The sequence below is a fragment of the Coregonus clupeaformis genome, chromosome 17 (assembly GCF_020615455.1).
Source record: "Coregonus clupeaformis isolate EN_2021a chromosome 17, ASM2061545v1, whole genome shotgun sequence".
NCBI classification, from domain to species: domain Eukaryota; kingdom Metazoa; phylum Chordata; class Actinopteri; order Salmoniformes; family Salmonidae; genus Coregonus; species Coregonus clupeaformis.
In genome coordinates this window covers 68,200,242-68,344,420 of record NC_059208.1, presented here as the reverse complement: position 1 = coordinate 68,344,420, position 144,179 = coordinate 68,200,242, and the positions used below count along the sequence as shown (strand labels likewise).

The window sequence follows — 144,179 nt, the reverse complement described above, 5'->3', positions numbered from 1 at the left end:
TGATGGGATGCAGGTGCGGAAAACAAGAACGCTCCCCGGAGCGTTCCCGAACCCTCGGGAAACTGGAGATTACGAACCGGAACACTAGTCACCAGACAGGACCCGACTCAGACAGCCGGGATCGTTACAAGAATCTTGTCTATTTTTACTAATTTTCTATGAAAATTCATTGTGGAGAGCTCATTTATATGTTTTGTGATATGAATACCAAGTATGTCTACTTCACCGTCAGCCCATGTTATAGGTAAACTGCAGGGTAATGTAAAAGTTGTGTTTTTTAAAGATCCAATACGTAATATGGTACACTTATCATAATTAGGTTTTTGTCCAGAGAGGCCAGCAAAGTTATCTTGATCTTCAAAGAGACATTGCAGGGATCTAGCTTGTGGACTTAATATAAAACTTGAGTCATCGGCATACAAGGCTTAAAAACATCTTTGTTTTTAAGCCTTGGATTTCTAATCCTCTAATGTTGTTATTTGATCTGATTTTAATAGCTAGCATTTCGATGGCCATAACAAATAGATGTGGTGACAGCGGACACACTTCTTTAACTCCTCTTGACAGTTCAAAACTCTCTGAGAAGTCACCGCTATTTATTATTTTACACCTGGGGTTGCTATACATTACTTTTACCTATTTAATAAGAGATTGACCTAAATTAAAAAACAGGCATTTTTTATATAAAATCCAGTCTTACTTTATCAAAGGCCTGGCTGAATACCAGGCCTGGCTTCTTAGATGTTTCATGTTGTTTTATTATTTCTAGTAGTTGTCGTATATTATCTCCAACATATTGTCCATGTAAAAAACCTGTCTAATCAGGATTAACAATATCTGGTAAAACCTTTTTAATTCTGAGTGCTATGCATTTCACTAGTATTTTTGCATCACAACATTGAAGTGTAAGAGGCCACCAGTTTTTAGATGGATTGGATCTTTATATTTGCCATCTTGTTTTAATAATAGTGAAATCAAAGCTTCCTGCTGAGTACCTGACAGACTACCATTTCTATAAGAGTAGTTAAAACAAGCTAATAATGGAGCTTTTGCCTCTACCGGTATGCCATCAAGCCCTGGGGTTTTTCCAGACTGAAAGGATTTAATAGCCTCAAAAAGTTATTCCTCTGTGATTTGGCCTTCACACTGATCTTTTTTGCATTTGTTAATTTTTCTTTTTTATTATTATTTGGAAAGAATTCCTTACAGTAATCGTCATTCAGAGGGTGAGGATGAGACGGAAAAGAAAACATCTGCTTAAAATATTTAGCTTCCTCTTTTAAAATATAATTAGGAGAATCATGGATGACTCCGTCTTTAGTAACGAGTTTCTGCAAAACATTTTTGGTAGCGTTCCTGTGTTGGAGATTCAGGAAGAATTAGTTGCATATTCCATCTAGTTTGTTTATTTTTGTAATAGATTACATTCGATCGTTCACCTGGATTCACCTGGCAGTCTACGTCATGGAAAGAGCAGGTGTTCGTAACGTTTTATACACTCAGTGTATACTGTTTAAGTAAGGGATCTCACTGCCTTGCTCAGTCTTAAATTGGTAGTTGATTAGTTCATCTAAGTTGTCAATTTAGTTTTTTTAAATGTGTTTGAAGAAGACAGAGAAAACTGTGGTTAAAAACAGAAAGAAATCTTGTAGAAACTAAACTACTGTAGAAACGAACTACTGTAGAAACTAAACTACTGTAGAAACGAACTACTCCAACATCATTAAAATGAAGAAATTGTAGAGCAGGTTAATTAAATATAAACCCAAGCACAAAGGTGTGTGTGTGTGTCTGTGTCTGTGTACTCATGTGTGCTCATGAATGTTAGTGTTTCAGTATCTATTCACTATAGCTGGTTGCTACATATTAGTGGTGGATGCCCAGAGTTCCCCCTATACAATCTAGTGTGCTCTAGACTAAATGAAAAGCTCTACAGTATATAAATGCAATGTCTACTACATTACATTGTTCCCAAAGCTTATTCGGTTAAGGTAGCCTTGAAGTGCAAAGAACAGGGAAAAAGAAAACAGGAGACCATCCTTCCTCCACCCTCATGGTTCAGCTCTGCGTCTGTGTGTGTGTGAACTGTCAATGTGTGTGAATAGGTCACCAAATGCTCGGCTCTTTTAATAAACCCACATTTGACTTTTACATCCAATACAAATTCCATTTAAACCAACACATACAGAACTTCCAATGAATATAAAAAACAAACAGTTCACCAACCAGGAACTTAAAAGGTTAATGTAGCTTTGTACGTAAACAGTCTCGTTTTCCGGCTTGTGGGGAGAAACACAACAAAACGGCTCATCTACCAGAAGTTTGGCCGACGAGTGCTGTTTTATCTTTAAAAAATGCGTACAAATGTGCTTTTCAGCCCCTTCTCAGTAACTTAATCGCCCTTGATAAATCACTCAGATCCGTAGCCTGCGTCATTAAACACATTAACACATAACTCTGTGTTGCTGTTCTTATTGCACTGCTTTGCTTTATCTTGGCGGCCAGGTCGCAGTTGTAAATGAGAACTTGTTCTCAACTGGCTTACCTGGTTAAATATAGGTGAAATAAAATAAAAAATAAAAAAAACATTAGCTGCGTGAGGTACTTATTTGGGGGTGGTAGTAGGCATTAAAAGGTCTTTGGAGAGAGGCAGGGTGCAGTCCAAATAATAGGATGGGGTAGTATAGCTGACTGGCATAGAACTATGAAAGAAAAGAGGCTGAAGGAGGGTTCATTTTTACAACATAATGCTCATTGCTGTCCCTTTATGAGTAGTGTTACAAACAGGATCAGGGGCAATCTAAATAAGTCAGGAAATGAACTGAAATTCAATTCCTGAATTGAATATTACCCAAAACTTTCTATGAGGATTTTTCAATTGATGAACTTAGCTTGAGTTTATTTCAGGACATGACTGGAAGTAAAACGGAAAATGATCCTAGCCCTTCTCTGTGTAAGTAACAGTAACTGTGTGTTTCTTACAGCTGCCACACAGGCTGCCAACACTACAGTGGCTTTAGAGAAGATAGATTCTATAGATATCGCTAATGGCAACACGCTGACAGAGAAGTAGCAGAGGTCTGAGGATAGGCTAAACAAAGGACCTTCAACATGGACACATAAAGGGTTGTGACAAATACTCATTTGGCAAGTCAATGCTACGAGTGTGGCGTTCTGTATAGGGACTTACAATTACATTTTAGTCATTTTTTTCATACTGGCCCCCCGTGGGAATCAAACCCACAACCCTGGTGTTGCAAGCGCCATGCTCTACCAACTGAGCTACACGGGGCCCTTACATCTTCAAGAGAAAAAGCCTGTAAGAAATGTGTCATTCAACTATACAAACTGCACCCCACATTTCAGAAGAGCCTGTTTCTGTATTGATTTGAAGAAAGGTTAATACTTACGATTCTTAGGTCATATTCTAGGCTAGTTGAAGGATGCTGTGTAGGATGTGACGTTCATATCATTGCTGTTAGAGATGTACTGTATAGTATGGTAATAACTCAATTTAAAACATGAAATGACAAAAACTTTTACGCCCCACCACACTCCCCCTTGCTGAGCAACAATGCTGGGGGCCTTACCCCCACAGTTCACCAGTCCCCAACAGTTTTGGACACGTCTGGTATAATGCCCTCCAAATCCTCCCGTTGTGACGATGGCTGTGAAGTTTCTTCAATCCACTAATCCCTCAAACATGTATGAAAGAAACTAAACATGATGGGGCCGCGTCAACTTTTCCTCTTCTTTGTCCTGAACTGTGTGCGCATGTATGTGGGTGTGTGTTGAAGTTGTTGGTGGCTTGGCATTTGGGTTGGGTTGCATCAGGGCCTCGTCGTATTGGAAAATGGAGTCATGCTGTAACGTCAGCCTCATTTCGCTTTCTGTCTCAGGCTGTCCAGGCCTATGCAGCGCTCTTTGACACTCAAATGGCTTCAAATGAGCGCTGATGCAGTACAATAGATATGTTTGGCCATTTTCTGTTTGCCTCATCCATAACTCATGATGTTTAAGCATGGAAATGGTGCATGCCTTTGCCAACTGTAATGAAATGTGATCACACAAAAAAAATTACAGTCGGCTGTCGTTTCATTGTCAATGTGTAAATATGAGTACGCTGCAGAGAAATTAAAATTAAAAAGATCTGCACCATTTAAAGTCCTTGATCTCCACTAAAAATGAGAAACTTTTTTGAAGCGTATTTCAAAAGCTAAGCGGATGTTTGTTTTTAAGATGAATCAATACAAATCACTTAGCATCAACAGTCTTTCACAAGTCATATGCTTTTTTCTATTAGAAAGCATTTTGAATGCTGATATCATTTGATCTATAAAGAAAACTTTCAAAAAAAGTGCCCACTGCATACATCCATCCATAGTGAAAAAGGGGGGAATGAAAACATCTTACGTGCTAGTGTTAGCAACGTTTGAGGTGGTCCTATAGGGGTCTGGACAACATCCATCTTAAAGTGCTCTTTATGTTTCCTTTTCTTTCTCCATAACACACACAAAGGATTACATGTCAGATCCCCTGCTCGTCAGCCATGTACACTAGCGGATATCTCGTAGTCAAAGGCAGTTAAATAGCCTGTGAAAGTTACTGGCAGCAATAAAATAGGTTTTCAATTGTTTATTTGGTTCTAAAATACAGGACATAAATCCCTGTGCCCTTGAGGCTGAGATTTATGAATGACAGTCAGTCACTATACACAAAAACGACTGCACTACTACTACTACCCTACTACCCTGCTTTTGTTTTCATGATTGAAAACAAACACATTTTGCGATACAAGTAACCAATAAGTTCTCAAACTTGGGGCTTTCACATTTTATCAATTCACTTACTGTGGTTTCAGTGACAGCACGTGACATGGTGGTTGGAGTTATTCTGTGTTTAAGAGAGAGGGGTAGATACTATACTCTGGAGGAATAGTGTCTACACCAAACTCCTTATAGCCTAATTAAAAATCCAAGAAAGGCACTCTGAAGGAGATTACAAAGAAAGGGAGAAAATTAGCTCTTAGAGGGGTGTGGTTTATTCACACTTCAACAGAGTGCATGAAATAGCGAAATGGCTCTTGACACCTGTTTTTGAGCACAGGTGTGTGTGTATGTCCGTCTGTCTGTCTGTGTGTGTGTGTGTGTGTGTGTGTGTGTGTGTGTGTGTGTGTGTGTCTGTGTCTGTGTCTGTGTCTGTGTCTGTGTCTGTGTCTGTCTGTGCTGGTTGCTACATATTGGTGGTGGATGCCCTGAGTTTCCCCTATACAATCTAGTGTGCTCTAGACTAAATGAATAGCTCTTATTGATGATTTTCAAGTACATATGTTGTAGAATTAAACACCTATATGCCTTAAATGTTTATGGATTGAGAACCAGTTGAAGGGTTAATACAGAGCAGAGACATTTATGTGTTTTTCATAACTCCCTGCAGCTGGTCTGGGTATGTCAATGACATGTGATGGAGATAAAACTCCTCGTGATGGCTGTGTAGAGATTGGAGTAACAATGGAACTAGTGTTATCATTTGTTTGTGCTAATGACCTGACACATAGCCACATGCACATTATCTCAAGGGCCAGGGAGGATGGTAAATTATAAATGCTTAAATGTATGTTGTTGAGAATGGGTTATGGATGATATGTTTAAACCATGTTTAAGTATTAATTGATATGTTTTATAATGTGTTATGAAATGATAAAGGTAAAATAGAATGAACATGATTAATATTTTGTACTTCAGATATATGTCTGGATAGTGAATATAGTCATACAGAGTGTGATTGTTCTTTAACGTACGTATGTACATACTTTTTTGAGTCATGCCACTAATAAGATACAGAGGCCCCACTTAGAGAAGCGCAAGTAGCCCTCGTGAGTAGCCAACATGTGATACTGAAATATGTTATTCATTCACATAGAGAGGAGTGACTATGTATGTTGTATCAGTGTGACTATGCATTTGTGTTTGTATAAAAGGACAGCTCCGGTTCAGGGCAAGCAGTTGCTCCATGGAGCAAGCTCGGCTTTGTTATGCAGATAATACAAGTCACATTTTTTGATTCACAAGCTCCAGTCTCTTGAGAAATATTTTTGAGTTGACTACTTTTGAGTCAAATATTTCTACGACACTCTACAGTATATAAATGCAATGTCTACTACATTACATTGTTACCGAAGCTTATACAGTTAATGTAGCCTTGAAGTGCAAAGAAGAACAGGGAAAAATAAAACAGGAGACCATCCTTCCTCCACCCTCATGGTTCAGCTCTGCGTCTCCATCAACAAAGTGATTCTGCTGGCCAGCATTCCTTGTATGAAAAATGTGTTGATGGAGAAATGGTCAGAGTGGATGAAGAATATCTGTCAAATAGATGTGGGTGCAGTGAAGTTAATTTACACCTCTTCTTCACTAGGTTTGAGAGTACATTCAGTGTGTGCAATGTTTCGGAAATGTTTTCAACATCCATGGGAGGTGGAGTCTGACCGATTCCAATATTCAATGGGTAACATTTTGACAGCCATTGATTCAACAGACTTTTATTTATATATTTTTTTGTGTGTGGAAATTGATGGCTCTTGGAAATGTATGGCTAACAGTAGTACCAACTGTTAGGTGTGTGTTTTGAACAATCCCAGTGCTGGGAACAGACATGCATGGCGTAAGTGGATGGGAAACCCTATTTTAGAACCCTCCAGAAACAAGATACTGTAGCTCTCAAATCAGCCATCACCCTGTTTAACATAATGCTTCTATAGCCACTGACAGAGTCCTGCCAGCTGTCAGTGAAGGAACTCAGCTAGCTGTTTCACTCTGCAGACCAGTTCACTCCCAGACTCCACTCCTCCTCTCCTCTTGGCGCATCTCCCGTGCCCCTCTGATGATTGGTGAGCTGTAGCAGTGCATAATAAAGGTAGGGGCCGCCTCCTAGGGAGGCCAAATGAAGTCAAAGGTGTCAGCAGTTCCGAGTAGGATTTCAAACGGAGCGGCAGAGACCACGTAGATCCGACCCTAATTCATTCACACCACGCAGGCAATGCCGAATCCTTATGAAAAAAATTGGATTGTGCTGTTCTGCTTGGTGTGGCATCTAATCCCCCTGCGTGTCGGTGAATATGCAATGGGGTGCGGCGTGCAGGCCTAAAGGTAACGTATGGAAGCGAAACGAGCCACAAGCGAGCTGTGGGAATGACTTGGAAGAAAGCAGGAGGTCTATGCACAGTGGTGTTAGCGGTGGTGGGATTCACAATTTGATGTTAAAGCAGTCTATAAGAATTCCTGTCCTTTCCAGTCAACTAATGAAATATAACCCTTGACTGCACGAAAATAGCAGTGACTAACATAGGCCAACTGTAGATATTTCTCTATCTATGATTTCGAAACGGCCTAAGATTTTTAGTGATAATATCAGGCCAACAAATAATTTTCCTCTCTTTTGTGACTAAATTACACGTAATTAAAGGTGTGAATTGATATGCCTCAAGTTTATAATAGGCCCAGACTACTACAGGTAATCATTTAATGTTGCTGCTAAAAAAGTCCTCTATACCTCCATCTTTTCTGCTGCCCTCCAGAATATAAAGCTCAGCTGCTCAGAATTGTCCCTACATTTCTGTGATTCACAGACAGGTAACCCCCCTCCTGTCCCGACTTTAGAGGGGTTGAGAGGAGATGCTTCTTCTTTGCAGCAGAGCAGCAGTAGCGGTGAATATACAGTGATGTATCATTTACCACAAGCATGGCATCACCGCGGTAACAAGCCAATGGGTCACCTGTACACAGCTGTTTCCCAGCATGCCTTGAGAAAAGTGAGGATGTTGAAAACAGTGGGGTGGGAAGTAGGAAGGGAGGAGTGAACCCAATCGTCAAATGCAATTTAATTATGATGGGAAATGTATTATTCTCTTTCTTTTATATCCTCTTTGTTCTTGTCACTGTCTTTCACGTTATCCAAGCCTTATTACCATTTCAGAATCATTACCTTAGTTCTGAAACTATAAGGTTGAGGGCAATATGGTGAAAACAAGCATTTGGGATTGTGAACTAACTCAAATGTTCTCCTTCCTTTAATCAGTGATCGGAAAGTTGACAAACATCTCTTTCCTCCCACCTCTCTTTCTTTCCCTCCATCGCTCTCTCCTTCCATCACCTACTCGCTCTGCTATGAGTCAACTGGTGAGCTTGTCTATCATATTGATTGAAAGCTCTCAAGTTGGATCAGTTCATTTTTGTATGTGTTTGACTGGTTTGTCGGCCTTATAGTTCTTTCACTGAAAAGACCTGCCCATCATGTTGAGTGACAGGCCTCAGGTTCTGTCAGGGAAAGTAATGTCACCTGCCTCCCCCCTCCATATGTGTTCTCCTTGGAATGGTTTGAACCAAACTGTCATTACCATTTAATTGTGTAGTGGATTCTTTGGTAGCCAAGTGGCTATTGTGAATTGGTCCCAAATTTCAGATGACAGAAATCTATGTATTTTCAATGCGTGCTCTCTCGCTCCCTGACTGCAATGTTGTTTTGCTTGTATACACGGCCAGAATACCTATTTCATAAACATCAGTATGGATTTTCTTTTTACATGAGGCTATTCATCTTTTATATTTACTTTTATTCATTTAATGCAGTTACACAGTTAAAACTGAGATGGGCATTTTTAATATACATATATATATATGTATAGAATAGAACCTTAATTTGATCACTCTTTTGTTGCTGAGAATTTTCCTGCACTGCTTCGTGATTTACATACAGTGGGGAGAACAAGTATTTGATACACTGCCGATTTTGCAGGTTTTCCTACTTACAAAGCATGTAGAGGTCTGTAATTTTTATCATAGGTACACTTCAACTGTGAGAGACGGAATCTAAAACAAAAATCCAGAAAATCACATTGTTTGATTTTTGAGTAATTAATTTGCATTTTATTGCATGACATAAGTATTTGATCACCTACCAACCAGTAAGAATTCCGTCTCTCACAGACCTGTTAGTTTTTCTTTAAGAAGCCCTCCTGTTCTCCACTCATTACCTGTATTAACTGCACCTGTTTGAACTCGTTACCTGTATAAAAGACACCTGTCCACACACTCAATCAAACAGACTCCAACCTCTCCACAATGGCCAAGACCAGAGAGCTGTGTAAGGACATCAGGGATACAATTGTAGACCTGCACAAGGCTGGGATGGGCTACAGGACAATAGGCAAGCAGCTTGGTGAGAAGGCAACAACTGTTGGCACAATTATTACAAAATGGAAGAAGTTCAAGATGACGGTCAATCACCCTCAGTCTGGGGCTCCATGCAAGATCTCACCTCGTGGGCCATCAATGATCATGAGGAAGGTGAGGGATCAGCCCAGAACTACACGGCAGGACCTGGTCAATGACCTGAAGAGAGCTGGGACCACAGTCTCAAAGAAAACCATTAGTAACACACTACGCTGTCATGGATTAAAATCCTGCAGCGCACGCAAGGTCCCCCTGCTCAAGCCAGCGCATCTCCAGGCCCGTCTGAAGTTTGCCAATGACCATCTGGATGTTCCAGAGGAGGAATGGGAGAAGGTCAGGTGGTCTGATGAGACAAAAATAGAGCTTTTTGGTCTAACCTCCACTCGCCGTGTTTGGAGGAAGAAGAAGGATGAGTACAACCCCAAGAACACCATCCCAACCGTGAAGCATGGAGGTGGAAACATCATTCTTTGGATATGCTTTTCTGCAAAGGGGACAGGACGACTGCACCGTATTGAGGGGAGGATGGATGGGGCCATGTATTGCGAGATCTTGGCCAACAACCTCCTTCCCTCAGTAAGAGCATTGAAGATGGGTCGTGGCTGGGTCTTCCAGCATGACAACGACCCGAAACACACAGCCAGGGCAACTAAGGAGTGGCTCCGTAAAAAGCATCTCAAGGTCCTGGAGTGGCCTAGCCAGTCTCCAGACCTGAACCCAATAGAAAATCTTCGGAGGGGAGCTGAAAGTCTGTATTGCCCAGCGACAGCCCCCGAAACCTGAAGGATCTGGAGAAGGTCTGTATGGAGGAGTGGGCCAAAATCCCTGCTGCAGTGTGTGCAAACCTGGACAAGACCTACAGGAAAAGTATGATCTCTGTAATTGCAAACAAAGGTTTCTGTACCAAATATTAAGTTCTGCTTTTCTGATGTATCAAATACTTATGTCATGCAATAAAATGCAAATTAATTACTTAAAAATCATACAATGTGATTTTCTGGATTTTTGTTTTAGATTCCGTCTCTCACAGTTGAAGTGTACCTATGATAAAAATTACAGACCTCTACATGCTTTGTAAGTAGGAAAACCTGCAAAATCGGCAGTGTATCAAATACTTGTTCTCCCCACTGTAAATTCACTGAAAACCCACACTAACACACGGTTGGTTATATTAACAGTAATCTACTTTTCATGTCAGCAACATTATGGACTAAACATTCAAATCCTGTTGCTGCAGGATTATTTTGCTGTGACAATATAGGTCAAATTAAGATCCTACATTTAAACTTGGTAAATGGCTTTTATATACGACTGTATACCATTTTTGTTATAATGTTGTGCACCACATACGTGAGGCGGCAGACAGCCTAGTGGTTAAGAGCTTTAGGTCAGTAACCAAAAGGTTGCTGGTTTGAATCCCTGAGCCGACTAGGTGAAAAATCTGTAGATGTGCCCTTGAGAAATGCACTTAACTCTAAATGCTCCTGTAAGTTGCTCTGCTAAATGTAAAAAAAAAAAATCATGTCTACAATTAATCTGAAGTGATGAAGCATTATAATGCTTCAGAGCAAACTCAACTTCTGTGCCAGATGGGTGTGGTTTGCACTTTTGAGACTATTCAATTTGTTCTAAGCTAAATGAAGCAGTTACGGTAAAACCAAGCCTGCTGTATAGTGAAGTAGAATGATGATTAACACAATCGATGTAATGGACCAGTCAGTTAGCGCAACCCCGGACTCTAGGGTGAAAAAGTGTCTCGCATTCGATTTCAATTAACATGTTCCTCAACTTGAAATTGAGAATTGAATTGGAGCGGGCACTGGAGATTGAATTTATGTTGACACCTTGAGAAAGATGGGCTCGTTAATGCTATTGAATTCCACTGTGCTCCTGAAAACCTAGTTGTTGCTTCTCGCCACTAAAGTTGGCACTAATCTCCTTTTGAACCTAGCCATATATTAATGTCCACGTTACATACAAATATTAAATGTTTTGACAGATATTCACATAGAGCTCCTGTGAAGATCACTCAACATCCAGAGGAACTTGCTCAGACACTTTAGTAATTTATTGACTCCATGTACTTAGCATGAATATCAGTTACTGTGAAACTGTCAATTTTAGGTCAAGAAGTTGTCCTGAAGAAAAGGAATGGTGGGGCCTTTGAGTGAAGAGAACACACGTGTACTATTTGTGTATGTTTGTATGTGTCTTTGTGAAAGCATGCCTGTATTCCACTCTGTGAGTATGTCATACCTATGTTTGTGTATATTTGCAAAGATACGTGTGTGAGAGAGAGATATTGTGTAGCTATGAGGTTGTGTGTGTGTGTGTGTGTGCGTGTGTGTTTTCCTAGCAGCCGGAGAGGACTGCCCACCCGCTGACCTGAAGACTTCAGAGGGCTTTATCTCTGCAGTGTTCCACACATTATTGATAGCCACGCTGCTATTGACAGCCGGCGCAAGGAGGAATTTTTTTTGTTTTGTTTGATATGACATATTGTGCTTCGCAGCACGTTTTTGCATGCATGGCAAGGCCTCTGATTCAGCCTCCCATAAAAATAAACTTCTATTATGGAATGTATTTGTCATGTGGGCCCATGATGGATGGAGTAGCGTTTAGCCCTTGGCAGGTGGATGGGCTTTCGGCAGCAATGCCTTGTGGGGAGGATTTGCTATCTCGGGGGGAGTGGGGATTGGTGAGGAGGGAGAGGGCTAGGCCGGGCTGGTGCAATTATTCAGCATGAAATGTGAAACATTTCAGCACCTGCATTCTCATGTGCCTCGTGCTTTATGGCGATGGTTCTCCTTTTTCCCTTCATGGGGACAGACAGACAGTTAGCCAGAGGTTGAAAGTTAGCTCCCAGTAAATTGGTTTGTTTCCAGAGAAGTAGATTATTGAGCGAGATTGAGGCAATTGCAAATAGGTATGCTGTTATTGTTGGATGCTGTTATAAGGTTTTCTGTGAAGATGCATATCTTAAGTTGGCATAAAGCCAGCTATGACTAAAAGCCATCAACTCTTTGTTCTTGTTTCTGTATGTCTGTGCCTGCGTGCATGCGTGTGAGTGCGAGAGAGAACGAGAGAGATACAGGGAACATTGCCAAAAGGTTTCTGTATTTTGTTGTTAAGTGCTCATGGCACAGTTTTAGGTGCAGTTGGCAGTGGGCAGTCTAGTGGGCGAGACACATGTTACCTTATGAGGAAGAGGTGGCTGTACCCTTGCTGCTTAGCTACAGATGCCCAAATGTGCATCACTAAAATGAGAGGACTCCAGAGTTCTCAAGTATAGCTACCTCCCAGCATCCATCTGCTTACACTGAAAGTGTGTTTGTGTGTGTGTGTGGACTAAAACTCCTGGACATTCTACCTACCACATTGTAGGTCTTTGACAAAGAGTTGATATGAGTCAACTTGACAGTGCCGTGGTCATGTTCATTAGGCACCAAAAGGAAGAAAACAGATTGAAACAGGGAGAGATTACCTGGATTTGTCCAATAGGAAACGCTAATTTTCATTTTCTATTGCAAATCATTTTAAAACATGTTTCTTTGCATGCCCAAAAGAATACGACCCAAGCTGGCAGGGAGGACTCACTGACCAAACACTACTATAGCTCCCGAAGGCCCTACTTAAATATGCATGGTGATCTGTCTACATTTGCACAGGCTGAGATCCCTAATCCCCTCTCAGGGTGTCTATTGCAGTCGCGGGTCAGAGGTGAAACGCACAATTTGGTCAATAGGCTTACAATACTATCAGGGACTATTGATTTTGGTGGATCTTAGCCACAGTGCTACACTAATTGTTTATTTTACTAGCCTGTAGCAAGGAAAACATTACATTCGCTACTCATGAATTTTACATGTTTTTTTTCTGGCACACACAAAGCTCAGGGTGTCAATTGTGTCTGATTTGGGGGTTTAGGTTTAGGTGAGAGTGGGTTTCTGCAGGCCTGTGTGTGTGTGTGTGTTTGTGTGTGTGTGTGTGTGTGTGTGTGTGTGTGTGTGTGTGTGTGTGTGTGTGTCACTACATGTCAAAGTGCACCAATCAGCCAGTCCCTGCACCATTTCCATTGATCGTTATAACATACAAATAAAATAAAATTTTATTTGCCAAATGCGCCAAATACAACAGGTGTAGACCTTACAGTGAAATGCTTACTTACAAGACCTTAACCAACAATGCAGTTTTAAGAAAATAAAAAAAGTGTTAAGTAAAAAATAGATGAGTAAAATTTTTTAATAGCAAATAATTAAAGAGCAGCAGTAAAATAAAATAACAGTAGGGAGGCTATATACAGGGGGTACCGTTATAGAGACAATGTGCGGGGGCACCGGTTAGTCGAGGTAATTGAGGTAATATGTACATGTGGGTAGAGTTAAAGTGACTATGCATAGATCATTCACAGAGTAGCAGCAGCATAAAAGAGGGGGTGGGGGTGGGGTGGGGTGGGGTAGGGGGGCAATGCAAATAGTCCGGGTAGCCATGATTAGCTGTTCAGGAGTCTAGGCTGTACGCACTACCCTCTGTAGTGCCTTGCGGTCGGAGGCCGAGCAGTTGCCATTCCAGGCGGTGATGCAACCAGTCAGGATGCTTTTGATGGTGCAGCTGTAGAACTTTTTGAGGATCTGAGGACCCATGCCAAATCTTTTGAGTCTCCTGAGGGGGAATAGGCTTTGTTGTGCCCTCTTCACGACTGTCTTGGTGTGTTTGGACCATGATAGTATGTTGGTGATGTGGACACCAAGGAACTTGAAGCTCTCAACCTGTTCCACTACAGCCCCGTCGATGAAAATGGGGGCGTGCTCAGTCCTCTTTTTTTTCCTGCAGTCCACAATCATCTCCTTTGTCTTGATCATGTTGAGGAAGAGGTTGTCATCCTGGCACCACACGGCCAGGTCTCTGACCTCCTCCCTATTGGCTGTCTCATCGTTGTCGGTGAACAGGCCTACCACTGTTGTGTCATCGGCAAACTTAATGATGGTGTTGGAGTCGTGCCTGGCCATGCAGTCATGGGTGAACAGGGAGTATAATAATAATATATGATATGCCATTTAGCAGACGCTTTGTTCCAAAGCGACTTACAGTCATGTGTGCATACATTTTTAAGTATGGGTGGTCCCGGGGATCGAACCCACTACCCTGGCGTTACAAGCACCATGCTCTACCAATTGAGCTACAGAGGACAGGAGGGGACTGAGCACACACCCCTGAGGGGCCCCCGTGTTGAGGATCAGTGTGGCAGATGTGTTATTACCTACCCTTACCACCTGGGGGCGGCCCGTCAGGAAGTCCAGGATCCAGTTGCAGAGGAAGGTGTTTAGTCCCAGGGTCCTTAGCTTAGTGATGAGCTTTGAGGGCACTATGATGTTGAATGCTGAGCTGTAGTCAATAAATAGAATTCTCACGTAAGGGTTCCTCTTGTCCAGGTAGGAAAGGGCAGTGTGGAGTGCAATAGAGATTGCATCATTTGTGGATGTGTTGGGGTAGTATGCAAATTGGAGTGGGTCTAGGGTTTCTGGGATAATGGTGTTGATGTGAGCCATGACCAGCCTTTCAAAGCACTTCATGGCTACAGACGTGAGTGGTACGGGTCAGTAGTCCTTTAGGCAGGTTATCTTAGTGTTCTTGGGCACCGGGACTATGGTGGTCTGCTTGAAACATGTTGGTATTACAGACTCAGTCAGGAACATGTTGAAAATGTCAGTGAAGACACTTGTCAGCGCATGCTCGGAGTACACATCCTGGTAATCCGTCTGGCCCTGCGGCCTTGTGAATGTTGACCTGCTTAGAAGTCTAACTCACATCGGATACGGAGAGCGTGATTGCATAGTCATCCGGAACAGCTGATGCTCTCATGCATGCTTCAGTGTTGCTTGCCTCAAAGCGAACATTGAAGTGATTTAGCTCGTCTGGTAGGCTTGTGTCACTGGGAAGATCGCAGCTGTGCTTCCCTTTGTAGTCTGTAATAGTTTCAAGCCCTGCCACATCCGACGAGCGTCGGAGCCGGTGTAGTACGATTCAATCTTAGTTCTGTATTGACTCTTTGCCTGTTTGATGGTTCGTCGGTGGGCATAGAGGGATTTCTTAGAAGCGTCCGGGTTAGAGTCCCGCTCCTTGAAAGCGGCAGCTCTACCCTTTAGCTCAGTGCGGATGTTGCCTGTAATCCATAGCTTCTGGTTGGGGTATGTACGTACGGTCACTGTGGGGACGACATCATCGATGCACTTCTTGATGAAGCCAGTGACTGATGTTGTGTACTCCTCAATGCCATCGGAAGAATCCCGGAACATATTCCAGTCTGTGCTAGCAAAACAGTCCTGTAGCTTAGCATCTGCTTCATCTGACCACTTCCTTATTAGTCACTGGTACTTCCTGCTTTAGTTTTTGCTTATAATCCGGAATCAGGAGGATAGAGTTATGGTCAGATTTGCCAAATGGAGGGCGAGGGAGAGCTTGGTACGCGTCTCTGTGTGTGGAGTAAAGGTGGTCTAGAGTTTTTTTTCCTCGGGTTGCACATTTAACATGCTGGTAGAAATGAAGTAGAACGGATTTAAGTTTCCCTGCATTAAAGTCCCCGGCCACTAGGAGTGCTGACTCTGGATGAGCGTTTTCCTGTTTACTCATGGCCTTATACATTTTAGTCATTTAGCAGACGCTCTTATCCAGAGCGACTTACAGTTAGTGAATACATATATTTTTTTTTATACTGGCCCCCCGTGGGAATCAAACCCACAACCCTGGCGTTGCAAACGCCATGCTCTATCAACTGAGCTACATCCCTGCCGGCCATTCCCTCCCCTGGACGACGCTGGGCCAATTGTGCACCGCCCATGAGTCTCCCGGTCGCGGCCGGCTGCGACAGAGCATGGATTCGAACCAGGATCTCTAGTGGCACAGTGCAACCTCAGTGCCAGCATCAGTTTGTGGTGGCAAATAGACAGCTATGAAAAATATGGATGAAAACTCTCTTGGTAAATAGTGTGTCTACAGCTTATCATGTGATACTCTACCTCAGGCAAGCAAAACCTCGAGACTTCCTTAGTATTCGATTTTATGCACCAGCTGTTGTTTACAAATATACACAGACAACCACCCCTTGTCTTACCGGAGTCAGCCGTACCGGAGTCTATCCTGCCAATGTAGCATATATCCTGCCAGCTGTATGTTATCCATGTCGTCGTTCAGCCACGACTCGGTGAAACGGATGGGTCAGTTCAATTATGCCTGTAACCGCCAAGAAAATCAGATGATATAAAGATCAGTGAATCAGTGCAGGAGTCCCCTCTGGCTCTGAACCGATGATGCCCATAAACTCTCAGCCGACCCAGAGAGCGTGTGATGGAGGACACTTAGACCCTCTAATCCATTTCACATTTGTTCCAATCAATTATTCAAGCCGGCAGCCAATTACAAACGAGAGGATTTGAGTTACCTGAGAGGATTTGAGTTCAGCTCTCCAAACACCTGTGTTAGACAATTCTCTGCTGTGAATAATTGGCGTAATTAATTTAGCTTTGCGGCGCACGAGAGGTGTTTTTATTCTCTTCTGCCACGAAAGGATTGCATTCCCCTCGATCGCAGACCAAACTTTTAATTTAAAGTATTAAGATCAGGAAGTGATGGGGGGTTTGACCTATATGATTTCATGTGTTTCTCTTCTTTAATCTGCAATTATTTCTCCTTTTGTCCATCTAATTGGGACAGTGGAGTGTCGTTAGACTGGTTACACACAAATGAGGAAGGCAGGGAAGGAGTTAATGACTAAATCCATTTGCGTTTGATGTATTCATGCCACTGCAGTGGAAGGAGGGAATTATAGTGGGATTTTTTTGTATTTCTGCCTTTATTCCATTGATCAATTCCACAATCCCGTTCATTTGATGGCCAGATTGACGGCTGAGTAATTTATCTTTCTCCCTTGACTGACGGGCCATAATGGGACGACATTCCGTCTGGACGTTCAGACTCTGGATAATATCCAATTTACCACTCATCAACGGTAACCATGGCAAGGATGGGAGTAAGAGGGAAGGAGAGGAGAGAGAAACACACTAGATTTATCTTCAATTACGCATGTTTCACATGTAGCTTCAAACCTCTTTTTCTCTTCAGTTCCTTTCTATCAAAATAAAGAGAGTGAAAGGGTGGGGTCGGGGGAATTTGAACCTGAAATGTGTTACAAGATTGAAGCCTTGTAAGGTGTGAAGAAGTCACGGCTCTATTTAACAATGAGCTGTGACTTTAAGGAGCTAAGATTTGCTGAGTGCTCACAATACACAATGTATAATTGCTGGTTCATATTTTATCTCTCTCTCTCGCCATCACAGGATATATTAGACAGGGTAGATTAAGTATTGTCTTCTTGACCCTTTTTAATCGGCTGCTGTTTAAGACCTGAGGCCTGTTCAGAAGGCTGCAACATTACAGAAAGTTCAGATAGAGATGCGTTGTGTAGAACAGATATGATTGTCTGTAATGTAGAATAGGGATCCTTGTAAACTCTATTTATAAAATGTCTATCTGCAATGATCTGAACGTTTCACCTCCCCGAATACAACCCCTAGGAAACCATGTGAGTTGATCTACTAGCCAATCAAGAAGAATAAAAAAAACAACAGGCACAATGGCTCCTGAGAACAGGCGTGGTGCACCCCCTTGATTTAGCAGGTGTGTTGTCTCCTTCCCTTTACTACCAGAAAAACACAGGTGCAGAGGGTCAGGACCCCCGTGCGTCCGGGGACTCCCTTAGAGCCTTGTGTGGCTATGATGGAGTATATAGAGGAGATAGAGCAGACGGCATGATGAGAACAGCCCTGTGGCGCTCAATCACTCTCCTTCCCAGTCTGTGTATAGACATTCCATCTTACCATCTCCCACCAGACTGCCATGTGTGGGGAGGAGAGGGGTGTTCTGGTGCAAAAAGGCCGCTATCCCTCAGCCTTTTGGTTTGCTACACCTTTAAGGTGGATGGATTGATTTTGTGTGTTGAAGAGTCCTTTGGTATCATCAGGATTATAAGCAAATGAGCTTTGAATGAATAAAAAGGCACAAATTAAAGATTTGTATGTCTTTTACATCTTGAAGAATCACTTTCCCTTTGGGTTTGTCGTTTCCTTGCTTAGAATGAATGTGCTTTCCACTAAATAGACACTGAGGTTTCACTGTTGATGGACCAATTGATCTGTCAAAGAGAAATTACCACCTATTGGAGTCCATAAGTCGATGGATACTTTGTTTAGAGACAACGAATGTCCAAGGCCATTTCAAGACCTTTTAAGGTGTCCTCATCATTGAGCTCGCCTTCCAAGAGAAAATACATCCATATCTGTCCATCCGTTTGTCTGTCATTCCACCCCAACTCTGCCCTCCAATGTCCCACAATCCTCCAGTGTAAATGCAAGGCAGACAAAGTGTTATTAAACAAGCCCCTGATTTAACATCGTGTCACTCAGGTTCACAGGTTGAAAAAACGTGATACGCCCAACATCTGTTGGGCTAAACATGTAGACACGCCACCATATGTCTCCATTTGACTGAGGTTTGACTCGATATCGGATCTGAATAGCGCTCGTTTGAAATTGGCCGCCCACATGTGTGTAACTGTCTACAGGGTGCAGAGAAATGCAATCCGATTGTGTGTTTTTGTATGCAAGTGCACGGTTATGACTCTAAGCACCCCCTTCCTCACAATCGACCCCAACCCACTTGTTTTAGTCACATCCCTGAATCCAACCTGCTGGTATTCAATCATTTTGATTAAAATAACTATTTCTCCTGGAACTGCAGCAGGAGTTGGGAGTGGAGTGGCCAATGACAGTTGAGGATTCATTTATTTTCATAAACTTTTAACAATGTCAATGGAACATGTCTTCAATCTTAGCTTTTGCCACAGAAAGGCACTCCATCTTTCTTTAGCTTTTGACAGAATATTTGAATATGAGCATAGGATTATTAATATGCCAGTTCCTATGGCAGACTTCATGGGGAGATTCACAAGGATTTTATCACAGAAAAGTAGATGTTGCTTTTTTAATGGTAGACGTTTTAGTGGTAATAAGGAAGAATATTAATTTCTCCATGGTTCCTGTGAATGGCTTCGGAGACATATATTTAAATTAGCTTCAGATTCCTTTCTATAACTGAGCCTGGGGTATTCATTTTAACTGGAGATGTTCTGTTGTCCAACTGGTTATACAAGAATATAGGGGAAACTGTAGTTCATTTACATTTTCCTGAAGGAGTGTAATTGATTGTTTATATTTATTGTGTTTCCAGACGTAACAACTCAACATTGTTATGTCTGGGTTCTGCTTCAGTGCAGGTTAGTTTCTGACAAACAAATCAACAAAGGGAATAGAAAACCTTATTCCATGGTAGGTGTAGGTTCAGGAGTAGTAACTTACATTAAGAAAGGGGTACAGCTGCAGCCTAAAGAAAACAACTCCCACTAGTAAAATGAGCACTGGACCAGGGTGCCTCCCTTATTCGTATAAATTCACATTCATCAAATGTTTTGTATCTTTACCCTTTCTTCTCTCATCTGTTTGTTTCCTCTTGAGCAGTCACATCCTACATTCCTCCTCCTCTTCCTCCTCTTCCTCCTCTACCTCCTCCTGCTCCTCTACCTCCTCCTGCTCCTCCTTCCCAGAGCTTTCTTAAGAATGAATTTAATTTGTCCCCTTTAGTGCAAACAATAATAGACAGAGTGGGGACCTGCAGGAAAACAAATCGCCACCCACGTCCCTGCTGGGGATAGGAAAGTTGTGTGTGTGTGTGTGTGTGTGTGTGTGCGTGCGTGTGCGTGTCAGGAGGCTGACGAGGAAGATGAGGTGGCAGATGAGGAACAGGCCCAGGCCAGAGAAACACCCTCAGTCGTTTATTACCATGCCATCTTCATAGCTCCTGCTGAACCGGCGAGCATCTCAGACAAATTATGTTAATAATAATAGCCGGACCTGTGGCGAAAAAAAGTGGAAGGGCTAGCAACCTAACTGCTGCAGCAGCATAGCTCAAGCCTGCACCTGATACATACAACCTCCCTCCATTAACAGAAGGGGGGAAAGTTTTGGGGGTTTGTCTTTGCGGATAGGATTCCATAGTTATAAAGTTTGTACGCCTGTCTGAATATGAAATAGGATATGAAATGATTATCATTTTTGTTGTTGTTATTGTACTTCATATGAAATGTAACATTGTCATTTAATCAGGATTTGCACTAGAACAAGTACATTGAACGAGTGTACATTTTCTCTTGTTAAGATGCTCAAGGATGAGTATCTTGAATTTATCAGTTTATTTTGTGTCTGTTGGTACAACAAACATGTCAATGTCAAACCATGCAATACATGCATTTTGTATTGCATCATATGGTCAATATGAGCAGCACACATTGTAAATAGCTACCTTCAAAGCAACATTTATTTTCAAGCTTTTGATTTGAGAAATCAACTTTTCTGCACTGGACATTGATGGTGATTGCTATGTGTCACATCTTTGATTCTTTTGGAGAGAAAAAAAACACAATTGAAACAAACAAGAAAAGCTACAATATGGATCGTCCATGTCAGTTCCTCTATATGCGGCAGCACTGAGTCTGATAGAGGTTAGCTAGGGTCATGGAATGGACACTTCGAGTGTTGTCATTAAATCAATTTGTTTGCGGTAAAGCCCTCTCTCCTGTTTCTCCTCCAGTCAAGTCTCTGCTCTGGCAGTTGTAACATGGTAGGGAGGAGGGGAATGGATCATCTGCCCAACTGGTTATGGTCAGTGTTAAAAGCTTTTTCAACCCTATCGCGGAGTGGCTGTTGTAATAACACTGTCAGAAAAATGACATAACACCTGTCATTTGTGGCATCCCACAACATGTATCAATGTTGGTGAAGGTGAGATTGTTGAAACATGATTGTGCATGTTACCACTTCCAATGTGGTTCGACAGATTTTTTATCTAGTCGGCTCGGTGATACGAACCAGCAACCTTTCGGTTACTGGTCCAACGCTCTTAAACGCTAGGCTATCTGCCGCCAATTAGTTTTGATAGATAATATTCTGTCGAACAGCTCAAACATATATATTGATACGATACATTTTAAATTATATAATAGTAAGTATTCTCAGTGGCCTATTGTACTAATATGGATTACATACTAGTGAGCTTTTCTAAACCATTCTTACTAAATCCATTTCTGAGACAAGAGTTATTTTACTGTCAGCCCATTCCTGCAATGGATGCAGCAGTGTTTTCCCCTTTTGACCTCAGTAGTTGTTTTTGTGTATTATGGCTGTGCCATGTCTAGAGTTGCTGACCCCAATAGGGTCAAGGACATTGGTGCTTTGCAGCCTCTCCCTCCCGCCTTTTCTTCCTCCCTCCTTCTCTCTCGTCCCCTCCCTCTATCATCCCTCCATTGATTTGAGATGATATTTCATCACTTGATCTTCCCGGGAGTTTGGTGAGAGAGAGGGGTGTGAGGTGTATGTTGCCCCTAGGTACTGACCCAATGACAGTTTAGTTTTTTACTCCTAATGCTACAAGGTTTGTGTTTGAGGTTGGGAAGCCTGGTCCTAGAATGGGTGGGTCGGTCAGTGGGTGCTTGTGTGTGTGTGGGTGGGTGGGTGTGTGTCGGTGTGTGTGAATATGTATGTCTTAGACTTTGCTTTGTAATCGTTTTCATTTAGGTTCACAAAGTTATCAATAGATTTTCACAGTTACTGTAAGGTCAATAAAACATGTGTAAACAAAAAACACAAGCAACCATTTCCCCTAAATACACAGCACATTGTTTTTTACCTACCTTATTTATTTATCCATATCTCTGGGTAAATGGTACTTTTCTTCCCATTTGCCATTTAATGCACAGGTTAAGTGTGGTTGCTGGCTATTATACATCATTAGGATGAGTAGGAGTAGAGTGACAGGAAGATAGTGTTTTAATTGTAGCTGCCCAGGCATTTCTTCTGTCATCACCTTTCAGCTACCTCAGAAATTAGCTGAATAATGTACAGTTTAGCCTGATACTCCGATACTATGTAATAAAACACACTATTATGGTTGATTTAGCCTACCTAAGAAATATTATGTCAAACAATGTACAATGTTCTTTATTTATTTCAAGACGTTTTAGGGAAATGTAGAGTGTGTGTGTGTGTGGATGCGTGTGTGCGTTTCTGCGTGCATATGTGTGTGTGTGTGGGGGGAGGGGGGGGGGGGTCAAGGGTAAGGTATGTGTGTATGTAGAAGGTTGAAGTCATGTTGGTTGTGAAACCTTTAGTCAGAATGGCAATGTTTTATTGATAAGGATTACTACTAGGGAGGCTGGCCACAAAATGTTTTCATGGCTTGGGAAACTATTCTGTTTTGAGAACTTACTGCAGCGGTTCCCAAACTAGGGGTCGCGACCCAATGTGGGGCCACCTGATATGAAAATGGGTCCAAAATCTTGAAAAAAAGTACAATTTCCAAATCATTGTAATGTGGTTAACCTTAAAAATCGAAATGAAAATTATTCAAATCTAAAAGATACAATTGAACCAGATATGGGAAAAGGCCACACTTGATTTTTGCTCTTGAATCATTCCCACGGTGAATGGCTAGGCCCGCTACGCTATGAAACCACACACTATTGCAGAGCCTTTGATATTGTGAAAACAATGTCTGGGGAGGCTGAGGGACAGAAACTCACATCAATACCTTTGTCAGATAACACTGTTAAACTAAGAATTTATGCTATTGCTAGCAATCAAGAGGAACTCTGACTGAATGACTCAAAAACTCCCCAGCTTATGCTCTGTCAAGGCCGAGATGCCCATGCATTGACTTTTGTTTGCTATACATGTCTGGGGATGCTATTCACAAGGACATATTGTTCTGTCTCACGATTCCTGAGCATTAAATGGCACAGGGGATGTACAGTGTGCTGCGTGGCTATTTGATGAAAAACAGATTACATGGGATCGAATGGTGGGCTTTTACACAGATGGGGCTCCATCTATGGCGGGACGGCGGGAAGGCCTCTGCACTCTAGTTATGAATGTGTCTCCCTCTGCCATATGGACGCAATGTATGATACACCGAGAGCAACTGGCGGCCAAAGAGCTGAGCACAGAACTCGGAGATATACTGCAGCAGGTAACTTCGATTGTAAACTACATCAAACTACATCCACTGCGCGGACGCCTATACGCACAACTATTCGGAGATATGGGATCAGAGAATGACAATGTTCTATTTCACACCGAGGCTTGGTGGTTATCCAGGGGGAGTGTAGGAAAGAGGAACTGTTGTCATTCACAGTGGATGTAAAAAAAAAAAACTGACTTGGTTGACTTTCTGTGTAATGAAAAGAAAATGTGTCTCCTTGCCTATGTAACAGACATATTTGGAAACGGAACGAACTGAACGCAAGCATGCAGGGGAAATACAAAAACATTCTACAGATGAGTGACCGAATCAGTGGATTCAGAGGAAAGAATTCTTATTGGAGAGAGTCTTTCAAAAGCGAACCATACTCCCTTCCCTCGGCTATACATGTTTCTAACAGAAAACAGCATCAGTAAGTGTCCCACACGAGTGATGACTGCTCACCTCCAATGCTTGGAAGAGCACTTTGGGACCTACTTCCCAATCTGTTTGATCCTGGCTCAGTTGACATGCCAGTAAGTGAAATCGAACAGCTGATCAAGCTGTTATGTGACCGAATGCATTCACAGGTCACTATGGAGGAGTTTTGGTTCCTGAGTCAAAGGGAATACCCTGCAGTCTCTCTCTGAGCATTAATGCTGCGTTCAAAACAACTGAGAACTCGGAACTGGGAACTGGGAAATCTCAGACTTCCGGCTTCAGTGCATTCAAGACAACTGGGAACTCTGAAAAAAACAAGCTCCGACTGGGAAAAATAGTTTTGAACGGTCATCCAACTTGGAAATCCAACTCGGGAATTCGGCCCTCTTTCTATAGCTCTGACTTTCCAACCTGAAGATCACTGACGTCATGATTTGACTTTGTATCCAGTTGTCATGAAAGCACCATAAAACTCATGGTACCTTTCGCCAGCTCATATCTGTGTGAAGCTGGATTCAGTGCGCTCGTCTGCTTTAAAACCAAATATCAATCCAGGTTGGATGTGACAGCAGAGATGAGGTGTGCACTGTCGATCACACCCCCTGACTTTGAGAGGGTCCGACGCGACATGCATCAAGCCCTCCCATCTCATAAGACACATTATATCAGACTAATTTGCAATTGACTGTCATTGCATCACATTAAAAGTATGTGATATGTGAGTTGAAGACAATCAGAAATACTGTTTAAATGTTTTTCAATTGACTGCCATAGCCCCCTCAAAAAAAGTTAACATTGGCTTTTTTTCCCTGTTTTTTTACGAGAATTTGGAGTCGTGGGCCAAAAAAGTTTGCGAATCCCTGACCTACTGTAACGCTGCCAGGTTGTTAGCCTTCAGCTCATTTTAGACTGAATTGCTACCTAGGAGAACAGGGGACGGAAATAAGATCTAGTTATAGCCTATTCTAGATCCAGATTTTTTTCCTGGCAGGTCAAAATGCCATATTATGGCTAATAACCTGCCCACCCAGAGTATGGGTGCCCCGTGATGAAAATTCCGTCCAAATTCCAAGTATTTCGCTTTTCCCTCTGCCCTTGTCAAGTCCCTCTAATGGATCTGAAAGGACTGGACAGGTAAAAGCAATCTACCACAGATTTTCTGATTCCTCACTTTCTCTGTGCAGGAGAGGGGGTATAAAATGGCAAATCTTCGATAGTCAGGCATTAAGTCATGCAGGCAGATACTGTATGTCCAACCACTCAAGATAATCAAGACTTCTGTCAAACCAAAAGGGAGTTTTTCCCTACGCCAAATCAGTTTTTTAAATGGGTAATATACATTCCATTCCAGTGTTGGCCTACAATAAGAGAGAAATAATTGAATGTAGGCTAAACTGATTAATGAATGAGAGAGGAATAGGCTTATTCAAGGCTCTGTGACGGCAATGCTGTTTGAATGGAGAGTAAAAACAATAGGAACAAAACGGTCAGTCTCTAAAGACTCTGTAGTAATGGCATTCAGAGATGGAAACAATCCTTCCGTGATTCAGTCATTTGTGTGTTTTGACAATCATTTTTATCGCCCACAATAGCATTTTGCGAGGAGTCAAGTTAATTTGAATATAATAAGCTAATATGACGACATATACAGTGACTCTTGGTCCAGTTCATTGGAGCTTGGTTATGTCCATTCAGACGGTGTATAGTGTTTTTTATTCCTTTCTTAGTCCTTTTATTTGAGGGCTCAGTGCAATTAGAGAACCGGAAAGGGAATGAGACAAAATGGTTCTTTGTTAATCTGTTTAACTGAGCATGTTCATTATGACAAGGGTGTATTTTACTGAGACAATCGCAGGCTTAATACATCTAGAGCTGGTGCGCAGTGAAGGGTTCATTATGTTTCCTTGAGGCTGTGGGTGAATGGTTTGTTGCTTTCTCTCTGGCTCAAGACCTTTTCTGGTTGTAATGTATGAAAATAGATGGAGCTTCAATATATCACTGTACAGTATATCACATCACACAGTTCATAAGGTATGATTTTTAAAAAACAATTACATTGTAGATCTTACATGGACCCCTTTGGTTAAAAATTAAAAATGTTGAGTATGAAAGTATTTGATTTATCTATGAGAATACTGTGTTCTTTTTTAAGGAGGTAAACGACTTTGGAAGCTATCAGTCTTGTGATCTTCTGTTTCCTGGGGCATAAGAAGTGAATTTACCACCCCCTTCAATTGATTCTCATACAGTCGGCAATCAGATTGACCTGTGGTCATGATTGAATGTGTCACACTTCCATTGTGAGTGTAATCCTAAAGCTATGTGTGTTCAATTCAAATTCAAAGCCTTAGATATTTTTATGGAAATTATGATAAGTCTGATTATCTACTTCATCTTGTCACAGTCTCTTTGGAGATTGAAATGTGAGAAATGTGCAGTGAAATGCATTTAAAATATAGGGACATTATGAAACTGTAACAAAATACCCTAAACTCTCCTATCAGGCAAGAAATAGCAAAAATTTGATATCTCCAAGGAAGGCGAAACTCTTCTTCCTTATGATACCAGAGCCTTGGTTTACAGTGCCAATATTACGACAACTCTATCCTATTATTGACACTGTTTAGGCAACTGCTACTCCTACTCCTACTTGGTTTACCTTTAAAACACATTCTCCAGTGGGCAGCCTTTAGGAAGTTTCCAAATTGTCTTTGGCAAAGCCTGTTCCCAGGCTCGCATCAATCTATCCAGCTACAGGTTGGGATCCTTGGCCATCTTCGATAGAGCTAAATATTTACGCTGTCAAATCCACCCTGTCTCCATGCAGGATGAAAAGGGGCATTCACTAGACGCTCTCCTGGTTCTCTTGCACCTCGCCTACAAGATGGAGAGCCAAAGCCCAAAACCTCCCACTGTGACACAAATGGCTATATTTAGTCACATCCCAGCCATAAATAACAATATCTGTGTATATATTGGACAAATACTGTCTTAGTAATGAGGAGGTAGTGTAAACGTATCCATGATGGTGGCATAAGAATGAGTAACCAGTTTGCTTATGACAGGGATATAGAACTGGTAATCTCATGTTGTCAGACACACGGCCTCATGTTCAAGAGATGTGAATCTTGTGCTAATAGTATTTTCGAATGACTATACCACCCTCAGGAGGGAGTGGTCTAACCAGTGAGCTACACCAAAAATGTTGGAACCCTCAGTACAGTCAATGTGCAATTATGTAGTGATTATTACGTTACTTGTTTTGTATTTTGTCTGATAGAACTGTATCATAGCATACCCAGACAACCAAATTTGTATGGCTTATATCCGGCCCACATCTACAAGGTCATCATTTACAACTTGGCCTCAGTTCGCATATCAGTGTGACAGGGTTGGCTTATCCCACAAATCAAATCAAATCAAAGTTTATTGGTCACGTACACAGTTTAGCAGATGTTATAACGGGCGCAGTAAAATGCTTATGTTACTAGGTCCTAACAATGCAGTAAAACGTCGAACAAGTACACAAAACGTAAAAACTAATAGTTTTTAAAATCACACTGTAATAGTAATCCAAATGCAATCTATACATACGTATGTAATCCGGATGAATTTACACAAAATATACTAAGGATGATATGTACAGCAATAGATATATTAGAGTGAGCTATGTCAAGAATCCATGAATAGACAAAACATTAGGGACATCTTCCTAATATTGAGTTGCACTCCCTTTTGCCCTCAGAACAGCCTCAATTCATCGAGGCATCGACTCTACAAGGTGTCGAAAGCATTCTACCGGGATGCTGGCCCATGTTGACTCCAAAGCTTCCCACAGTTGTGTCAATTTGGCTGGATGTCCTTTGGGTGGTGGACCATTCTTGATACACAGGGGAAATTGTTGAGCGTGAAAAACCCAGCAGCGTTGCAGTTCTTGACACACTTAAACTGGTGCGTCTGACACCTACTACCATACCCCGTTCAAAGGCACTTAAATATTTTGTCTTGCCCATTCACCTTCTGAATGGCACACAAACACAATCCATGCCTCAATTGTCTCAAGGCTTAAAAATCTTCTCCCCTTCATCTACACTGATTGAAGTGGATTTAACAGGTGACATCAATAAGGGATCATAGCGTTCCCCTGGATTTACCTACTCAGTCTATGTCATGGAAAGAGCAGGAGTTCCTAATGTTTTGTACACTCAGTGTATACAGTGCCTTCAGAAAGTATTCATGACCCTTTTTCCACATTTTGCTGTGTTACAAAGTGGGGTTAAAATGGATTTAATTGTTATTTTTTTGTCAACAATCTACACAAAATACTTGGTAATGTCAAAGTGGAAGTAAAAATGTAACATTTTTTAAAAAGAATAAAAAATAAAACACTACTATATCTTGATTAAATAAGTATTCAGTATTCAGGCATTGGAAAACGTACCTGGTCTTTGTGGTTGAATCTGTGCTTGAAATTCACTACTCGACACAGGGACCTTATAGATAATTGTATGTGTGGGGTACAGAGATGTGGTAGTCATTCAAAAATCATGTTAACCACTTTTATTGCACACAGAATGAGTCCATGCAACTTATGTGATTTGCTAAGCAAATGTTTTTCAGCTTTTCATTTTTTATTAATTTATAAACAGTTGTATTTGACATTGTGGGGTATTATGTGTAGATCAGTGACACAAAATCTAAATTTAATAAATGTTATATTCAGGCTGTCACTCAACAAAATGTGGAAAAAGTTAAGGTGTGTGAATACTTTCTGAAGGCACTGTAAATAAATATGTGGTGTGTATAAACAGTGTAACTAAAATTTAAATGTACAGTAGTAGAAAATTAGGATGAGCTATGTCAAGAATACAGTATTCACAGTTTTTTTCAATTGTTTAAGCACAATTTTGAAAACAGGGCCCGGTTTGTCAAAACACTACACACAATTAGCACAACCCTACACCAAAGTAGCACAACACTTCAGAACATTTGCAAAATGGAACACTTTTGTCAAAACTATACACAACTTCATAAAAACAATATTTTATTACCATACGAAACATACACATTTCATATGACTTCAATCTTTTTGAACCAGTTACACACTGCTGTTGCTAACCTAAAACACTTTTAGCAAGTCTAATTCTCAGTGATTAGAGTACTGTAAATGAAGTACACAGAGAAAGTGCAACTATACAAACACTACACGAGACCAATGCTGCAGACTGAGGAAAATATCATTTATTTCTCTCCATATTCCCAAATCAGTCAACATGTCAACATGGAGAATCACAACAAAACATGTCCCAGTTTTCATGCTACTACAGTAGTGTGCATAACACTGTTAGCTCAGCAAACAACAGACAAACGTAAAATACTGTATCCAGTACAGGTTACAATTACAGTAAATAACAACAACAACAAACATAAAAAATAATCTGAAAAAAACTGACAATATTGTACAGAAAATACTACAGTAAACATACTATACATTATCTCTTCGCCTAGCTGGATCTGGCCAGAGAATTTCATCAACATCACAAGCAATATCCTCATTAGCAAGACAACGCGGGAAGAACCGTGTTGAATGTCGAATCCATCCTTACACAGCTGCGGTGTCGACTTGGTCACAGGCGTCCTCCATGGCCTGAATGAGGGGTACCTGAGCCTGGGGCTGGAGATCGTAAACCTTCCACCGCCATGCAGAGAAAAACTATTCGATAGGGTTTAGAAACGGAGAGTATGGTGGAAGGTATAGTACTGTCAACTGTGGATGGTGTTGAAACCAGTTCTGGACCAAAGCAGAGCGGTGGAATGACACATTGTCCCAGATGACAGTGTATTGCATCTGGTGCATTTCATTACCTGCTGTGACGATGTGGTGCAATCGGTCCAAAAATGCGAGAATGTGAGGTGTGTTGTAAGGGCCCATTTTGGCATGACGGAGGAGAACCCCATGCTGTGAAATGGCAGCGCAAAGGGTGATGTTACCCCCACGTTGCCCTGGGACATTGATTATAGCCCTGTGGCCAATGATATTTCTGCCTCTCCTTCTTGCTTTTGTGAGGTTGAACCCTGCCTCATCAATATATATGAATTCATGCAGGATTTCCTCAGCATCCATCTGCAAAACTCTCTGAAATACACTGAAAGACAAGATTGTGTAGTTCAGGATAGGTCTAGTATACAGTCAATGTAAAAAAGTCATGTGTGCAGTATGCAACATCACAGTGCTAAAGAGAACAATTACAAACCTCCACATACTCATGCCGCAGCCGTTTGACCCTCTCTGAATTCCGCTCAAAAGGCACTCGATAAAGTTGTTTCATTTGAACCTGATGTCTTTTCAGGATGCGTGCCAGTGTTGACAGAGAGACCTGATGGACATTATTGAAAATGGCATGGTCACCGATAATGTTGGCTTGTAGTTCTCTGAGCCTGATAGCATTATTGGCCAAAACCATGTTTATTATCTCTCTCTCTTGTTCTTGCGAGAATATGGGCCCCCTTCCTCCTTGTCGTTCCCGACCCTCAATCCTATGTAGAGAATAATACATGTAACTTACTGTACAATGTCACAGGAAGGGGTATCACAAGTGCTGATATGGTGCATACAATAAGCGGCTGATTACTGTAACTGTAGACAGATCTTCTTTTACCTGTTTTCCTGTCGAAAAGTCCTTATGACAGATGCCACTGTATATCTGCTAAGATTTGGCTGAACTCTCAGTCCAGCCTCCCTCAGCGTCAATCTGTGGTTCACAACATGGTCCACTAGTGTTGCACGAATGTCATTTGATAAGTTTGGTCCTCTTCTTCTTTGTGCACGTTCTCCTCCTGCTTCAGGTCTTCCTCGACCTCTGGCTCGGCCTCTGCCTCTTCCTCTACCTCCTTCTCCTCCTCTGTGTACTCCTCCTCTCACCCTCACTCTTCTTCTGACTCCTTCCATTAATGTCTCTTTAACATGGGACAGCAGCGTTGGCTGTGTGTGTGAGTGTGTGTGTATCTATGTGTGTGTTTGTGAGTATGAGGTGTGTGTGTATGTAATAGCGTGTGTGTGTGTGTTTTGTGAGAGTGAGTGTGCATCACCTGGTAGATGGCTAGTGATGGCTGTTCAACAGTCTGATGGCCTGGTAATAGAAGCTGTTCAACAGTCTGATGGCCTGGTAATAGAAGCTGTTCAACAGTCTGATTGCCTGGTAATAGAAGCTGTTCAACAGTCTGATGGCCTGGTAATAGAAGCTGTTCAACAGTCTGATTGCCTGGTAATAGAAGCTGTTCAACAGTCTGATGGCCTGGTAATAGAATATGTTCAACAGTCTGATGGCCTGGTAATATAATCTGTTCAACAGTCTGATGGCCTGGTAATAGAAGCTGTTTTTTAGTCTCTTGCCTCTGATGCACCTGTACTGTCCCTGTCTGTCAGACGTTAGCCGAATGAACAGTCCGTGGCTTGGGTGACTGAGGTGCTCAATGATCTTCTTGGCCTTCCTTTGACACAGAGTGCTGTACATGCCCAGAAGGGGCAGGCAGTGTGCCACTGGTGATGAGTTAGGCTGACCGCACCACCCTCTGGAGACCCATGCGGTTGAGGAGGGTGCAGTTGCCATACCAGGAGGTGATGCATCCAGAATGTTCTCAGTGGTGACAGAATGCTCTCAATGGTGCATCTGTAGAAGTTTATGAGGGTCTTAGGGCCCAAACCAAATTTCTTCAGCCGCCTGAGGTTGTAGAGCCAATCAGACATGTTCTGGGGAATATGACGCTTTGTGATGCCAGATCTGGGCCATAGTCACCTGCTGTCTAGGTATGGACTGTAAAAGTTCAAGAAGCTGAAAGTTCAAGATACTCTCGCAGCACTAGCTTGACCTTGCCATGCTCCTCCGCTCATACGTGGGAAAGTCAGATATCTGCTTCATCATCTGAGCCAAGGGCGTTTGCTTGAACCACAGTGGCAGACGCCGTAAATAACATTTAAGGAGCCAATGTGTCAACAATAAATGCCAATAGCCACCATTACTTCACTACCAAAAAGCCATAAAATGTTGATGAGGATGAAGGCCTTAAAATGATGCATCAATATAACAAGCTTCTAAGAGCCCATTGATTCTGGATTTGAGCACTGGATAACAACACTGAGCACTTATGGCAACTTGCTGACAATGGAGTAAACATTGCTCCAAATGCTATTAACACCTAGTTAATGCTTTCAATGCCTTTTCACATAAACCAAGGTCGTATATGCATAGTCTGATCTATTTTGTTTTCAATTGTGTCACAGCGTCAGAATCAGCTTGACTATGAACATATCACGTGAGAGGGAGGGAAAAAATATATAACTTTGTGGCTGATTACACCACATAATTCAATTTTGATTCAGAATTAGCATCTCGTTTCCCAACTAAATATCCATAATTAATCAACAAATCAGCAAGAGACAATAGGCTAATTGTAACCACTTAATTCAGGGATGACACAGCTAATTGTGGGAGTAATCGAAGTTCCACCCTTTGGGAGTTGATGGAGGGATTCGTAAATGGGGGGGAAGAGTGTGCGTCCGTCGTGTTGTCGTGATGACTCCATCCGTTACACGGGGAGTATCTCGGTGGTGACAACCAGAGAGTTCGTTCATAATAGTAAAATACATTACAGTATCATTATGAATGAACAGGCCAGACGATTCTGGGCTCATTGTATGATATGCCGAAGTTGCAATCATTGTAACAATTGTTATTACATTGTTATTACGTGAAGTAACAAAGTAACATACAGTACCAGTCAAAAGTTTGGACACACCTACTCTTTCAAGGGTTTTTCTATATTTTGACTATTTTCTACATTGTAGAATAATAGTGAAGACATCAAAACTATGAAATAACACATATGGAATCATGTGGTAACCCAAAAAGTTTTAAACAAAATATATTTTAGATTTTAGATTCTTCGAAGTAGCCACCCTTTGCCTTGATGACAGCTTTGCACACTCTTGGCATTCCCTCAACCAGCTTAATGAGGAATGCTTTTCCAACAGTCTTGAAGGAGTTCCCACATATGCTAAGCACTTGTTGGCTGCTTTTCCTTCACTCTGCGGTCCAACTCATCCCAAACCATCTCAATGTGTTTGAGGTCGGGTGATTGTGGGGCCAGGTCATCTGATGCAGCACTCCATCACTCTCCTTGGTCAAATAGTCCTGTTGAAAAGCATATGACAGTCCCACTAAGCTCAAACCAGACGGGATGGCGTATCACTGCAGAATGCTGTGGTAGCCATGCTGGTTAAGTGTGCCTTGAATTCTAAATAAATCACAGACAGTTTCACCTGCAAAGCACCCCCACACCATCACATCTCCTCCTCCATGCTTCACGGTGGGAACCACACATGCAGAGATCATCCGTTCGCCTACTCTGCGTCTCACAAAGACACCGCGGTTGGAATCAAAAATCTCAAATTTGGACTCATCAGACCAAAGGACAGATTTCCACTGGTCTAATGTCCATTGCTCATGTTTCTTGGCCCAAGCAAGTCTCTTTTTCTTATTGGTGTCCTTTAGTAGTGGTTTCTTTGCAGCAATTCGACCATGAAGGCCTGATTCACACAGTCTCCTCTGAACAGTTGATGTTGAGATGTGTCTGTTACTTGAACTCTGTGAAGCATTTATTTGGGCTGCAATCTGAGGTGCAGTTAACTCTAATGAACTTATCCTCTGCAGCAGAAGTAACTCTGGGTCTTCCTTTCCTTTGGCGAACCTCATGAGAGCTAGTTTCATCATAGCGCTTGATGGTTTTTGCGACTGCACACATTTTCCATATTGACTGATCTTCATGTCTTAAAGTAATGATGGACTGTTGTTTCTCTTTGCTTATTTGAGCTGTTCTTGGCATAATATGGATTTGGTCTTTTACCAAATAGGGCTATCTTCAGTATACCACCCCTCCCTTGTCACAACACAACTGATTGGCTCAAACGCATTAAGAAGGAAAGAAATTCCACAAATTAAATTTTAACAAGGCACACCTGTTAATTGAAATGCATTCCAGGTGACTACCTCATGAAGCTGGTTGAGAGAATGCCAAGAATGTGCAAAGCTGTCATCAAGGCAAAGGGTGGCTACTTTGAATAATATAAAATGTACAATATACTTTGATTTGTTTAACACTTTTTTGGTTACTACATGATTCGATATGTGTAATTTCATAGTTTTGATGTCTTCACTATTATTCTACAATGTAGAAAATAGTAAAAAATTAAGTTAAACCCTGTAATGAGTAGGTGTGCCCAAACTTATGACTGGTACCGTAGTTATTCAGTGATAGAAGTTAGCTGGAGGAACACACATTAGTCTTAAAAGTGAACTACCAACAGTTTATATCTGCCCCTATGGAAACAACTTTTTTGCGATTGCTCTAGAAAGATTATTATATCCCACACTCATTTATTCTGTTCATTACTGGCCACTTTGTCCTTGAGGTGGCATTCCAGATTTTTTTTTCACAACCTTATTTTTGTGTCAATTCCTATTTTAATTGGACATTTTTGTCACCAAACAAGATTTATTACCAGCGTACAGGTAAGAGGGAACCTGGCTGAAATTATAATCTTTTTTTTCTGTGACACAGGCATATCTGGGGAGGGGTGCGACCTTGTAGGCAGTTCTCTAGGGGTGGACCAGTGCTGTGTGTGTGCATGTGTGTGTCAGAGAGAGACTGTGGGCGAAAGGGGATACCTAGTCAGTTGCACAACTCAATGCATTCAACTGAAATGTGTCTTCCGCATTTCCTAGTCACGTTATCTACTTAGCAGTGTCACCTTCAAACCCAGAAGCACTGGCACCTTTTTGCTTCCCTTACTCAAATTGCTATTATGCTAACTTACTAACATGCTAACGTGACATGGTAGTGCATTTTGCTATTGCCATTTGGGGTTCTAGCTGTGCCATGCTGTTAGTAGAAGTTGCCCATATGCACAGATCTAGGACCAGCTTACCCTTCCCAAATGCTAACCTTAAGGACACTGCACTGACCTTAGAACAGTGTATATTGGCAACCTTCATCCTACTGCCTGTTGCTTTGGAAACAATAATTAATAGTCGTGGGCTGTAGGAAGATAGGAAGAGCTAGAAGAGTAAGAGTCTTGCTTCCTGTTGGTTATGTTGTACGATCTGCTTATTTTTCATTATTAGGAAGCAAGATTAGCTTATAACTCACTTATGAGCATGCCAAATTTGCAAACACTTGGTATGTTTGGTGTTTGGAAATTGTAGCTACAGATGTCGGATCTTAATTTAATCACCTTGTTGCAGAAGAACTTTCCTGCAATTCAGAACATTTTAAACGTGTTGTGTATTTGAGGTTTTCCACTTTGAAATTTCAGACTTGATTTTCCCTTATGAAAATGTAGCAATCCAACACAAAAATGTCTAATAATTATAATCCACATAATAATTTGTATTTCCTGTTGCTGCAGGATAATTGTCCTGCTGTACTGTAGCAAACTAAGATCCTACATCAGTAATGGATATTGTTTTGTTTCATTACATTGTCACGGAATCAGCCGAGGCTGCTCCTCCTCCTTGCTCGGGCAGGCTTCGGCGTTCGTCGTCCCCGGAGTACTAGCTGCTACCGATCTATGTTTCTGTGTTTGACTTGTTTTGTCTTGATTGTGTACACCTGTTTCCTGTTATGTTGTATTGCATTCCCTATATAACCCTCTGTCGTTCATTGTGTGTTGTGTGTGATTGTTCTCGTCATTTTCGGCAGTTGCTATTGTGCGGGTATTCTCCTCCCTGTTTGGAGGTTGTTTTGTACTCTGGTTACTTTGTTAGTAAAGTACGTTTCCAGTAGCTCGGTGTCCTGCGTTTGACTTCGCCTACCGCATTCACGTCGCACTTTGACAGAATCACACACCACTCATGGAGTCAGCAGGAGCGGCGGTGACAGCTGGATCTATGGAGGCACGCATCGAACACCAAGCGGCCATGATCCAGGCTCTCGGCACCGCCATGGAACGGGTGGTGAACACCATTGAGCGATGGGAAAGAGGGGGTCTACCTATACCCCCTCCAATGATACCACCACCATCGGCGATGCCCATCGCTTCACCTCCGGGGTCCAGTGGGATTCGGCTCTCGCTCCCGAGGGCTTATGATGGCACAGCGGCCGGGTGCCAGGGTTTCCTACTCCAGGTTGAACTCTACCTAGCAACCATTCACCCGGCGCCCTCGGGATATGTGAGCGTGTCCGCCCTCATCTCCTGTCTGTCCGGCAAGGCGCTGGAGTGGGCCAACGCCGAGTGAGGTGGGGTAGACGCAGCTACGGTCAACTATGCGGAGTTCACCCGCCGCTTCCGGGCAGTATTCGATCATCCACCAGAGGGTAAAGCGGCGGGTTAGCGTCTATTCCACCTTAGACAGGGGAGGAGGAGCACGCAGGAGTTCGCGCTGGACTTCCGGACGCTAGCTGCCAACGCGGGATGTAATGAGAGGGCCCTCATCGACCACTATAGATGTAGCCTGAGGAAGGACGTGCGTCGGGAATTGGCCTGCAGGGACACCAACCTCAGCTTTGATCAACTGGTGGACATGTCTATTCACCTGGATACCCTGTTGGCTACCCGCGGATGTCCGGATTCGGGGCCGTCCATTCCATCCCCCAGCACTTCCAAGCCGACCCCTATGGAGCTCGGGGGTGCTGGTGCTAGGGAGACCAGGAGGGAGACCAGGAGGGAGGCTGTCCCCTGCCCCAACTGAGGCCGCAGAGGACACACTGCTGGTCGGTGCTGGGGAGGGTCTCCTAGGAATCGAGGCAGTGGGCGACGCACTGATGAGTCATTCCAGGTGAGTAGGCACCCAACTCACCCAGAGCTCTCTGTTGCTCATATATGTATTAAAGTGGTGTTTCCCGAGGTTTCTCCTCACTCCCAGCATAAGGCGCTAGTAGATTCAGGCGCAGCTGGGAATTTTATCCATCGCCAGTTCACCTATAAGTTAGGGATTCCTATCGTACCTGTTGATGTGCCCTTCCCTATCCATGCCCTAGATAGCGGCCCTTTGGGGTCAGGATTGAATAGGGAGGTCACGGCGCCTCTCCGGATGAAAACGCAGGAGGGCCATGAGGAGATATTAAGTTTGTATTTGATTGATTCTCCTGCGTTTCCCGTGGTGTTGGGGCTTCCCTGGTTAACATCTCATGACCCCAACATTTCATGGCAACAGAGAGCTCTCAAGGGATGGTCTGATCAGTGTACTGGGCGGTGTGTAGGCATTTCCGTAGGGGCAACGACGGTGGAAAGCCCGAACCAAGTTCCCACCTTGCACATTCCACCTGAGTATGCCGATTGGGCACTCGCCTTCAGTAAAAAGAAGGCGACTCAATTACCACCTCATCGACAGGGGGATTGTGCGATAGACCTCCAAGTAGGCGCTGCGCTTTCACGTAGTCACGTGTATCCTCTGTCTCAGGAGGAGACGGCAGCTATGGAGACCTACGTCACAGAATCTCTGAGACAGGGTTACATACGGCCGTCCACATCCCCTGCGTCCTCAAGTTTCTTTTTTGTGAAGAAGAAGGATGGGGGTTTACGCCCGTGTATTGATTACTGTGGTATCAATCAGATCACAGTCAAATACAGCTATCCTCTCCCTCTGATTGCTAGTATGACGGAGTCATTACACGGGGCGCGATTCTTCACAAAATTGGATCTCAGGAGCGCGTACAACCTGGTGCACATTAGGGAGGGAGATGAGTGGAAGACAGCATTCAGTACCACCTCGGGTCACTATGAGTACCTCGTCATGCCATACGGTTTAATGAATGCTCCTTCAGTCTTCCAATCATTTGTGGTCGAGATTTTCCGGGACTTGCATGGACAGGGTGTAGTGGTATATATTGATGACATTCTAATATACTCCGCTACACGAGCCGAGCATGTGTCCCTGGGGCGTCAAGTGCTTGGTAGACTGTTGGAGCATGACCTGTATGCGAAGGCGGAGAAATGTCTGTTCTTCCAGGAATCCATCTCCTTCATGGGACATCGGTTGTCCGCGTCAGGGGTAGAGATGGAGATTGACCGCGTTTCTGCCGTGCGTCATTGGCCGACTCCCACCACGGTAAAGGAGGTGCAGCGCTTCTTGGGTTTTGCCAATTACTACCGGAGGTTTATTCGGGGCTTTGGACAGGTAGCAGCTCCCATTACATCTCTGCAAAAGGGGGGTCCGGTGCACCTACAGTGGTCGGCTGAGGCGGACAGTGCGTTTAAACGTCTGAAGGACCTGTTTACCTCGGCTCCGGTGCTGGCGCATCCGGATCCCTCTTTGGCATTCCAGGTGGAGGTGGACACTTCCGAGGCTGGGATCGGTGCTGTGCTGTCTCAGCGCTCGGGTACGCCACCTAAACTCCGCCCCTGTGCTTTCTATTCTAAGAAGCTCAGTCCGGCGGAGCGCAATTATGACGTGGGGGACAGGGAGCTGCTAGCTGTGGTTCAAGCCCTGAAGGTGTGGAGACATTGGCTTGAGGGGGCTAAACACCTTTTTCTCATTCTGACTGACCATCGTAACCTGGAGTACATTCGGGCAGCGAGGAAGCTGAACCCTCTCCAGGCAAGGTGGGCTATGTTTTTCTCCCGCTTTGTTTTTAAGCTCACCTATAGACCAGGGTCCCAGAACGCTAAGGCAGACGCCCTGTCCTGACTATATGACACAGAGGAGAGGTCCATTGAGCCCACTCCCATACTCCCGGAGTCTTGTCTGGTGGCACCGGTGGTGTGGGAGGTTGATGCGGAAATCGAGCGGGCGTTACGTTCCGATCCTACTCCTCCACAGTGTCCAGAGGGTCGGAGGTACGTGCCGCTCGAGGTTCACGAACATTTGATATACTGGGCTCACACGTCACCCTCCTCTGGTCATCCGGGTATTGGTCGGACAGTGCACTGCCTTAGTGGGAAGTACTGGTGGCCTACGTTAGCGAAGGACGTGAGGATTTATTTTTCCTCCTGCTCGGTGTGCGCCCAGTGTAAGGCGCCTAGACACCTGCCCAGGGGGAAGTTACAACCCCTACCTATGGCCGTGGTCTCACCTATCGGTGGATTTTGTCACGGACCTTCCCCCCTCCCAGGGGAACACTACGATCTTGGTCGTTGTGGATCGGTTTTCTAAAGCCTGCCGTCTCATTCCTATGCCAGGTCTCCCTACAGCCCTACAAACTGCTGACGCCCTGTTTACACACGTCTTCTGGCACTACGGGGTACCAGAGGATAAAGTGTCTGATCGGGATCCCCAGTTCACCTCTAGAGTCTGGAGAGCATTTATGGAACGTCTGGGGGTCTCGATTAGCCTTACCTCAGGTGTTCACCCCGAGAGTAATGGGCAGGTGGAGAGAGTGAACCAGGATGTGGGTAGGTTTCTGAGGTCGAATTGCCAGGACCGGCAAGAGGAGTGGTCGGGATATATTCCCTGGGCAGAGATAGCCCAAAACTCACTCCGCCATTCGTCCACTAACCTTACGCCTTTCCAGTGTGTGCTAGGTTATCAGCCGGTCTTGGCACCTTGGCATCAGAGCCAGACCGAAGCCCCTGCGGTGGACGAGTGGTTTCGGCGCACGGAAGAAACTTGGAACGCTGCGCATGTCCATCTGCAGCGGGCTATCAGGCGGCAAAAGGCGAGCGCCGATCGCCACCGCAGTGAGGCTCCGGTGTATGCACCGAGAGATCGGGTCTGGCTCTCGACCCGAAACCTGCCCCTTCGCCTGCCCTGCCAGAAGCTGGGTCGGCGGTTTGTGGGGCCATTTAAAGTCCTGAGGAGACTGAACGAGGTATGCTATAGGTTACAACTGCCCATTAATTACCGCATTAACCCCTCGTTCCATGTGTCTCACCTCAGGTGGTGGCTGGTCCACTCCAGGAGAGTGAGGTACGAGAGGCTCCTCCGCCCCCGTTGGACATCGAGGGGGCTCCGGCGTACTCAGTCCGTTCCATCTTGGATTCGAGGCGTCGGACGGGGGGCCTGCAGTATCTCGTGGAGTGGGAGGGGTACGGTCCGGAGGAACGGTGCTGGGTCCCCAGGAGGGACATCCTAGATCCCTCCATGTTGAGGGACTTCCACCGTAGTCATCCGACTCGCCCTGCTCCGCGTCCTCCTGGCCGTCCCCGAGGCCGGGGTCGGCGCACGGCTGGGGCCGCGCGTCAAGGTGGGGGGGTACTGTCACGGAATCAGTCGAGGCTGCTCCTCCTCCTTGCTCGGGCAGGCTTCGGCGTTCGTCGTCCCCGGAGTACTAGCTGCTACCGATCTATGTTTCTGTGTTTGACTTGTTTTGTCTTGATTGTGTATACGTGTCTCCTATTATGTTGTATTGTATTCCCTATATAACCCTCTGTCGTTCATTGTGTGTTGTGTGTGATTGTTCTCGTCATTTTCGGCAGTTGCTATTGTGCGGGTATTCTCCTCCCTGTTTGGAGGTTGTTTTGTACTCTGGTTACTTTGTTAGTAAAGTACGTTTCCAGTAGCTCGGTGTCCTGCGTTTGACTTCGCCTACCGCATTCACGTCGCACTTTGAAATACATAGAGTAGTTATCTGATATTATGCATTGTATAAAATAAATGTTGAGAATGACAACACTGACCGAGGTCTGGAAGGGATAGTACTATGATAACCCCCACCCCTGTGTCCTTTTCTTTAGCTGCCTGATTTACAGTTGTATGTACTATAGCAATAACAACAATTAATATTTAATGTTCAGAAACATAAGTATCTGCTTTCTGTTTGAAAAACACAGTATTACTCTTCGGGCCAGTAGGAGGTCAGAGAAGAGACGGGGTCTAGCCTCTTCATACTGGCAGCATGCAATAAATGTCTCAATGCACAGGAAAATTATAGCTTTACAGTGCCCACCACCACCTTTCAAATTAAATATTTAACACAAAACGTAATGTTTTACGGCCCTAATGCAACCGACCTAAGAGAGCCAATAAGCTCTCTTTCTTTATGTCTTTCATTAAGCTCAGTTCATTTCTGGGTTTTGGGTTGTTATTTTGCTTGTTGAGGACCTGTTCCATAGGTATGCTAGCAGGTGCATTTTATATCAGAATTGTGTCTGTTGTTCACATGCGTATCTGCCCTCTCATTGGCTAGAATGTTCCGACCTGATCTCGCATCCTCCCGCCTGCCTTTTCCGCCTTTGCGAAAATGTCTCCCATTATCAGGACAGAGACAAGACCATCTCGTCATTATATAGAGTATCTCTGTTTAAGGTTAGTTGTGTTTTCTTTTAGGACCCCTGCTGCTTAGGTTGCCTGGCAGGTGCCTGTCCAGATGTGTCACCCCACCCCCTTTCTCCTATAGTGATGTCACTCTGAATACAGCTGCTTAGGGGTCCCAAGCCTCCCCAACCACCCCTACCCTCACTCTGACCATCATACTCTGGTTGTGATGAATACTGTCTGGGAACCCGTCGAGGAGGGTTAAGGGGCTTATTTCGGTAATTGATTGTAAGTGCTGCGCGACAGATCCCCTGATGCCAGTGTACAAGTCATGACGCGGGCACTTAAAGCGCACTCACCGGTAACTTGATTGATCAAGCCCAATCGATAACTTGGCCTGTGTGTAACAGGGGGCCTCTTAGCACGGGTTCACGTTCAGTGCTAATGGTGCACGACATGGGTGTGGGGTGGGGGGTTGTTTGCGGTGTGATTATTCCACATGCTACAGTAGTACTTGGCAACACTAGTACTTGGTAGCAGTAATGCGGCTCAATGTAGCTCAGTGGAGAGAAACGCTAGCAGTCGGTCGCGATGCTTACTGTTTTCCATTAATTCAAACTAATATCTCCTGTTTGAGGCCTGTTGTTTGCTTATTGATGTGAAGTGCAGTAGTCCTTATGTCAGGTGGGGTGTGTGTGTATGGGTATTTAATGGGGCATCAACTTACCTCCACCACCATTGCGTATCATCCACTTGAAAGACGCGCAGCAATAGTCACAACTCCTACGCTCTCCCAGCTCTCCTTACAGATGTAGGATCTTAATTTGATTACTGCAGGATGATTTTCCTACTGTAGCAAACTGGCTCAAATTAAGATCCTACATCTGTAGCTGTACTATGCCTCCCCTCCTTCCCTCCCTCCCCTCACTCTCTCTCTCTCTCTGCCTGCTGTCCACTTCTGTGACCTGCCTCCGTCGCCCCATCATTGCCTCCCGCCACCGCCATCTTAATGAGCATCAGATTACAAACAGAAATCAACAGTTGTCACGATGATTGGCAGGTTTTGGCGCCGGGCAACTGCGTCCAGACATGTTGCTTTGATATTTCCTCTCTATCTCCTTCTCACTGATAATGTTAACCCTCTAATGAATCTATTGTGTGCCTGTCTGAAGCTATTGTCTTGTACAGGAACCATTATTTTCTCGCATTTCCCCCCGCGACTGACATACCTGTGACCGTGTGACGGCTACTGTCTCTTTCTTTCTCTCTTTCTCTCTTTCTTTCTTTCTTTCTTTCTTTCTTTCTTTCTTTCTTTCTTTCTTTCTTTCTTTCTTTCTTTCTTTCTTTCTTTCTTTCTTTCTTTCTTTCTTTCTTCCTTTATGTCTGTCTCTTTTCTCTCTCTCTTTCTTTCTTTGTTTCTTTCTTTCTCACTTTATTCTCTATCAATCTCCCACCATCACTCTTTTTTTCTCTCTTAATCCCTTTCTCTCTCCATTTTCGTCTCTCCATCTTTTTCCATCCCTCCGTAATTTGCATATTAGATGTATTTGCACTCTAATTCACCCCAACCATGTGCTATTTGAATTCATACGGGACTAAAACCTGATGACTCGCTGTATATCCACTCCAGATGAAATGTCATCTTGCATGGAACAGCAGTATAATTTAATAGCAATTAACTGTAACGATCCCGGCAGTCTGAGTCGGGTCCTGTCTGTGTACTAGTCTTTCTGCTCGTGATCTCCAGTTTCCCGAGGGTTCTGGAACGCTCCCTGCCTGGTTGCCGGGCAACGTTGCTAGGCGGGAGCTCTCTTGATTTCCGCACCTGCATCCCATCAGCAATCTGCACACCTGGTCCTGATCATCACCCTTCTTAGGCTCTGGCCTAACATCCATTCCCTGCCGGATCGTTAGCCATGAACAGTATGTTTATCAGCGGATCTAGTCTTAGAGCTTAGAGCATTAGTTTTGTTGTTTTGCACCTTGTTTGCTTGTTGTATGCTTACCTCCGTTTTGTTCTCCCTGCAGTCACTCGTCCGGAACCTTCACCCAACCTCTGCCTGATGGTCGGCGGCTGCCGAGCCATCATTGGACCAACTACTGCACCCTCAACAACTCATCCACGCCGCCCGCTCTGTTCCCTGGATTATTCAGCTGCACTCGTGGATCAGTTAAATAAACCTTTGACACCACTTACCTTGTCCTGGTCTGCTTCTGGGTTCTGGCTTAGTAAACCGTGACAGAACGATCCGGCCAGTAATGAACCCAGCGGACCTGGACTCTGTTCGCCATGCCATTACCCATCAGGAGAAGATGTTGGGCCATCATAGCACGGTACTACAGGAGATCGCGTTGTCAGTTCGGAACCTTTCTACCGGTCTGACGGAGGTCCAGAACCAGCGCAAGTTTCCGGTGGAGGATCCACTACCGGTTTCACCCATCTCGCCTGCCGCGTCTGGAGCTGTGCCCTTCCGTGAGCCCAAGGTTCCGACGCCGGATAAATATGAGGGGGAGCTGGGAAGATGCCGTTCCTTCCTTATGCAGTGTGGATTAGTGTTCGATCTACAGCCCTACTCTTATGCCACAGACAAAGCTAGGATAGCCTTTGTGATTGAGTTGCTGCGTGGTCGAGCGCTGGAGTGGGCTTCAGCCGTTTGGGAACGACAGGATCCCTGCATGGCTTCATACCAGGGGTTCACGGCCGAGATGAGGAAGCTCTTCGACCATTCCGTCCGAGGGAGGGACGCAGCTAGGCGCCTGTTTTCGCTTCGCCAAGGAACTTCGCAGCGTGGCCGACTTCGTGATCGAGTTCAAGACGTTGGCTGTGGAGAGTGGGTGGAATGAGGAGTCTCTGCAAGCGGCCTTTTACCAGGGTCTGTCGGAGCAGCTCAAGGATGAGTTGATCTCCTATCCGGAGCCTAGTGACCTGGACAGCTTGGTAGCCTTGTCTATTCGGGTGGATAATCGAGTCCGAGAGCGAAGGAGGGAGAAGCAATGGGTCCCGTCCAACCGATCAGCTTCTCAGGTGCCAGTCGGGTCGGGGATTGGACCAGAATACGTCGATCATCGTCCACCACACAGGATTAGTGGAGAGGTCCTGTCTCCCGATTCTGAACCCATGCAAGTGGGGCGGCACGGGTTAACCAAGGAGGAGCGCCAACACAGACGTAGGACTAACTGTTGCCTCTACTGTGGTGGTTCGGGACATTACCTCGCCACTGGTTCCCGGCGGTCGTCAAACTGCGCGGCTCGCTAAAGTTGGGAGGACTTTTAGCGAGCCAGTTTCGACCTCTCAATACCTCTGTCAGACCCCGTTTCCCGGCTACCCTTATGAACAGGAATCAGAGCTTAGCGATTAACGCTTTTATCGATTCAGGTGCCGATGGAAGCTTTCTTGATGCCGAGTTGGTGGAACAGCTGGGGCTTTCCAAGGAGCAATTGCCGGAAGCCATTGAAGCTACCACTCTGGACGGCAGTAGTCTGGCACGTATCACGATGAGGACTGAACCGGTTAAGATGCTGTTGTCGGGAATCATTCTGAGATGATTTCATTCTTCATTCTGCCGTCTTCCCATGTTCCTCTGGTCCTTGGATACCCCTGGCTGAAGGAACACAATCCCACGTTCGATTGGGTGACGGGCAAGGTAACGAGTTGGAGCCTTGATTGTCATGCTAACTGTCTCAAGACTGCCTGTCCCCATTCGGTTCCCAGTCAGGTGATTGAGGCTAAACCCCCAGATTTGTCCCTGGTTCCCGAGACATATCACGATTTGGGGGAAGTGTTCAGTAAGCAGAAGGCTCTGTCACTCCCTCCCCACCGACCATATGATTGTGCCATCAACCTGTTCCCTGGAGCTGTCTACCCTAAGGGAAGGTTATACAGTATCTCCCGACCTGAACGTGAGGCTTTGGAGACCTACATCAAGGAGTCCCTAGCTGCTGGTCTCGTTCGTCCCTCGTCATCACCCCTGGGGGCAGGATTCTTCTTTGTGGGTAAGAAGGATGGCTCTCTTCGACCGTGTATTGATTATCGGGGTTGAATGACATCACGGTCAAGAACAAGTATCCCCTGCCCTTGATGAGTTCTGCCTTCGACTCCTTACAGGGTGCTACGGTGTTCACCAAGCTAGACCTACGCAATGCGTATCACATGGTCCGGATCAGAGAGGGGGACGAGTGGTTGACGGGTTTCAATACACCGATGGGTCACTTCGAGTATCAGGTGATGCCGTTTGGACTGACCAATGCTCCAGCGGTATTCCAGAGTATGGTGAACGACGTCCTGAGAGATATGATCGGTCTCTTTGTGTTTGTTTACCTGGATGACATTCTGATCTTCTCGAAGGAACCTTCCGACCACGTCCAGCATGTCCGGCAGGTTCTGCAGCGATTGTTGGAGAATCGCCTGTTCGTGAAGGCCGAGAAGTGCGAGTTTCACGCCCACACGACATCCTTTCTCGGGTACATCATCTCCAGGGGAGAGATTAGGATGGACCAGGAGAAGGTTAGAGCGGTTCTGGAATGGGCCCAGCCCGGTACGAGATTGCAGCTCCAGAGATTTTTGGGGTTTGCGAATTTCTACCGCAGATTCATCCGGGATTACAGCCGTGTGGCCGCTCCGTTAACTGCCTTGACTTCCAGTATCAGGACCTTCAAGTGGAATCCGGAGGCGGATCGAGCGTTTCTGGATTTGAAGAGGCGATTCACCAACGCACCGATTCTCTCTCAACCGGACACGGCCCGTCAGTTCGTCGTTGAAGTGGACGCGTCTGATGTGGGAGTTGGCGCCATCCTGTCGCAGCGATGCTCCACGGACAGTAAACTCCATCCCTGCGCCTACTACTCGCGTCGCCTTTCGCCTGCGGAGAGGAATTACGATGTGGGTAACCGGGAGCTTCTCGCGGTGAAACTTGCCTTGGAGGAGTGGCGCCACTGGTTGGAGGGGGCGGAGCAACCGTTTATTGTCTGGACTGACCACAAGAATCTTGCTTACGTGCAATCGGCTAGACGTCTCAACTCCCGCCAGGCCAGGTGGGCGTTGTTTTTCGGACGATTCAAGTTTTCCCTGACGTTCCGACCTGGATCTAAGAACGGCAAAGGCGGACGCCTTGTCCCGGATGTTCTCCAAGACGGAAGAGAGTGGGTCCAAGACCGAGACAATTCTCCCCGGAACTGCGTCGTGGGAGCAGTTATGTGGAAGATTGAGGAGGAGGTGATGGCGGCCCTTCGGACGCAGCCCGGTCCCGGTAACGGTCCACCCGGTCGGTTGTTTGTGCCTGAGTCGGTTCGTCCTGCTGTCCTCAAATGGTCCCACGCCAGCAAGATGGCTTGTCACCCTGGCGTGGCTCGGACGATGGCGTTTCTTCGCAGACGTTTTTGGTGGCCTGCCATGGCCGAGATACTCGGGGTTTTGTTGCTGCCTGTCCAGTGTGTGCGCAGAATAAGAGTACCAATCGGCCCAGCTCTGGACTACTTCACCCCCTTCCTATTCCCCGGCGACCATGGTCGCATCTGGCCCTGGACTTTGTCACTGGGTTGCCCGCTTCTGAGGGGAACACGGTCGTTCTGACTATCGTGGACAGATTCAGCAAGTTCGCCCACTTTGTGCCTATTGCCAAGCTTCCCTCTGCCTCGGAGACGTCCGAGATCCTGGTTAGGGGAGGTTTTCAGGGTCCACGGTTTGCCCAGTGATATCGTTTCCGACCGTGGCCCTCAGTTTACCTCTGCTGTCTGGAAGTCCTTCTGTTTGGCCATTGGAGCTACAGTCAGTCTCACATCTGGTTTTCACCCCCAATCCAATGGTCAGGCGGAGAGAGCCAACCAGAAGATGGAATCCACGCTACGCTGCCTGGTCTCTTCCAACCCCACCTCCTGGGTCTCTCAGTTGCCTTGGGTTGAGTATGCCCACAATACTCTCCCTACATCTGCCACTGGGATGTCTCCTTCCAGTGCCTGTATGGCTACCAACCTCCCTTGTTCCCTTCTCAGGAGAAGGAGCTCTCAGTGCCTTCTGTTCAGGCCCATATTCGTCGTTGCCACCGGACCTGGCATCGGGCCAGAAAGGCACTCCTTAGAGTTTCGGACCGGTATCAGCTCCAGGCGAATCGTCGCCGGATCCCCGCTCCCACCTATACCATCGGAGATAGGGTCTGGTTGGCCACACGGGATCTTCCTTTACGGACTGAGTCTAGGAAGTTGTTACCGAAGTTCATTGGTCCGTTTGTGGTGGAGAAGGTGATCAATCCGGTGGCAGTTCGACTCAAACTACCGAGGACGCTCAGAGTCCATCCCACCTTTCATGTCTCCTGCCTCAAGCCTGTTTTCCTCAGTCCTCTGTTGCCTCCTCCGCCTCCTCCTCCTCCTCCTCGGATGATCGGAGGTGGTCCTGCCTACACGGTGCGACGCATCATGGATTCCAGACGGCGGGGCCGGGGTTTCCAGTATCTCGTGGACTGGGAGGGGTATGGTCCTGAAGAGAGGAGTTGGATTCCGCGGCGACAGATCCTAGATGCTGACCTCATTCGTGACTTCTACCGCCTCCATCCTGGCGCTCCGGGAGTCCGCCCGGTGGCGTTCGTCGGAGGGGGGTACTGTAACGATCCCGGCAGTCTGAGTCGGGTCCTGTCTGTGTACTAGTCTTTCTGCTCGTGATCTCCAGTTTCCCGAGGGTTCTGGAACGCTCCCTGCCTGGTTGCCGGGCAACGTTGCTAGGCGGGAGCTCTCTTGATTTCCGCACCTGCATCCCATCAGCAATCTGCACACCTGGTCCTGATCATCACCCTTCTTAGGCTCTGGCCTAACATCCATTCCCTGCCGGATCGTTCAGCGGATCTAGTCTTAGAGCTTAGAGCATTAGTTTTGTTGTTTTGCACCTTGTTTGCTTGTTGTATGCTTACCTCCGTTTTGTTCTCCCTGCAGTCACTCGTCCGGAACCTTCACCCAACCTCTGCCTGATGGTCGGCGGCTGCCGAGCCATCATTGGACCAACTACTGCACCCTCAACAACTCATCCACGCCGCCCGCTCTGTTCCCTGGATTATTCAGCTGCACTCGTGGATCAGTTAAATAAACCTTTGACACCACTTACCTTGTCCTGGTCTGCTTCTGGGTTCTGGCTTAGTAAACCGTGACATTAACAGTAAACAATGGTATGGGGTTGGTTAATAAATCAATGGGTGTGGAGAGGAGGGGTGGCGAGCATGTTTTTCTTCTATACCTTTCATCCAGTGAAAGGTAGATTAGCTGGGTTTTAGTTGGGTTTCAAAGACCTCGACGCACCTGAACAAATTTCAGTGGCTATGATACTGTGAGTTGATGTTCTCTTTTTTGCAGAAAGTGACACAGATTGTGTACTGTAATAATGATTCATGCAATACTACAACAATAAATTCATGCACGTCTCCACTTGAATTATCTCTCCTGTATGTGTAGCACATGGGGATGTGTGTAACTTACTCCTCAGCCTGAAGTGTCTCCACTTGCACCACCGAATAGCTAGCATTTCGTGTGGCCCGACCGGTAAGATGCTTCAGGAGGGCGGTCACCTGTGCTAGCAAGGCAGAGGTCCTGCATGTGAGCCGAATTAGGAGGAAGTGGTACTCGCTAAGCAAGCAGCGTGACGTCTTTTACATACTGTATGTACATATGTAATCCGCTAGCTGTACTGTTTAACACAAGATGTTGCACTTTGTGTATGTTTGCTGTCTTATGTCTGATACCGCTGAACATACAAGAGTTACAATGCTCAAGAGTATACATAGTATTTAGTTTATCTTAGTATCTGAACCAGGAACCCTGTTCTAAATGGTCCATTTCACTATGTGAACAAAACAATGCCGTTCTGACAAGAACAACTCCACTGTTCGTGTTGCATAACGTAAGCCACCTTCCCTTTTGTGGGAATATTTCCTGAAATGCACAGTTAAAGTGACGTGCTAGTCGTCATAGCAAACAGAGGAAGCTAAGAAAGGAAGTAGACACCTTTGATGAAACGAGCCAAAGAGCCTTTGATGTATACAGCGCCAAACCCAGCTGTTGTCTACTACTTCAAGGGCACCCTGCCGCGCATATCCCGCCCAAATGAGAAATGGCATAGAAACACCTTTTTTATTCTTAAACAATCAACGTTTACTATTTGCTGATTACCATTTATTTTTCCTGTATACCACGCACCACGTGTGTTCTATTATCTGTACTGTGCTGCAGGGGTTTGATTTAGGGGCTAAATACTGTAGGAGTAGGCAAGTATGCAGTCGTTTGTATGCTTTTGTTTACCAACCAGAAGTCCCTGCCTGTGTTTGTGGATACTGTAGCTTGCATTTTTGCATTACAAGGAGATATTAGGTAAATGGCAAGGTTGAAATTATGTCATTATGATGTTGACTTAACCAGGTTCGCCCCCTGGGTGAATTATGAAATAAGGAAGTCATTGTCATGTTAAAATCATCTAAATTCATTGCCATTCCATACCTCCTTCACCAACTTTCCACACGTTGTTTGTCTCATCAGGTAATGGAATTGGATGCATGGACCGATAAGACATGCCACATTAAGTTAATGTGGGGGAACTGCACAGCAGTAGAGCCTCTTTGATAGGCCATGATGCCCAGCATGTCTGAGGCCTAGAGGCAGAACCTCAGGCTAACGTGTCACAACCTCTCACTCAAGTGCGGTAGACTCACACTAGCAATGGAGGTTGCAACATTTCAGAGGGTTTGCGGAACCTCTAGGGGGTAAAATGCATCAGGAAGGCAAGGAGCTATTATTGGTACGATAGATGCATGTGGATGTTATGTAGGAAAGAATTAGCTGGTATTACACAGTGTCATTTTAAACATCAAGATACCTGATAAAGTACATAGTGTAAGATTCTGTTTTTGTTTTCTTAGTTCACCTTTTGTAGCCCTGTTTCTTTGTGTTCTTGAACGTAGCCCATTCTTTCATTTTTGTTCATTGATTTCACCTGTGTTAGTTACTCACCTGGTCTCATCAGCTCCTTCTTAAGTTCAGTTCTTTCTGTTTGTGCCTTGTGAGGTATTGTTTGTTTTGACTCTACTAAGCCTTTTCATAGCTCATTTGTGAGAACCAGTTATAGCCTTCAGTCCTAGTTTTTGATTCTCCTGCCTGTTTGCCTACCTGTGTATGACCATAGCCTGCCTGTGATCACGATTCCTGCCTTTTGCGAAGGTGAAATAAACACCAGCCGCACTCTGCGCGTGAATCTTCACCTTTTTCTCCCTGGTATTCATTACAGAATACCTCACCAAAAAACGGAATGGATTCAGCGGAGTTACAGTGGCACCTAACCCGGCAAGAGGAGCGTATGGAGGTAATCGGCCATCATCTCCGCCAGCCTATCCCTACTCCTCCGATGCCAGGTATCGTGACCCATAGCCCTCCTTATTCATATCCATGCCTGGAAAATATGACGGTTCACCTGGGAAATTTCTGATGCAATGCAGCAAATACATTGAGCACAACAATGCAGCAAATGCATTGAGCACAACCCCACTAACTTTGCCACTGACAAGAGCAGGGTGGATTTTGTTGTGTCTGTACTCACAGGCAAAGCCCTGAATTGGGCCACCGCCATATGGACTGCCAACAGCACAGAACTCGGATCCGAGACCCATTTCCACACCCTCTTCAAAGAGGTATTCGATCACTCTCCTTCCGGTCGTCCTATATGGGACCTCCTCATAGACCTTCAACAAGGACGCAATTCAGCTGCCGAATATTCCCTCGAGTTCCACACCATGGCTGTAGGGAGTGGATGGAGTGAGGCTGCTTTACTTATCGTCTACCGAAGAGGGCTCAACCGGGAATTTCAGGCGGAGCTGGCCTGTAGAGGTGACCTTCAGGCTTTAAATCAATACATTCGTATCTCCATCGACCACCTCATCGCCGACCACCAAAGAACTCTGCCAACCAGGAACCCGAAAACTTCTCTTTCCATGATTCCGTCATCCCGTCCGAGTCTTCCAGAGCCCATGCAGTTGGGTCATGCTCCTCTCCTGTGTATCGAACGTCAAAGACGGATCCAAAAGGGCTCTGCCTATACTGTGGAGGGAAAGATAATCTACTCAGACATTGCCCTGTTCGTCCCCCACGGAGAGATGAGAAGGGTCCCTCCACTGCCATGCAGGTAGGCGGGTCTGTATTTCTAAATATCTCCCAGAAACAATTCTCAATCCCAGTATTGATAACCGTGAAGGGGGTTACGAAGTACGTAGAAGGCTTGATAGATTCGGGAGCAGCAGGTAGTTCTATCGATCACCAGCTAGTACAAGACATTGATCTTACACCTGTATAGCAAACAGAGGAAGCTAAGAAAGGAAGTAGACACCTTTGATGAAACGAGCCAAAGAGCCTTTGATGTATACAGCGCCAAACCCCTCCCTTAAGGATTAACACCCTGGACGGGCAGCCATTGGGCACGGGCTTCATTACGCACCTGACACAGAGCGTTACCCTCCAGATTGGAGTCTTCCACACCGAAACCATTCAACTCATGGAACTCTCATCCCCCAAACATCCACTCATCCTCGGACACCCCTGGCTTTGTCGTCACGACCCTGCCATCTCGTGGCGGCTTGTGGTCAGGACATCGGGGCATTAAACGAACCACCGAACTTCTAGCCCGTAAGTTCTGGTGGTCCTCACTGGCATCCGACGTCATGGATTACGTACTCTCTTGTCCAGTCTGCGCCCAAACCAAAAGCCCTCGTCATCTCCCTTCCGGTAAGCTTCAACCTTTGCCAATCCCTCACAGACCCTGGTCCCACATAGCTGTTGACTTCATCACAGACCTTCCTGAATCCTCTGGTAACACCACCATCCTTTTCATAGTAGACCGTTTTTCAAAAATGTGTTGTCTGGTTCCTCTTCCTCATTCACCGAACACCATGGAATTGGCTGAGTGTATGTTCCAACAGGTGTTCCGTCTGTATGGGATTCCGGAGGACATCGTCTCTGAAAGAGGACCCCAGGTGTGGCGAGCCTTCTGTGAACGACTGGGGGTCGCCCTCAGCCTCTCCTCTGGGTACCATCCCCAGACCAATGGGCAGATGGATCACCTGAACCAAAAAATAGGGAAGTACCTCCACCAACAATGTTCTGCCTCGCCACGACTCGAGTCGTTATATGGTCTGGGCCGAATACGCTCAGAACTCACTCATGCATTCATCCCTCCGCCTTACTCCGTTTAAGTGTGTCCTTGGTTACCAACCTCCCATGTTTCCCTGGGAGGCAGAGCCTGGTACTGTCCCAGCTGTCGACGACTGGTTTTGGCATAGTGAGCGGGTATGAGAGACCGCTCACCGGCATCTGCAGGAAGCCTCTAATACCCAGAAACGCTTTGCCGACAGACGCCACAGACCTACGCCACCCTTTCACCCTGGACAACGTGTGTGGCTCTCTACCAGAGACATCCGGCGCCGCCTCCCCTGCAAAAAGTTCTGTCCTCGCTTCATTGGTCCCTTCAAGATAACCCATCGCATCAACCCTGTCACGTACCACCTCCAGTTACCCCGTCAGTATAAGAGCTCCTCGTCCTTCCATGTGTCTCTGTTAAAACCGGTCACCTACAGTCCTCTTCATCCTCCAGTCTCAACCCGCAGTGCGCCCCCACCGTTGGACGACGGAGGGGAACCTGCCTACGCCATTCAGGCCATCCTTGATTCCAAACGCCTGAGAGGTCGCATCCACCATCTAGTGGACTGGGAAGGTTATGGGTTCTGTATTTGTTTTCTTAGTTCACCTTTTTGTTCTTGTACATAGCCCTGTCTTTCATTTCTGTTCATTGATTTCACCTGTGTTAGATACTCACCTAGTCTCATCAGCTCCTTATTTAGTTCAGTTCTTTCTGTTTGTGCCTTGTGAGGTATTGTTTGTTTTGACTCTATTAAGACTTTTTATAGCTTGTTTGTGAGAACCAGTTATAGCCTTCAGTCCTAGTTTTTGATTCTCCTGCCTGTTTGCCTACCTGTGTATGACCATTGCCTGCCTGTGACCACAATTCCTGCCTTTTGCGAAGGCGAAATAAACACCTGCCGCGCTCTGCACATAAATCTACACCTTTTTCTCCCTGAGTATTCATTACACATAGGTGTCCATATGTATTTCCTAGGGAAGACAGTTTGATATTAACACGTGTACATATCCTATTCACAGACCAATAAGCTAAAAACGATAGTATAGTTTTCACAGATAAATATGAATCCTTTGACACACAATTTGTGAACTGTTTTCACTTGAAATATAGGTAATGTGTAACATTTGCACACCTATAGCATTACCACACTATGAACTAACAGACCATTATATTTTCTTAAAGTGAAGACATTTTAGTCCTGGTTATGATTAACCTGTTACAGAAGCCTTATGCTATCAGAGGTGCTACTGTCCAGCCCAATCTTTTTATGAGCGATTTGCTGTTTTTAATGAAAACCCTTGCAGCCCTATCCACAATCAGCTCCCCCATCTCAGCTTATATTTCATCCGGCTATTGTGATCTCATCACTAGGCACTGGCGTAATACATAATTCCCTCTTTATGACAAACAGTGGCTCAGAGAGGAGGAGGAGGGGGGGGGGCAAACATCTTAAAATAAATGCTTTCGGGCTTGTGTCAAGTCGTAGCCACTCTCGTTGGAATAATCATGTTAAGCTTGTGTTTGCCGGCTCTCAGGCTCCCATCGAATGAGCGCTGACGTCCTTCGTATCGAACAGGTTTTGTTGCCCCTGTGGCAGGCTTTCGAGCGATGAACAAGGGACGTCAAAGTGAAGATGGTTTTCCATGCATGCCACGAGAGGTGTCACCCTTCCAGTGCGTTTCCATGTCCCCCTTCCCTTAGCCCCAACATTCACACACACACACACAGCTACAACTCTCTGTGCAAGTTTGTCACTGTACGACAAACCCAGGATGTAAAACAATGTACACGACCACACACACACAGGGCGAAGGCTGAAAATGAGGTGCATGACACATGTATGGTGGGAAGAGCGACGACCCAGACGGAATTAACACACAGCGACTGCACACACACACAGCTACACACACATAGAGAAAGACTACACACACACCCCTACCAGAAACATGCCCCCCTTACTTGCTGCCCCCACCCCGCCCGCTCTCCCCTCAGCCCGAAAATCTTTATCTGCTACATGATGCATGAAAATATACTGTCTTCTCTCAGAAGTGTTCGCGCCCTCTGAACCCATCGTCTCAGAGGCAATGTGACCTCGCTGCCGTCATCCATTTTAGTTGGTAGAGCAAATTCTATGAATTTGTATTACTTTCTGTCTGGTGTGTGTGTTTCTGTTTTTTTTCTGTCTTTCTTTTGGTGTCTCTTCACTGTGGTGTTGAATGTCTTGATACTTGCAAAATGAAATTGTTTAGGTACTCTGAGAAGCCTCTTTCTCGCCACACGTGGTGTTTATACTACTGGTCCCCTCTCTTTGTCATTGATGGTCTCTCGTATGGTGGTTGAAATACAAACGTGATATTCAAGCTGTCGTTCTGTAGAGGTGAGTAGCCAACCACTCCATTCCTAAGGGTACTGTAAAAAAAAATTCAACTGGTCTACCTACAGTACTTCGTCTAGAACCTTGTAGACACCATCATGGTAAGACAGTAACATTGACGCAAGGCTCTGAAAGCATCAATTAGCACCACTGGTGGTCCGCGTACATTATTATCTCCATTTTCTTTTTACATCTCATGGGAGAAGCTGCTAAGGGATACAATTATTTTTTTTGACACAAAAATGGAACTGTTAATTCACCTGTGATAATTAGTGCTATTCTTACCTCCATGTTGATTAACGTATAAAGAGGTGTTTATTTATTAATGAATTATTCCATCAGATTTGACTTTCGTCATTGTGTGATCTCAAGTTGAGGAGTAGTCTCAAAGGAAAAAAGATTACAGTCCTGTTTGGCAGTGATGGCGTTTGTCAAAAAATTTCCTTAAATTATGATTTTCTTTACTTTCATGTTTTTATTAGTTGTTTTAGAGTTAGTTGAGCTTGGGCCCAGATATTTGGTGTAAGACTGAAACCATTATTTTCATACTATATCAAGTCTTTGATAGTGATGATTCTCTGTAACTCTCTTATCAAGACAATCTACAGATTAAGTGTCTAAGAAACATACTGTATCTTCCCTGTTGTAGAAAAATAAATCGAAGGAGAAAAGCAACACCAACCGTACAGTGAACGAAAGATAACAACCATTGACAAGAAACGGAAGTTAAGAGACTGAAACGTGAGCCGTTGTCAAACAGAGCTCAAGCTAAACTAAAATGCATCCTCTTTGTAACCAAAGTGGGAGGTCTTGGAGAAAAACGTCAACATGTTAGCGTAGCTGCGTAGAATGTCTTCACATCCTCTATGCTGGATCCTGATGTGTTCCTCCACTGATGTTGCAGAGGTAAAGTACAGAAGTAAAACACTATGATCAGTGTTTGTTGAATCAACATCACAGCATCACTGTACCTCACCTTTGGGAAATGATGTGAAGGAATGAGACGCTTGTCACAGCTGTCTTAGAAAAGTAGGACATGTTTATCTTATTGATGCTTTACACATAGATGTACATACTACAGCTCACGGGCCCAATTCAATGGAGCCCGCATTGTAGTGTTGTAGTATTCACTGTATACATATACTGTATATATATAGTGGCATTGGAACACACCTTTTTCCCCATTGTCTTTGCATTAGATAGGTGTAAGCTGTAGGGCAACATTTTTGCCTAGCATTTCAGAGGCCAAAGTGGAGCTACTACCATCGCTTTTTACATGAAGTGTCGAGGGGGTAGGGCTCCAGGGGTTGTCTCTGGATAGGGCCATGTGACATGAAACCAGGGTTACACAAGTAACCTAACATTTCTCTACCCTATAAATGCCACTGAAATCACAGGGAACAGCCCCAACACACCTAACGCAACAGGCGTTTCCGTCTCCTCACCCCACTAATATGGTTAAAACACTTTTTACCACATCAGTCAGGACATCCCATCTCATCCCGGTCCATCTCCAAAGGCAGACGTAAAGAATGGGAAACCATCTTAAATCCCGTCTCGCGCCGCTCGTCTAATGACTACTGAGCTCCTGCATATTTCAACATTAATTCATTAGAGGCGGGGATTGGGCGAGATCAGCAGTAGCGGCAGGGCGAATCGTGGCGCTCTGATTGAGGCTGTTGTGTTTTATAGGAGCCATTTTTCAACGCCGCCTCTGACAGCACTTGAGGTAATTACATCGGCTAATTCAAAAAGAAGAGAGGGACGGAGGGAGTAAAGGAGGGAGATATGTGGTGAGGAGTGGACTTTAGAGTTGCCTGCAGTGGCCAAGGGAAGCCAGGCTTCCCCCAAAAATGTACCAAGAAAAAAAACATATAAAATCATTTATCTTTCATCTCTCTGTGTTTCATAATTTTCATTCAATTTGCAAGAGGCTGAATGTATCTCACCGTAGAAAGCATCCGAGCGAGTGTATGTGTAGGCCATCTATCTGATGCTGTCTGGTCCAAAAGAGTATGACATTGTTGCCGCCCGGTGCATTGAATGCAAGGGAAGCCAGCAAGCATTTGGCCTCCCTTGATAAAAAAAGTATAAAATAATAGCCAATCAGCGTTGAGCTAAACTGAATGAGCTCAACTGTGAATGGTCCAGGCGCACCAAAAAAAAAGTGTAAAGGGAAGCCAGTTTGGATTTGGCGTCACTCCAATCAAATCGCATTGAGAGCATACGTCATCGACAGAAACTTGAATTGTTGCATCTAGCTAGCTAGCTAAAATTGGCCCTTTCCTAAATTTGCCATGGATGGAGATAGGGATTTGGACTTGTGGTTTTACTTAATTCTCGGTACTGGACAATGATTATAACGTCGATTCTGATCCAACCATTAATTCATACATTGTGACCCTGGCAAGATGGAAGTTCAATATGTAGCTAGATGTAGAAGGTTAATGTTAACTACCTAATGTTACCCATGTAAGGAAGTTAGACTAGCAAGCAAGAATTTTAGCCAGGTAGCCAAAGACAACAAAAAATAAAAGCGTGTACCGTTTCGTCAACATAAAAGAGAGGAGGATGGCATTGGCATTTCTCTACAAGTAGGGTGAGTCAACATGTTTTTTCTAATTGCACGAACGCGCACACACAAACACACACATACACATACACACCCACAAACACACACACGCACACAATAATCAGAAACATGGGCAGCCACATCATATTTAGCTTATGTTGATTGGACTAAATTGTTTTTGGTATCTTTTAGTTGTCACTATATTAGACAAGCACAAGTGATTTGTTGATGTTGAAATGTTGAAGTTGAAATGGTGCTGGAATAGTGGAGGCAGCTCCTGTTTTCTTTGCGACTTGCGGTAACTAAATCAATAGTTGTTTAGTGGTCCGAAAATGTCGGAAACATTTACTTGCTTGACCATGCTGTAGGTCATGAAACTGTTTGTTACATGCAATATGTTTTGTGGACTTCACCGGACAGAGGTTGCCCTCCGGTTTTGAATTTATTCTGCCACTGTGTCTTCTTATTGTCTAGGCCTTGGGCCTATATAACACAGTGTCAAGGCATGTGAACTAACAGGTTATAGAGCAAACAACGCAATTATCACAACACGTAGGTTATAATATGTTTTAAAAAATCTGGCTTCCCCAGTGATTTTACCCACGCACCGCTACTGGTTGCCTGGTGTTTTTTGGCTGGAGATAGTGTGTGTGCGTGTGTGTGTTAGTGTGATCAGATTGGCTTTTGTCGGCTATGCGCCATTTAAAGGTAATTTCCGATTGAGCCGACACATGCGTTTACAGTGAATGTGGTCTCCGCGATCGCAGGAACATTTCCTTTAAAATTTGCGTAGACAACAAAGCGCTTAAAAGTTGCATAGACAACAAAGCACGATCGGGTTGAATCCCAGCCTCATTTAGCATGTGTGTGTCTGTGTGTGTGTGTCAGTGTGGTGTTTGTGCGTGTATGCACGTGTTCATTGTGACACTGTAGAATGGGGTTATTTTTTCTCTGCCAATTCTGATACAGGGTTTAAGAGTGGATTTAGGGAAAAGGGGGCACAAACATAGCCACTATGGCCTTGGCGTTCACCCCCCTGCAGCCAAATAGCCACTTAAACTCATATATAACTTATTCTCAAACAACACCTCCCATCTCCTTTGTTCACTCCTATATGTAAATGATATATCTGTGGTATACACACACACACACACACACACACACACACACACATCCCTACTCTACCTCTCCCTCTTCCAATTAGAACGCAGTACCATTTTCTTGTCAGTGAGCATCTCCCTCAGTCTCCAAATGACTGCTCAGCGTCAAGCCTGTCAAGAAATTAAGCCATCACACGATGAGAGCTGCTCCTCTCTCTCTCTCTCTCTCTCTCACTCTCTCACTCTCTCACTCTCTCACTCTCTGTCAGTTTTCTAGCAATAAACGAATCACTTAGGAGTTCCAAATACATCACACACAAGCATGCACACACCTACACATTTTTGTGTATCCGTTAGGTGTTCCAGTGTGTTTTGATACTACAAATTAATGAATATATTTTTTCCCCTAGATATCTACTTTTCCTCTAGCTGTCTCTCTCTCTTCCACTCATCTATGAATGCCCTCCTTCATTTAACAATGCTTTTTGTTGCAAAAGAGTTCTTTCAAAAAGTCAAGTCTCAATCTCTCTCTTTAACTCTTTTTCTCACTCACCCTCCTTCATTTAACAATGCTATTTGTTGCCAAAGAGTGCTGTCAAAAACTAAAATGTCTCAATCTCTCTCTCTTTCACACTTTTTCTTGCTCTCCCCTCTTTCTTACCCATTACCCCCTCTTCTTTCTCTCTCTACCATCCCCCCAACTCTCTCTCTCTTGCGCTCTCTTTCCCATTCCCCCTCTCTTCTCTCTCTTTCTTGCTCTCGCCCATTCCATTCCTCCCTCATCTCCCTCCCTTCAGTTGACTGACTCTAATCCACTCCAGTAAGTGAAGCCAACACGCGGATCACTGGCGGCCCCCTCATCGTCTCTCCTCTCTGGGGAGGCCTTTGTGGAGCTAGGGGCTGAGCTCCGGGCGACTCCTGTGTTACAGCACTCTTTATCCCCCCGCCGTTATCCGTGACTATATCGCTTTGTGTCTGTTTGGGGCTGCACTATAAAGGTAGAGATGGAGAGAGGGAGAGAGAGGAAGGAGGGATGGACTGCATGTGGGTGTGAGGGGAAGAGAGGATGAGAGAGATGGAAACAGAAAGGGAGAGATGGAGGGAAATTAGATATCCTCAATAAATAGAGGAGATGAAGGTGTGAATAAAGAGGGGTAGAAACAAAGAGGGGGATAGAGGACCAGTGTTTGTATTAAGGAATGATGAGAGAGTTAGAGAGGAGGTAGAAAAAGATAGAGGACTAATTTGAGCAAGATTGAGTCTCACACACAGTAAATGGGAAGAACGAGGGGAAGAACCAGATAGAGGAGGAGAAAGGAAGGAAAGAAAGAAAGAGTTTTAGTCAGCCAAAGAGAGGAAGAGCGAGACGGCGAGAGTGGCTCTTGAGGGCTAAATGAAGCCTGATTCCCCAGACATTTGGACCTCCCTCGAGGGCGTACAGTGGTTGCCTGGCACTGATGATTGGAGATAAGCTCCTGAGGGAACAACACAACAGAATAAGCTGGGAACACACAAGCGTCTTGCTCCTGTTTGATTGACGCTTATTCAGTCAACATATCCAGCATACCATCGCTCTAACACAATCCCTTTAAGAGACACAGTTGTTGTTGTACTGAATCCCAGGTGTCTAGGGAAGTCAGGCTCTTGTTTCAGTATTTATACAAGTTTTTGGATGCGATAATAGCACTTCACTGTAACAGTAGCAATATACTCTACATTTATGTGTGTACTTGTGTGTGTACATGAACTTGTGAATATGAATGTATGCATGAATGATGGATTGAATGAGTGTGTGTCATGATCTGTTTGCTACGTGTGTGTGTGTGGTTGAGTCACTGACGTGATCTTCCTGTCCAGTTTTGCGCCCCCTCGGGCTTGTGCAGTGGGGGAGATCTTCGTAGGCTACAGTGCCTTCGGAAAGTATTCAGACCCCTTGACCTTTTCCATATTTTGTTACGTTAAAATTGATTCAAATATTATATTTTTCTCAGCAATCTACACACAATACCCCATAATGTCAAAGCCAAAATAGGTTTTTAGAATTGTTTATACATTTCTTAAAAATATTAAACAGAAATAGGTTATTTACATAAGTATTCAGACCCTTTGCTATGAGACTCAAATTGAGCTCAGGTGCATCCTGTTTCCATTGATCATCCTTGAGATGTTTCTACAACTTGATTGGAGTCTACTTGTGGTAAATTCAATTGATTGGACATAATTTGGAAAGGCACACACCTGTCTATATAAGGTCCCACAGTTCACAGTGCATGTCAATGCAAAAACAAAGCCATGAGGTCGAAGGAATTGTCAGCAGAGTGCCGAGACAGGATTGTGTCGATGCACAGATCTGGGGAAGGGTACCAAAACATTTCTGCAGCATTGAAGGTCCCCAAGAACACAGTGGCCTCCATCATTCTTAAATGGAAGAAGTTTAGAACCACCAATACTCTTCCTAGAGCTGGCCGCCCAGCCAAATTGAGCAGTCGGGGGAGAAGGGCCTTGGTCAAGGAGGTGACCAAGAACCAGATGGTCACCCTGACAAAGCTCCAGAGTTCCTCTGTGGAGATGGGAGAACATTCCAGAAGGACAACCATCTCTGCAGTACTCCACCAATCAGGCCTTTATGGTAGAGTGGCCATATGGAAGCCACTCCTCAGTAAAAGGCACATGACAGCCCACTTGGAGTTTGCCAAAAGGCACCTAAAGACTCCCAGACCATGAGAAGCAAGATTCTCTGGTCTGATGAAACCAAGATTGAACTCTTTGGCCTGAATGCCAAGTGTCACGTCTGGAGGAAACCTGGCACCATACCTACGGTGAAGCATGGTGGTGGCAGCATCACTGGGAGACTAGTCAGGATCGAGGCAAAGATGAATGGAGCAAAGTACAGAGGGATCCTTGATGAAAACCTGCTCCAGAGCGCTCAGGACCTCAGACTGGGGCGAAGGTTCACCTTCCAACAGGACAACGACCCTAAGCACACAGCCAAGACAACACAGGAGTGGCTTCAAGACAAATCTCTGAATGTCCTTGAGTGGCCTATCCAGATCCCAGACTTGAACCTGATCGAACATCTCTGGAGAGACCTGAAAATAGTTGTGCAGCAACGCTCCCCATCCAACCTGACAAAGCTTGGAGGATCTGCATAGGGGAATGGGAGAAACTCCCCAAATATAGGTGTGCCAAGCTTGTAGCGTTATACCCAAGAAGACTTGAGGCTGTAATCGCTGTCAAAGGTGCTTCAACAAAGTACTGAGTAAAGAGTCAAAAAAGAATACTTATGTAAATGTGATATTTCCGTCTATTATTTTTAATACATTTGCAAAAATGTCTAAAAACCTGTTTTTGCTTTGTCATTATGGGGTATTGTGTGTAGATTGCTGAGGGGGAAAAACCTATTTAATCAATTTTAGAATAAGGCTGTACACACAGGAAACTGTTGAGCGTGAAAAACCCAGCAGCGCTGCAGTTCTTGACACAAACAGGTACCCTGGCGGGTAGGAGCATTGGGCCAGTAACCGAAAGGTTGCTGGATCGAATCCCTGAGCTGACAAGGTAAAAATATGTCGTTCTGCACCCGAGCAAGGCAGTTAACCCACTGTTCCCTGGGTGCCGATGATGTCGATTAAGGTAGACCCCCGCACCTCTATGATTCAGAGGGGTTGGGTTAAATGCGGAAGACACATTTCAGTTGAATGCATTCAGTTGTACAACTGGCTAGGTATCCCCCTTTCCCTGGCACTTACTACTATACTCAGTTAGAAGGCACTTAAATAGTTTGTCTTGCCCATTCACTTGATGAATGCACACATACACAATCCATGTCTCAATTGTCTCGAGGCTTAAAAATCCTTCTTTAACCTGCCTCCTCCCCTTCATCTACACAGATTGAAGTGGATTTAACAAGTGACATCAATAAGGGATCATAGCTTTCACCTGGATTCACCTGGTCAGTCTATGTCATGGAAAGAGCAGGTGTCCTTAACCCTTAACCTAAAATGTCTGCGTCCCCGCGGAAATCTAATTTAAAAAATCTCAATCCACTGCATTTGCTGATATCGCCCTTCCGTATCGGCGTTGAAAGGTGGTAGAACTAGAGCGGTATTTGTCAGACCAAGGGACATCTTGAAAATCTGTCTTCTCACAAAAACTTCTGTGGCGTTCAAACGGCCTACAAAGTATTATGACCACTTGAAATATGAGACTCTCACGAACACGATGGCGTTCTCTGTTTTTCTCTAGGACGCCCACAAGCCTCACAAGACTCGTCTGAAGGTCCCCGGTACCAGTTAAAACAATTTTTGGAAGTGTATATGGAGATACTTTAGTGCCTAATATAAGGGGTTAAATACATGTAAATTTTTTTAAATACAAATAGTTTCCTGATATTTATTTTATCTCTCAGATACAGGACAGACACTTCAGAACAAACTTCCTTTAGAATTGTTTTGGGGACAAGCTTTTGTTCCATATAGTGCATCTGTTATTTAATGTGTTTCTATTGGCTAATAGCAGTAATGTCAAATTCAATGTTTCATCCAATAAGTTTTTTTATATTAAAAATTGTTTTCAAAATCAAATAGCTAAATGATCCTTGGTATGACCATCTTAAAACAATTCCATATGTTATGTGTGTTGTTTTGTGTGTGTGTGTGTGTGTGTGTGTTTGTGTGTGTGTTTGTGTGGTTGCACACGTGTATGTGCGTGTGTATGTGTGCCCCTCTGTCCTATCCACCAGTGAATACCCCCTGCATTACCTAGACCATTAGCATGTTTGGAGCTTGCTGTAATGTGGGAGTGTTTGTGACACATGTGTGTGCCCCCCTCCACTTAGTCAGTGTGGATGATGGACAGGAGTGACATGCCAGGTGACAGTAATGTGTCACAATGTGGCATTAAGAAGTACCATGGTGTCTCTGACTACAGGGAATGTCCTCATAAAACCGTTTCAGGAAGCTTCTGTCACTTTGAAAAGAAGAGAAGAGTTTCATTAACTAGGTCATTTAGGTCATAGTTTACTGACTAATACTAGTACTTCACAATTAAACGTATGATAAGCTGGCCTTATTGTTGAAAGTAAATAAAGAAAATGCAGAGGCGCTACTGAAAAAATGTATTGTATACGCTTGGAGTGGAGATGTCATAGAACGTCAAAAATTAATCATTGCTGGAGACACCTTGCCGTTTTGGAGACACACTTGCTATCAAAGAGATTTGCGGTGGCTAGTTGACGGTAAATAAGTGAATTGTTTTGACACACAGTTAGCCAAGATGCTTAGCTAGACAGCTAATTGTTTACAGTTAGTTTGCAGTCACTTCTACACTATTTTGCTAGGTACAGTAGCGTTGCTGTGTCAATAATAACCTGTCTCCAAAAATGACGGTGTCTCAAGTTGTGTTGACATTTCACCATTGTGACACGTTTCCATGCATATCCACTTTATATGTGTATTGGCATATGTTATTACATGTTTATTACATATGTCAATGATATTTTTTAATTGTTCCTGGACAGCCTACGGTATTAGCTTACAGTATATACACTGGGCCTCATTTATCAACATATAAGGAAAATAATATTAAGGCTTTGGGAACCTGGCCCTCCATGGATCCCCTTGGAGCCCTTGCCAAATTGGCACTTCAACTCAACACCCTTCCAATGCCCTATGTAATCCTACTGTAGGTAAGAGCAGGTAACATCTCTTCACTGAATAATGAAGCAGGTGATTAAAATGACTGATGTCAACCTATCCATTCTCTCAGATCTCCCTTTAATGCCACCCCCTTGGCGACCATGTAGCGACCATGTCCAAACTTAGACTATTGAATGACCTCATTTGTGAAGGATCCAGCTTGCTCTACACCTGACTTCATGTCATTCACATTACACCAAGGCATTATTCTATAGTAAGTGAATGATCATGTGTGGACAGAGAACAGGTGAATATTAGGAGGGAAGAAACCCTAACTGCCATTTGATTGTCCCATTTCTCCTATCACCCCTTCTCTCCACACCTCAATCCAGCGCAGAGCAGGAGTGATACAAACCTCGGTTCAAATAGTATTTGTTTCCTTGCAAATATTTGAGCTCCACTTGACTGAGCTTGCCTGGCGCAATGGAACCAATAGAGTAGTCCCAAAAGTGCAAATACACTTCAGACAGACTCAATGAAACACCTAAAGCATTTGAAAGATAATGTATATTATTTGAACCCAGGAGTGCGCAGGAGTGATAAGAGTGATATAAGCTGTCGGCATTCAGCTCGCGGGGTCTTTTATATTGTCCATATCAGGATAGGCGAACAATGTGTCCGTTGTGGCAGGCGCCCAGAGTTCATAATGTGCTGATGCTGACCAAGTGTCACTTTGATCCATGGACGGCAGAGCAAAATGGACTGTGGCTCTTGAATCCTTAAGCAACCTACACACACACACCTTCTGCCTACCCCCATAGGAACGTCACAAAAATAAGTACAAATGGAACCAGCATCTATCTGCTGGATGGGAGACAGACATATATAGCAAAGAGGGAGGAGTGGGAGAGGGAGAGGGAGGTGGAGAAGGAAAGACAGATAGAGGGCTGGAATAAGACAAAGGAGAGAGGGTGTAAAGTGGTGAGAAAGAACAGGGAGAGTTCAGGACAAATGAAAGAGCGGTTAGGAGACATGAGAGAATGAAAGAGCAGTTGGGAGACATGAGAGAATGAAAGAGCGGTTGGGAGACATTAGAGAATGAAAGAGCGGTTGGGAGACATGATAGAATGAAAGAGCGGTTGGGAGACATGAGAGAATGAAAGAGCGGTTGGGGGAACACCATAACACCTCCTCCTCCATGCTTTACAGTGGGAACTACACATGCGGAGATCATCCGTTCACCCACACCGTGTCTCACGGCGGTTAGAACCAAAAATCTCAAATTTGGACTCCAGACCAAAGGACATATTTCCACCAGTCTAATGTTCATTGCTCATGTTTCTTGGCCCAAGCAGGTCTCTTCTTCTTATTGGTGTCCTTTAGTAGTGGTTTCTTTGCAGCAATTCGACCATGAAGGCTTGATTCACACAGTCCCCTCTGAACAGTTGATGTTGAGATGTGTCTGGTACTTTTTTAGTTGTAATACATGTGTAAACATTTCTAAAAACCTGTTTTCGCCTTGTCATTATAGGGTATCGTGTGTAGATTGTTGAGGATTTGTATTTTATTTAATCCATTTTAGAATTAGGCTGTAATGTAACAAAATGCGGAAAAAGTCAAGGGGTCTGAATACTTTCCGAAGGCACTGTATTTTAGAGCGAGACACTCCTGATAATAAGACAAAGCCAACTTGTTGTTGTTGTTGTTCAGTAGAGTGGACGTTTGATGGTGCTCAGTGCAAGAGTTGCATAAGACATGAGTCCCTCTGGTTGGTCGTTAGACCAGATCTTCTTTTAGCGTCGTTCCAGAGCTTGAAGACCAATACAGACCTTGAACTTGACAATGGATTTGAGGTTGCATGATTGCATCAAGGAGTGTATTGGGAATTAATTGCATGTATGTGTATGTGTATGTGTTTGTCAGTATGTGCTTACTGTATATGAGCCGGTTTGAGTGTTTTCATGTGCAGTATCTCAGTGTGTTTGTGTGTGTAAGTAGCGAAAAAGACCAGCCAGACATGACTCTTGGCAGCTTTGGAGATGTAAGTCTTTCAATCATTTTACGAACTAACATCTTGTTCTATATAGCTGCATCCGTCCCTATTCACTCACATTGATCTATTACCTAATACAGTAGTTGAAGCTATGCAGAATTGAAGCTAAAATCATTGAAAATGGGCATTTGGCAACAATGACATGTTTCCATATCCACATTGTTAGCTGCAAAAGGATGTGGATTTGAATGAAAACCTCTATAGAAGATGAGCCTCGAGGAGCAACATTGTGAATGTATGAAGGCACATTGCATTATGGACATTGTATTAAGGCCATAGTTACACAATACCTGCGACCAGCACACACACACACACACACACACACACACACACACACACACACACACACACACACACACACACACACACACACACACACACACACACACACACACACACACACACACACACACACACACACACACACACACACACACACACACACACACACACACACACACACACACATGCATTGTCTGATTTACACCCACATACTCATCCAGGCAGGTTTCACTTTGAACTATGAACTTGATCAAAGCAACACAGTCTGTCCTGACAAGGCAGACTTGACAGAGACACTGAGGAGTTCTTGAGCAGAAGGTATGACACACATGCACACACACACACACGCACACACACCTAATCATTGGCAATATCTACGACAACACAATTTACATATTTATAAAATCCACACTTGACACATGCATAGAGCCCAAGGCATATGTGTTCGTTTGGAATTAATTAAATGGTACAAAAGTGAAATATTTATAGTGTGACAATAGATTTTTGTCAGGTAAAACTCAAAACATGACATGACGGTGAGGGGACTTGTAAAGTATATGTTATTTTTAATTTTTTATTATTGGTATAGAATTGTCAAGATTCCGAATCAATGGATCTGTGGCAGTTTTTGTAAAGTACAATCATGTCATTTGGCGATGAACTAGTAGTTGAAATGGTGGATGTGAATTTTTAATCATTTTAATTTGAATGTGTAATAATCCTTGTAGAGAGAGAGAGAGAGGAGAGAGAACACCCTTTGATGGGAATGCACTCTGTTGAAAGTATTGTAAGTGATCTAAAGTCTTTCATTTCTTCAGATTATACCCAGATATTCACAACACATAATTAGTGTGTGTATCTGCATTGGATTGTCAACATGCAGGTGTATGTCTGCCCATGTTTGTTCACTGATATAGCCAAAGGGTTGTTTGTGTTTGGACGGAGTGGATATAGGTTTCAAGACTCTCTCTCCCTCTCTCTCCTTTCCTCTATCCATTTCTTTCTCCCTCCTATTACACAAGCAACACAGAAAGGGGGAAACCTCCAAGTATGGGACGATCTGTCATCTCTACATTATCAGTGAAACACACCGCCTTACATATTGTGCTACAAGGGCTCCGGCAAATTGCTCATTTTATGGGACATGATAAAGAAAATGCTACCTTATGTTCACACTTTTTACTGCCTGATGCTGGCAAGACACGCCATGATTCACTTGCGGAAACCAGTTTTCGCAGGCTGCAGTGTGTTGCTTGGTTTGTGGGGTGTATGGTTGTGTATGGGTGTATGGGTGTGTATGGGTGTATGGTGTGTATGGGTGTATATGCATGTATGGGTGTGTATGCGTGTATGGGTGTGTATGGGTGTATGGGTGTGTATGCGTGTGTATTGGTGTGTATGTGTGTATGGGTGTGTATGCGTGTATGGGTGTGTATGGGTGTGTATGTGTGTATGGGTGTGTCTGGGTGTGTATGCGTGTATGAGTGTGTATGCGTGTATGGGTGTGTATGCGTGTATGGTGTGTATGCGTGTATGGGTGTGTATGCGTGTATGGGTGTGTGTGAGTGTATGGGTGTGTGTGAGTGTATGGGTGTGTATGCGTGTATGCGTGTATGGGTGTGTATGGGTGTATGGGTGTGTATGCATGTATGGGTGTGTATGGGTGTGTATGCGTGTATGGTTGTGTATGTGTGTATGGGTGTGTATGCGTGCATGGGTGTGTATGCGTGTATGGGTGTGTATGTGTGTGTATGGGTGTTTGTGTGTTTGTGTGTGTTATGTCGACAAAGACACAAACAGAGATGGATATAGGTTGGATGTATAATATTTCCATTTCATACCATCTTTACCACCATCTCATGTCAATGGATCACTCAACAACAAGTAAAAAAAGCTGACGGATGTCGCTCACCTGATGTAGCCAGACAAGTGTCTCTACTGGAATATCTTAGTATGACGATGAGCCTTATCTGGGTTCAGTTAGTCTTTCCTTGATTCCTTGCGTCCTTGCGTCCTCTCTCCTCGTCCTTCTCAAAGAGAAAGAGCCCTAATCTGGCAGAATGTCTTCTAGCCTCCAGTAATACGTTTCAATTACAAATACTTGTGGAAGTCATTCAAATTAAACAAAACATGAATATGTGCGGTTTAAATTATAGCATATACACTGAGTGTACAAAACATTAGGAACACCTGCTCTTTCCATGACCGACTGACCAGGTGAATCCAGGTGAAAGCTATGATCCCATATTGATGTCACCTGTTAAATCCACTTCAATCAGTGTAGATTAAGGGGAGGAGACAGGTTAAATAATGATTTTAAAGCCTTGAGACAATTGAGACATGGATTGTGTATGTGTGCCATTCAGAGGGTGAATGGGCAAGACAAAATATTTAAGTACCTTTGAACTGGGTATGGTAATAGGTGCCAGGCACACCGGTTTGATTGTGTGTCAAGAACTGCAATGCTGCTGGGTTTTTCACGATCAACAGTTTTTTGTGTGTATCACGAATGGTCCACCAGCCAACTTGACACAACTGTGGGAAGCATTGGAATCAACATGGGCCAGCATGCCTGTGGAACGCTTTCGACACCTTGTAGAGTTCATGCCCCAACTAATTGAGGCTGTTCTGAGGGCAAAAGGGGGTGCAACTCAATATTAGGAAGGTGTTCCTAATGTTTTGTACACTCAGTGTATAGCCTACAATTATTATAAATTGACCACCAGAACATTTAGTTATGATCAATACTCCACCATGGTACCAGATCAATAGCTATCTGTGTACCTGACCTGCAGAAATGATAGAATAACTGAACACATGGCATAGTGTTTATCAAAATATGTTTTCCAATGTTCTCCTTTCTCTAAAATGTAGACATGATAATGTGATGGTTGTTCCAAAATGTTTATTTGGTTAACTCTTCTTTCAAGCTCGCTTGGAAAGCATTAACTTGGTGAAGGTCAGAAAGACAGAGAAGGATGAAAAGAAACCTGGAAAAGGGAGAGTCATGAGAAACATAGTGAGAGGAAGAGAGAAAAAGAGAAGAGAGAGAGAAAGTGAGAGAGTAAGCAATGGTAAATACATCAGTTGAGGTAAAAATGCATGGCCTTGTTCTGCGGGCAAAGATGTGTATACCCGTCGTCTGTCTATCCCCCTCGCCTCCTCCACCTCCTCTCCTCTCTCTCAATCCTTCTCGCCTCGAGCCTTCGGCGTTGTCTGACAGCCCACGCAGTGCCAAACTGACAGGTCCTCAAGCCCGGCCAAGAAAGCAGGCATTAATTAAGTCATTGCCGGACTATAATTTCCTTGAGAAGTAAAAAATTCTCACACGCGAAAAGGTTACCGAGACCTTTTCTGTGTCAAAATTACCATGCGTCATGAATATTAATGCGCCTAATGAAGACAACCTTTGCTTCATCAAGAATGTTCTGGAGCAGGTGCCAAGCTGATAAACTAAAAAAAAAAAAAAATATCTGTTTCTTTGGGGCCTCGTCTAGTCAGCCCCGCTGAAAATAGACAAACAGCGAGGTTAACTTATTTAAATCAACATCTCTCTGGATGAGTTTATTTCCTTTCTTTCAACCATCACCCCTCCTCTCTCCTCCCCTTTTCCACTTAGCTACCGAGTCTGTCCTTTTCGATCATTCACTGTTTTTGAATTTTAGTCCTGTTTGTTGGTCTTGAGAAGTTGCTGACTGGCAGGGAACATTTCAAAAGGCAGTGTGGAAAAATGATGTTTCTTTTATTTTGAGGACATTTTTTCCTTCTATCACCCCAGATGTGGGTAGCTGCTTTTATGAGGTTGTGTGTGAAGTAGCAGAGGGCCTAGGATATGGCAGAATGTGAAAAGTAATACGATTTGGGTCATTGTCGTATCTCAAAATGACAAGCAAGGCTACACATATAACTAACATAACACAGAATGGTTTAGGGCCTAACCCATGGTTAGTTGACACTGATAAGGACAGTTCTCAAGTGTTAGTTTTCATGTAAGTGGTCCCCAAAGGAGGAAGCATCGTATATCATGCCAGGCCCTGGCACAAAAAGGTTAAGGAACACTGGTTTAGGGCATTGTAAGAATAGCAGATTGGCTTACCAGGTTGCTGCTTCAATTTTTCTGAATAACATGTGTGATCTCAGCTAGTAGGGTTGAGTAAACAAAGATTATGTTTAAAAATTGCCATCCCTTGGGAATGATTCTGCGTCAATAGAGCTATTATCAAAGACAAAAATAAGAGTTTTTGACTAAAATGCTTTAGACTGGATGTGGGGGAGGAGTTTCTACATCTTTTACACAGTGATGGTGAAACCAGGTTTTACATGAGTGAGAGTGTGAGCGCAGTCAGATTATAAACACGGTGGCTTTGACGTGGTGGCGGCAGTGACAAAACACACCCCCACCCCCTCCTTCCACCCCTCCCCCCTTTTTTTTCTCTGACATCCTCCGCCACTGCTGCCTATTGTCTCCCAGCTGTAATTGAGATGCAGGAACATTGACAGAACTCATTTACTGCGATGGAGAACTGTGTAATATGGAGGAGAACACAGATTATTACATCAACACACAAACACACAGGCACATATGCTCGGCACTCACACAAGCACATGCACACACAAGCACATGCACAAGCAGACAATCAGACACACACACATACAACCACACGCATGCACACACACGCACACACACAGACATCACACACACACACACACACAAATAAGCCTTGGAATTTGCCATTGTGTTTGAGGTGTTTATTCAGTTGTTCCAGCATGAATTGCACTCAGTCTTATTTAGTCTGGATGGCACTGTGAGCGGAGGTGAGAGCAACTCTCTTGATTGCTTTATGTTCACATATCAAGTCAGTGGGACTGTGTGGCAGTGAGCTCAAGTCATTTCAGCACAGTGCTGGAATAGTGGCTGAAGCAGCTAACGTCATCTTGTGTATATTACATTGATGTGAAGCACTTGAACTAACACAAAGAAGTGACGTAATGAAGACTCTGATGATATGGTATGGACAGTGTTTGAATTGGAATGCTTGGAACTTCTTGACTTGAATGGATGGTTAACTCCTTGACCCCATTTGCAATACATTCCGGGGTACATTATATAGGGGTTGCTTTAGTTGTATTCTGGCATGGGTGAACCCAACACATCAAGATTAGGGTCAAATCAAATGTCAATAATTAAATTCAGGGAATTAACTTGATTTTTATTGATTCCTTAAATTGACTGAACTTGACACTTACTCCTGGAACACACCTGTACAATTAAACTATATATATCTTAAATGTATGGGACTTTCGGATGTGCTTTTGCAAATTGAAAGTTTAAATTATCCTTCTTTGATTTTCCTTAATTGGTCTCTGTTGTATATATTTGGAAGACATTTTCAGAAGGGAAACGTGTTCCTCCCTTTTCTAAAGAAAACATGTATTTTCTCTTCCTCCTTCCTCCTCTTCCTGCATCAGATCGATGGCTCTATCCCTGAAGGGGACCCATCCTCTTAAGACAAAGGGCCTCACTCATTCTACACACATACACACGCAGACATACTATAACAGCGCCGGGGTCCACCGTCATACACCTCTCATTAATTCCTACCTGTCAGCCAGTCCCCTGCTGTATCGGGCCCCTTGAAAGGTGACAGCTTTCCAATGACTGACAAAGGCTCTTTAGGTGATACCGAAGATCTCTGGCTGCCGCCGGTTCTGTAAAGTGCCCCTCAAATGTCACTTTGCCTCTCCCTCTCCAGACACACACACACACATGCACACACACCCTTCCGCTCCTTATACTTTTCAAACAGAGGCCTGCTCTCAATTGCTCCTCCAGCTTTGACATCGACATGCCAGGAGCACGTAGACGTAACAATGGTGCTCTCCTACAATGCTTTTAACACCTGAGAGGTGTACGATATGTTGGATGATAGGCCTATTGTAGTTCAGGTTTTCAATCCATTTGTTTTTATCCATGGGGTAAAAATGGAGAAGGAGAGGGAAAATATTTGTACTGAAGCATAAGTATCTGTGGGTTTGTTGTGTTAGCTTGCTGAGCTAAGACCTGGACATTAGCTTGGGGAGCTAACGCAAGTCTTCAGGTTTCAGACAAGGTTACTCATCATGCAAGTGTGGTCCACCGAACGACCTCTGTTACATTTCACCCCCCTTTGACCTCCTCCACGTAGAGAACCATCTGAGTCATAGAACCAATGTGACTAACTGGGGTTCAAACCCAGGTCTCATGTGCACCACAAGACTGTATTAGCCCTTTGAACTAAAGCCTAGGGATTAATTAACTCAGGGAGCTAACCCAAGTCTTCAGATCTTAGGCAATGTAACTCATCATGAAAGCGCGGTTCACCGAACCACCTTTGTTACACATGCAGGTCTAAACATGACCAACCATGACCAGATAGGCCAGAAACTAGTCTAGTTAGAGGTTGTTAGAAGAAGTGACGTTTTCAATAGTTATACGATACAGTTCACCTGAGTCCACTCCTGAAAGAAAGCAAATAATTGACAAGACGTTTAATTTTGCATGATGAAAAAACATTTGCGTTTCAGAAGACCAACAACATTAACATTACTCCATAGCAGCGGGAGGGCTGATAAAATGTTGCAAAGTAAACTTCAAAGATGGTGGTAATTTGTGTCTAGCTGAATGATAAAGTCTGTTTTCGCGTCATAGTGGTGGTGCCTTTATCCAGGAATAGTGACCCATACAAAACAATAGCCATGTTGTGTGTGTATGCTTATCTAATTAACAAGTGATACACACTGTGAGCCAAATGAAAGTCGCGGCGGGGTATCGCTGGTGACAGAGAAGAAAGCCTTTAGCGCCTACTGAAAACACACACAGTAGGAGAAAAGGTACAGTTAGACTGTGTGATGCAACCTTTATTTCATTTCATAAGAGCCAGTTAATAGAAGATATATATGTGGAGACATACAATATCATATGGTACAGTACAGTAGAATACAATATATTTCAATATGATACAGTACAGAGCAGTTTTGTTCATTCAGTCAGGTACTGTTTTATTATATATATATTTTGCATTAAGATATTTAGTAGCGATATCTTGTGTGAAACAGGACACAGTGATTACCCAGACTAACTTTAAGCATAGGATAGAAAAATTGTGTGTTGACAGATTAGTTGTAAAGCACAATATATTTTAATCGCTTCTAAACATTTGTGAATTGAGAGATCGTTACACTAATTAAAAGACCTTGCGGATAACATGTTAGTCTTGCTTGTGAAGAAAGAATTGTGGGAAACATTTGTGGGAAAGGAGAGATAAAGATTAAAAAAGCCTGGAACCAATTATCACAGGAAGCAGAACAAAACGATATCCAGTTTTTCACACACAAAGCAGATGTCAGGCAGGTTTTAATAACTACTCCTGAAATTATCAAGATGCGTGTCTTCAACAAGCAGTTAAGCTTAATATGTGCACTACTTGAACGGCATATCCCATTTGAATTTGTATTTAACTGTGTTTCTTACTTCAGTGTTCAGAGAAAACTAAGCCATGTCATAGTGGCTTCCAAAATCCCTTGTATGTGACACCAACAACATCATTGTTTTCTAAAGCATTGGTAACACGGTACGCCTGTCATAAAGTCAGACATAACAACGCTTGTCGTATGCGGTTATAACAACTGACGTCAGGTTAAATATATCCTCTGAGTTTACTGACTTTGTAGTAAGTATGTAACCCCATTTTACCAGTGTCTGCCTCTGAAGACCAGTGTCAATATTCTCATTGACTTGTAGACAGACGAACATGGTATTGGAGAATGTGACTGGTATTCCCTAACCCAGGGGTGAGTAATCTTAACTGGTGAGGGCCAGTGTGGGTGCAGGGTTTTGCTCCAGCCAATTCTATTTGGAATTGGGCATAGTACGTATCCTAGGGGAAAACAAAATATGTCAGCCGTTTCCTACTTCTTGATACGTACAGAGCAATACCTAGCCTGAAGCTACTGACCTCCTACTGGTCCCAGATCAATGTCAGCCAGTTTTGGCCTGGTGTTTGGAACACTAGTTCTCAGTCTTTGATCCATATTTGATTTCCAAGGACCGAAAAGAAAACAAACAAATATCAAAGAAAAAATGCAATGTTTTGGTCAATGACAGTCAAATGAGAACTTTTACACATACAGAACAAACAAAAACAATGTAAACATACACTGTAAACATCAAACATATGGTTTCCATGTGTTTGATGCCATTCCATTTACTTCGTTCCAGACATTATTATGAGCCGTCCTCCCCTTAGCAGCCACCACTGCCTGTGGTACACACTGCTACTACATTTGGTGGCAGCAGTGGGGATCTAGTGGCCTCAGGGCAGCACCATCTTCAAGCGAGACACACACACACACACACTAAAACCTCCTGAAAACCCTATCATGCCACGAAGAGGGAATAAATAAGAGGGAAAAGGAGAAAATATATAGCTCCGGGTTTGCAGCGAGTAGAAATTAATTACGTAACCTATTGCAGCTCACCTCCAAAAGTTCACGGTGCATGAAAAACTTAATATGTGCTGCTTTCACCTTTACAGGGTCATAAAAACTATATAGTTGTACTTAAACTTTTTCATAAAGTGACACAGAACATTTATTAAGACTGGCATATGTTAATAATATTCTGTCTTAAAAACCCAGTGAAGGCCGATGCTGGACATCCAGTAGCACAGTATCGCAAAGGTCAATAATATTTTTATAATACTGTTCTAATGGCATTTCAGATCCTCAGGGACCACCTCTGAATTTGACTCACACGTTCGGATCGAAATTAAAAGAGGGAGAGAAAAAATGTGAACGTGTAAAATATGTTCTAGATGTTCTGCAGGTTCATTTAATTTCAAAGCAGACCCAGACAAAAAAATTAAATAGAATGACCTCTAAAGAATATAGAGTGCCTTCAAAAAGTATTCACAACCCTTTACTTTTTCAAAATGTTGTAGTGTTCAGGCTGAATTAAAAATATATTAAATTCAGCCTGTGCCACTGATCTACACACAATACCCCACAATGTCAAAGTGGCCTTTTGTTGTTAGAACATTTTAGAAATGAATTTTAAAAATGTAAGCTGAAATGCCTTGAGTCAATAAGTATTCAACCCCTTTGTTATGGAAACCCTAAATACGTTCAAGAGTAAAAATGTGCTTACCAAGTCACATAATAAGTTGCATGGATTCACTCTGTGTGCAATAATAGTGGTTCACATGATTTTTGAATGATTACCCCAACTCTGTACCCCACACATGCAATTATCTGTAAGGTCCCTCAGTCGAGTATTGAATTTCAAGCACAGATTCAACCACAAAGACAAGGGAGGTTTTCCAATGCCTCGCAAAGAAGGGCACCTATTTGTGGTTCCAACCGCTGTGTCTTTGTGAGACGCAGAGTTGGTGGGGCGGCAGGTAGCTTAGTGGTTAAGAGCATTGTGCCAGTAACCGAAACGTCGCTGGTTCTAATCCCCAAGCCGACTAGGTGAAAAATCTGTCGATGTGCCCTTGAGCAAGGCACTTAACCCTAATTGCTCCTGTAAGTCGCTCTGGATAAGAGTGTCTGCTAAATGAGTGAAATGTGAATGGATGATCTCTGTATGTGTGGTTCCCACCGTGAAGCATGGAGGAGGAGGTGTGATGGTGTGGGGCTGCTTTGCTGGTGACACTGTCTGTGATTTATTTAGAATTCAAGGCACACTTAACCAGCATGGCTATCACAGCATTCTGCAGCAATACACCATTCCATCTCGTTTGCGCTTAGTGGGACTATCATTTGTTTTTCAACAGGACAATTACCCAAAACACACCTCCATGCTGAGTAAGGGCTATTTGACCAAGGAGAGTGATGGAGTGCTGCATCAGATGACCTGGCCTCCACAATCACCCGACCTCAACCCAATTGAGATTGTTTGGGATGAGTTGGACCGCAGAGTAGAGGAAAAGCAGCCAACAAGTGCTCAGCTTATGTAGGAATTCCTTCAAGACTGTTGGAAAAGCACTTCTCATGAAGCTGGTTGAGAGAATACCAAGAGTGTGCAAAGCTGTCATCAAGGCAAAGGGTGGCTATTTGAAGAATCTCAAATATAAAATATATTTGGATTTGTTTAACACGTTTTTGGTTACTACATGATTCCTTATGTGTTACTTCATAGTTTTGATGTCTTCACTATTATTCCACAATGTAGAAAATAGAAAAAAATAAAGAAAAAGCCTTGAATGAGTAGGTGTGTCCAAACCTTTGACTGGTACTGTATATATAAAAAGAGACGGACTAGAGCTAAGCAAAGCCAAAATCCTAGAGGAAAACCAGGTTCAGTCTGCTTTCTAACTGACACAGGGAGACAAATTCACCTTTCAGTTGTTTACCAAGGCAACATTGCATTTTCCTGAGTGTCCTAGTTACAGTTTTGACTTAATAATATTAATATGCTATTTAGCAGACGCTTTTATCCAAAGCGACTTACAGTCATGCGTGCATACATTTCTTTTTTGTGTATGGGTGATCCCGGGGATCGAACCCACTACCTTGGCATTACAAGCGCCATGCTCTACCAGCTGAGCTACAGAGGACAGCTTTGCACACTCTTGGCATTCCACCCATAAATCGGCTTGAAAAATCTATGGCTAGACTTCAAAATGCAATGATCAACAATCAACTTGACAGAGCTTGACTAGTTTAAAAAGAATAACGGGCAAATATTGTACAATCCAGGTGTGCAAAGCTCTTAGAGGCTCACCCAAAATGATTTACAGCTATAATCGCTGCCAAAGGTGTGTTGACTCAGGGGGTTGAATACTTACAGTTGAAGTCGGAAGTTTATATACACCTTAGCCAAATACATTTAAACTCAGTTTTTCACAATTCCTGACATTTAATCCTAGTAAAAATTCCCTGTCTTAGGTCAGTTAGGATCACCACTTTATTTTAAGAATGTGAAATATCAGAATAATTGTAGAGAGAATGATTTATTTCAGCTTTTATTTCTTTCATCACATTCTCAGTGGGTCAGAAGTTTACATACACTTAATTAGTATTTGGTAGCATTGCCTTTAAATTGTTTAACTTGGGTCAAACGTTCAGGTAGCCCTCCACAAGCTTCCCACAATAAGTTGGGTGAATTTTGGCCCATTCCTCCTGACAGAGCTGGTGTAACTGAGTCAGGTTTTTCAGTTCTGCCCACAAATGTTCTATAGGACTGAGGTCAGGGCTTTGTGATGGCCACTCCAATACCTTTACTTTGTTATCCTTAAGCCATTTTGCCACAACTTTGGAAGTATGCTTGGGGTCATTGTCCATTTGGAAGACCCATTTGCGACCAAGCTTTAACTTCTTGACTTGTCTTGAGATGTTGCTTCAAAATATGTCCACATCATTTTTCTTCCTCATGATGCCATCTATTTTGTGAAGTGCACCAGTCCCTCCTGCAGCAAAGCACCCCCACAGCATGATGCTGCCACCCCCGTGCTTCACGGTTTGGATGGTGTTCTTCAGCTTGCAAGCCTTCCACTTTTTCCTCCAAACATAACGATGGTCATTATGGCCAAACAGTTATATTTATGTTTCATAAGACCAGAGGACATTTCTCCAAAAAGTACGATTTTTTGTCCCCATGTGCAGTTGCAAATCATAGTCTGGCTTTTTTATGGCGGTTTTGGAGCAGTGGCTTCTTCCTTGCTGAGCGGCCTTTCAGGTTATGTTGATATAGGACTCGTTTTACTGTGGATATAGATACTTTTGTACCTGTTTCCAGCATCTTATCAAGGTCCTTTGCTGTTGTTCTGGGATTGATTTGCACTTTTCACACCAAAGTACTTTCTTCTCTAGGAGACAGAACGTGTCTCCTTCCTGAGCGGTATGATGGCTGCGTGGTCCCATGGTGTTTATACTTGCATACTATTGTTTGTACAGATGAATGTGGTACCTTCAGGCGTTTGGAAATTGCTCTCAAGGATGAACCAGACTTGTGGAGGTCAACAATTGTTTTTCTGAGGTCTTGGCTGATTTTCCCATGATGTCAAGCAAAGAGGCACTGAGTTTGAAGGTAGTCCTTGAAATACATCCACAGGTACACCTCCAATTGACTCAAATGATGTCAATTAGCCTATCAGAAGCTTCTAAAGCCATGACATCATTTTCTGGAATTTTCCAAGCTGTTTAAAGGCACAGTCAACTTAGTGTATGTAAACTTCTGACCCACTGGAATTGTGATACAGTGAATTATAAGTGAAATAATCTGTCTGTAAACAATTGTTGGAAAAACTACTTGTGTCATGCACAAAGTAGATGTCCTAACCGATCTGCCAAAACTATAGTTTGTTAACAAGAAATTTGTGGAGTGGTTGAAAAAAAAGAGTTTTAATGACTCCAACCTAAGTGAGTCCAACCTAACTTCCGACTTCAACTGTATCTAATCAAGATTTTAGTGTTTTATTTTTCATCATTACGTAATATTTCTTCCACTTTGACATTAGAGTATTTTGTGTAGATTGTTGACAAAAAAAGGACAATTAAATCCATTTGAATCCCAATTTGTAACACAAGAAAATGAGGAACAAGTCAAGGGGTGTGAATACTTTCTGAAGGCACTGTACATATAGTCTTTATGAAGGGTGGTAGAGATCCAGCAAATAGAACGTTCCTTTTATGTTAGACATGTGTTTCCATATTGTTTGCATAAGGCCATATATAAGTTAATGGTTTCGCAAGACTTCCATAGGTGAGTTTATGGTTTCCAATCAAACACAATGTATGGCTCAGGTACAGGCCAAGCATATGTGACCGACCGGCTCAATTTGGTCTTATGTAGCAACATTTTCCATGGCGTTTTTTACATGAGATAAAAGTAGAGACTCAGAGCAAGAAAATGGTATATCATACACTATAGTTGAGGAACAATGGGAAAGTAATTCTGCTTTGAAAGTTGATAAACTTGTAACCCCACTTTTGAGAAAATGGCCCTTGAATGTTTTGGTACACCTACTGGAGAGCTCTTCTTTGTCTACACCCATTCAGCATCGTTCACACCCATCTCTTTAAGGATTCACGTGAGGCCATGTGCTAAACAGAGTGATTACGGTAGTGTCCTAAACAACCAAAGATTTCAAGACTAAAGACTGGTTTATACTAAATCCATTGACATGTCTGTGTACAGTTGTTGCAGTGACATCATTCTATTGTCGTCCGACATCAAACTTGTTGTTGTCGTTATGAAAAAATATGAACACAAAAACGACAGGCTGCATGACATCAGCAGCCTGGTGGTCCAAAATAGCATAACTGGTGTATTTTAACACCAATAAACCCATCTGTTTAAAAATGAATTTAGTATATGTCAATCTAGCGAACCAGGCAACTAAAAGCTACTTTCTAAACATTGCTTTGGTTAGTTTCTAGCTTGTTAGCTAGCTAGCTAACGTTAGGTTAGCTGGCTAGCCAATTCACATAATGACCATATCATATAGCTGACAACGTCTTAACTTTAGCTAATTTATTACAGGAAAATAAACTCACAACAGGTTCATTATTTACAAGTTAATGGCGAGCTAATTACAGAGTGTGACAAAATAAAAGCAGGGCATTTTACCGGAGAATTTTAGAACTTGGACACTGTCTCATTGGCCTAACGTTATATCCTAATTTGACTTTGGTGCAGGTCATGTTGTTCTTCACATTACCGTCTCTGGGAAACACACACTATATCAAATAAAATCAAAGTTTATTTGTCACATGCACAGGATACAATGGTGTAAACGGTACAGTGAAATGGTTACTTGCATAGTCTTTTGTTTAGACATGTAGCTAGCTAGATAGCTGAACAATTAACCATAATCCCAACTCATAACGTTACTACCCTGCATGAATGTACAGGTAGCTAAAGCTAACCAACTAGGTTCCATGTTAGCTAGCTAGCTAACATTAGGCTATAACTAGCAATGCAAATGGTTCTGAGATACGAATAATATTACTACACAGATCATACACGTATCGTTAGCTAGCGAGCCAGCCAGCCAGCTAACGTTAGCTAGCTAGCTAACAGTACAATTTAACTTGCAATCAAAATGACTTTCTGACAAAATTTGAAATTTATAATATCTGAGAATGTAGCTATCTAGACTCTCTTACCCGTATACATGGATGAACGCTTCTCCCTCTCTGTCACGGATGCCATGGTTGCCCTTAGTTTGAAGATGTAATCCAGACACAGGATTTTTTGCAGTTCTTTGTGATATCTTTCAAAAAAGCAGAGTTAAAAATGATTACCTACACATACTAAGCATGTTATATATGTCATGTTATAGACAGAAGCGTGCTACATGGCAGACCAATCCAAACTAATCTCTCGGCATGTCCAGCCCATACATTATCTCATCCAATCATGGCTAGCGGGAAGGTTCTTGTCTTTTTCCATGGCTAAACCAACTAGGCTCGTAATTTAACAATTTATTATTTGGCATACAATTTTGTTATTTAGGAACATTAAAGTTCACATGTTCCAGAAGGAATTTCTGCCTTCGATTAAAAAAAATACAAAAAACGTTCAAATGCCTCTTCTGTGAAGTATTGACGTGCGACATACACCTAGTTTCCTGAAATGAGTCATATACTCCCCAGGCTGATGCAGGCTAAGGCCTGCCAGACCTACCTTCTGCCTGTAAGGCCTCCCAGACCTACCTTCTGCCTGATTAGGCTGCTTTTTACATTTTTACATTTTAGTCATTTAGCAGACACTCTTATCCAGAGCGACTTACAGTTAGTGAGTGCATACATTTTTCATGCTTTCCCTCCACACTATCTCTGACCAGCCAGAAGTCTGGTAAGGTCAAGCCCTACAGAATGTCAGAGAGCAGGATGAGGATTACGATTTTCTGGCACCTATATTTTTCACCCTCTGACATTTTTTTTTCTTGTGTCAGTTAACACTCCCATCTACTGCGGTGGAACGAGTCTCGGACCGGAGTGAGGCAGTCAAATGCTTAACCCTTCGTTTTGTGTGTTTGTTTGTGTGTGTATGCATGTCAAAGGCCAACCACCACCTGCCTTCAATTTCTTTGCCGAGATTGCATTAGCCAGTGGTTTTCAATTGTGTCCAGAATTAATGTCAAAGGCGATAGGGTTATTTATGTTTAACTTCAACTTCAATTTGCTGTCACAGGTGTAACGGAGCTGGTTCAGTGGCTTGCATGATGAGTAACCTTGCCTGAGACCTTAGGACTTGCGTAGCTACTCAAGCTAATACCTAGGCTTTAGGTCAGTGGGCTTCAATTGAGTTGAAAGATAGCAGACTGAATTCATTGATTTACCCACAGAAAACACTACAACTGTTGTCATGGTATTTCCCCCCATATATTCCATAATTCTTTCTATTGAGCTCCTTCACCTAGCCAAAAATATTATTTATGTTTTGAGAAAAATATCACACAAATAAAGACACTGTGCCTTTTATAAACACTTACATTATTCCTGTTGACTGTGAGCGCCCTGGATTGGCCCCTTAGCGTGACATGAGTCGCTGTGATTGTTATGTTGTGCACCGAGCTAAAAGCCATGGGGCCTCCAAAGCTCGATGGAGGTGCCTCCTGTCGCCAAGAGGTGGTAGTTCTCTGCCAATATTAAAGACAATGCAGTCGCATGCTGTTCTTGTTCTGAGCTTTTGTATCTTTTTGGTTCTAAGCATTCACCACTCGTTGTCATTGTTCAAACGTACACTAAAATAAAACAAAATGGCTGACAGGGAATTGCAAGGGGAGAAATGTGCAATTTTTTGTATAGTACATTTATTAATTTATTTAATATTATTAACATAGTTTTATGGAGAATGTGATATTCCTAGCATGTTACAACCATATAATTGGAATTATTAGATTAGATTTCTATGGTTACAATCTCTTTATGTCTGTTCTTTTTGGATCTGTCACGTTTTTTGTCTTGCCCTTGTCATGTCACATGACCTTTCTCATAGCACAGCCCAGAGTCCCACCTTCATTCCCCATCCCCTATCCACCACAGAGGAGGAGACATAGACACAACACAATCAGATGGCTGTGAGTGTGTGTGTTTGTTTGTTTGTTTGTGTGTGTGTGTGTATGTGTGTGTGTGTGTGTGTGTGTGTGTGTGTGTATGTGTGTTATCGTGTACAGTGGTTTACATCAAGGCCCAAATCCCCGTCATTCGCATGAGAAAGAGACGGAGATATCGTGGACGTAGGTCGGGTTGCCTTGTAAGGAGCCGACGGCGAGCGAGTAAACTGCCTCTCCCATCAATCCTATTAGCCAATGTTCAATCATTTGAGAATAAATTGGATGACCTAAGATTACGGTTATCCTACCAACGGGACATTAAAAACTGTAATATCTTATGTTTCACAGAGTCGTGGCTGAACGACAACATGGACAACATACAGCTAGTGGGCTATACGCTACATCGGCAGGATAGAACGGCTGACTCCGGTGAGACAAGGGGTGTATGTCTGTGTATATTTGTAAACAACAGCTGGTGCACAAAATCAAATAATAAGGAAGTCTTGAGGTTTTGCTCGCCTGAGGTAGAGTATCTTATGATAAGCTGTAGACCACACTATTTACCAAGAGAGTCTTCATCTATATTTTTCATAGCTGTCTATTTACCACTGCAAACCAATGCTGGCATTAAGATTGCAATGATGAGCTGTATAAGGCCATAAGTGAACAGGAAAACGTTCATCCGGAGGCAGCGCTCCTAGTGGCCGGGGACTTTAATGCAGGGAAACTTAAATCCGTTCTACCTCATTTCTACCAGCATGTTAAATGTGCAACCAGAGGAAAAAAAAACTCTAGACCACCTTTACTCCACACACAGAGAAGCATACAAAGCTCTCCCTCGCCCTCCATTTTGCAAATCTGACCATAACTCTATCCTCCTGATTCCTGCTTATAAGCAAAAACTAAATCAGGAAGCACCAGTGACTCGGTTAATAAAAAAGTGGTCAGATGACGCAGATGCTAAGCTACAGGACTGTTTTGCTAGCACAGACTGGAACATGTTCCGGGATTCTTCAGATAGCATTGAGGAGTACACCACATCAGTCAATGGCTTCATCAATAAGTGCATCGATGATGTCGTCCCCACAGTGACCGTACGTACATACCCCAACCAGAAGCCATGGATTACAGGAAACATCCGCACTGAGCTAAAGGGTAGAGTTATCGCTTTCAAGGAGCGGGACTCTAACCCGGACGCTTATAAGAAATCCCACTATGCCCTCCGACGAACCATCAAACAGGCAAAGAGTCAATACAGGACTAAGATTGAATCATACTACACCGGCTCTACGCTCGTCAGATGTGGCAAGGCTTGAAAACTATTACAGACTACAAAGGGAAGCACAGCCGCGAGCTGCCCAGTGACACAAGCCTACCAGATGAACTAAACCACTTCTATGCTCGCTTCGAGGCAAGCAACACAGAAGCATGCATGAGAGCACCAGTTGTTCCGGATGACAATGTGATCACGCTCTCCATAGCCGATGTGAGTAAGACTTTTAAGCAGGTCAACATTCACAAGGTCGCAGGGCCAGACGGATTACCAGGACGTGTACTCTGAGCATGTGCTGACCAACTGGCAAGTGTCTTCACTGATATTTTCAACATGTCCCTGACTGAGTCTGTAATACCAACATGTTTCAAGCAGAACATCATAGTCCCCGTGCCCAAGGACACTAAGATAACCTGCCTAAATGACTACCGACCCATAGCACTGACGTCTGTAGCCATGAAGTGCTTTGAAAGGCTGGTCATGGCTCACATCAACACCATTATCCCAGAAACCCTAGACCCACTCCAATTTGCATACCGCCCCAACAGATCCACAGATGATGCAATCTCTATTGCACTCCACACTGCCCTTTCCCACCTGGACAAGAGGAACACCTATGTGAGAATGCTATTCATTGACTACAGCTCAGCATTCAACATCATAGTGCCCTCAAAGCTCATCACTAAGCTAAGGATCCTGGGACTAAACACCTCCCTCTGCAACTGGATCCTGGACTTCCTGACGGGCCGCCCCCAGGTGGTAAGGGTAGGTAACAACACATCTGCCATACTGATCCTCAACACGGGGGCCCCTAAGGGGTGCGTGCTCAGTCCCCTCCTGTACTCCCTGTTCACCCATGACTGCATGGCTAGGCACGACTCCAACACCATCATTAAGTTTGCCGACGACACAACAGTGGTAGGCCTGATCACCGACAACGATGAGACAGCCTATAGGGAGGAGGTCAGAGACCTGGCCGTGTGGTGCTAGGATAACAACCTCTCCCTCAACGTGACCAAGACAAAGGAGATTATTGTGGACTACAGGAAAAAAAAGAGGACTGAGCACGCCCCCATTCTCATCGACGGGGCTGTAGTGGAACAGGTTGAGAGCTTCAAATTGGTGTCCACATCACCAATGAACTATCATGGTCCAAACACACCAAGACAGTCGTGAAGAGGGCACGACAAAGCCTATTCCCCCTCAGGAGACTGAAAATATTTGGCATGGGTCCTCAGATCCTCAAAAAATTATACAGCTGCATCATCGAGAGCATCCTGACTGGTTGCATCACCGCCTGTTATGGCAACTGTTCGGCCTCCGACCGCAAGGCACTACAGAGGGTAGTGCGTACGGCCCAGTACATCACTGGTGCCAAGCTTCCTGCCATCCAGGACCTCTATACCAGGCGTTGTCAGAGGCCCTCAAAATTGTCAAAGACTCCAGCCACCCTAGTCATAGACTGTTCTCTCTGCTACCGCATGGCAAGCGGTACCGGAGTGCCAAGTCTAGGTCCAAAAGACTTCTCAACAGCTTCTACCCCCAAGCCATAAGACTCCTGAACAGCTAATCATGGCTACCCGGACTATTTGCACTTGGTTGGTCGTACAGTGACAAACTTGCACAGAAGGTTCTAGCTTCTATGATTTAGTTGCTGTATTATTTCCATTCAAATCAGAGAGCCAAGCAGGGAGCCTGTTCAGTCAAAATGCCTATATGGACAAAAACAAGATACAGTACTTCTAGTGCAACAAGGAATATTTTGAAACATAACTAGTGAAGCAAGTTTGATTTGATCACAGTAAACATTGTTAAATTGATTAAATCAATCTAAATGTGTTCATGTAGCAGAAGAGGGATTATCTTTAGTTAGTCTAGTAACCAGCTTTGATTGATTAATTGATTGATTGATTGAATGGAGCAGCCCTTTCAGTACTTTCTTTTCAGATTTTTTTCAATTGAATATATATTTTTTATACATGTTTGTGTTCTATTTTATATGACAGCTGTCTCCGCCTGTCTCTCTTTCTGTCTGTGAACAAGATGTGCATGTGTGTACGTATCAGTTTAGAAATGGCACGCGGCCTTGACAGTCAGTAAACGTTCTTGAAAAGCACTCGGCGTGGACACTCGAGGAAGCAACTCCAATAGATTCCCTCGCTGTGATGTCTGCGTGTCAAAGGACTTATCTCGCTAAGCATATGCTGGAACTTCACAATCTTATACCACAAAACCTCCAGCCTTCAAAGCATTAAAACGGCATTCAGCACATCAATCATGTAGCCACTAGCAAAATTCGGAAGATGTCATCTGTGCTTAACAACAGCATCCAAAGACGTTTTGAAGACATTCTTAATGGCTGTCTTAATTTGAAGACTATTAATCATGGTCGTTTTCAGCTTTTACCTTTGTCTTAAGATAGAAGTGTATGAGAAGAAAAACAGAAAAAGGACAAAAACCGAAATTGATCTAAAACTGTTTCATTTATTTGTATTCCATTAGTAGCACATTCAAGCCAATTATTGAATCCTCTTCTTGAATTTCTTTCTTGGATTCCTATATATATAGCCATTAAACGAGCAAACCTATGGTCAACTTTGGCGGTTTGCAACATACAGACAACATACAGAATCACAATGAAAGGTAAAGAGGACTTGTTCATCAATGTTCAACACAATGTAAAGCATCCACAGTCAAGCTTGTATTCAGCTAAAAAAAAAAAGACAAAATTACAACTCCCTGTGTTTAATTTGATTGTTTAAATTTTTAATTTTTGTGTAGCCCTTGTGTTAAGAGCAAATATTCCAGTGCAGGGCGCAGCAGAGGGATAAACAATTTCACTGTACTAATTGGCCAGTGTCACTCCTGATGTTTTGGATAAACAGAGAGCAGGGGAAAGCCGAGACAAATGTTGGCTAATTAAATTGATGGGGGTGGGGGAAATAGCTGACAAAAATGTGACTGGGAAAAATAACAACAGCTCTGCTCTGTGAATAAAAACACACTTCCTTCTTACTTTGAAATACTCAGCTTTCTCCTAATTGGGCATCATTTGCTGATGGGAGATATAGCGAACAACGTGCTTAAACTGGAATTCTTATTTTTTGAGAAGTAAGAGTGGGGTCCTGGATCCTCCTGAATAATACCCAAAGAAAGAAAACAGGACAGAGAACTTTGAGAGAAAGCTTGTTTGTTTTGTTGTGTGCTTCGATGTTGTGGCGATTTCCCAGTTCAGAAAGTATGTTGATTAGGAATTAATTCATCCCCCTCCCTATCCAACTGTCTGGCTGACTACCTCAATATTTATTTCCCTTTCTCTCTGTATGTGCTTGGCTACTCACTATCATCTCTGTCACTCTCTCTCAAACACACACACAGCAACACACTCACGCACTCTCTCTCTCACACACACACACAAACACATACATTCTTTCTCTCTATAAAACACACAGACACACATACTTAGAAATAGCTGACAAAAATGTGACTGGGAAATAACAACAGCTCTACTCTGCGAATAAAAACTCACTTCCTTCTTACTTTGAAATACTCAGCTTTCTCCTAATTGGGCATCATTTGCTGATGGGAGATATAGCGAACAACGTGCTTAAACTGGAATTCTTATTTTTTTTTAAAGTAAGAGTGGGGTCCTGGATCCTCCTGAATAATACCCGAAGAAAGAGAACAGGACAGAGAGCTTTGAGAGAAAGCTTGTTGTTTTGTTGTGTGCTTCGATGTTGTGGCGATTTCCCAGTTCTGAAAGTATGTTGATTAGGAATTAATTCATCCCCCTCCCTATCTAACTGTCTGGCTGACTAACTCAATATGTATTTCCCTTTCTCTCTGTCTGTGCTTGGCTACTATCATTACATTTACATTTACATTTTAGTCATTTAGCAGATGCTCTTATCCAGAGCGACTTACAGTTAGCGCAAACATTATTTTATCGAACCCACAACCCTGGCGTTGCAAACGCCATGCTCTACCAACTGAGCTACATCCCCTGCCGGCCATTCCCTCCCCTACCCTGGACGACGCTGGGCCAATTGTGCGCCACCCCATGGGTCATCATCTCTGTCACTCTCTCTCAAACACACACACAGCAACACACTCACGCACTCTCTCACACACAAACACATACATTCTTTCTCTCTATAAAACACACAGACACACATACTCCCTCCCTCCTCTGTGTTGACCACTTGTCAGAGGATGTTTATGGGCCATTGTTTGCGGTGCTGATGATCATTGTCATGGGGTGTTACCATTACCCATACTCCACTCTGATGGATGGGGCCTCCCTTGACGCCTGCTGATATGGGTGTCCTTGACCATTGGGGCAGACAAGACAGGGGGAGGGGGTAATGTGGGTGTGTGTGTGTGTGTGTGTGTGTGTGTGTGTGTGTGTGTGTGTGTGTGTGTGTGTGTGTGTGTGTGTGTGTGTGTGTGTGTGTGCGTGCACATGCATGCGTGTGCTGAGGTAGGACTAAGATGGGTGATATGTTTTTTTGATTTAGCTAGGCGAAGGCTATGATGTATAGATTGCAGTGGGGAGATATATGGATATGGAGCTGAGGACTGGTGTAGGACTATTGCTGTTTAAGATGGGGTAGCCTATATGATGTTATTTGATTTAGCTAGGCTAAGGCTATGATGTATAGATATATACTGGGAAGATACAGTATATACGTACAGTATAGTGGGGAACCCGGCTGGACTGGGATAGTCTATGGCTGATGGGCTTTGGTATGGCTTTGGCTAAGCTATGCTTTGAGTTGGGCTAAGGTTCTTCACCATTCTTACCTCATGGTTCCCCATGTGAGGTATTCCTCCCCATCCTACACAGATAAGGCTTTGGCTACACTGGGCAATAGGCTTGTAGCAACTTCATTCTCAGGGTGCTCAAAATTCAAATTTTACAGGATTACCATTATATGTGCAGGTCCTTGGCTCATAACAACCTAATCAGATTGATCAGTGGTGCTTTTGAATCTGAATGTACTGCTCAGTAATCAATGAGTGTCAGCTCTTCTTCTTTTAGCCTGAAATTTACACTACCGGTCAAAAGTTTTAGAACACCTACTCATTCAAGGGTTTTTCTTTATTTTTACTATTTTCTACAATGTAGAATAATAGTGAAGACATCAACACTATGAAATAACACATATGGAATCATGTAGTAACCCAAAAAAAATTCTACAAATTTATATTTGAGATTCTTCAAATAGCCACCCTTTTCCTTGATGACAGCTTTGCACACGCTTGGCATTCTCTCAACCAGCTTCATGAGGAATGCTTTTCCAACAGTCTTGAAGGAGTTCCCACATAAGCTGAGCACTTGTTGGCTGCTTTTCCTTCACTCCGACTCATCCCAAACCATCTCAATTTGGTTGAGGTCGGGGGATTGTGGGGGCCAGGTCATCTGATGCAGCACTCCATCACTATCCTTCTTGGTAAAATAGCCCTTACACAGCCTGGAGGTGTGTTGGGTCATTGTCCTGTTGAAAAACAAATTATAGTCCCACTAAGCCCAAACCAGATGGGATGGCGTATCGCTGCAGAATGCTGTGGTAGCCATGCTGGTTAAGTGTGCTTTGAATTCTAAATAAATGACAGACAGTGTCACCAGCTAAGCACACCAACACCATAACACCTCCTCCTCCATGCTTTATGGTGGGAAATACACATGCGGAGATCATCCGTTCACCCACACCGCATCTCACAAACATACAGTGGTTGGAACCAAAAATCTCAAATTTGGACTCCAGACTAAAGGACACATTTCCAACGGTCTAATGTCCATTGCTTGTGTTTCTTGGCCCAAGCAAGTCTCTTATTCTTATTGGTGTCCTTTAGTAGTGGTTTCTTTGCAGCAATTCGACCATGAAGACCTGATTCACACATTCTCCTCTGAACAGTTGATGTTGAGATGTGTCTGTTACTTTAACTCTGTGAAGCATTTATTTGGGCTGCAATTTCTGAGGCTGGTAACTCTAATGAACTTATCCTCTGTAGCAGAGGTAACTCTGGGTCTTCCATTCCTGTGGCAGTCCTCATGAGAGCCAGTTTCATCATAGCGCCTGATGGTTTTCGCGACTGCACTTGAAGAAACTTTCAAAGTTCTTGAAATGTTCCATATTGACTGACCTTCATATCTTAAAGTAATGATGGACTGTCGTTTCTCTTTGTTTATTTGAGCTGTTCTTGCCATAATATGGACTTGGTCTTTTACCAAATAGGGCTATCTTCTGTATATTGAGAGAATGCCAAGAGTGTGCAAAGCTGTCATCTGTAGCTCAGCTGGTAGAGCACTGCGCTTGTAATGCCAAGGTAGTGGGTTCGATCCCCGGGACCACCCATACACAAAAAATGTATGCACGCATGACTGTAAGTTGCTTTGGATAAAAGCGTCTGCTAAATGGCATATTATTATATTATTATCAAGGCAAAGGGTGGCTATTTGAAGAAGCTCAAATATAAAACATATTTTGATTTGTTTAACACTTTTTTGGTTACTACATGATTCCATATGTGTTATGTCATAGTTTAGATGTCTTCACTATTATTCTACAATGTAGAAAATAGTACAAATAAAGAAAACCCCTTGAATGAGTAGGTGTTCTAAAACTTTTCACCGGTAATGTATGTACACAAAGTATGCATACCAAACATGCAAACCACAACAATACTGTATAATAATATGAACAGAGTGATAATGGCATTCATACTGTCAACCTACATAGTGGCATCATTACATTTATTTCGAAATGGCAATTGATTGAAAGCACTTGCGTTTCATGATTATGTCACCACGAGATCTGACAGAGCATTGAGCAATTCGATGACAGTATATTTCCCTTGCACGGCAAGATTAACAACTATTATTGACCTTAATGGAAAGCAGAAGAAATACATTTCAAACAAATGATGCCCATCCCAGTGATTTGCATTCGACGTGTCATTCGCCATCTTACCTGATTACCGAATGATTTATGCTTTAATATAATGCAGGGGAATCCATTCAAAGCCACATATACATACCTTAACAGCAACTTAACAAGCCCAGAGACAAAAAACCTGGAAGATATTGAAATTATAGTTTAAGGACTGTGGGGGTTGGGGAGAAGGAGATATCTTAACATCTTATCAGTTAAGACTTCCTTTGTATGTAGTAGTTTTCCCACCTTCACTCTCCTTGGAAAGACAGGGCCGCCACTGATGAATTCTTAAGCAGATCTCACTGATAATTGTATTTCATAACTGTCAAGCCGAGAAGAACGGTCCACTGAGAAGCTATTTGTGTCACCACTGCCTCCCTCTCCCTCTCCTTGCACAGCCCTCAATAAAAATCTAAATCGCAGCGGAGATTGTTAAATCTTCCTCCAGGATTATTAAATCCAAAGGAGAAATTTATGGGTGACACTTCATAACAATTAATCAGAGTGCTTGATTAATAAAGTTGGCTCCCCCTCCACCTCCTCCCTGATGCTCGTGAAGCCGTCCTATCAGGGACGACGTGGTGTCATTATTTTTGATTAATGGAGCAGTCTGACCACGCCCATAACCCCCCCACCACACATTCATGCACACACACACACACACAAACACACACACACACACACAGAGTATGCCCAGTCTCACCTCTGTGGGGTGAGTTTACAAGCTTCCAAAAACAGGTACAGCACAGTAAAATGCCTATATACAGTACCAGTTAAATGTTTGGACACACCTACTCATTCAAGGGTTTTTCTTAATTTTTATTATTTTCTACATTGTAGAATAATAGTGAAGACATCAAAACTTTTAAATAACACATATGGAATCATGTAGAACCAAAAAAGTATTAAACAAATCAAAATATTTTATATTTTATATTCTTCAAATAGCCACCCTTTGCCTTGATGACAGCTTTGCACACTCCTGGCATTCTCTCAACCAGCTTCACCTGGAATGCTTTTCCAACAGTCTTGAAGGAGTTCCCACATATGCTGAGCACTTGTTGGCTGCTTTTCCTTCACTCTGTGGTCCAACTCATTCCAAACCATCTCAATTGGGTTGAGGTCGGGTGACTGTGGAGGCCAGATCATCTGATGCAGCACTCCATCACTCTCATTCTTGGTAAAATAGCCCTTACACAGCCTGGAGGTGTGTTGGGTTATTGTCCTGTTGAAAAACAAATGATAGTTCCACTAAGCCCAAACCAGATGGGATGGGGTATCGCTGCAGAATGCTGTGGTAGCCATGCTGGTTAAGTGTACCTTGAATTCTAAATAAATCACAGACAGTGTCACCAGCAAAGCACTCCCACACCATAACACCTCCTCCTCCATGCTTTACGGTGGGAACTACACATGCGGAGATCATCCGTTCAACCACACCGCGTCTCACAAAGACACGGCGGTTGGAACCAAAAATCTCACATTTGGACTCCAGGCCAAAGGACAAATTTCCACCGGTCTAATGTCCATTGCTTGTGTTTCTTGGCCCAAGCAGGTCTCTTCTTCTTATTGGTGTCCTTTAGTAGTGGTTTCTTTGCAGCAATTCGACCATGAAGGCCTGATTCACACAGTCTCCTCTAAACAGTTGATGTTGAGATGTGTCTGTTACTTGAACTCTGTGAAGCATTTATTTGGGCTGCAATTTCTAAGGCTGGTAAATCTAATGAACTTATCCTCTGTAGCAGAGGTAACTCTGGGTCTTCCATTCCTGTGGCAGTCCTCATGAGAGCCAGTTTCATCATAGCGCCTGATGGTTTTCGTGACTGCACTTGAAGAAACTTTCAAAGTTCTTGAAATGTTCCGTATTGACTGACCTTCATGTCTTAAAGTAATGATGGACAGTCGTTTCTCTTTGCTTATTTGAGCTGTTCTTGCCATAATATGGACTTGGTCTTTTACCAAATAGGGCTATCTTCTGTATACCCCCTACCCCCCCCACCTTGTCACAACACAACTGATTGGCTCAAATGCATTAAGTTCCACAAATTAACTTTGAACAAGGCACACCTGTTAATTGAAATGCATTCCAGGTGACTACCTCATGAAGCTGGTTGAGAGAATGTCAAGAGTGTGCAAAGCTGTCATCAAGGCAAAAAGGGTGGCTATTTGAAGAAACTCAAATATAAAATATTTTGATTTCTTTAACAGTTTTTTTGGTTACTACATGATTCTATATGTGTTATTTCATAGTTTCGATGTCTTCACTATTATTCTACAATGTAAAAAAGAGTAAAAATAAAGAAAAACCCTTGACTGAGTAGGTGTGTCCAAACTTTTGACTGGTAGTGTATGTAGGATCTTAATTTGACCTATATTGTCACAGCAAAATAATTTGAACGTTTAGTCCATAATGTTGCTTGATCGGTGGTTAGGCTATTAGCTGGACAAAAGTAGGCTACATGAAAAGTGCAATATTGTTAACCCCGTAGAGTCGATTAAGAGCCAACATCTGTAGATATGTTTTCAATTATCTTTGATAAAAGTGGCCCTTCATTGGAAAGATAGATCATGAAAATGTGAAAGTAAAAAAAAGAAATGTAGAAAGAAATAGAAAGAGAGAGAGAGAGAGAGAGAGAGAGAGAGAGAGAGAGAGAGAGAGAGAGAGAGAGAGAGAGAGAGAGAGAGAGAGAGAGAGAGATCTAAGGGAGGAGGAGAGCGAAAAATAGTTGCAGAAGGGATTTAGGGGGGGAAAGGGGAGATTTTGGAGAATGTCACCCACCTAACCTTGTCACTGTGATTAGGCTACTGTGATTAATTAGTTTAGTAAGATTGAGCAATTAGGTCAGGTGTGTGTGTGTGTGTGTGTCTAACAGGGGCATGTGAGAGCACAGAAATATTACTTCATAATTTGACCTGAGAGAGAGAGAGAGAGAGAGAGAGAGAGAGAGAGAGAGAGAGAGAGAGAGAGAGAGAGAGAGAGAGAGAGAGAGAGAGAGAGAGAGAGAGAGAGAGAGAGAGAGAGAGAGAGAGAGAGAGAGAGAGAGAGAGAGAGAGAGAAATTTAGCAATGAGAGACTGATTGATTTTGTACGTTATAAATCTAGTATGATTCAGAAGCTTGAAGAAGTATAATACATAAGCTACCACCAGGAGTTCGGCCAATAATAGTTTTAGGATATTATGCTTTGTCCTGCATAATAGGCCCCAGCTTTCCCCCTCTAAAATAATATTTGGCGTAAGAGGTCTTATACACTACAAACTACATTTTACCCTAAACTGTGACTGTAAAACACAATGACAAAAGATAAAGTAAATAGTTTGAAGATAAAGAGGATCTCCAACATACCCTTGAGAATCGGCCTTGAGGAACCTTTTTTCCCCCAATGAACTTGTTAGTGAGGTGGCTTGTATATTTTTGCAATTAAGAAACCCTCTGTTTGATTTAAGGCTTATTTTCAAGTGTCAGGTCCTCAGAGACTGGGTTTGTAGCCATGTGATCACTCCTGCTGATTATCATTAATGAACGTTGTGAGGTCCATCCCTCAATATGACTAGGGAGGAAACAGAGGCCCTAATTAAGAGGTTCCCATTCATGAAAACGTTCCTCAAACTACATGAGCCGACCAATATAGAATACAGCCATTTTAGTTACGTAAAAGACAATAATCTGTTAAGGGTTATTTGGGGATTTTCTCAATTTGGAACATCAAAAGTAGCGATACATAATTGCTCAACTGAATCCCAAAGCAATTAAATTAATATTATCAAGATTATCAACTGCATCAGATTCAAATGTTTTATCAGGTACGAGTCTCTCATTCTTATAAGACTGACCATTCATTATCACTGCCATGTTCAATCTCCAAATATATACCTCACCATAACTAAAGCAACAGATATATGGCATGGCCAGCCCTTTTAACTATTGCATGTGGAGCCATCTGTGCTGTAGTCGGTAGATTATGGAGTGTGTTACCTTTACAATTATGGCATATTTTTTGAAACCGAAACTAATGGTTTAAACCAATCCTCAATCCCATCCCAACACCCTAGCTCGTCGCAAGCCTCTCTGGTAATAGGCTCTTGTGTTGCCCCTAGTGGACGGTAGGAAATTGATATGGAAATATAATTACACTCAATGGCATAATTTCACCATTTCAAAAATGCCGAAATACGGTGTAATCCGCTGGGCAAGTTGCATGGTTGTCGTAGTGGAGTAGTAAAAGGTTTGCCGAATCATACTGGAAACCACTATGCAAGAAGTGCAAGCTCAGTGCAACGCGCAGTTCATACTAGATCTGTAAAATAAATTCTATGTATGCTTTTAAATTGCAGTAAATGCTGGATGGCAAGAAAGCCTGATGTGTAATTCCACTTGTTTCGTTACAATATACATTTCCTTTACAAACTAATTAGCAATAAACATTTTTGGAGCATTATGCCACGAGACTGTCAATATTACTGATAGAGTGATGTTTTGTCTGTTTGAGAAAATGCAGTACTGTCTAGCTGAGCTGACAAAGACAAACAATTCACTGCTTGACTTTTCTGCTTAATGGGTGAAAAATGCTAATTGGCGGTGGAGTGTGTGTGTCAAAAACAACAATAGGAGCAGAGGAGGAGAGGGAAGTACACTCTTAGAAAAAAGGGTTCCAAAATGGTTCTTCGGCTGTTCCCATAAGAGAACCCTTTTGGTTCCAGGTAGAACCGTTTTGGTTCCAGGTACAAACAACCCTTTTGGGTTCCATGTAGAACCTTCTCTGGAAAGAGTTTTACATGGAACCAAAAAGGGTTCTTCAAAGGGTATGCATGTCAATGGCTGGTATTTTGAAATGTGAAATATGTCACTTTATAGCGGTGCTATAAAGGTTTTCCGAAGGTTGTTCCAGAGCCCTGGTCTGTCCTGAGACACAACTGTTTGAGTGAGTGAGTGAGTGAGTGAGTGAGTGAGTGAGTGAGTGAGTGAGTGAGTGAGTGAGTGAGTGAGTGAGTGAGTGAGTGAGTGAGTGAGAGAGAGAGAGAGAGAGAGAGAGAGAGAGAGAGAGAGAGAGAGAGAGAGAGAGAGAGAGAGAGAGAGAGAGAGAGAGAGTGTGTTTGTGTTTAGGAAGCGGCCCACATTGGTATAGGTGATTCATGCCCCAGCCATTAAGACTCTGTTAATCTTACCTATCGTTACTGAAATAATTTCACGATCCCGTATGTACCAAAAAAAAATAACAATATTCTTCAGCAGTGCCGCCTCTAGCCCGTATGGGGCCTTAAGCGAAATTTGGTTTGGTATCAGGGGCCCCCTCTGGGTATTTGGGGCCTTCTCTGGGTATCGGAGCCCCCTCTGGTTATTGGGGGCCCCCTCTGCATATAGGCCCCCTCTGCGTATTGGGTGCCACGTTTGGTACTTAAGTATATTTAAAACCAAATGCTTTCAGACTTTTACTCAAGTAGCATTTTACTGGGTGACATTTACTCAAGTATGACATTTGGGCTATTTTTCCACCACTGATTAAATGTCGTGAATCTCCCCAAAATCAGTTTAGTGAGGAATCACGCAATGATTAACTCAAACAAAGTTGAAAAATGGTTCGGAGAAAATAAGCGGTAATTAGGCCTACAACAAAGCTAAATGCAAACTGTAAATAGGACTATAGCATAAAACATGGCAAACATTAAAATGTTTGTTGTCATGGAATAATGACACAGTAAATGTTTTACTATTGTGGTGTAATTATTACTAACCAACACATCAATTTAATTAGCCCAACAATTTGAAGACGCACAAGCAATCACCAGAGACTCGATGTTGTTTGTGTTCTCTCTGTATAATTTTTTTACTTCAAACAATTAGGCTTCACATTAGTCTTTACATCTTAACAACAAGGAATATAGTTTTTTATCATCTTAGTCTATCATCTAAAGTCAAAGTTCTTTAAAAGTAATTATTTTTGTGATCACTTAAATTGTAATAGTATACAGTAGCTATAGCCAGGGCCGGCCCTGGCTATAAGCGACATAGGCATCGCTAGGGGCCCCAGGACAAAAAAAATAAATACAACTCAATCGGGATCTCAACTTACTGTTGAGCGTTAGAATAGTAGAATACACAAGGTGCAATTTCGAAATGTGCTTGTGCAACAGCCGTTTTCCTCTTGTTATGTCAGTCACTGAGAGTCACTCAATTAGCCCATGTCAGCAAAAATTGTTTTTGAATGGTAAGTTAGTCTACACAGCTATCTAAACTTAGGACTATAGCATAAAACATGGGAAACATTAAAATGTTTGAAGTTGTCATGGAATAATGACACAGTAAATGTTTTACTATTGTGGTGTAATTATTACTAACCAACACATCAATATAATCAGCCCAACAATTTGAAGACACACAAGCAATCACCAGAGACTTGATTTTGTTTGCGTCCTCTCTGTGTGAATTTTTACCTTCAAACAATAAGCCTTCACAGTCTAAGCTTTACATCTTAAGAACAAGGAATATTGTTTTTAATCATCTTAGTTCTTTAATAAAAGTCATTATTTTTGGTCTCCCGAGTGGCGCAGCGGTCTAAGGCACTGCATCGCAGTGCTAGAGGCGTTACTACAGACCCGGGTTCATTCCTGGGCTGTGTCACAACTGGCTGTGGCTGGGAGTCCCATAGGACGGCGCACAATTGGCCCAGTGTCGTCCGGGTTAGGGGAGGGTTTGGCCGGAGGGGCTTTACTTGGCTAATTGCGCCCTAGCGACTCCTTGTGGCTGACCCCAGTTGAACGGTTTTTGGTGTGGCTGGCTTCCGGGTTAAGCTGGCGGGTGTTAAGAAGCGCGGTTAGGCGGGTCATGTTTCGGAGGACGCATGACTCCACCTTCGCCTCTCCCGAGCCCTTTGGGGAGTTGCAGCGATGAGACAAGATCGAAAAAGGGGGGGGGGGGAATTGTGATCACTTAAATTGTAATAGTATAGCTATAGCCAGGGCCGGCCCTAGGCATAAGCAACATAGGCAATCGCCTAAGGTGATAATACAACTCAGTTGGGGTCTCAACTTACTGTTGAACGTTAGAATAGTAGAATACACAAGGTGCAATTTCAAAATTTGCTTGTGCATCAGCAGTTTTCCTCTTGTTTTGTTAGTCACTGACAGTCACTGAATTAGCCCATGTCAGCTAATTATTTTTTTGAATGGTAAATTAGTCTACCCAGCTATTGTTACTGCAAATCTTTCTCTCCACCCCATGGCAAAATGAGTAGAATTGCATGAAATTAGTTATAATCTTGCAACAACAACAAAAATCTGCACCACAGCAATATGTGTAGAATTGCAGAAAACTTGCTGTAGAGCTGCAATATTTTCTCTACATCCCATGGCAAAACGTGTAGAATTGCAGGAAATGTACTTTAAAACATAGATTTTTTCTCTCCGGCGTCAAGAGGGGCACCACCTAAATGTTTTACCCGCGAGGTGGGGGGGTCCCCCAATCAAATCTCACCTAGGGCCCCCAAAAGGCTAGGTCAGGGTTCTTCAATTCCGGTCCTGGAGGGCCGAAACATCTCTGTTTTTCATCCTCTCCTTCTAATCAGGGGCTAATTCAGACCTGGGACACCAGGTGAGTGCAATTAACTACCAGGTAGAAATAAAAAACAGAAGTATTTCGGCCCTCCAGGACCGGAATTGAAGAACCCTGGGCTAGGCCTTGGCTATAGCAGAGCAATTTAATAATGAGTGAATCGATATCTGTAGATGTACATGTCCACTTATCCATAGCATTCTCAACACCATTTTAATTTAGCTACGTAGTAGGATCGCTCTTAATGAACTTGCTGTGCATCTGTCATCCTCAAATAACGTCCATAGGACGTTTCATCATCTTGGGGCGTCCAAATTGAGGTAATCAAAAGGCCCCGGGAGAGATTATGAACCTTTAATTGTGTTGTCAAAATTACGGCATGGTGTGTCATCTCTCACGTCTCTACTTCAGATACGTTTCTTCATCAACATTTGTTGAAAAACTACAGAAGTAATTGAGTTGTGGGTATGAAGCTCTATCAAAGCTCTTGTTCTTCTAGGCTAGGTGACATTTTAATTATATGCCCTTATCTGATAGATGGGGAGATCTACCTTGTGTCAAAGTAAGACCCACTTCTTTATTGTTTTTTATCATATATTCTTATATTCATGCTGTCAATGGATGCATGGGATTTCATTTGACCCATCATTGATTGAAGATTAGGTACTATATAGAGGACATTTATCGTAAGCCACAAATCTCTCCTATTAGAAATGTCTTGTTACTTGAATGACAATGAGAGCAAAAAGAAACTTAATAAGTGAATTTATATTTTATTTGAAGTTTAGTAGAAGTATGTTATGGTGAAAATACTTTGTGCCCGTGGAAGAACTGCAATCTTGAGCTGACAAGCTTACAGTTCTTCCTCAGCCACAAAGTCATTTCACCATAATATTATACTTAGTTAATAGTACTTAAATTGTAAATAGTACTTATACCATTTGATTACTGATTGATTCAGTAAGTAATCAATGTAACATGTCTCAATGGGGAATCAAGAGTATAGCTATGTACTCTTGTATAGTACTCTAACCTTGTATCCAAACTTTATAATTATTATATTGGAAAATAAAATAGAAAAACTAAATGCGTCAATCAAGTGTCAATCAGTGACAAAATAAATACATTGGCTAATGTATGTAACATATTTTCTCCAATTGTAGGCCTATAACAGTCAGTTCAAACTTTTTTTTTTTCGTGGATATTCCATTGTTGCCATCTTACCCATTTCCAGCTTACATTAAGGGGGGTAAAGTTCGGGTAAAGAGTAATCTATCTCTGGCTAAATATATTATCTTTACCTTATCATTAAAACTGTAAAACGGTTTTTCCATATACAGGTACAGTTAGTGTTTACTGTATATCACATAAATGTTTGGGATGTGGTTGTTTGTATGAGTAAACAGTACGCTACTTTTAGAATGTTCCCTCACCTTCCAGCACTGGGCCTTCAGCCAATGTAATATTTAGAAGCAGGGGTGAAATGGTAGTTCCATCCTCACAGGTATCACTGTACACCATCCATACAATCAGTGCGTGTTCACGTCAACCAATCTAAAAAAAGAAAGAACAAGAAAGAAGAACATAATGTATGCAAATATACAGTACATGCCAACTACACAAACATGTTCACATGTACTGAGGGGAGTGTTTTTCAATGTAGGTAAAAAGGAAGACGACGGTGACACAAACCGAGGGAGACTCATCATCACATTGCCATTGTGTCAGTATGAAAAGGTACTTGATATGCATGGAGGGGGGACTATGCCATGTTATTGTTTGCGAATGTGTAAGATCTTGACATACATGTGTGTGGACATTTGTGATGGCGTCCTAGGATTGGGTAGCTTGGAAGCTTTTTGGACCATAATGCACTGATTCATTATGACTGGCTGTAGGAAGGAGAGAAAAAAAACTAAAAAGAAGAAAAAATGAAATAAAAGATAAAAAACGTTTCAAATGCGCTAGCACCTAGCACTACAAATCTCACATTTTTCCCCCATTTTCCCTTCAATTTTGTCACTGGATATACCATAATTTTCCTCAGACACCCACTTCCAGGGAATTGCAACACAATTCCTAGAAAATTCCAGGGAGAGTGGAAGTGTATCCAACGCCCAGTGAGTTATGGTCTGGCCTCCCGGTGTACACTCTGTGTTGTTACTGACAATGGTAGCCATGCTCTCACTCGTGTCATACCATGGTGCCGTCCGACTCTGCATTTTGCCATGTCTCTCTTATAATCACAACAAATGCAGTTATTAGGATCTTTCCAAGGTTCACGATAGCATGAATTGTGTGGTGTAAAGTACTATCAGCATGGCTGCTTTTAGTTCTATTCAAAGTTAATAAAAATGCTGGCTTCAAATTGTGCTTTTTGTGTCCTGTAGATTTCATGGCCTTGGGACTATGTAATTGTGGAATCCTCTTTGTAAGAATCTTAAATACATAAAATAAGGTATACCCAATATATAATTACATTCACACTGTCAATAAACTGTAATGTGTTAGGAGTAATGTATCAGCAGTCCTTACCACTGTTTCTTCCTTTCATGATTACATAAAAGACCAGCAAATTGTGAATAGTGGTGGACACTAAAGAAAATACTCTGCTGTTAACATTGACTCACAAATTACGAGAGGTTATGCTTGTGCATGGGGGACGTACAGAGAAACCACCATCTTGTTTTCCAGTTTAACCCTATGTGATAGGGCTTGCGTTGAGTCATCAGGGACATTCAGCAACAATTATAGTTACGATGTAAGTTTATGGGGCCACAACACACTGATAACACCACGCGTAGGTGTGTGTTTGCAGGGCAGTGTGTGTTTGCGAGCCTGCATGTGTCTGCAATGTGACTGCCTTCCTTTGGAATGATAAGAAAGCAAACAGCACAATGTGATCTTTGGTGTGTAAAAATATGGATAATATCACATAACACATAATATGTGTATCTAAATTCCATAAGAAAAAAAAATGAAAAAGCACCTCAATCAAAATATAGGCCTACAATATAACCTCAAAGTCAGATTTCAGTCCATATGATCATTATCGCATAACTATTTTACCACATTTTCAATACCATGTATATTATGAAAGTGTTCATTATGCCTAAAATAATTCATTTAGCAAATACAAAGGTTTAAAACATGCATGAGACAACAAGGAGGACCTAAATATTTCCTTATTTCCTACATCTTATTGTGAATACAACACAATGCATAGTGAAAATGTTTTACACTCAGGGCATTTTAGATTACAAAAACACTATGAACTCTGAATTAAACAAATTCTTTAGCAGGCATATTGTGTGCTAGTTAATCAGGAATGTCAAATGACAATCCCTTTGAGTTCAAGTTTAACTGAATCCTTATTGAGCATTGGGAGGAAAGCATGGTCTAGAAGTGTTTTCATTCACTATGAACCTTTATGAACCAGTTGTAAAAGTTATCTTGAGCAGCTTTTTGGTTTTCTGTAATCATCAGACCATTCACTACTGAATAACAGGCAACAACTTAGGCCCTACAATAAATGTAATACACTCCATTCTACACAGTTTTGGATGAATCATTTGAATAGCCTAATTTCTAAATTATGTTAACTGGTCTATACCTAAATTACACCAAATATGACAGCAATGGCTTATAGAAAGAAAGGATCCAATCAACAAGACAAAACAAGATGCACAAGGGCGCACAACTATGGCAGGATAAAAGGTCGCAAAGTTCAACATCGGATCTAATGTATAGAATTCCATAAGGTATCAATCTGTATTATGTAGCACAAAACATTTACTCATTGTTTTTGACAAAGTTGACCAAAACGTTTTTCTGGTTTTGTTATAAGTCACTTAGCCTAACAAATCTCATTGATATCCTATGTTAAATTACACTGTAATAATAATAATAATAATAATAATAATAATAATAATACTAATAATAATAATAATACTAATAATAATAATAATAATAATGACAATAATAATAATAACAACAATATTATTAATAACAGTAATATATGTGTAAAATAATGTAGTTTAAAGATATGAAATGACATGAGACAAAACTTTTCAAGACCAATTCAATTCCAATGTTGAAAATGAACACTTACAATTGTAAACGCAGCTAGAGAAGTCTTACAACCTTTAAAAACTCAGTAGGCCTTTCACTATGAAAAAGCTTCTATAACTCCGTGCTCTGTCCATAAAGTGCATAAAACCCTCGCCTGTCCTTGCCAGCTCTACTTCCACGATGCACTTTCTGATTGAAGATTAGTGACGTAAAATACATCAATCGCGACAGGCATGCCGAGGTAGATGGAGGAATGGATAGATAGACAGATGTTGGGGCGGTACTTGGAAATATTGCCACATTATTAGCCCCCTCCGACAACCATTCTGCATAGATGATAAATTTGATAGCATGCTGGCAATGTCTCAAGAATGTCGCGCGCACTGAGAGGTAAGGATTTATTTGAGTGGGTAAAATGCTAACGATAGTCTATTGGTTCATCATCTGTTACCTTTTGACTTGAGAAAAATATCTAACAAAAAATAGAATGAAGTGCGGAGTGGCATGAACATATAGAGAGGCTAACATATGGTGCAAATTCCGAGAACTCACCAGGGTCAGTTAAACAAGGTTCGTCTGCCGGCCGCCTGGGCGTTGGGAAATTAATCCGTCTCGCAAAGATGCAGCGGTGCGCCCGAGAATGTGGATTGAGTTGGTACATTAGCAAGAAGCAGCAGCCATGGTGGTGATGGAAAATCTCCCAAATATCTGATGCATGGGGTGGTGGGTGGAACGGTGCGGATCTACTGCTGAGCAACGTAAAACAGCTTCAATGCCACCGAAGTTATAGGCTAGCCTACTTAGCACCATCAAAAGTGAATTAGGTAACACATGCATCCACACAGTAGACAAAATAAGCATCTCATAAAAAAATTGAGCATCTCATTAAAAAAATAGAAGAAAAACTCAACTTCACGGTCAATTGGGATTCTCTTGATGTCCTAGGTGTAGAATACTTTCAACAGCTTGGCTATTTGAGTTATTGACAAAACAGCTACTCTCTCTCAATGCAGTCGGGCAGAATCAGTTGTTCTATTAACATGTTAATAACATATTGAATGAAATGGATTTATAAGAAATGCGCAGGGATGGAGAGCAGTGCACTATTGCGGTCACAGTGGATTTGTGCACTCGGCGCCCCTCCCCTTCCCATGCAAAGTAGTCACTTCTTAGCAACGTGTAACGAATCAATCTGCAACTTTCAATGCCTCCTTTTTAGAGGTGTCAATGAAGAGGTAAAAAAAAATGCAAAGTACCTTTCCTCCCAACTGCTGCCTGTGTATATATTTTTTTCAAGATACAGAAGCTTTGCAATCTAATATATGGTCTAAAAAGTTCATGAAATAATACATGTCAGAAGATAATTGAATATCAGAACAGATACAGAATATCCTGTCAGTGTTCTTTTTTATGTTTTTGTGATTATAATTTTTCACTATTTTGCAGTCCAGGTAACACGAGGACAGTAGCATAAAACATAGGTGTAGTCTCATATGCTCAAAACTAATGTGGTGAAACCAACTAGCATAATGCAGGGACGTGGAGAAGCTTTTTTCCAGAGCATTGCATTGGACAGGGGGTGTTTTATAATCATGTTATAGAAAAGAATAGAGAGAAAAAAAACAGAACAATTAAAAAGATTGACAGGTGGGCTCTGACTGTCAGAGTGACGCTTCCAGAGGGGTGGAGTAACGGAGAGGCAGGAAAGGCAACTCGATGTGTCTGTCTATCAGTTGAGCCTGTCTGATCAGTCGCGCATTCCCCGCATGTGCGATACATATTTCTCACTGCGGAGACGAGTCCCCAGCATCGCAATCTGGAGTTAAAAACAACCAATAAATCCACACTCATATCCTTTCATGGAGTAGCTGTTGGCGTTTCGTTTCTTTATGAAAAGTATTTGGAACAGTAATACATCAACTGTCCACAGGAAAGCCGAAAGGGCATCATTTTTGTGAGCATCGTAGGAATAGCCTATCCGAGCCGAGCAGAGCTGTGGGTGTTTAGTTTGCTTGAGGAGACGGAGAGGAGCCTATTGGCAGCATAGCAATTTGATCTGTAATGCGGTGGTGATATGACTGACACGGACTGATTGACATAACCCTCTAATGCCCATCTCTCTCGCTCCCATTTTGTGTCGATTTGCAGAGATTGAACAACCGAACAGCACCTGTGCGGAAATACAGTTTGGATCGTTATCCATCGCCGTGGAAGTTTGATACATTGAATGACTTCTTTGTTACTTTCAACGCGAAAATCTGTGATAAAGTGTCGTTCTAGGGTTGGAATCCTTTTTTTTTATGGAAGCACGGCGGACTGAAGAGGCTTTGGCTGCTGTCCATGTTCTCCACGGTTAGACTGAAACCTAAACAGAGGTCTTATAAAAACTCTGTTTTCTACTCAACATCCCTAGAGAAACATCATTTTGTTTAGAGATAGGCAATTTGTTTCTTCACATTTGACAAACAATTGCTGAAAGATGAATTAGGTTTTAAAAAAAGAATACTTTCACCGACGCTTAGACTTCCTTTGCCAGTCAAAGAACAGGAATCTACATTTCTATTCCGATTCTATTGAAGAGAAGGACAAAACGACGAGATATTTTCTTTGGTTTCGTCGCACTGGTTTCCTCTTGGGTCGTCTTTTATTTTAGTCTCTGCATGAAAAGTCAAGCGGAAAGTCTACCAGCAGCATGCCGAGGAGAAAGCAGCAAGCGCCAAGGCGGTCCGTAGGTAAGCCCAACTCTGAAGTCTATTTCCCCAATTCCCCCATAAAATCTTCTCAAGTTCGCGTTTCCCCGGCCTTATTTCAAATAGCCCTAAGTAGACACACATTCATAACAGAAATATAGCCTACTATGTTATATATATTTAGCTTACAATCAAAAGGACATAAACATAACACTTTCCCCCCCCCCCCAAATTGGCCAGAAAAGTATTTGCCAGCCTGCAGGCCTAATTCAAATACTTTCCAGTTTTCTGTCACATGTTGATATTCACATATAGGTTGTCAAAACCCATAGGCCTATTGAAGTTTTACACACATATAATGGACCTAATGCAATTGGACGTGTGCTCGCTCATTCTATCTAGTGTTTGATCTAGTAGCCTATCTTTGGCTATAAGTACCCATGAAAAACTAGTCGCTGGCGCCTATTTTAAATCAGCATTACACTCCGGGATTGCCATCCTTGATTTGATGCCTGATTGATCGCCTGTCATGCGACTACCTTTGATCTATTCATTCCTGTTAATCGTCAGTAAATCATTCACCATGGAAACACGCATGCGCTTGACAACTTGAGCCACTAAAATGACAACTTTTTCCCTTTCGAGAAGCAGGAGAAAATACAAATTAAAAGAAAAGTTCCCAAGCGGGGTAAATACTTTGCGATTAATGACCACGGGGGGAGGAACAAGGGAAGGAGGCGGAGGGTGCAGGGGCGTGTCAAGATCAGAAAGTAACACTAATACTCTTAAGAGTACCTACAGTATGTTGACAATATCCTCCTCAAAGAAGCAACTTTTAACTTTCCTCCAGACTCACTAGGCTACTCTGTACCAATGCTATACTCGCCCCACAATATAAATATTTTTTTTTCAGAGTAGCCTAGATTATATTTAGGTTATAGGAGACTATGCAGTACATTTTACATTTTAGTCATTTAGCAGACGCTCTTATCCAGAGCGAATTACAGTTAGTGAGTGCATACATATATTTTTTTCAAACTATACAGTATGTACACTTTTTTCTTTTTAGCTTTGATTAAATTACATTTTTGTCTTCTATTTTTGGAGAGGTGCACAAAAATGTATTTGACACACATAGGCATTTTTATGAAGTATCATGAAAAATGACCAGAGTTGAGCCTGTCGTTTAGGAGACGTTTTTTCTTTGTCTCAGAACAGTGAATGATTGACAGGGATTTCCACCAATCACCTAATGAGAAGTCTGCCTTTGAAGTTCAGGCTTTAACGACTGCTGCTGAAGAAAACAGTTCTAGAATATTAAACAGACTTTGGAAATGTGAAGTTAAGCAGGTTGGGAAGGAGAGACTTTGAACTCTGTGGGGTTGTGATTTCAGCTTGAATGCAGATATATACATGTGAGGATATTCTGGTATAAATAGGTGATATGGACAAACTAGTGAAAAAAGGTTACCTATGAAAAGGACTTCCCGGAAAGGTTTTTGTCACCAAGCATATAGGCTACAGTCAACTCCTAATAAATACAATGGCTTGAGACTGTCGTGAATGCATGTACCAAATCGGAGCATTCAATTACCCAGAGCAAAAACATTATTTGGGACCGGTAAACTGCGATGCACTTCAACATAGTATGCACATATCGAATGGGACTATATTGCATGCTTTAGCCTAGTTTTACCATGCACTGAAATGTACAAAATGCTGCTGAATTATCTGACCCAGTAGCTTGTGCAATCAACCAAGCCATCAGCTCCCTGCTCGACTCCCATCCAGCTTTTGAATATTGATTTAATTGTCTGATTTGTGACGGGCACATACATCACTGGCAGTAATGGTCAATCAAAACTTGGCAGACAATATTTTTAGTGCGTGACATATGGTGGTCTCCATCAAAACACTGTGACAATAACTAGTTTGTTTGTGTGTGTGTGTGAGACAGAGAGACTCCTTCATTACTGAAAAAAGCACCCCCCCCCCCACCACAGACCCACTCACACACACAACCCAATACATATATTGTAAGTTAAATTAAAATCTTGACTCAAACACACACACTGCAGTCAGGAAAATAAGAATGTGAAAACACCTAGCTTCATTTTACTGAAAGGCGATTGAATATCACTGTTTTAAAATGGAGGTCTCTGCTTTAGTGGTGATTTCTAGCCCCTTGGATGACGATGTACCTTGTGTCTAGTACGGCCAGTAACTATACATCATCTCCCCTCCATTTGGAACAACATGGCTGCATCTGTTAGTTTTGGCAGTTCCGTTCAATGCGGTGCAATCCGAGCAGCAGCGACCTTTGATGCAGTCATTTGTTGATGTTTGATCTCCGGAGGTTGCTTCGTTCTCATTTAGGGGGTGTTTTATCACTCTTATTTGGAGTGACTTGCAAGTCCAGGGTAGGCTTACTGTACTTGATACATTTTCAAGCCAGAGATAAAAATTGGGTAGCCTATGTAACGCGAGTGTCATTATATAAGAGAGTTTCTGTACAAATGGGTCCAGAGAAGCTTTATTTTCATACTAGAGCTTATGGATGACATAACCTTTGACCTTTTGCCACTGATGGTAAATACTGCTTAAATGTTATACAAATATTTGTATTGATATTTGTATTTTGATGCAACCAGTACCACGAGTGCAGAATGCCAAGATTCTCTCCAAGGGGGTTATGAAATTGAGGCCTTGTCTTGTAGTACTAATACCCTTTGCCACTCATTGTAATGGGCCTAAGTGTTGATAAGTGTTGATTTCCAGTACAATTATCTTCTATACCTCTACACCACAAAATGTCACAGTAAGACCTAACCAGGAAAAACCATAATATTCAAATACTTAATAATCACCTCAACGACACAGAAAAAAGAAACTGTGACCAATAAAAACACACATTTTACATTTTAGTCATTTAGCAGACGCTCTTATCCAGAGCGACTTACAGTTAGTGAGTGCATACGTTTTTCATACTGGCCCCCTGTGGGAATCGAACCCACAACCCTGGCGTTGCAAGCACCATGCTCTACCAACTGAGCTACAGGAGGCTTTTCTGTGACGTCGATCAATGCCTCCTTTTCTTCCCAACCAAACCCTGCCTGCTACATGAAAAGGAGTCTCAGTCTCTTAATTATCACCCGAACGAGGGAGGGGGGAGGGAAAAAGAAGTTAAGCTTCCTCCCTTCATATGACGACAAGCGGGCAGCAGCTACCGGCATCGTTAGCACGACTCCATAATTATCTGGGATGCTGACGGATCTAGCGACAGGGCCCCGCCGATTTAATGCTGACAAATTCAGCAAGGTGTCAAGTTCCGCAGCTGGCTTGATGTAATCAAGTTGATATTAGCCCAGGTCCCCACACACAAGACACATTTGCTAGTGCACACACACACACACCTCCAGTCGCAGTATTAACTCAATTCTTTCGAAGGGGTGCAGGGTGGGGGGCTGCAGCTAGGTTACAAATGGACTACCTGGCTAATCAAGTTAAAGTCTCAGAGGCAAACAAACACTGCTAGATAATGGCTGATCTAAGCCGAGTTTCCATGAGTTTTGTACAAGTGTCCTATAACAGGGTTATAAGATGTGCTGATTTAGGCATCAGTACATTGGATATGTTGTATTGCATATTGTCCTGCATCATACTGCTTGATATCTATCTTACATCTGTACAGTTTGTTATATAGTGGGTGTTGCATTACGAACAGAGATTATGTGTTGCATACTGTTGGTGTTTCTCTTCCTGTGTTTTCAGACTAAACGTTTGGTAGCACTGCAGGTTGTCAGATGTTGCAGGTTGTCAGATCTCTTAAACTAAGCAGCAGTATGTGTGTCTGTGTGTAGCTGCCACTGTCTATTTACCCTAGCTATAGTAGAGGATATGCAAAGTGTCATTAACAGTTGACATTGACTCTAGGAGTCGATAGTCATGTTTGCCCCCATACTTCTCAACGCAAATAGTTTCAATTTGCATATGGGGTCGCAGCCAGTAAGCCTATAGGAAATCAAAGAGTTACACACACATACACACACACACACACATATATACACCCACCCTTCCACACACATGCACATACACACATACTCCCCTTCCTCATCTACGTGGAGGTTAAGTGACAAATGAAGATCGATGACTGCTCTTATGGAAAAGAAAGGGTGGTGAAAATATGCCTAGATTAAAAAAGCGTCAAGTGAGTGACGATGTGAAAGCGCCGCTGAGGTAAAACTATCCCTGGGTTTAACGAGCTTTTAGGCAACCGGGGAGAGCTGAGTTTCCACACACTCTCAGGGAGTTTTATTCTGTCTTTCTCACACACACACACACACACACACACACATATATATATATATATATATATATATATATATATATATATATATATATATACACCACAACCTCCACACCTACAACAATGAAGAACATGCTACAATCCTGCAGGTTAGTCTTAGAGTATGTGTATGGGAAACCATAGTATCAAAGGAGAACAGAGCAACTGTATTTCCTCTTCATCTCCCCCTCACTCTGTGTGGCTTGACATCTCATCTGTCCGCTCATTTCTATCAGCATGAGACAGAGACGGAGAGAGAGCGAGAAAGAGACGATAAAATGAAAAGAAGAAAGAAAGAGCGCGTTATGACCTGGAGAGGAGGGAGAGTGGAAGTCCAGAGTACACTCTTGAGGTCAATGTGTACTCTGGGGAGTCCCTGTCTGAACGGGCTCTATCTTAGCCCACGCTCTGTGTGTGTTTGGAGGAAGTTGTGTGTGTGTTATTGTTACAAAGCAATGTGTGTGTGTGTGTGTGTGTGTGTGTGTGTGTGTGTCATTGTTTTTCGTCCTTTCTTATGTTTTTTTTTTTTAACTTTTACTTCAGAGGATAGGGGTCATTTATAGGTTTTCACTCCAGTCTTCTCTGAGCTTATGTCAAGGCTTCTGTGTGTGAGTGAGAGTGCGTACCTGTGTCAGAGTCGTCCGGGTGTTAACTGATAAGTGCCAGACACATGGTCTTTTTGTGGAGGGTGTATGATGTTAGGCAGTCCTCTGTGTCGATTAGCTAAAGCAACTGGACTCTTTTAGGATTTCGCTGTGTACTGAATTACAGTATGTGAGTTAGACCTCTTCATTTTTTATTTTGTTTGAACAAATCATTACAGTTTTTTGAGGAAAAGATTGATAGAACTGTAAAGAGCATGTGGCACAAGGCCATGGTTCTGTTTTATATATTGGACAGTGACTTTCAGCCAATACATTTAAGCCAATGTTTTTTTGTGACCATATTTAGCATTGATTATATTTAATCTGAATGACCAATTAAAAATAAACTAAATGCAACTCTCTGAACTTTGTAACTGCCTTTCAGAACAAATCAACATTCTGGAACTTTGTGTAGCTCCTCCCCTAACGTATCAACTTCCTGTTTCCCACTTCCTGTCTGAACCTATCTGTACAAAACTAAACTAAATTATACAAATAAAAAACATCTTTATTCTTTCTTTAAGTTTATTTCCTTAGCAGAAGTTTTGAACACTAATGTAGTAGAGTGCATTTTAAGGGTGAGTGGAGGGAAGAAATAAAAAAATGTAGGGAGAAAGAAAAAGAGGGGGGTGGGGGGACTGCGAGGAAAAGGTATTAAAAGTGACAGATGAACAGGAGTGGGGAGAAATGTTCCCCCAGCAGCTGTGACTGCCGCCATTACCCTGACAGGTGTCAATTAAGAATTACTGCCAAGGCCCCCAGTCATTTCTACTACCCCCACCACCCACCACCCACCCCCCCAGCCCAGCTGTGTTGTGTGTGAGAGAAATAACACTTTACCCTTGTCGCTGTGTTAGCACGTAGCCACAGTTGCAGCCCCCCCAATCGATAACCAGTGTATTAGCAATTATTTTGCCCATTGATTTACGAGGGACAGTGACTCCCGCCGCGCTGTTATTAGCCTTTAATTAGATGTGTCTGCACTACACACAGATACACACACACACACACACACTCCTGCACACTCTGTTCTGCCCCTGTTGCCAGGTGGATATACGTTGGAAATCAACACACGCATGTACATGGACACACACGCACACACTGTCCTACAGCTGTTGCTAGGTGGATATATAGTTCCTTAGAGGCAGCGGGGTTTAGAACAATCTCTCTCTTGCTCTCTCTTTATCATATCACATGGCTCCTCAGCGTCAAATGTGGGGCCTAACACCATTGGGCAAGCTGAGGGTAGGAGAGGGAGGGGGGAGAATGAAATACAGGCCCATTTCAGATAGTAGTTTCAGTGTGTGCGTTTGCACGTGTACTCTGGATGGATGTTTTTGATAGGGTAGCGTGTATTAATGACTACTTAAAGGTGGCAACATTGTTCCATGTTAGCTAGTGTAATCATGCTAACATGGAATCAAGTCACCTGTCACGAACAGCCAATTGACACTTTACAATTTTCATGACATCAGCATCAGTTTCCTCATGCGGAGAGCGTGCAAAAACTAAGGATTGATGGGTGTTGGAGTTTAGTGCTCCAAGTAAATTGTGCCAGAACATTCTTCGGATTTATTTGACGTCAGCATTGATCAAATATCAGATTCTCTTCCTATCACTCAGAGGACATTGCTGTGTCAGCAAGGTTCATTTTATCCCAAACCCAGATTAAGCCTATTCCTCGAATAAAAAGCATCCTCAATTGAGAATCTCCATTAAAATTGCTTTTAGTCCCGAAGACCAGTCCCAAAATACTTTGTCTGAGTGCATTCCTGTTAGCCAGCCCCAGTGAAAATAATATGTTGAACCCCTAGTCAGTTGCTTGTTACACAGACTTCAATCTATAAGGCTTTCCAGACACAACAGGGTCATCAACAAACCATAATCGTCTGTGACTGAACTGCCATACTTGGAGAAACATCCCCTAACAACAACACATTTGACAGAAAAGTAAAATGTACCACTTTACAAGATGGTGTACCATCTCGTAAAAGTTTCATTTGAAATGTGTCAAGCCCTTATGTTTTGTTTTCCCCAACTTACTTGTAGGGTTTGAGTCGAGATGTTTACATTGCGATGCTACTCATCTTTTTGTCCCTTCATTCAGGATACAGGGCATTTTGATATAAATCCACGACTCTGTGTTCACAGTATATCATGACTTAAGACAAATAGAAATTGGTGCTGTTTTTACTGCGAGGTGATGGATAAAGCTGGCCTCAGCACATTGAGACTGTGTGTGTGTGTGTGTGTGTCGGGAGGGGGAATTTCGCTGGGAATTTCTATCTCCAAGGAGTGTTTATTTAACCGATAAGGGTCTTTGAAAAGCAATGAATATCATTTTTTTTCAGACAACAGTTTACTGGGCTCTGTTGATAAGATACTGTATCTGGGAATGGATAGGACCCACAGATGACAGTTTGTCCTTGAGACTGGACCAGACGCCGGGGTTTTTGCTGAAGCCTCACCTCTCTCTCTCTCTATCTCTCTTTCCATTTTTCTCTCCTTCCTCAATCGCTCTCTCTGTCACGGTCTCTCTCTCTCTCTCATCTTTATTGCTATCTCTCTATCCACCCATCTCTCCCGATATGTCTATCTCTCGTCTCTTTACCTCTGTCCTCTCTTTCATATTCTCTCTTTGTGTCTACCTCTCTTTCTTAATCTACTCATACTCTCTCACTTACTTTTCTCTCTTCATTTATCCTCTTCCCTCTCCCTCTCCGGTGTAACTGCACAGACCAGCAAGCCTGTTTTAAGAATATGAACTAGAAGACAAAATGAGAGAGTGTTATACACTCTCTTCGGCTCAGTAAGCTTGTTTCCTATGCTGTCCTCTGGCAAACCCATTTTTATATGTGCCTTTCCTCTGCCTAGCACTCTTAATAGTCACGTAGCACAATACATACTAGGTGTAGAATCTCAGTAGGTGTTGAAGGAATTTACTATGTAGTGTGTTTCTTTTCTGGTTTATTCGACGCCACATGTAGCCCCAAAATGGCCCGAAAGCTTTATTTGATCCGATGCGGACTCAGACAGTGTCAGTCAATGGGGGGGCTCTAAGCTCGGCTCTAAGTCGTCTTTCTTAGGAAACAGTGGGGTGCCCCCAGAACCTCCAGACCCCCTCTCTGTCAGTCTCTGTCTGTCTCATGACTGCCCTGTCACATAGTCTCTCATACAGTCAGTTTGAAGACTTGTCTTTCTGTCTGACTCTCGGTCTGTATGCTCTTTCAGCGGAACTCTCACATGGTCCTTCTATCTGTCTCTCTTTCTCATGTCTGCCTTGTCACTCAATCTCTCATACAGTCTGTCTAAAGACTTGTTTGTCTGTTAGTCTAACTCTGTCTTTCAAGTGGTCTGTCTGTTCATCCCTCTGTTTTATAATCCTGCTGTCTGTTCGTCTTTCCCACAGCGGGGAAAACTAATCAAGCCATCTGCAATGATTGAATTCTGTCTGTCTGACACAGAGAGTGAGACAGCCAGAGTCAGGCAATGATTAGCTAAATTGAACATTAGCTAACTATTGTGGCTGACTCAAACAACCATGTTTTCCATATCACTGTCAATCATCTGTCAATCATTGACCCGGTTCGTTGTTGACACCTTCTGTATCTGTCTGCCTTTGAGGTCACAGATTCAGAGGTTAAAACACTAATTGTTGACTATAGATGTTAATTAGTTGTTTTTGGTTGGATTTCAACTAATTATAATTTATCCAATTATCAGTGTGACTTTGAGGGGGATCCCTTTGATCACATAATGTAATACAAGGTAATTTGTAGGTCGTTGATTCTGCGCAGTCCAACTAGAATGTAGTAGAGCTCAAACATGCACTAAATAAGTGTGTGGTTTCACTGCTCTGCAGATGACGTTCAATCGCACTTGATCATTACAGTGATAATCTGGTAATAGAGAATTAGAAATATGTCTGTTCGTTGCCAATAATGGAAGGGCTATTAGCCGTGTGTGCGTGCGAGTGTGCATGTGTTACTGTACAGAGGGATAGAGTGTCTAAGTCTTGGGGCAGACAGTGAAAAAAAATAGACAGAGAAAAAGAGGGCGACTGCATGATGTGAGAGGGGGAGAGAAAAGGGCAAATGGAGTGGTAAAGAGGGGAGGGCAGAGAGAGTGTAAGAGGGGAGGAGTGATAAACGTTGAGGGAAGGAGGGGGGGCAGGTTGGGTGGGAGAGTGGCATAGAGGAGAGAGAGAAAGAGCACGAGAAGGAGAGAGAGAGAAAAAGACATGCAACAAAGAAGTAGTGAGAGGGAGGAGCGAGAAATAGAGACTGGAGGAGGTCAGCCATGCCTGCCACTCATCACTCACTCCTTAATGACTATTTTTTTCTTCTCTCTCTCCCTTTTCCCCCGGGGAGTCTCAGCTCGGCCCAGCGGCCAATCAAATGAGGTCATCCAAAGTTCACGACCCCCACTACCACCTCGGTCCCCACAACACCCGTGCGTTGTGTGTGTATTGTATGTGTGAGTTTTGTCTGGCAACTTGCTGTTTTTGTTTTTTAAGAAACACATCTTTCAGCCATCTGACAAAATGGCAGGTGTGGATGTGTCTACATGGTTGATGAGACTTCTGACAGTGAAGTCTTTCGTTTTTCGTTGGTCTATACAATCTGGTCTACCTGACAGATCTTATGTTATGGTGCATTTTTTCACTGTTTACAATTGTGAATTACACAATAAGATATTCTATTGAAAGAAATTCTCACTTATAGTTTTTGTACTTTTGTTCAGTCTTCTGTCTGTGTGTGTGTACTCTGTATTGGTTCGATGCTGGCATCGGCTCAGTTTCCAGCTTGCGCAGGGTTTTGACGGACCAGGTGTGTGTGTGTGTGGTACCACAGTGTCCCATTCCCCTTGGCTCGGTTTGTCAGCTATCTGGCTCTGGGAAGCGTCAAGCAACGAAACTCAAGTGAAGCCTTTTCACTCTCTCCCCCTCACACCAAATTTGGGAAACAGCTGGAAAGACCATGAAGATGATTTGTCTCCCTCTGCTAGTGTGTCTGACAGCTTCTGCTGCACCACACACACTCGTGCACACACGCACAAACACACACACACACACACACACACACACAAGGTAGACACACACCCACATGCACTCACACTCCCCCTTGAGGAGATCTAAAATGAACAGTCCAATTTGGAGATATTCAGCATATTAAATTAAGTCAGTGTCTCTGGGGTGGATGGAGGGAGATTTGATAGGGTCTCATGGAACGAGTGGAACTTTTCATTATGTGAGAAGTGTACTTTTCTAGAATGTGTGTGTTTGTGCGCACATTCCTACGTAGGTGTGTGTATCAGATGTGTGAGACACTGTGTGTTCTCAAATATCTCAATGCAAAGTTTGTGAACACACACACACACACACACAGGGTCTCGGATAAAGGTCTGTGCTCTCTTGGTCCTTGCTGCCAAAAAGGCCCTGATTTCCTTTAGCCCAGCATGGCCGGGTCATACATCACTAAGGGGCCTCCCAGCTCTAGTGGCAGGGGCTGACAGAATGACACGTGTCATTTATCATAGAGGGGCCAGGCCTTGGGAAACTACACAGACTGGACTGCACATAACACTGCCTGAGAAAGAGGGAGAGCTCAGAAATGGTAGTCTGTACGATAAACAGATAGAATGCATATGGACACACATGGACACAGTGAGTGAGTCTCTTTTTGTTCTATCCTCTACATATCCCTCTATCCCTTCTCCCTCTTTCTCTCTTTTTCATCTCTCTCCCATGCAGCCATCCATAACCACGCCCCTCCTCCCCCCTCTCCCCCTCCTACTTCTCCTCCCTCTTTCCTTCCATCCATCCCTCCCTCCCACCAAGTCACTCGCCTGGCCCCCTTTACATTTGTCTTCATAAGCCTAATTTATTTTGGATGCCACATGCAAGCTGACAGGCATCACTCACTACTGCCCTCCCTACACACACACACACACACACACACACACACACACACAAACATCGCCCTTCCCAACTTTTCCGAGGTCAACCCAGCAGTCACGCTTCTCCATTTTACCTCGTCTCCCCCCTTTGTCTCTTACATCCTCCCACCACCCTCATCAACATTACTGAAGATGGATGTGTCTTTAAAGCAGAGATTGATTGCGGATATCGGAGTTATGGTGTCATTTATCACGGTGGGGGGGGCAGTGGATATCATTGTGAGATTCGTGGACACCGTCTGGTTGTATGTGTTCGCGTGGCACAGTATGTATGTGGCTCTGTCTGTGTTTGAGAAGCTGTGCAAAAGTTTAATTGCCAGGGAAGTAAGCTTCTCTTTCGTCTCCATTTCTAGAATGTTCTAGCACTCCATAGTCTGCCCTCAGTACGATATTATGTTGTGTTGAGCGATGGTTCTGGTTCTCTCTCTGTCTCTCTCTCTCTCTCTCTCTGTCTCTGTCTCTGTCTGTCTCTCTGTCTCTCTCTCTCTCTGTCTCTGTCTCTCTCTGTCTCTCTCTCTGTGTGTGTCCATCACTCACCATGCTCCCTCCTTCACTTACTGCTTCTCTCTTTCTCTCTCCGCTTTCTCTTTTTCCTCCTCCTCCTCCCTCTCTCTCTTCTAAGCTGTTATGGATGGTTTACTAAGTCATGTCCCTACCCTGGGAAATCTCAACACATGCGCACACACCACTGTGAACACACATACACACACAACACAAACACACACACAATCAGAGATGTAGGCATTGATCCCCAGTGACGTGGTTTCTTCTGTGAGAGGCCAGTTTGTGATTTAGTGCATCTCCTCCTTCAGGGCCCCTTTCTCGTTCCCCCTCTGCCTCCCTCTTTTGTCAGTTCTCTGTCACGGCCATCAGGAATAGGCCTCACACCCCACCACCCCTTTTGCACGTACGTACACACACACACACACACACACACACACACACACACAAACACTCCCATGTGGGCTGACAGAATTGTTACTCTTTCTTGACCCCTTTTTTTCAACGCTGAACTTTCCATTAACACTTTACTTAAACTGTATAAATGAAGTTGTTTGACAACACAGATCAGTGCAATAATGTAACAAGATCCATTTTCTGTCACGTTGTTTGCATTTATATGAATGGAGTTGACATTGTTTTGTGGAATGAAGATGATCTTCTCATATGATCAGTGAATTCGATTTGGCAATCACTGTGTCCGTACGTGGGTGTGTATGTACGGATGATTCAATTTGCCTGTGTGTGTGTGTGTGGCTTTCCTCTTTCTCTAATCTGACTCAAAACATTGCATTATTTCGAGAACAGGCTGTGTGGGTTTTTCCCGCAGAGACAAGGGGTCAGATTCAGGGAAGAATGTGTGTGTCCTGTGTATGCATGTTGTTCCTCAGCGGTGTACAAAGCGGACGGCCCATGTGAATAGAGGGGAGGGCTGAGGATACAGGGAAGGGTTGATTGATGGGTTATTGTGCAACCAGACATAACTGGTGAGGTCATGGCCCGCTCTCTCTCGCCCTTGCTCTCACTCACTCACTCACTCACTCACTCACTCACTCACTCACTCACTTCATCATTCTCACCACTATTCACTCCCCGGTGCTGCCTTTCTCCCTTCACAGTCCACTTTGTTTTCTTTTGTCTCTCCTTCTCCAGTGTAGTTTTTTGTTCTGCGATTCATCTTATCAGGTTTCATTTTACAGACTCTATTCACTGAATGTAGCCATTGAAAAAAACACTGGCTCTGACTCTCGAGAAACTCTTGCAAAAGATAAGTCCAAAACAACTTTTAATGTCACTTTTGATTTGCTTCTGAGTTTTTGGGCAGCAACCAGTGATTTATCCAATTAGGGTGCCTCATACTAACTTCTCTCCCTCATGGGAAATGTTCACCAAATAAAGTGTGACTGATGCAACAGGGGTCATGGAAAGGTGTATCTGAGCAATACTTTTGTATTCTCTCCCTCGCCATTTTCTCTCTTCCTGTGATTTATGGTAATTATCGTCTTTGGGGTCATCCATCAACCGGTTGTTGCTAGGCGATGGGAGCAGCTGTTGTTTGGGCCAGGGAAATTCCACTGTCAGGGGGCAGTATACAGGTGACTACAGGGGGAGATTTAAAGGGACAGGCCCTGTTTTTGTTTTGTTCTTTGTCCCAGAGGAAACTCTTGTACGTTTTGATTTCAGTTTGTTTTAATCTGTTTTAACGTTTAGTCAGTGCAGAGAAAAGACTAGGACTGGATAGAAACAGTAAGGACTGGATTTTGTCAAGCTCCCAGGAATTCCTTGAAGTCAAACAATACCTGTGGAATGAAGAGGTAGATAGTGATAAAATAATGATTCAATTTGGCCCTATCAATGCCAAAGACATCAGGGAAGGAGGGAAGATTGTCAATGCAGCTGGTCTATGAAAATGCTTATCCTAGAACCTGTTGTGTATGATTTTAAATGTCCTACCCTAAGCGAAGCCTGAGTGCTTATAGTGGCACCAGAAGCACTCCAATGTTGACTTTGTTAACCTTTCCAAAACCATAGGTTTTTCAATGTAGCTCTTCAGAAATAACCATATGACGCAGAGGCTTCACTAACTGTAATAGCTAAACCTTCCAGGCGGTTTCTCCCAAAGCTTAACCAGATGGGAGTTAGAGGCTACACTAACGCTCAGCTAACATTAGCAAAACGTTGCATTATTTCGAGAAGCAGCAATATTGGGGGCAGAGGCTATACTAGTCTCTTATGTTCAGCAACATTCAGCTAAGATTAGCGAAACGTCGGGACTTTGTAGTTACATAGGTTTCAACAGAAGCAGCCAGCCAGATGGGGGTTGGCTCTGCAGTGCTTATGATATAATGGCCATTGTCTCATCTCTGAGCAGCTTGGAGTAGACAGTGGGGGGGAAAGGTGATTTATAGACTGCACCCGTCGCTATGGCTGCTCAAAGCTGGCTCCCAGGGAATATGGACAAACAGAGAGGGAGGGGAGAAAGGATAGAGTGAGAACAGGGAAGAAGGAGAGAGACTGTGTACTGCAATGCAGGAGTGAAGAGCAGGGGAGTAAAATGACTGATTACCAGAAGTTTATTTGTGAAATTCCAAATTATTTGTTTGTTGTTGTTTTATAGTTATGTGATACATTTTTTGCTGAATCAGTTAACTTTAATGTTTCACACTGCTTGTTGTTAATAGTTTAAAGACAATTATAATATGCAGTTACTAACCCACACTGTCTTCATGTGAGTGAACTAACAGGAATGTTCTGCAGCATTGAAGGTCCCCAAGAACACAGTGGCCTCCATCATTCTTAAATGGAAGAAGTTTGGAACCACCAAGACCCTTCCTAGAGCTGGCCGCCCGGCCAAACTGAGCAATCGGGGGAGAAGGGCCTTGGTCTGGGAGGTGACCAAGAACCCAATAGTCACTCTGACAGAGCTCCAGAGTTCCTCTGTGGAGATGGGAGAACCTTCCAGAAGGACAACCATCTCTGCAGCACTCCACCAATCAGGCCTTTATGGTAGAGTGGCCAGATGGAAGCCACTCTTCAGTAAAAGGCACATGACAGCCCACTCTGGTCTGATGAAACTAAGACTGAACTCTTTGGCCTAAATGCCAAGCGTCACGTCTGGAGGAAACCTAGCACCTACCTACGGTGAAGCATGGTGGTGGCAGCATCATGCTGTGGGGATGTTTTTCAGCTGCAGGGACTGGGAGACTAGACATGATCGAGGGAAAGATGAACGGAGCAAAGTACAGAGAGATCCTTGATGAAAACATGCTCCAGAGCACTCAGGACCTCAGACTGGGGTGACGGTTCACCTTCTAACAGGACAATGACCCTAACACAGCCAAGACAACGCAGGAGTGGCTTTGGGACAAGTCTCAATGTCCTTGAGTGGCCCAGCCAGAGCCCGGACTTGAACCAGATCGAACATCCCTGGAGAGACCTGAAAATAGCTGTGCAGCGACGCTCCCCAACCAACCTGACAGAGCTGCAGAGAAGAATGGGAGAAACTCCCCAAAAACAGGTGTGCCAAGCTTGTAGCGTCATACCCAAGAAGACTCTAGGCTGTAATCTCTTCCAAAGGTACTTCAACAAAGTACAGAGTAAAGGATCTGAATACTTATGTAAATGTAATATTTCAGTTGTGTATTTTTTATACATTTACAAAAATAAATAAACTGTTTTTGCTTTGTCATAATGGCGTATTGTGTGTAGATTAATGGGGCGAAAAAACTATTTAATCAGTTTTAGAATAAGGCTGTAACGTAACAAAATGTGGAAAAAGTCGACGGTCTGAATACTTTCCGAATGCACTGTATGTGTGTGTTTTTTTGTTGTTGTTGGTTGTTGTCTCTGACTACTTTTGGTTCAATATGACTTGAGCTGTAGCAGAGCTAGAGCAACCTTGCCCTTGAGGCAATATAATACACTGACAATGTAAAAAAGGACTATTACATTTTCTAGAAACAGGTTTTGGAACATGTGTGTCAATCTTTGGAAACACTATAAAACATAATTGCGGTTGAACGTTGATTTGTCTGTATGAGGAAAGTATTTTGTATAGTACAAAATAATACAAAGTGTTAGATTTATATCTGAAAACAGTTTAAACAGTATTCTGTCCACATTACTATTTGAGAAATGTTAACATTTTCAGAAACAGTACACTGTTGAGTGTATGTACATCACTGGCAGCATGACTACTCAGATCCCTGTGACATTACATTGAAATGAAATTTTATATATTTCATACTAATTGGAGTTTACCGGATTTGCGTTTACTATGTTACGTCTGCCCCTGAGTTCAGGTTGTATGTTTGCATTAGCATTCAGTGAAAATCTACATCAAATGTGTAAGGGTGTGGTTTTTGAGAGAGTGAATGAACAGAGAGAGTCAGATGGGGATATTCCTCTTCTTTTATTTTCACTGTGCATCTACATAACAATCTGTATCCTTTTAACTGTGAGTAATGCTCTAATTGAGCCTATCAATTATTCAACAATCACTCCAAAGCTCCAACGCTCTTGCTGTGACTGGGATTGTCAATGCTGTGTAGTTTGGATGTGCATTGGAAATGTGTTAGTAGTTAGGCCTAGTATTACCTTGGTGGTTTGGTTAGCATAGTTGTTGCATTTTCAAATGCTACAGTTGTGGATGATCTTGTTAATAATGAAACAGTGGTGGTCAGGGTTGTTAACTTTTCCCATGACTAAGAGCTTGTGGTGGAAGACGTGGTCCTCTGTAGCTCAATTGGTAGAGCATGGCGCTTGTAATGCCAGGGTAGTGGGTTCGATCCCCGGGACCACCCATACGTAAAAATGTATGCACACATGACTGTAAGTCGCTTTGGATAAAAGCGTCTGCTAAATGGCATATTATATTATATTATTATACTTGTTCATGTTGCAGTGAGTAAAGTTGTCATGGTGGTCAGGACTTATCTCCTGCTTCTGGATGGGGATGTAAGAGTGAACAGAACATCCCCCTCCACAACCCAATAGTCCTGTCACCTCCCCTTAGCGACCCCCCTTTTTTTGTTTTGTTTGAAGCTAATGTAAAATGCACTGTCTATATGACCCATTTTAGCAGGTCATTAGCATAATTTGGCTGTGGCCAGCGAGTTAATGTACTGCAGATGACAGGGAAAGTGTGCTACACGACCTTAGGGTAAAATATATATATATATATATATTGGACGAAGTAGGCCACGCTATGCATAAGGATAGGCTTTACATTGGAGTGTGTGTGTGAGATGGGGAGAGAGAGAGAGGGAGAGGTGGATGAGAAGGTCAAAATGTATTATACACGTGTAGCAGGGTATCAAATGTATCATATCACATTATCTTAATACAGCTTTGTATCTTTAATATCCATTTACAAAAAATAGGCAGAAATGTTATGTATGAATAACAATATGTCTTAAATTATCATTTTTGTGAATTGAATAGAAAATAAATTACAATCACTCATTATGACTGATTATGAACGGTCTCCACTCAAGCATAAGATTAGAAAAAAAGTAATACCTCTAACGCATTTGAATTCCATTCATCCTACATTTCATATAGCTTGTCGAAAGTAGACACGAGCACTCGGTTGCGCAGCAAGCATGGATTTACTCCACCTCCGGAAGTTTTGGAAAGCCGAGGAGATGAATTTGCATGGCCTGCTGGAATGGTACACCAGCTATTGGAGGCCCTGCAGGTATTGTGCCATATGGTCGATTATTCCACATGGGTGGGGGGGAAGTGGGGGCTGAGAACTGTGAGCAGACTTTTATAAGCAGGCAGTTAAGGAGGGGAAAGCAGATATTAATTTAGAGCGTCCACTCCACAAGATCCAAAGCGAACCAAATCAATGTCACTTTATTCTGGAGAGAGTTGGGCGGGGTGCATGTAAAACAAGCCTCAGAACTTCAAAGGTCCCCCACTTTTGTTTCGGCTGGGATAAAGTTTGATCTTTCGGAGAGGAAAAAGGGAGGGGAAATAATCACAACAATAATGCTAAGCAGTGAATGAGGTAACTCCATAAACAAGGATTGTATGATGGAAAAAGAGGGGTAAAAACTGAATGCCCTTCCCTGGTATAGTTTGTGCCTGGGCATATTGAGGGGGCAAATTGGTTTGGACACCTGAAAAAGCAGTCAAACTTTGCTAGCCGAATAATGCCTTTATTATTTCTTAAAGGAGATTGTATACCAACAGCAGTCATGAGAGAAGTAAAAAAACAACAAAGATGTCCTCACCATTACAGTAAATAAGATGCCCAACAAATAGGATACCCTGTGGCTTTTTCTTTTACAAAGGGAACAACTATGAGAATCATCTCGAAATTAAGCCTATGCTGTCAACCCTTTTTCATAGACGAATATGAAAAGGTCTGGCAGTTTTTCCTCAGTTAGCCTTAGTGAACGTAGGCAGTAGGCCTTAACGCCAGCTTGCTTTAGCATAGCCCCGCAAGCGCTTGGAACAGACAGCATCACGCCACCCAGGCCTGTGCAGCAGTGGCTGTCCCAGAGAAGAAGGAGAAAGAGCGAGAAGGAGAGAGTGAGGAAGAGATTGTGCCGTATTCCCCCTGACATGCGGAGCATTACCATAATTGGTTTTTCTACATGATAGGACAGAGGAAATAATGTCATTTTTATTTACAGCCAGTCCCACTGTCCCCCTCTCCCTCGCACATCCACACACACACACATTGTGCAGGTCAAATGACACACACTGATCAGGCCTGTCCAAAGACATCACAGCTAAGTGGCAGCGAGTGGAGGGGCCGGTGACAAAGCAAAGCGGAGAGAGAGGAATAAGACTGGCCACATTTCGGCCCCCATTTTGAAGGGCGTCTAAATGGCGACTCGGTTGCCGGTCTGGAATAGCAGAGAGCCCGGCACGGGCTAAATCAGTGGAGTGAGAGCAGGCGGAATTGGACATTAGCACTGCAAATGACTGCCGGGATTGGCCCTCTTCTCCGAGACAGAGTAAATAAATAGGGAGGGTTGAGAGGGGTGTGAATGTGTGTGTAGCATGTGTGTGAGTTGCAATTCGGTGGTGCTGCTTCGCGCTCAACTGCTCTCGCTCCCCGTCTCACGTTGTTGTCCTCCCCGATAGCTTTGGTTAAGTTTGACACCAGCCAAATGGTGTAACCTCTGTGCACCATGACAGATAAGATAGTGTTATGGGTTTAAGTGACAGATTTGCACAAGAGAAACGAGCAAGGAAAAATATATATGAAGTGACTCCATTTTTCAGATGTTATATATAGAGAGAAACTGCCGGCTCTCTTGGAAAGCAAAACTTCATTTCCATCTAATTTGTTTTGAAGCAGAGGGGCCTGTCTCGCCAGTTGATTTTCATGTTGTTCCGATGCAATGTTTGAGCATGTCAACGCAGTAGTGCGTGTGAGCGAAAGCACAGCTAGTTGGGAATTCATTGTGTATAGTATCACAAACACTGTGCCATAGACACAATGCAGAAACATTACTGTAAGTGGACAGTGATTATTTTTATGTTTATCTATTACAGATTACTTTTTTTGTTGTTGTAAGAATGCACTATTATATCACAGATTTGAGCTTGGCATAGAGTAGGCTTGTAAAGTGGGGAGAACAAGTATTTGATACACTGCCGATTTTGCAGGTTTTCCTACTTACAAAGCATGTAGAGGTCTGTAATTTTTATCATAGGTACACTTCAACTGTGAGAGACAGAATCTAAAACAAAAATCCAGAAAATCACATTGTATGATTTTTAAGTAATTCATTTGCATTTTATTGCATGACATAAGTATTTGATACATCAGAAAAGCAGAACTTAATATTTGGTACAGAAACCTTTGTTTGCAATTACAGAGATCATATGTTTTCTGTAGTTCTTGACCAGGTTTGCACACACTGCAGCAGGGATTTTGGCCCACTCCTCCATACAGACCTTCTCCAGATCCTTCAGGTTTCGGGGCTGTCGCTGGGCAATACGGACTTTCAGCTCCCTCCAAAGATTTTCTATTGGGTTCAGGTCTGGAGACTGGCTAGGCCACTCCAGGACCTTGAGATGCTTCTTACGGAGCCACTCCTTAGTTGCCCTGGCTGTGTGTTTCGGGTCGTTGTCATGCTGGAAGACCCAGCCACGACCCATCTTCAATGCTCTTACTGAGGGAAGGAGGTTGTTGGCCAAGATCTCGCGATACATGGCCCCATCCATCCTCCCCTCAATACGGTGCAGTCGTCCTGTCCCCTTTGCAGAAAAGCATCCCCAAAGAATGATGTTTCCACCTCCATGCTTCACGGTTGGGATGGTGTTCTTGGGGTTGTACTCACCAGGTGTCTGGTTAGACTGTAAACTCTCCTTCCAGACTCACATAAAGAATCTCCAATCCAAAGTTAAATCTAGAATTGGCTTCCTATTTCGCAACAAAGCCTCCTTCACTCATGCTGCCAAACATGCCCTCGTAAAACTGACTATCCTACCGATCCTTGACTTCGGCGATGTCATTTACAAAATAGCCTCCAACACTCTACTCAGCAAATTGGATGTAGTCTATCACAGTGCCATCCGTTTTGTCTCCAAAGCCCCATACACTACCCACCACTGTGACCTGTACGCTCTTGTTGGCTGGTCCTCACTACATGTTCGTCGTCAAACCCACTGGCTCCAGGCCATCTATAAATCACTGCTAGGCAAATCCCCGCCCTATCTTAGCTCATTGGTCACCATAGCAGCACCCACCCGTAGTCTGCGCTCCAGCAGGTATATCTCACTGGTCATTCCCAAAGCCAACACCTCCTTTGGCCGCCATTCCTTCCAGTTCTCTGCTGCCAATGACTGGAACGAATTGCAAAAATCTCTGAAGCTGGAGACTCTTATCTCCCCCAATAACTTTAAGCATCAGTTGTCAGAGCACCTTACCGATCACTGCACCTGTACACAGCCCATCTGAAATTAGCCCACCCAACTACCTCATCCCTATATTGTTATTTAATTTGCTCTTTTGCACCCCAGTATCTCTATTTGCACATAATCTCTTGCACATCTAGCATTCCAGTGTTAATACTATTGTAATTATTCTGCACTATAGCCCATTTATTGCCTTACCTCCATAACTTGCTACATTTGCACACACTGTATATATATTTTCTGTTGTATTTTCTGACTTTATGTTTTTTTTCTTTACCCCATATGTAACTCTGTGTTGTTTTTATTGCACTACTTTGCTTTATCTTGGCCAGGTCGCAGTTGTAAATGAGAACCTGTTCTCAACTGGCTTACCTGGTTAAATAAAGGTAAAATAAAATAAAATAAAATCCTTCTTCTTCCTCCAAACACGGCGAGTGGAGTTTAGACCAAAAAGCTCTATTTTTGTCTCATCAGACCACATGACCTTCTCCCATTCCTCCTCTGGATCATCCAGATGGTCATTGGCAAACTTCAGATGGGCCTGGACATGCGCTGGTTTGAGCAGGGGGACCTTGCGTGCGCTGCAGGATTTTAATCCATGACGGCGTAGTGTGTTAATAATGGTTTTCTTTGAGACTGTGGTCCCAGCTCTCTTCAGGTCATTGACCAGGTCCTGCCGTGTAGTTCTGGGCTGATCCCTCACCTTCCTCATGATCATTGATGCCCCACGAGGTGAGATCTTGCATGGAGCCCCAGACCGAGGGTGATTGACCGTCATCTTGAACTTCTTCCATTTTCTAATATTTGCGGCAACAGTTGTTACCTTCTCACCAAGCTGCTTGCCTATTGTCCTGTAGCCCATCCCAGCCTTGTGCAGGTCTAGAATTTTATCCCTGATGTCCTTACACAGCTCTCTGGTCTTGGCCATTGTGGAGAGGTTGGAGTCTGTTTGATTGAGTGTGTGGACAGGTGTCTTTTATACAGGTAACGAGTTCAAACAGGTGCAGTTAATACAGGTAATGAGTGGAGAACAGGAGGGCTTCTTAAAGAAAAACTAACAGGTCTGTGAGAGCCGGAATTCTTACTGGTTGGTAGGTGATCAAATACTTATGTCATGCAATAAAATGCAAATTAATTACTTAAAAATCATACAATGTGATTTTCTGGATTTTTGTTTTAGATTCCGTCTCTCACAGTTGAAGTGTACCTATGATAAAAAGTACAGACCTCTACATGCTTTGTAAGTAGGAAAACCTGCAAAATCGGCAGTGTATCAAATACTTGTTCTCCCCACTGTACATGTTTGCGTGTGAGTGACTGTGAGAATGTCTGTCTGTTTTTGTGTATGTACTGTATACTTAGGGGGGGTGGGGTGTGTGTGTGTTGTGTGACAGCAAAGGCCCGGTAGTGTCCTGCCGAGGTGTCACCTGTCTGAAGGAAGCCCGTGCCAAAGTGACAGGCTCGTCTCTGGACGCAGATGGCCTCGCTCTCCCTCTCCTCTTCACAGCTGTCACACGTCCCTTCTGTGTTTGACACACACATTTGCACACACACATACTGACACACACACTCAGTGACAAACACACACATGGGTTGTCTGATACATAGACAAAAACACACATGAACGTACTGAGACACACAAACACACAGGGACAGGCCTGATTGATACATGCAGAATATCTCCTTAGCACACCAGGTGGATAGATACGCATAGATGCTTACACACCCACCCACCCTCACTCTTATACACACACACACACAAACACAAATGCACACCTTTCATTTTTATCTCGCTGCCTCAGGTTACAGTCGATTTCACATATGACCCACCAAAGACAAACTCACACCTCTCCTGCTTACACCTTAACACATCTTCTTTCCTTTTTTGTCTTTACAAACGTATTTTCTCTTCCATTCTCCATGGCAGCACAAAGTGGGCTTATTCTTCTTTTCTCTTTTGTTGACTGACAACCACAACAGACGTCCACCCCTCTCCCTATTTTAATCCTTCCCCCCTCCCCCCTCTCTCCCCCCCACCTTTCTCCGTTGTTCTGAGTGACGCTTGAAAGCGGGCGGCTCAATGCGCCGTGTCAGCATCTCCCCGTCGCTGATTGCCTTATTAGCCGCCGGTGACACCGGGAGCTTTTTTTCCCCTCACAGATGGCTAAAAAGGAGGGATAAAAGAAGGAAAAAATGAGGGATAAAAGCAGGAAAAAATGAGAGAGAAAAGGCTTGTTTGTGGACACTTGACACCCACCACCCTGACACTGACACATGATTTGACACTGATGGTTGTCGAGGTGGAGGCAGCAGACTGGGGATGTCGGGGGAAGTACGTGTGTGGGGGGAGGGGGGGATCTGGGATGAGGTGTAGGTGTGTGTGTGCAGGAGAAGACTGGCATTGTTTTTAGAAGTGTCAGGTTGTTTTGTCTGTCCCTCTTTACCCACACCGCTCAGTCAGAGCTAAGGGTAATTATAGTGGAGACGCACATTTATTTTTTGGTGTGTTCTTCAGTGTGATGAGCTATTTAGAGACAGTGAGAGAGTAAGAGTGATGGGAGAGTTGTCAGTGCTTTGAGGTAGTCAACCAAACGCTCCAAATAAATGAAATACGGAATGCTCTTGACAATGGAAGTACTGTTGACATTTGTTGTTGTCATTTCTTTAATTTGATTATATGTGAAAGGGTGTAATGTGGGGCTCTGGGATAGGCCTAGTTATAGTATTGGATAGATAGAGATTCCAGGTATTATGTGAGCAAAGGTGTAATATTACCTTTTGTGTGTATACAGTACCCGCTAGCGTTGGATGTTCGTACACATTTATACCAGCACACACACGCAGACACAGAGAGAGACACACATATACACACACACACACACACACACCGCAGTCACAGTTGCTTATGGCCGTCCAGCTTCTCCCAGGCAGCAGTAAATGGCAGCTCACAAACATCAGGTATTATGTCTTCTCCGATTATGGGCCTGAGCGGCATCCGTTGTTCAGGAGCTGACAGCACATCTGCCTCCTCGCTAGAGACTGATACTGGCACATTGGACAAGCATCTTATGGGAAAGGATAGAGTGAACTGCCCGAGCACTGTCTCCGTCTGTCTGTCTCTGTATCTCTTTCACTCTCTCTCTTTCTGGCTCGCTCTGTCCTTTTCTCTATTTACAGTATTTCTCCTTTATGATTACCATTACAACATGGAACGTGCGTAATGTAGAAACATGACATAATATTGTGAGTTTGATAGTTGTAAATGTGTTCCTCTACAAGTGTTTATTTGCTACTTAGTGCAGTTTAGAGACAGTTGAAGTCTGACATTGTCTCGAAGTCCAGAGGGCCTGGATTTCTACTTGAGAGACGGTTGATGCTGGTTATAGGCTTATTCTCAAAGTACAATTTCTGCCATGATTCCTGCATGGCTACAGGGGTTGGAATCCCATGTTTGTCTGCCATTTAAAGATAACCACCCAGGCAGCTGATCAACACAGGTAGTGCCTTGTTAAGTACTCAGTCGCGTGGCTTTCATTCACTTTCCTTAATGGTCATTAAATAAATGGTGTTTCTTCTCTCTCTTGTTGTGCCCCGACAAAGAGTTCCATTATTCCCTTTTCGAGGCTGACAACACTTAAAAGTGTAAAAGCCAGAGGAAAATGCAGTTTCATTAGCCACATGCCATGCTGTTGTTACTTATTATACATTTAACTGTTCTTTATCTGATGAAAGGCCACATAAGGATTGCATCATCTTTTTGGTGTTGAAGAAAAAATTACTTTATTTTATATAAACATATGGGTCAAAGGTGTCGTTTTTCCGCAATTCTGATTTTAAAAATGAGTATACTAAGAGTATACTATAGTATGTAGAACCTTGATATAAGAGTCATTCTGTGTGGAGAAAGAAAGTATACTCAGAACTCACGCCCTCATCCTCTATGGGTAACACTCTGTTTACCCTCCCCCGCAAGCCGGCACACTCCACTCCCTGAGAACTAGTACAGCATGGATGGTGACAACATGTCATGTCATTTCCAACGGCGATTTCCACACGTCACGCTGTGAGGACTTCCACTGCCGATGCAAACTCTATGCCAGCCCGGCCGAGGGCCTGGCACGCTCACCCACTATCGCACACTTGACGGGCAGGGTGTGAGTGGCACAGTGGCAGCAGAGACTGGATCAAAGTCAGAGAGAGTCAGTGCCCTCCAACTAGAAGAGAGGAAGCCATTTTAGTACATAAACTGGCTTGTGGCTGTTGTGGTCACCTTTTTACTGGGCAGTCTAATCATTTGAATATTTGAAATAGATAGGATTTAAGACTGTGAACTTTCTTTTGCATATTTGTATTCAACAGTGTACATCTAGTATATAGTGTATGATAACTTGCAGTTAAGACATCAAAGCACTACAGAGCAACAAACATGAGAGTTATAACATACTGTAGGTAGGCTACTGACCTTTTTTGTCAAAGGCAGTGGACTCTGTTGATTAATATATATCTTCTGCTTTGGGAACCTGTTTTCCATCATGTAGAATTTTGCTTGTGTCCCTAGTTTTTGAACTCGAGGGGAAATATTTATCTTGCTCATCTGTGTTCTCCTTTACCCTTGCTGAGCCGTAATGTTCGATACCTTCGTTAGGCCGCACAGTGAAGGGGACTATCTATCATAGTCAAGATATGGATGTTTGCCACTTTATAATTGCAAAGCTGTGTCCTCCGCCAGGACTATTGACAAAAATATCTTAAGAATCATTACACTCACCCACTCTTTACACATTCAGAGATGCACACATGCATGCATGGTATACACATATTAAACGCACATTATGGGATACAAACATCGAGAATCTTTATACACATCAGATGGACACATATGACCAATTTGAGTGGTGCCAGTAGGAATGTTCTGCCCCAATGAGTTGCCTGATGTCCCTTTTTTCTCTCATCTTGTGTTTTTCAGCTTATGGGGATGAGGACGATTTTAAGGCTGATGACAAGATCGATGAGGAGCACCTGCAAGACGACGGCCTCTCCTTAGATGGCCAGGACGGCGAGTACCTCTGCAACGAGGATGATGACGCCGGGGACCGATTCAGCTTCCAGAACTCCCCGCTCAGCAATGGCACCAACCCGGACGCCGGCTACGCCTCTCCTCTCAGCGATACCAGCGACCAGCTTATCGACTTCCAGAGCACTCCCTCCAAGGACAGACTGGACAAGGAGGAGGCAGTCAGAGGAGGAGTAGACCACCTAAAGGTCCCCAATGGCATGTCTCTGCAGGACAACCTGGCGCAGATGAAAGCCGTCTATGCAAACCTGATCTCGGACGCCTCTTGGTCCAGCATCACCAAGGACATGCTGAGAAGTAACAGCAACAAGGTCATCAGTGTGATCAGCAACAGCAATGGAAGCAGCCACAAGGGGAGCAACGGTATCCCCAACAGTAATGCTGTCAGCCTTGTGAACAATAATAACCACACCAACAGCAGCAGTGGCACCTCTGCCCCTACCAACACTACCAGCAACACTACCGCTACAAGCACCGCTAACTATAACAACAATGACACTGGTGTCAGCACTGGTAGCACCGGTGGAGTGACCTACGACTGGCACCAAGCAGCTTTGGCCAAAACCCTGCAGCATACACCATACAACCTCCTCCCCGAGCCGAGCCTCTTCAGCACTGTGCAGCTGTACCGGCAGAACAACAAGCTCTACGGCCCGGTGTTCACCGGTGCCAGCAAGTTCCGGTGCAAGGACTGCAGCGGAGCCTATGACACGCTGGTGGGGCTCACGGTACACATGAATGAGTCAGGCCACTACCGTGATGACAACAAGGATAAGGAGGAGGAGCGGGGAAAGAGGTGGTCCAAGCCCCGTAAGCGCTCCCTCATGGAGATGGAAGGCAAGGAGGATGCTCAAAAGGTGCTCAAGTGCATGTACTGCGGCCACTCCTTTGAATCCCTGCAGGACCTGAGCGTCCACATGATCAAAACAAAACACTACCAGAAAGTGCCTCTCAAAGAACCCATGCCAGCCCTCGCCTCAAAGCTGGTGCCACCTACCAGAAAAAGAGCATTTCAGGACTTGGTGTCCCCGTGCTCACCAGAGTCTGTCCACAACACACATGGTGTACACCTGGGGGAGACCACGAAAGACCAGAAAGTGGTTAACCCCTATGTCACAGCAAATAACCGCTACGGCTACCAAAATGGTGCCAGTTATACCTGGCAGTTTGAGGCGCGCAAGGCCCAGATCCTCAAATGCATGGAGTGCGGGAGTTCCCACGACACCCTGCAACAACTGACAGCCCACATGATGGTCACAGGACACTTTTTGAAAGTGACCAACACAGCATCCAAAAAAGGGAAGCAGTTGGTATTTGACCCCCTGGTTGAGGAAAAGATACAGTCCATTCCTCTCCCTCCGACCTCTACACGACTCCCTGCACCCAATGTGAAGTCAAAGCCCGATTCTCCTCTCCTGCACTCCTCCCCCACTGAAGAGAAAAGGGAGGGACATGAGGAGAAAATGGAGATGAGTGAACCAGAGAATAAGATCAAAGAGGAGAAAGAGGATCTGACTGAGAAAGGCGAGAAAGCTGGCAAGGCTGGTCATTACAAGTATCTCACAGAGGAAGACCTGGAGGAGACTCCCAAAGGAGGTCTGGATATTCTGAAGTCCTTAGAGTTCACAGTGTCAAGTGCAATCAGTAAGGCCCAGACTGGCACGCCCACCTGGGGTGGTGCTGGCTACCCTAGCATCCACGCTGCCTACCAGCTCCAGGGGTCTCTGAAGTCCTCCATGCAGAGTGTCCAGGTGGTTCAACCCTTGTTCAGCACTAGCAGCTTGAAGGTGATGTCCTCTGACTCCAGCAATCTGATCCATTCCCCGATCAGCCATTCCCCACCTCCAAGCCACAAGAACAATGTGCTGGCCATGGAGGAGCTGGTGGAAAAAGTCACAGGGAAAGTCTCTGTGAAGGAGGAGATGACCTCAGAAAATAAATGCAAAGTGAGCTCTGCCAAGTCACCGTCCCCACTGTCCAAGGAGAGGAAGGGGTCACCCAAGCCGGATAGCCTCAACAAGCCAGTGAAAAACATTGCTGTAGAGGATAAGAGAGAGCCTAGAAGCAGAGGGGGAGAGGCAAAAGACAGCAAAGTGGATCCGCCAAAGAAGAATGGGACAGACGTGCCAAAAACGGCAGTCAGCAATGGCTGTAACAGCTTGGGAATCATCACTGATCATTCACCTGAGCAGCCTTTTGTCAACCCTCTCAGTGCGTTGCAGTCCATCATGAACAATCACTTGGGAAAGGCCTCAAAGACAGCCACCCCCTTTCTAGACCCTCTGGCAATGCTGTACAAGATCAGTAACAACATGATGGAGAAGCCCATGAACAACTCAACTCAGGTCAAGCAAGTTGAGTCAATCAATCGATTCTATGACAATGACGACCAGCCCATGGACTTGACAAAATCCAAAAACACTAACGGAAGCACCGCTAACAGCACCTCCACTACGTCAAACAACACTACCAACTGTAATACCAATAACAGCAACAGGCCCATCCTCTCAAGCTTGTCTGAATCTCTCTCGTCCCCTTTACGGGAAAATGCTTTGATGGACATCTCCGACATGGTCAAGAACCTGACCGGCCGTCTGACACCCAAATCCTCCACCCCATCCTCCATCTCGGAGAAATCTGACGCGGACAACAGCGCCTTCGAGGATGGCTTGGAGGAGCTCTCTGCAGTCCAGAAAAGGAAAGGACGGCAGTCCAACTGGAATCCTCAGCACCTCCTTGTCCTTCAGGCCCAGTTTACCTCCTGTCTCCGGGAGACGTCTGATGGCAAGTTCGTCATGACTGACCTAGGCCCCCAGGAGCGGGTCCACATCTGCAAGTTCACCGGCCTCTCCATGACCACTATCTCTCATTGGCTGGCCAACGTCAAGTACCAGCTGAGGCGGACAGGCGGGACAAAATTCCTGAAAAACATTGACTCGGGCCAGCCCCTGTTTCTCTGCAGTGACTGTGCCTCTCAGTTTAGGACTCCTTCCTCTTATATAAATCATTTGGAGTCCCACTTAGGCTTTAGCATGAAGGACCTCTCAAAGCTTTCCATAGATCACATTATAGAGCAGCAGGCAGTTACCAGAATGATAACCGAGAAGACGTTCAGTTCCCTGGGACTTAATGAGGAAGACTCAGGCTCTGCATTTCAGTGCAAGCTGTGCAATCGGACCTTTGTCAGCAAGCATGCAGTCAAGCTGCACCTTAGCAAAACGCATGGCAAGTCGCCGGAGGACCACCTGATCTTTGTCACTGAACTAGAAAAGTTTGATAAAGAATAAATGAGGTGGACAAAAGCTGATGGCATGACTGATTACTGAATCGTTGCACTATATCTCAATACTGCACTGCATCTTAACTGAGACTTTGGAATCAGTCCGAAGTAACTGCTGTCATAAAACTGGACCATGTTCTGTTTTGGATTTTATTTCATTTTTAAATTGAACACACATTTTGCAGATTATTTATATGATCTTTAGGATCTTTTGTCTGTGCATTTTTTCAGTGAATTAAAGGGATACTTCAGGATTTTGGCAATGAGGCTATTTATCTACTTTCCCAGAGTCCAATGAACTCGTGGATACAATTTTTATGTCTCTGTGTCCAGTTTGAAGGAAGTTAGAGGTAGTTTCGCGAGCCAATGCTAACTGGCGTTAGCGCAATGACTGGAAGTCTATGAGTATCTGCTAGCATGCTAGTAGATACCCATAGACTTCCAGTCATTGTGCTAACGCTGGTTAGCATTGGCTCGAGAAACTACCTCTAGCTTCCTTCATACTGGACACAGAAGCATAAAAATGGTATTCACAAGTTCATCTGACTCTGGGGAAGTATACTGAACAAAAATATATAAACGCGACATGTAAAGTGTTGGTCCCATGTTTCATGCGCTGAAATAAAAGATCCCAGAAATTTTCCATACGCACAAAAAGCTTATTTCTCTAAAATGTTGTGCACACATTTGTTTACATCCCACTTAGTGAGCATTTCTCCTTTGCCAAGATAATCCATCCACCTAAAAGGTGTGGCATATCAAGAAGCTGATTAAACTCCATGATCATTCAAATAAAATCAAACTTTATTTGTCACATGTGCCGAATACAACAGGTGTAGACCTTACCGTGAAATTCTTACTTACAAGCCCTTAACCAACAATGCAGTTCAAGAAAGAGTTAAGAAAATATTTACCAAATAAACTGAAGTAAAAAGTAACACAAAATAACAATAACGAGGCTATATACAGAGGGTACCGGTACCGAGTCAATGTGCGGGGGTACAGGTTAGCCGAGGTAATTTGTACATGTAGGTAGGGGTAAAGTGACTATACATAGATAATAGACAGCGGGTAGCAGCAGTGTAAAAACAAATGGAGGGGGGGTGTCAATGTAAATAGTCCGGGTGGCCATTTGATTAATCGTTCAGCAGTCTTATGGCTTGGGGGTAGAAGCTGTTAAGGAGCCTTTTGGTCCTAGACTTGGCGCTCCGGTACCGCTTGCCGTGCGGTAGTGGAGAGAACCATCTGACTTTCCTCTGACACCGCCTAGTATATAGGTCCTGGATGGCAGGAAACTTGGCCCCAGTGATGTACTGGGCCGTACGCACTACCCTCTGTAGCGCCTTACGGTCAGATGCCGAGCAGTTGCTATACCAGGCGGTGATGCAACCGGTCAGGAGGCTCTCAATGGTGCAGCTGTAGAACCTTTTGAGGATCTGGGGACCCATGCCAAATCTTTTCAGAATCCTGAGGGGGAAAGGTGTTGTCGTGCCCTCTTCACGACTGTCTTGGTGTGTTTGGACCATGATAGTTCGTTGGTGATGTGGACACCAAGGAACTTGAAACTCTCGACCCGCTCCACTACAGCCCTGTCGATGTTAATGGGGGCCTGTTCGGCCCGCCTTTTCCTGTAGTCCACGACCAGCTCCTTTGTCTTGCTACACAGGTGCACCTTGTGCTGGGGACAATAAAAGTCCACTCTAAAATGTGCTGTTTTGTGTCACAACACAATGCCACAGATGTCTCAAGTTTTGAGGGAGTGTGCAATTGGCATGCTGACTGCAGGAATGTCCACCAGAGCTGTGCTGAGGAGTATTTATGTCTGTAATAAAGCCCTTTTGTGAGAAAAACTAATTCTGGTTGGCTGGGCCTGGCTCCCCAGTAGGTGGGCCTGGCTCCCAAGTGGCCCTCCCAGGCCCACCCATGGCTGCACCCCTGCCTAGTCATGAAATCCGTAGATTAGGGACTAATGATTTTATTTCAATTGACTGATTTCCTTATATGAACTGTAACTAAGTAAAATCTTTGAAATTGTTGCATGTTGCATTTATATTTTCGTTCAGTATAGATAAAGGGCATCATTTCCAAAATCCCAAAGTATCCCTTTAAGATGAAACTAACATTTTAAAAAATGTTGACCAAAACCGCAAATTCAGAAAATATATGAATGATATGAAGGTGTTTAGTTGTTTACAACTAATCATATTGGAAACATACATTAAGAGAAAAATGAATTCAGATTTCTGCACTTTACAGAAGTGCATTTGTGCTACTATGAAGAGGTACACATTAGGATTGTTAAAATAAACTCCATGCCACGATGACATTTAAACATTTCGATTCTCTCTTCTCAACATTGCGTATGGGATTTAACATTTTAAAGGATGATATGTAGGCCTAATGGCAAACTACAGAGAGAACAGAATACTCATGTTTATATTTTCTCCTCATACAGTGTTTTTTTCACTAATCAAGTACTATTTAATGGTGGTATTGACATTTGCTTTGATACCACTTTTATTTTTATTATTTTGTGCAGCTTCAGTTTCAACTTGTAAATGAAGTTTAAAAAGGATACATATAAATGATCAGCAAGTATGTGTAAGTGTATGTCATCTTGCTATTTGCAGCAGCTCCACATTCTTTGTACTGTGTGCATTTTTATATTGTCATTTTATAGAGAAATATGGGAAAAAATAAATATACAATTAACTATATATATATATATATATATATATATATATATATATACAGTGGGGAAAAAAAATTTTAGTCAGCCACCAATTGTGCAAGTTCTCCCACTTGAAAAGATGAGAGAGGCCTGTAATTTTCATCATAGGTACACGTCAACTATGACAGACAAAATGAGAATTTTTTTCTCCAGAAAATCACATTGTAGGATTTTTTATGAATTTATTTGCAAATTATGGTGGAAAATAAGTATTTGGTCAATAACAAAAGTTTCTCAATACTTTGTTATATACCCTTTGTTGGCAATGACACAGGTCAAACGTTTTCTGTAAGTCTTCACAAGGTTTTCACACACTGTTGCTGGTATTTTGGCCCATTCCTCCATGCAGATCTCCTCTAGAGCAGTGATGTTTTGGGGCTGTCGCTGGGCAACACGGACTTTCAACTCCCTCCAAAGATGTTCTATTGGGTTGAGATCTGGAGACTGGCTAGGCCACTCCAGGACCTTGAAATGCTTCTTATGAAGCCACTCCTTCGTTGCCCGGGCGGTGTGTTTGGGATCATTGTCATGCTGAAAGACCCAGCCACGTTTAATCTTCAATGCCCTTGCTGATGGAAGGAGGTTTTCACTCAAAATTTCACGATACATGGCCCCATTCATTCTTTCCTTTACACAGATCAGTCGTCCTGGTCCCTTTGCAGAAAAACAGCCCCAAAGCATGATGTTTCCACCCCCATGCTTCACAGTAGGTATGGTGTTCTTTGGATGCAACTCAGCATTCTTTGTCCTCCAAACACGACGAGTTGAGTTTTTACCAAAAAGTTCTATTTTGGTTTCATCTGACCATATGACATTCTCCCAATCCTCTTCTGGATCATCCAAATGCACTCTAGCAAACTTCAGACGGGCCTGGACATGTACTGGCTTAAGCAGGGGGACACGTCCGGCACTGCAGGATTTGAGTCCCTGGCGGCGTAGTGTGTTACTGATGGTAGGCTTTGTTACTTTGGTCCCAGCTCTCTGCAGGTCATTCACTAGGTCCCCCCGTGTGGTTCTGGGATTTTTGCTCACCGTTCTTGTGATCATTTTGACCCCACGGGGTGAGATCTTGCGTGGAGCCCCAGATCGAGGGAGATTATCAGTGGTCTTGTATGTCTTCGATTTCCTAATAATTGCTCCCACAGTTGATTTCTTCAAACCAAGCTACTTACCTATTGCAGATTCAGTCTTCCCAGCCTGGTGCAGGTCTACAATTTTGTTTCTGGTGTCCTTTGACAGCTCTTTGGTCTTGGCCATAGTGGAGTTTGGAGTGTGACTGTTTGAGGTTGTGGACAGGTGTCTTTTATACTGATAACAAGTTCAAACAGGTGCCATTAATACAGGTAATGAGTGGAGGTCAGAGGAGAAGAAGAAGAAGTTACAGGTCTGTGAGAGCCAGAAATCTTGCTTGTTTGTAGGTGACCAAATACTTATTTTCCACTATAATTTGCAAATAAATTCATAAAAAAACCTACAATGTGATTTTCTGGAGAAAAAAATTCTCAATTAGTCTGTCATAGTTGACGTGTACCTATGATGAAAATTACAGGCCTCTCATCTTTTTAAGTGGGAGAACTTGCACAATTGGTGTTTGACTAAATACTTTTTTTTCCCACTGTGTGTATATACAGTTGGGAGAACAAGAATTTGATACACTGCTGATTTTGCAGGTTTTCCTACTTACAAAGCATGTAGAGGTCTGTAATTTGTATCATAGGTACACTTCAACTGTGAGAGACGGAATCTAAAACAAAAATCCAGAAAATCACATTGTATGATTTTTAAGTAATTCATTTGCATTTTGTTGCATGAGATAAGTATTTAATACATCAGAAAAGCAGAACTTAATATTTGGTACAGAAACCTTTGTTTGCAATTACAGAGATCATACGTTTCCTGTAGGTCTTGACCAGGTTTGCACACACTGCAGCAGGGATTTTGGCCCACTCCTCCATACAGACCTTCTCCAGATCCTTCAGGTTTCAGGGCTGTCGCTGGGCAATACGGACTTTCAGCTCCCTCCAAAGATGTTCTATTGGGTTCAGGTCTGGAGACTGGCTAGGCCACTCCAGGACCTTGAGATGCTTCTTACGGAGCCACTCCTTAGTTGCCCTGGCTGTGTGTTTCGGGTCGTTGTCATGCTGGAAGACCCAGCCACGACCCATCTTCAATGCTCTTACTGAGGGAAGGAGGTTGTTGGCCAAGATCTCGCGATACATGGCCCCATCTATCCTCCCCTCAATACGGTGCAGTCGTCCTGTTCCCTTTGCAGAAAAGCATCCCCAAAGAATGATGTTTCCACCTCCACGCTTCACGGTTGGGATGGTGTTCTTGGGGTTGTACTCATCCTTCTTCTTCCTCCAAACACGGCGAGTGGAGTTTAGACCAAAAAGCTATATTTTTGTCTCATCAGACCACATGACCTTCTCCCATTCTTCCTCTGGATCATCCAGATGGTCATTGGCAAACTTCAGACGGGCCTGGACATGCGCTGGCTTGAGCAGGGGGACCTTGCGTCCGCTGCAGGATTTTAATCCATGACGGCGTAGTGTGTTACTAATGGTTTTCTTTGAGACTGTGGTCCCAGCTCTCTTCAGGTCATTGACCAGGTCCTGCCGTGTAGTTCTGGGCTGATCCCTCACCTTCCTCATGATCATTGATGCCCCACGAGGTGAGATCTTGCATGGAGCCCCAGACCGAGGGTGATTGACCGTCATCTAAAACTTCTTCCATTTTCTAATATTTGCGCCAACAGTTGTTGCCTTCTCACCAAGCTGCTTGCCTATTGTCCTGTAGCCAATCCCAGCCTTGTGCAGGTCTACAATTGTATCCCTGATGTCCTTACACAGCTCTCTGGTCTTGGCCATTGTGGAGAGGTTGGAGTCTGTTTGATTGAGTGTGTGGACAGGTGTCTTTTATACAGGTAACGAGTTCAAACAGGTGCAGTTAATACAGGTAATGAGTGGAGAACAGGAGGGCTTCTTAAAGAAAAACTAACAGGTCTGTGAGAGCCGGAATTCTTACTGGTTGGTAGGTGATCAAATACTTATGTCATGCAATAAAATGCAAATTAATTACTTAAAAATCATACAATGTGATTTTCTGGATTTTTGTTTTAGATTCCGTCTCTCACAGTTGAAGTGTACCTATGATAAAAATTACAGACCTCTACATGCTTCGTAAGTAGGAAAACCTGCAAAATCGGCAGTGTATCAAATACTTGTTCTCCCCACTGTGTGTGTGTGTGTGTATACAGTGGGGAAAAAAAGTATTTAGTCAGCCACCAATTGTGCAAGTTCTCCCACTTAAAAAGATGAGAGAGGCCTGTAATTTTCATCATAGGTACCCGTCAACTATGACAGACAAAATGAGAAAAAAAAATCCAGAAAATCACATTGTAGGATTTTTTATGAATTTATTTGCAAATTATGGTGGAAAATAAGTATTTGGTCAATAACAAAAGTTTCTCAATACTTTGTTATATACCCTTTGTTGGCAATGACACAGGTCAAACATTTTCTGTAAGTCTTCACAAGGTTTTCACACACTGTTGCTGGTATTTTGGCCCATTCCTGCATGCAGATCTCCTCTAGAGCAGTGATGTTTTGGGGCTGTCGCTGGGCAACACAGACTTTCAACTCCCTCCAAAGATTTTCTATGGGGTTGAGATCTGGAGACTGGCTAGGCCACTCCAGGACCTTGAAATGCTTCTTACGAAGCCACTCCTTCGTTGCCCGGGCAGTGTGTTTGGGATCATTGTCATGCTGAAAGACCCAGCCACGTTTCATCTCCAATGCCCTTGCTGATGGAAGGAGGTTTTCACTCAAAATCTCACGATACATGGCCCCATTCATTCTTTCCTTTACACGGATCAGTCGTCCTGGTCCCTTTGCAGAAAAACAGCCCCAAAGCATGATGTTTCCACCCTCATGCTTCACAGTAGGTATGGTGTTCTTTGGATGCAACTCAGCATTCTTTGTCCTCCAAACACGACGAGTTGAGTTTTTACCAAAAAGTTCTATTTTGGTTTCATCTGACCATATGACATTCTCCCAATCCTCTTCTGGATCATCCAAATGCACTCTTGCAAACTTCAGACGGGCCTGGACATGTACTGGCTTAAGCAGGGGGACACGTCTTGCACTGCAGGATTTGAGTCCCTGGCGGCGTAGTGTGTTACTGATGGTAGGCTTTGTTACTTTGGTCCCAGCTCTCTGCAGGTCATTCACTAGGTCCCCCCGTGTGGTTCTGGGATTTTTGCTCACCGTTCTTGTGATCATTTTGACCCTACGGGGTGAGATCTTGCGTGGAGCCCCAGATCGAGGGAGATTATCAGTGGTCTTTTATGTCTTCCATTTTCTAATAATTGCTCCCACAGTTGATTTCTTCAAACCAAGCTGCTTACCTATTGCAGATTCAGTCTTCCCAGGCTCGTGCAGGTCTACAATTTTGTTTCTGGTGTCCTTTGACAGCTCTTTGGTCTTGGCCATAGTGGAGTTTGGAGTGTGACTGTTTGAGATTGTGGACAGGTGTCTTTTATACTGATAACAAGTTCAAACAGGTGCCATTAATACAGGTAACGAGTGGAGGACAGAGGAGCCTCTTAAAGAAGAAGTTACAGGTCTGTGAGAGTCAGAAATCTTGCTTGTTTGTAGGTGACCAAATACTTATTTTCCACCATCATTTGCAAATAAATTCATAAAAAATCCTACAATGTGATTTTCTGGATTTTTTTCTCTCAATTTGTCTGTCATAGTTGACGTGTACCTATGATGAAAATTACAGGCCTCTCTCATCTTTTTAAGTGGGAGAACTTGCACAATTGTTGGCTGACTAAATACTTTTTTTCCCCACTGTATATATATATATATATATAGTTAATTATGTGTATAAATAGTATATATACCGTAGAGCCAGAACATGTCCTTTTTTCAATGAAAAGTAGGTCCTTCAGTGTGGTTTACATTATTAAATATAACTACACAGGCATCACTTCTGATGCATGGTACTGTATGTCAAAATAAACATGCAATGCACAAGATATAAAGTATACATTTTCAATGTTTTATCATTAATACTGTTCAAAATTCTATACTCTAAATCATGAAAGTATTGTTTTTTTCTGCAATTGTAAAATAAACTTTAAACTTGGATTCTGCTTTGTTATTTAACTTGGAGATTTTGTTAACAAGGCAATGTAGCATCATGGAGAAAAACATTTATTTTATTTGTTTATCAGTTCTCGGCTTGAAGATAACCTGACCCTCAGCAAAAATGTGTGTGTTAAGTGGTCAAGACATGACCTTTCGTATTTAGTTTGTCTATCACTGATTAGAGACACTCATATTGACTATGTCACGTTGTATGTTTTGTGTGTTAGCATCTTGATGACACACCAATGAGTATTAATAGTCACAGCAACGAGGGAATGTGTCACAAGGACCAGCAAACAACAAGGTGCACTTTGAATTCACATGAGAATGGAGTCGAGATACTTGTGATTTTAGCACCACAGCGCCTGTTAGCCTTTTACTGCAGTGGGCTAAATCAGGGTCACACAGAGTGTTTCTTGGTAGTCTTAAACAAATCTACTTTGAAACAAAAGTATACACCTCACACACATGGCTATGTGCTTAAAAAAAATAAAACACCTGTACCATGTCAGATATAGAGTTGAAATGTATTACATTTTGAGTTTGCATCCCAATATTACACTTTATATACCCATTATTACACTTTATATACATCACAGAAGACTGAAATATATAGAAACACCAGATTTTTATTTTGTTAATAATCTTTATTAATTATGAAATTATGAAAAATATTAACATTCAACCCATGAGGCCAAAGAGGGCGCTTTTGGTCATTGACTGCAGGAAAGGGCTATGCTTCTCTATCTTTTCATAGCAGTTTGCCAGTTCTGGTGAAGGCCTCCCCCGTTTGTTAAGGATAATAGCAAGGTCCTAGTGCTTAGACTATGTAAATCACTGTAATCGTAAGTAACGCCACAATGCAGCTACCTGCGGAGCAGACGGCAACATCGGGAGATAGGCACAGTTTAAGCAGATTTGCATGGCTTTGCCTCGTGCGCACCACAAATGGATTCCGGGGGGATTTGTGGGCCTCCCGCTTATTTGGTAAATGTCCATTTCCTTTCGGGAATCCAACGTTTACTCCTTTCAACTCAATTAAGGGCCGATTATGTGTCATGGACACTGGGCCACAGAGAAAATAACAATAATGGGTATGAGAGAAAATATGCATTGAGTGCACGATCATCTCAAACTCACTTTTACTTGAACGGACAAATACCCATTGCAAAAGTATTCATACCCTTGGCGTTTTTCCTATTTTGTTGTATTGTAGACATTGTTAATGCTGTAAATGGCTATTGTAGCTGGAAACGGCTGATTTTTTTTGGAATATCTACAGTGAGGGAAAATAGTATTTGATCCCCTGCTGATTTTGTACGTTTGCCCACTGACAAAGAAATTATCAGTCTATAATTTTAATGGTAGGTTTATTTGAACAGTGAGAGACAGAACAACAACAAAAAATCCAGAAAAATGCATGTCAAAAATGTTATAAATTGATTTGCATTTTAATGAGGGAAATGAGTATTTGACCCCCTCTCAATCAGAAAGATTTCTGGCTCCCAGGTGTCTTTTATACAGGTAACGAGCTGAGATTAGGAGCACACTCTTAAAGGGAGTGCTCCTAATCTCAGTTTGTTACCTGTATAAAAGACACCTGTCCACAGAAGCAATCAATCAATCAGATTCCAAACTCTCCACCATGGACAAGACCAAAGAGCTCTCCAGGGATGTCAGGGACAAGATTGTAGACCTACACAAGGCTGGAATGGGCTACAAGACCATCGCCAAGCAGCTTGGTGAGAAGGTGACAACAGTTGGTGCGATTATTCGCAAATGGAAGAAACACAAAATAACTGTCAATCTCCCTCGTCCCGGGGCTCCATGCAAGATCTCACCTCGTGGAGTTGCAATGATCATGAGAACAGTGAAGAATCAGCCCAGAACTACACGGGAGAATCTTGTCAGTGATCTCAAGGCAGCTGGGACCATAGTCACCAAGAAAACAATTGGTAACACACTACGCCGTGAAGGACTGAAATCATGCAGCGCCCGCAAGGTCCCCCTGCTCAAGAAAGCACATATACATGCCCGTCTGAAGTTTGCCAATGAACATCTGAATGATTCAGAGGAGAACTAGGTGAAAGTGTTGTGGTCAGATGAGACCAAAATGGAGCTCTTTGGCATCAACTCAACTCACCGTGTTTGGAGGAGGAGGAATGCTGCCAATGACCCCAAGAACACCATCCCCACCGACAAACATGGAGGTGGAAACATTATGCTTTGGGGGTGTTTTTCTGCTAAGGGGAGAGGACAACTTCACCGCATCAAAGGGACGATGGACGGGGCCATGTACCGTCAAATCTTGGGTGAGAACCTCCTTCCATTTACATTACATTTACATTTTAGTCATTTAGCAGACGCTCTTAGCCAGAGCGACTCACAAATTGGTGCGTTCACCCTATAGCCAGTGGGATAACCACTTTACAATTTGGGGGGTTAGAAGGAATACTTTATCCTATCCCAGGTATTCCTTAAAGAGGTGGGGTTTCAAATGTCTCCGGAAGGTGGTGAGTGACTCCGCTGTCCTGGCGTCGTGAGGGAGCTTGTTCCACCATTGGGGTGCCAGAGCAGCGAACAGTTTTGACTGGGCTGAGCGGGAGCTATGCTTCCGCAGAGGAAGGGAGCCAGCAGGCCAGAGGTGGATGAACGCAATGTCCTCGTTTGGGTGTAGGGACTGATCAGAGCCTGAAGGTACAGAGGTGCCGTTCCCCTCACTGCTCCATAGGCAAGCACCATGGTCTTGTAGCGGATGCGAGCTTCAACTGGAAGCCAGTGGAGTGTGCGGAGGAGGGGGGTGACGTGAGAGAACTTGGGAAGGTTGAACACCAGACGGGCTGCGGCATTCTGGATGAGTTGTAGGGGTTTAATGGCACAGGCAGGGAGCCCAGCCA

The 144,179-nt window shown here is 43.3% G+C and overlaps 1 protein-coding gene and 1 long non-coding RNA gene across 2 annotated transcripts; one reads left to right on the top strand and one right to left on the bottom strand.

The window, feature by feature from the left end:
• Positions 1-80,324: 80,324 nt before the first annotated feature.
• On the bottom strand, positions 80,325-103,057 carry LOC123492937. Its single transcript, XR_006661937.1, has 3 exons — positions 102,576-103,057; positions 99,386-99,506; positions 80,325-80,405 (listed from the first exon to the last, which is right to left on the bottom strand). It is a non-coding gene; the product is annotated as an uncharacterized LOC123492937 (long non-coding RNA).
• Positions 103,058-103,770: 713 nt separating this feature from the next.
• On the top strand, positions 103,771-133,698 carry LOC121586919 (teashirt homolog 1-like). The gene is made up of 2 exons (XM_045226470.1): positions 103,771-104,755; positions 130,011-133,698. The coding sequence occupies exons 1-2, from the start codon at positions 104,716-104,718 to the stop codon at positions 133,403-133,405; spliced, it is 3,435 nt and encodes a 1,144-aa protein (XP_045082405.1). The 5' UTR covers positions 103,771-104,715; the 3' UTR covers positions 133,406-133,698.
• Positions 133,699-144,179: the final 10,481 nt, after the last annotated feature.

What these genes read in the sequence shown, in the direction of transcription:
- LOC121586919 (XM_045226470.1), top strand. Translation starts at nt 104,716, where the DNA reads ATGCCGAGGAGAAAGCAGCAAGCGCCAAGGCGGTCCGTAG. An exon ending in AGCGCCAAGGCGGTCCGTAG is followed by an intron (nt 104,756 to 130,010) that starts GTAAGCCCAACT and finishes TGTGTTTTTCAG; the next exon opens with CTTATGGGGATGAGGACGAT.